Raw genomic sequence first — 132,546 nt, forward strand, 5'->3', positions numbered from 1 at the left:
CAAAGCTTTTGGAGGCTCTATCTGACCCAGGACCGATAGACTCTCGGACTACTACTACTACTTGACCGAACTTGTACCTCGTACACATTCTTTTAACGAATTTCTAACGAATCGCACATACCGGAATGTTTGTTCTAAGTGTAAGCTTGGCCCTAACGTATTTATATTATCGAGTTGCACTTGCTCATGCTGCCACCTGGCTTCCATTTTCTGAAGCAAAGATGAAAATGCTTGAATTTTCATGTATTGTTAGTACCATGACCCTCGGACTAGATTCTTCATTTTTTCATATTAAAATCGCTGATACCCCATACCAGAATTCATAACCCATAAATTTTCCGAAGAGTATTTTTTGGAACAATATGCCTAATAAAATTCGTTTTCTCACATTTACAGATTAAGATATTAAGATTTAAAGAAATATTAATTCAAATCTGCGTAAAAAAATTTCTAAACCATTAAAAAAGTAAATAAATCGATTTCATCCTCTTTTGCAAATAGAAAAACTTGCAAAAGTAATTTCAAAACGATATTTTGAACAGGAGTGTTTCATAAAATTAGTTTTTCCAATGCATTCATTTAACAAAGATTTTTCGATAATATTTACTATTATGAATATAGTGTTTCGATATACATTTTATCGACGAAAAAAAATCAATTTGAAATTTAAAAGATAATTTGTATGAATTATACGCTATAACAATAGTTATTAGAATGATTGTCAATAACAACTTATTTGCCGATCACTTTGATGTAAGTTGAATCCCCGTAAGATTATATTGTTTGAGGAGAAAATAACATACGAGGCTTTTAACTTCATAAATTTTTTAAATATATTTTATCCAATATATATATATATTGTTCTTAAATGGGAGAAAATTTTCTTAATAAAAAGTATTGGAAAAAAAAATCTTTTATCCACTCAATTTAATGCAGCTTTTCATCCCACAAAATAAAACAAGTTCCTCTCCTATAAGCTTTTAAAACTATATTTTTCATAAATTATTCATAAATGGTTATGATAAAAATGGTTGATCGATGGTTATTGTAAGAATTTCCCTCGGAGGCTATGTAAAATGATGGAAGAATGAATGACCCTTTTATAATTTTTTCTTTTTATACCTTCGTGAAAAACCAATATCCCTTGAGAGGAAACAGCTTTCGATATAAATGATTATCTTCGATGTATTTGCGTTAAATTCTAGAGTTTATACGCAGTACCTTGGTTTATTATATCGGTGGCCCATCTTTTTTCGGAAATCGTACCACCGTCAATGCGCGCGGCACTCAACAAAATTTACCATGCAGACCATACGTCCCGTTTTTACGGGACACGAGCGTTCTTTCCGTTCCTGTATTGTTCGGCTGTCCAATTATTTTCGTAAAAATAGGAGGAAACTGAATATTTCCGTGAAAATGTTCCCTTTGTCACTCTTTCATTTGATCATTGATCATTCTTGTCGCACCATGGTCATTTCCTGGTACACAAGGGATAATTAGACCGGGATCTACTACACTTTATTGCCGATTCCGAAAAGCAGCTTTTTTTTATATTTACCGAGAGAGGTTCGTGCGCTAACCCCTCGGTGTTGGACTCCCTTCGGTAGCAATCTTTTTTTGTGGTCATGTCACCGTTTCTGTTGTACCCGAGTGTCAGGAAAGTTTTTGACAAGGACGTACCAGGTATCGAACTTGCAATGCCTCTGTGCATCTTTGGTACTTTAGGTGAGTATCTTATCAACCTGGGCTACAGCGCTCTTGTCACTCTTTTGAGTTGTAAATTTTTTTATTTATTTTTGAGTCATAAATTCGATTATCGGAATGCAGATTATGTACGTAATTATGTCGGTAGAATGCACAGCTTATTTTATTCTCATTTTTATCCGTTTCCATACATACCATTCGACCGAACGGACGAAAGAATGTGTGTTGTTGGCAACGGTTTTTCTCCTATAACTTTTCTTTTTTTTTCTTTCATGGTGTGCTTGGTCCTGATTCTACCAGCAAAATTCGCAAGTTTTAGCCATTGCTCTCAAGAGGAACAGGATCATGTGGGTAACTTCATTGTGGGGGGGGGGGAGGGGTTACCTACACCATGTTGAGCGTAAACAACGGAACCTGAAGGTGCTTGCCCCTCCCCCGCTAACTTTGTCAGCAGTTGGCCTGCTTTACCTTCTACCCCAAGAATTCGTGGATATACAATGCAATTGTATTATGCAGTAAAACCTCTTTTTTGCGGACACCGGTGGAAAGAAAAAAATTCGTCATTAAAAGTTGGGGGGCGTTGATCAGGAGTTTGAGATGCATAATTTTATAATATAGGGGGAAATAATTGTTTGCCATCAAAAAAGAGGTGATCGCATCTTAGATGGGGTTACCCGCTATAAGGGGTTTCACTGTAAAATGGATGTTCCCCCATGAGGACGATCCTGAATCTCGTATACATGGGGCGTCCAGCAAATGCTCAAAGATGAAATACTGAACACAGACGCATTGGATAGAAAGTCATCACATAATTATTATTTTAAGAGTGCTGAATATAGGTTTGGCAGGCTACAATACCATCATTCATAAGAACGTCTTTTGATGAAAGCCCCCACAAGTTCATATTCACCACATTTCTAACCCAAAACTTGCAAAATCTTTTAAGTCAAGACTTAACTTCCTTAGGCGAAAAAAAAAATTCTGCATTGAGAAAAAGCAATCCACACATTGGTGGCACCAAGTTCTGAAAGGAATAATATGTTATACTGGCCTTTTGTATGTATTTGTGTATTAGGACCTATGTGTTTGTATGCGTATTTACTTATATGTTTAGAATTTGTGCATTATATGTTTGAAATTCGAGTTATATGTTTGAAATTTTGTATTATATGATTGTATTTACCCATATTATGTTTTTATTTTTGTAATTAATAAAAACAATTTTTTACAATATTTGTATTTTTTAAGTTAAATGTTATCAACGTTTTCTGTCATACTTTCGATAAAAACGATGGACATTGATGTTAATCAATTTTTTTGGCATTAGTGTGATGCCAAATTGTTTCAAATAGTTAATGTTATAACTAATACTAAGGTGTAGGAACATCAATGCCCGGATACCCTGTGCTGGTGGAACTAAAATAGCAATGACCCGATCTTCATTCCATCTTAATGATAGTGCTTGAGTAATGGTGCTCCTATATTTGATAAAGGCAGCTTAAAGGTTACTTTTCATGTAAAAAAAATATAACTACATGCCAGGCAATTTGAAAAAAAAAAATTATTTATTTTATTAAGATGCGACAAATTTAATTATATAGTATGATAATTTTTGACACAAAATAAAGTGTTCCAGATTCTTCCACGAAGCTGGACTGGAAGAGATCTCAGCAACGGGATAAGTCCAGTGGCAACGTTCCGGCGTTCATTCATTCATCCAGTACGATAATTTGAAAAGACTTCAGATTGCAATAACATTTTTCAGCTGGATACTCAGATAACTTCGAAAACACACATTCTTTAGATAATATTATAAATTTCCCTAAAAATTTATGTAGAAAATTCGTATCTCCCGATAAACCTTCTCAATTATTTTTGAAAACTATTTGCGCAATATGCATTCAAATTACTTTTCTTACGAAATTCCAACGACGCCTTTTAAGAACGAGAAAAGATCCAATGTTGGTAATACCAATCAGGCAAAGTAATGGCTGGATAAAAATGCTTCAACTGATTTCCATTCATAGTGCAACGGCAATTTTAAATTTAGATTATAGTGCAATTCTTTATTCAAACGTGACTCGAATTAAATTTCTCTCTTTACATTCCTGAGAAATTTTTGTTCAACCCTCAAGTTTTTCTTTTTTAGCCAAATGAGGGAAAACGTCAATCCTTTACTGTTAGGTTTAGTTGAATCCCGTAGGAAATACTTTTGTTGTTCATTGTCTATTACGTGCTGTTGTTCAAAAGAATATTGTTAACTTCAGCATTGTTTAAATAGATATCTCGCTTGAAGCTATGTTCAAGCAGACATTGTTGCATGAAGAATTGTTTAACAGATAATGTTATCTAGAGTGTCTGTTTAAACAATGTTCCAGGTAACAATAATTGTTAATCAATAAACTACGTAAGAAAAGTTTTTGAACAAGATAGATGATATAACAATGCTCCAGGCACTCATATTTGGTTTAAAAAAACGATCCAGTAACCATATCGGTTTAACAGATAATGTTATCTAGAGTCTGTTAAACCGATATGGTTACTGGATCGTTTTTTTTAAGCCAAATATTAGTGCCTGGAGCATTTTTATATCATCTTGTTCAAAAACTATTGTTACGTAGAACATTGATTAAGCAAGTATTTTGTTACCTGGAACATTGTTTAAACAGATATTGTTACCTGGAGCATTGTTTAAACAGATATTGTTACATGGAGCTTTATTTAAATATATATTGTTACCCCTTGAGCACTGTCTAAATATATTACTAATAAATATTATTACTACATAGTATTTTTTTTTAAATATATTAGTACCCCTGGAACTTTGGGATATTATGTATTTTGTTCAAAAATCTATTGTTATGTAAAGCATTAATTAAATATATAGGATAAATTTTCTCTAACAGAATTGTTAATAAATGGAAGAAATACAAAATATACCCACACACGCGGCATTTAAAAAATCATTATTCAAATTATTAATTTCAATAGACGATGTAGACTCTTATTTTGACCTTTAGGAGGAGCAATAAAATTTATTCAATTCAGCTTTGCCACTTTAATTATGTATATTTTTTCAATTAAAAACAAATTGTTCTTGTTTGTGTTTGTCTATGTATGTGAGAGTTTTATTTTTTTAAATATATTTTTTATCTATAATGTTTTGTTTTATTTTACATTTATCGCGATGCATTAAGAACTCTTTTTGTGTTTTGTGTTTTTTCGTTCTTGATTTTTTTTATCTTTACGTATTTTTTGTTATTTGACAGTGATAATTTTGTCTCTTTTATGTTGTATACCTGTCTCTCTTTTTTTAATGTCTCTGTTCATGTCGTATGCTTTATATATTTTATTCATTAATTATCATGTAAATTTTCAATCATCCGTACAGGTATCACAGCCACTGGATGATAAATATGTTTTGTTTTGTTTTTTAAACTAATCTAAATCTCTGTATGCTGTAAATGACTAAATTTGATTTGATTTGGAATAGCTTACCCCCGGGTAGTAAATTCTAACACAATTGACACGTTTAAAAATATATACGGTAGACATAACTGGGGTAAATCGAGAAGCTATCCATACTCATAGGCAATCATAAATATTTTTTATGGGCAGTATAATTATATTTTATCATGCGTATAGTTTATAGTTTTTATAATTGCATTTTTACATGGGTTACTGTGTTTTAGAAATATATGACATCCATATTTTTTATGGCCATATTTTTTTCAGTCACCTCGTTGGGCATTTCATCTGTTGTGTCCTTGTATTTGTTTAAACATGTATTGTATTTGGAGTTATGATTTTATAGATATTGTTACTTGTGGTTTTATTCTTACCTCGGGTATTGTTCAAACAGATATTGTTACTATAAACATTGTTGAAATAGATATTGCTACCATAAACATTGTTGAAATATATATTGTTACCTGAAACATTGTTGAAATAGATATTGTTACCTCGAGCATTGTTTAAAAAGACGGATGTTTTATTTAAATAAATATTGTTATCGGATCGTTTTTTTTATAATGTTACTAGGAGGGGGGGGGGGCTCGGTGAATACCCCCTTCTCTTCACAACATATCTTGTTCATTTCATCCCACTTCAGCAGAGTGTTATGAAAAGCGCCATGTCAAAGCACCAGCTTAATGACAAATTTTACAGTAATGAAGGAAAAAAACAAAACAAATGCGATTCATCAAGTACCCCCAGAAAACTTCTCCATGGTGGTCCCCAGACTGGAGTCCTGTTGGATTACGAAAAATTTTCACGTGCAATCATTTTACCAATAAATGAATTTCAGGGAACCAAATCAAGGACCCGCGACCCAATTCGCAGAATTTTAGCGGAGCTCCAGACTGGATTTATCTCGGGTTTCCACTGTTGCAAATTTTACAGTGTAAAACAACAAAAAGCAATGAGATTCATCTAGGGTCCTTAAATGAAACCTGTCAACTTCTCCATGGGGCCCCGACCTGGAGGCTTGTCGGACATCCTTTCCCTGTGAGGGCCACGAAAAATTTTCACTTGTATTCAATTTACCAACAAATAAATTCTTAAATGAAGCCTATCAACTTTTCCATGGGGGAAGGGCTCGACCCTGGAGACCTTGTCGGGCATCCCCCCTGTGAGGGTCACGAAAATGTTTTATTTGTATTCATTTTAACAACGAATAAAATCCAGGGCTGCCCATTCAAGGAGCCAGGACCCAATTCACAGATTTTTATGTGCCCCCCTCCCCCAGACTGGATATATATCCTGGGCTTCCGCTATTGGAAATTTTTCAATGTTAAAGCAGCAAGAAAACAATGAGATCCGTCAAAGGCCCTTGGAAATGAAACCTTTTAACTTCCTCATGGAAGGTATATGTGCAATGCCACGCCCGGTGTAACGGCATGGCCCCACAAGGGCAGAACTGACAGGGGAAGGGATGATATTTACCACTTTTTGATTTTTCACATTATAAATTAACCACAGAGGGGCCCGTGAAAGAGCTGGTTTGGGGGCTCGTCAACTATCCAAACCTAGGGGCCCTGCTGCTGGATGTGGGGGCCTCGCCTCTCGATACATACATATAATTTGGTCCCGATGGGTCAACGGTTCCCGATGTATTCAAGAGTTAAATGAAAACTTACCAAAAAACGTAACCGATTTGCGTAGCATAGAAACAGACCCTTTTCGAGTTTGTGATTTTATATATTATAGAATAGATTAGCGCCTGGAACACAATTATGCTATCATATTCTTGTTTGGAAACTACTGTTAAGTGGAGTAATAAAAAGAGTAAGTCGAAAAATAAATCATTACATTAAAAACTGCAAAAAACCTTATCATTACCAAGAATTATTCTGAAATGTCATGTTACCTAAAGCAAAATTCAGATAAAAACTGCAACAAAAAGTATTGTTGAGAAACATTCTATTACGGAAAGTATTTTTTTTAGAAAATCGATTGTTACATATAAGATCATAGAACAACAACGGCCTACAACGTTCTTTGTACACTAACCACGCGTAAAGTGATGAAGAACATTTAAAAATACCCATTGTTGTTTGAAAAGATTATACGACATCAAAAATATATTATTACAGAGTATTCCTAAGAAATCTACTGTCAGCCGATACCGGATTACCAAACGGTTTCATGTCTATTAACAAGAAACAAGCATTAGTTCAAAAACTATTGTTGTTCACAGTCATTCATTAATTATACTGATTTTTTCTTAAGAATTAAAAAAAAAAGTTACTGCTGATTTTTCTGACTTTTTCTCGAATATGAGATTGGGCACTAACCATTCGGCGCCGAAACTTTTCTGACAGCCATGGGGACAAAACTTGATTCGAACTCACAGAAACTCTTTTGTGTATAACGAGTGCATTATCAATCTGGGCTGAAAAGAAAAGGGGAATCGAATAAATATTCAAAGAAAACTATACATGTTGAAAAAGCTTAAAAAGATGAAAAATATAAGCCTCGAAACATATCCATCGTTGAGACAATGAAGATAATAACAATAAAATTAAGGGTTTTGGACTTTTTCTTCCGCTTCAATTTAGCGTATTTGAGAACATGTTCTGAATTTCAATTTTCAGAAGAAAAATGTAAGACAAAATATAAAGTCCAAAAGAAAAATGTCGTTGAAGGGATTCAATGCAGGGAAAAAAATGACATCAACATAAACAAATTTCAGGAAAGGAAAAAAACAACAAATTTATTAGCATAATTATGCAAGGAAAACGTTTTACAAAGACACGTGTAAAAGACAATTTTATCTTTGTTTTAAAAACATTAAAAGTTGTTTCTTTTTTATAGAAATTGCATATTTCTTTTGCAAAAAAGTAATTAATCGAAAATTTTAAATGAAAAATTCGAAATAAAAATGTTTTCTATCAATTTTGTTTTTATCTGTTTCACGTCGAATTTCACCGAAATAAGAAAGAAGTTAAATGTATTTGCATAAAACAATTTGATAAAAATTTAATTTTCTTTAATGCCGATAATACTGACGTCGAAAGATTTTATTCTCATGTTTCAATGATTCTACTTTATGTAAATTCTAGTGATTGTTTTAGTATTAGAATGGGAGAAATTAGTTAATAGAAATAATTGGTTTATAGTATATAGATTGTGGAGAGTTTCAAAGATGATTTCTCCGCTGCCTCTTGAATACTTTTCTGCGAAATACTTGGAGGTAGAGCTCCTTAAAACCTCAAGTCGACTCGTACACCATTTTGAGCGAAGTGTGACATTAGTATTAAAACTATAACCTATCCCTGTTCCCTATCCTGCCTTTTTGTTATGACAAAGCGTCACTTGGAGCGGAAAATACATTTTTTTCAGAGTGCAACGAGTTCGCTTCTCTTTCCAGGAGTCTTTGTTGAAGCTAAGGTGAACGAGTCCTCCATGTTGGAGTGCCAAAAACCAAATTTTTGTACAAGGTAACGACGCCTAATTGTTATAGAAAAGTAGAATATTAAACAGTGATTTGCTAGGGCTACTTGAAAAGACAGACCAGCTCATTCGCCATTTTTGAGCAAAAATGTGGCATCAGTATTATCTCTGTAGAAAATCGCTGTTCCCCCATCATGCATTTTTAGCTGTCAGACATTAGTTGTAATGATAAAACCAGTCTTTTGTTCGAAGGTGGGGGAAAGTGAGTCCGTCCTCTTTTCTAGATCCCTTACAATTGGCCACGGCATTGTACAGACGTCACTATTCGCTCAAAGATGGTGGATCAGTCGGCCTGTGGCGTGAAGGAGCCTTAGGCAGAGGTACACCTTTTTAGACGATCGCGCAAGCAAATTTACTTTTCCGTTGTCACAGCGCTTCTATTTCTTTTCGGTGAAATATATGGCGTCTGCATAAAAAAAGCGTTAAAAGCCTGCTAATAATTAAGTTTCTTGAACTGAAGCTAGCTGAAGTCGATGGAAAATTAATCCATGCGTCATCTGCACGGTCATTTTGAGAGCTATAAATCATCATGTCTTATTTGAATTGTCGATTTAGCAGCCTACTTCACCTGTCTTTTTTAGTGGAATGGCCAGAATACAATGTCACAAACATGGATATCTTTCCGATTCTCACGAAATATTGCCTAGAAATACTACGTGTTTGCGGCTAGTAATGTAGCTAAATTATACTATTACCTTATCATGTTTTCCCAAAACAATAAAATCGGTTGAGACACCTCAGGACAGGTTTTCTAGACAGAGACTGTCCCGTTTGTCTTGGGGTGTCTGTAACTGCTTTAAGTGGGCCACTGTGCTACTATCACCTTCACTTAACGATAGCAGAAATTTATGTTTACATTTAGCATCAGAGAAATAAATCCTGCACAAGTGAAATTTGATACTATTTAAGACACATTAGAAATTCTAAATGCATTTCGAAACGTTTTCGTGAGTGTGAGAGTTCGGTTAGAAGCTAACAATAAGCCTTAACTCCCAATAAAAGCTTTAAAATACCATACAAAACACTATGGAGAGTCCCGTCAGAGATTTTCTTCCAAAGCAAAGCCCATCACGAGTGTAAATACCGTCTTATAAGTTGCAGAAAGGTCCTTTAATTAGTCAACTACAGATTTCCTTTCACATGGATTTGCAGGAGATTTCACGACGTAGAAATTTTGTTCTGTGCAAGATCTCATTTACCGACTGCTTTTGCGGTTCCAATAACAACTGCCGCACTCCGGGAGACATTGCGTTAAATGTTCTGGAAAATCCTACGGAAAGGACTTTGAAAGTTGGTTTAGTACGCCACTGCGTCATCACTTGAATTTAATCGTCCGTTTCTCTCTCTCTCGTTGTTCTGTTGCGTTTAAAACGTTTCAGACCAGTTGTACGTTTGGTAGAGGAGAAATTCCCATTGGGAATTTCAACACAAAATGGGGAAAATGTTCGAAAAGATTTTAAATTTCGTGCGATGCACTCGAGAAATCTTCTTCGTCTTTACCTTTTGAGACTCAATTAGCATAAAGCGCTCCTCGCGATAGAACAAAAGAACGCGAAATAAAAGCTAAATATAAAAATATAACACAAAAATTTCACGAATGTGATTTCTCTACAGGCTGTTTTCCAGGGAAACAAACTTCCGCTCCAGTTGTTTCTTGCTTCAATTGATGCGGAAATTCCCGGCTTTCGGGGGGAAAGGCCCTAGTGATACGAGGATGTGTTTAACTTCCGGTTGCTTTGACGTGACGTCATTACGCTTGGGTGTTAGACATCCGGTTCGATGTGCCTAACGTTTCCTCACCTTCTCGAATTATTGCTTCTTCAATAACCCTAGTGACTTGAAAATGTTCGATGGTTCTCTTAGTTTACTTTGCTGATTATTATGTTGCTCCTCGGAAACTATTGCGCAAATTCCCTTCTACTACAATACGCATGCATAGTTTGACTGAAAAGACACGAGATTAAAAAAATTTCCAACAGTTTCCCGAAAACGATGAATCCTCAAGAGCATTTGTATCGGCAAATAGCCTTTAAATATTTTAACTCATTACGCTCAATTTACTCTTATATAGTGTATTTAGGTATCAGTTATCTAAAAAAAATTTATACAAATCAAATATGGATATTAATAATATATAATCATTGATGAAATTAATATTATAATTTAAAATTAGTATTATATATATTTATATATTACATTAAATCATCCACTGGGGTTGATTATTAGCATATAATGCATTGTCAGTTCACTAATTTTTAATTATTAAGTTCATTACTGACTTTCAAATGCATCGTGTAGCTGATAGGCTATCTATAAGTTTTCTAACTTTAAGGCACGAATGCGAGCCGATCTTCCATTTAAAGAAGTCTCACCTCAAAGAACAATCAGGACGACAAAATTTTAAATATTTTCACGCATAATGCAGCAAGCAAAAAATAACCTGCGAGTTGTTTGCTTTCGAATTCGGATGTCGAACGGCAGCATTCGACAAGCAATTCGTAGCAAGCATTTCTCAGAAACAAACGTTATGTTAGGTTATTAAAAGACATACACAAACATATCGACATGTACCCATTCGTTAGAAATTCCATAGAAGAATATGAAAGAGGTGCATGTGTGGTTTAGTAGTAGCTGATAGACTACGATTAATGAATGATCATTTCATTCAGTATGTTCCAAAACGTAAAAAAAAATTGAATTAATTTCTTTTGTTCCAGTTTGTAGGTACTATTAGTGAACTTCAAACTAAAAACGATGGTAAAAAAAATACAAAATGCAGAAATACCCCGATTTACATACCCTTGACTTACGCCAACCGGCATTTACGTCGTCTCGTCTTGAAGTCCGAAGGCTTTTCCCGTCGCGTTCATAGAGAGAAATGTTTCCCCGAGAGACTGCCGCAACATAAAAAAAACGCAAATTTCGTGAAGCCTTCCATAACGAACACTGCCCGTTAACGGGCACTTTTTCGAAAAATGTCCCCATAGGCTCCACAGTATTTTACTGTACACTAACGGACACGACTCGTCAGCGGAATCGGCAATAAATTGTAAGTCCCAGTCCCCAGAAGTAATTAAGTCCCCAGGAAATGACCGTGGTACGACAAAAATGATTAAATCAGGCTGTAACTTAGGAGCATACCATATGATCCTTTTAATTTCGATTCAGAACCTGCATCATTAATAGCTGAATGGACTGTGAAAATAGCAAAATATTTCATTCATAGATTTTTTTTGCAATAATTTTTCGAATATTAATGATTTTTTCTTAAAATTCGACATTAAAAGTACTTTTCCATAGAAAATGATGTAGGTAGTCCAAAATTCATTGTTGCTTTCACTTTCTATCAAAAAATGTTATTAAAGACCACCCCCAGTACCATTTTATAAAAAAGTAACGCGAAAGATAGTCAAATACCTTTAGCAGCTGCTTCTCTAAAAAGAGCCACCTTTGAAAGAAATATAAAATAAATTTTGATAACTTGTTACATGGCGGGTGTTCATGTAAAAATGTTTTGTCTCATTACACATTTATTTCCAAATTGCTGCATTAACAGCAGTTGTTTACATAGTTTAACACTTCTAGATTGCATTTCTGCACTTGAGTTAGACTTACAACAGACACAGAAAACTGGCTCAATGAAGAGATATCGGTGCGGTGTTTCAGGGAAAGAAAATTCCTCTTTGCCATCACGGGGACTGAAACCCGGTCTATCGTTTGTCAGACAAATCAGCGCCTCCTAGAGATAGAAGGCCTCCACAGTCTGCTTGTGACGTCAGTAAGCAGTCCATTTTACCTCAAAATATTCAGGGAAAAAATTTCCTGCTCGTGCCAATATCATCGTTGTGAGGAAAAGAAATGATCGGGCTCAGAATTGGCGATTTCTATGCCCCACGCCCAATCACTATGCAATATATGTGAGCCAATCAGGAAGACTCTACGCCAAAATAAGAAGAAACGATATAGGATGCTGTGTTTCAAAATGTGACAAACTTGCTAGGTAGTCTGAATGACGTTTATGGGAAACAGTGCAGAGGCCTTCTATCTCTAGGAGCTGCTGGACAAATGCTCTACCAACTAAGCTATGAAGACAGATAGAATCCCCCCCCCCCCCCCTTTGAGCGTATGTATATGCTGAATGGCTGCCTACAGTTCTACAATTCCTCTAGAGTTATATCTGTTTTCTTAGCTTAGTTGGTATAGCACTCGTCCGGCAAACGAGAGCCCTAGGTGCGTGTCCCCGCAAGGGCAGAGATGAATTTTTCTTCCCTGAATCACCACTATCTCTTCATTAAGCGAGTTTTCCGTATCTGTTGAATTAACAGGGACAGTGGTGTCTTTCTGTATTAAAGACGCCAAATGTGGTAATTCTATATTGAAATGTGGCATTACAACACTCTGATATTAACCCCCTGAAATGTACGTAGACGTTGTGAATTCCGAAGATGAATTTCGCAGCTGTATATTTGTCTTCGATATATAGTATGTAAATAAATAGAGTCAACAGCATAAAAATAGGGAAACGTGCGTGTGACTCATTTCGTGCGATCGTACCTACAGGTATCATTGCTCTCCGTGCGAATATTATGTTAAAAAAATCTGTTCATATATATAATTTGATTTCGAAAAATATCACTCCCACGTTGAGGATCCTAAAAATTTTCAGCACGTGTCATCGCGGATCGATCGCGGCTCACGTGAAATTTTCCAAGTAACTTACCATAATCGTGTCGATAAAATTATGTATTTCTCAGAAATAGGGTCAGAGATTTTACAGAATGGCTGATCATCATCACAATGCACAGTTCAATGTATCGGGGGGGGGGGAAAAAAAATGGCCGCGATTTTCTCTTATAAGCGGCAGCCTCATAACCATATTCCGAACTAGAAAAATCGCAAGCCATCCTAAAATACTGAGGGTAGGAAGAAAAAAGAAGAAGCTAAACTTCATTTTCACGGTGCCTACTTCCGAATTCGATTTCTAGTATATCCTCTTGCCTTACATACAGATTTGATGAAGGTTATTCTGTACGCATACATACGTACGAACGCGAGATTATGTTACACGCCGGAATTCGAATTTTCCGGGCAGTGTTTGTGCACCTCCTCAAAGAAGGGTATGCATAAGAAAATTGTCTGAGCTAGTAAATGACACCTCATTTGCGATGCTAATGGAGCAAGGAAAGACAAAAGCACAAAAAAAAAGACGAGATTTATTTGCAGTTGATGGCCGTGAAGGAAAAGAACAAAAATACTTTAGGAGGGTGTATGTCTTTGGTATCTTGACCTTATATGGAAATACACAACAGTAGGAGATATTTTCATGAAATTTCTCCCCTCTTTTTTCTCGTAAATGATGCATAAAGTTCGTAAGTCGGTGATTACGAGTGTACTCTAGATACGTAATTCATTTTATTTATGCCGTGCCCATATACTATTGAGACACTCTATTATATATTCAGCACTTTTCTTTTTATATACTTTTTTTCAAAATGAATGAAATGTTTCAACGAAGAATACGAAAAAAAAACCCCAAAGCCCGAAATTGGCCGATTGGTGGCGGGGCCAACTACTTCGCGAATTGGCCAATTTCGATGTAAATTAACCCGGCCCATGTCCGAGTTTCAGATACCGAACGGCGTGATCCGTGGTCAAAGTCCGGTAATAAAAGACATGATTCGGGATCACCGTCAAGTTGGCGTATTTTTTCGGGATAATCATGTCCACGTTAGTTATGGCAACCCATCAAACTGCAGACAGTGATAACCATTTGTGATAATCATTTCTCAAAAATTTGGCGGAAAAAAAAACTGTGTTTGTATAATTATTTTTAAAATTTCATTTTTTTTCTATCGTCACATGGAGGTAATCCAATACAGTTGCTATATGTATATGTATCATACGTTAATATAAAAAAAATGGATTTGGCTTCCACCGGGCAGTCTTAATTTAGCACATCGAGCTTTGGAAAGGGATCTCCGGCCACTTCGCGAAATGGCCGGCCAAAGTGCGAATCATTTCTGCATTTCGGATTTTGGTCAATTCGCGAATTGGCCGCACTTCGGGCTTTGACAGTAACAAATACAGGGTTATTCAGAAAATATGGTGAAAACTTTGAGACGTGATAGTACATAGGAATACAAACAATTGTCATCAAAAACTGCATAGTCTAACGTGATACTCATTTCGAAACGGTAGCTCAGCAAACGTTAAAATGGCATTCCTGTTGAAACTTATCGGGGGGGGGGGGAAAGAACGCCATGCATGAAAATGTAACCTGGGGAAGAAGAAGAAACCGTATGAAAACCTGCGTCACAGCCCATGAAAGGCGCGGACGCCAGCCCTGTGAAGTTATGCCAGCGTGCATCCGTTCTAACAGTTCTAACGTAAGGAATATTGGAGCACTTTAGTAATACTGAGTCCGTGCCTTTTATTCACTGTGACGCAGATTTGCATACGGTTTCTTCTTCTTCCCCAGGTTACATTTTCATGCATGGTGTTCTTAACGCCCGCCCCCCCTCCCCCGATAAGTTTCAACAGGAATGCCGTTTTAACGTTTGCTGAGTTGCTGAGCTACCGTTTCGAAATGAGTATCACGTTAGACTATGCATTCTTTGATAATTGTTTGTGCTGGTATGTACTATCACCTCTTAAAGTTTTCCCTTCTTTTCTGAATCACCCTGTATTATGCAAAGGCATATCCGGTTTTTGCTTAGTTTTGGGAATCATTTATAATTAATTAGGATTTTTTTTTGATTCTGTAATGAAATATCGACTCTTTATTTCTCCATATGGATCATTGTTCAAGTTTTTATCCAAATTCGATCTTAGTATTAAAAAATGCGTGTTGAAAATTTTTGGAATTTCGAAGATAAATTTCTCAACTATACAGGATTATTCCATGATTTTCCTTGCCACAGTTTGAAGGCGAACCGTTGAACCTAGAGGCTTACTTCTAATTAGAAAAAGCACCAAAATAGCATGTAGAACTTGGATACACCATTCATGTTGCAAGCTGTTGTATGGTTATTAAAATATAAAAATTAACTAATAATTAATTAATATAAAATTTACTTTTTTTATACGGACACCCTATCCTCAAAAACCTAATTCGAAAGTTTCTCTAGAGGTAAAAAAAAAGTTCCATGTTTTTAAGCGCAATATTCGTTGTTGAGATATTTAAATAAGAAAAATCAGACACAAATATTAGAAAAGGACAGCATAAACTAACCATACAACGCTTCTTTTCCCTCATCCATGCTGTCCCTTCCCAACTGTTCTACGTTTGCGAATTTAAATATCTCAGCGAATATTGCCCTCAAAAACGTGGATTTATTTTTTTGTTGTTGGCCTTAGGAGATACAGTGCAAGAACTTTCAAATTGAGCCTTTAAACACAGGGTGTCTGTATGAAAAGTTAATTTTTTCATTTTAATAACTATACACAACCCCTTGCAATATGAATAACTTATCCGAGGTCCACATGTTATTAGGGTACTTTTTCGAATTGGAAGTGTGCCTCTAGGATCAACGGTGCTGAAGTGCCAAAAGTCATGAGATACCTCTTGATATCGTGTGGGACCTCCTTTTACCCGGCGAAGTGCAGCAATATTAAGAGGTAACCCATGACTTTTAGCACTTCAGTGTATTTTTCTTGGAAACCGTTGAATAGTGATAGAAAAATTGATTTGAATTCTTATTTATATAAAAATATTTTCATGTGAAATGTGAGTATTTCCCTTGTTGTTCCTTCTTCGTTCCAGTTAACATCGCCATTAATTAATGAGTATATTCTACCTACGTAATTATTATATACCTAATTAGTATAATGAACATTAATAAGCAGTATAATGCCATTTACGTACAAAAATAGTCTTTTCTTGTTAATTATACTAATTTTTCTCCCTTTACGTGTTATTATATAAACCTAGACTAATTAGATATTTGTTTATGAAATGTTAAATGAGAATTTTCTTAATTTTGGAATTATTTTCTCGTGATACACGGATGGTGTTTTATCTGAAATATTTTTGATAAAAATATACATATGTGAGATTGTTGTGAAGCCACACACTTTCCCCGCCAGCAAACCCGGGGGTCGAATATATTGGAAAGTTAAGCCTCCCAATTAAGGGGGTGGTGGATCGTAACAAGATATTCATTTCGGCAAAACACATTTTATTACCAAGGAAACAGTTATTTTCCGGATATTATGCTGAGGTAAACTCGGAAAGAAAAATCATCACGTCTCCGCCGGGACTCGAACCCAGGCCCTCTTGCATAACCGGGCAAGCATGCTACCATCTACACCGCTGATGAACCACCAGCGATTATTTAGATCGAGCCTCGGCCGAAGTCGCTGCTGTAAAGTCCATAAAAGATAGCTGTTATAGAAGCACAATATCACACAATACGGTATCTCGATAGGATCGGCATCAGATATCGATTCACGAACGTGTCGATGAAACTCCACAGGCATTGCAGAATTCTGGATTGATGTTTCTTCTACCTCCATATAAAACCTAAACAGTAGTGAGACAATGCATTAGACTGAATATAAATTAGAAACTGTACATAAATTAGAAACTGAATATAAATTAGAAACTGAACATAAATTAGAAACTGAAAATAAATTAGAAACTGAATATAAATTAGAAACTGTACATAGATTAGAAACTGAAAATAAATTAGAAACTGTACATAAATTAGAAACTGAACGTAAATTAGAAACTGAATATAAATTAGAAACTGTACATAAATTAGAAACTGAAAATAAATTAGAAACTGTACATAAATTAGAAACTGTAACATAAATTAGAAACTGTACATAAATTAGAAACTGTAACATAAATTAGAAACTGAATATAAATTAGAAACTGTACATAAATTAGAAACTGAATATAAATTAGAAACTGAACATAAATTAGAAACTGAAAATAAATTAGAAACTGAAAATAAATTAGAAACTGTACATAAATTAGAAACTGTAACATAAATTAGAAACTGAATATAAATTAGAAACTACATAAATTAGAAACTTAATATAAATTAGAAACTGAATGTAAATTAGAAACTGAATGTAAATTAGAAACTGAATATAAATTAGAAACTGTACATAAATTAGAAACTGAATATAAATTAGAAACTGTAACATAAATTAGAAACTGAATATAAATTAGAAACTGTACATAAATTAGAAACTGAATATAAATTAGAAACTGTACATAAATGAGAAACTGTACATAAATTAGAAACTGTAACATAAATTAGAAACTGAATATAAATTAGAAACTGTACATAAATTAGAAACTGAATATAAATTAGAAACTGAACATAAATTAGAAACTGTACATAAATTAGAAACTGTACATAAATTAGAAACTGTAACATAAATTAGAAACTGAATATAAATTAGAAACTACATAAATTAGAAACTGAATGTAAATTAGAAACTGAATGTAAATTAGAAACTGAATATAAATTAGAAACTGTACATAAATTAGAAACTGAATATAAATTAGAAACTGTAACATAAATTAGAAACTGAATATAAATTAGAAACTGTACATAAATTAGAAACTGAATATAAATTAGAAACTGTACATAAATTAGAAACTGAATGTAAATTAGAAACTGAACATAAATTAGAAACTGAATATAAATTAGAAACTGTACATAAATTAGAAACTGAAAATAAATTAGAAACTGTACATAAATTAGAAACTGTACATAAATTAGAAACTGTAACATAAATTAGAAACTGAATATAAATTAGAAACTGTACATAAATTAGAAACTGAATGTAAATTAGAAACTGAACATAAATTAGAAACTGAATGTAAATTAGAAACTGAACATAAATTAGAAACTGAATATAAATTAGAAACTGTACATAAATTAGAAACTGTACATAAATTAGAAACTGTAACATAAATTAGAAACTGAATATAAATTAGAAACTACATAAATTAGAAACTGAATATAAATTAGAAACTGAATGTAAATTAGAAACTGAATGTAAATTAGAAACTGAATATAAATTAGAAACTGTACATAAATTAGAAACTGAATATAAATTAGAAACTGTACATAAATTAGAAACTGAATATAAATGAGAAACTGTACATAAATTTGAAACTGAATATAAATTAGGAACTGAATATAAATTAGGTTATGCAAAATAATATTAATCTGATTCTTGAAAATGAAGACATATTCGAAGCGATGAATTATATTTGCCCGGCCAATGCCTATATTTGCCCACGAAGCTGTCACGTGTTTATTAATACTTCATAAAATCATATGTATATTAACATAAATATAATGAATTTTATCTAATAAATGGAACATTCTGATATGAATTAGCTTAATATGAAAGAGAATTCACTATCCAGTATATTTTATTTGGAGGAATACAGCTTCTGCTGAAGCTGATTTCGTCATCGCGTTGCTTAGACTCAAAATGAATGAATCTGAATAAACTCAATTCACTTAAATCCTTTTGGAAGTATTGAATGTGAAATTCATTCACGATAAAGAATATAAATTGAATAATGTATGTCGATGTGCAGGTTAAGAGTGAGAAATAGAGAAACAAATGATAAAACTTTTTTTCTTACGAAATGCCAGCGAAGAAACTTTCGTATCACCAAGAGAACAATGTATTCAATTAAATTAGAGCAAGTTTCGTGCTTGAAGGAACAAATTTTACATTCGAAGAAGGTGTCAGTTGATTAAATGAAATTCAGATCTTCTTCATTCAAATACTTGATTCCTGAATAAGTGTGCGAGGTGGGGGAAAAAATCCCTTTGTGTGGGCAATAGGTAGTAATTAGTTAATTGTCTAAGCACTCACACAAAAATCACTTTTAATTTTCCTCCACGTTTCCTTTCAATACTATCCATGAAATTCCTTGATGGAATTGAACCACTCATGCGATCATTTTAAAGTGGAAAAATTCGCAATTTTTAACATTGATTTAATTTTTTCTTCTTCGAAACTCCATGAATGGCCACAAAACTTGAAGAAACATTTCTTAATTAATTGCATTCAATTAAAAATTGCATTCACGGCAAAATTTTGATTTTTTGCCCATTAACGAATCGATTTTTTTTCTGTTTAACTGAAGCCGATATACTACTGAAAACTGTATCCCTTTCTCGAGCAACCTTTGTATCCCAAGAAATAGACATCCAGTGTGCTATGTCCAGGCAGCCCCACTACTAGATACAATACTAAGTCAGCCAGAGGTAAACACGCGTTTTGGCGCTACCGTGTAATTCGGTGCCTTCTCTGAGCACCAGATGTGACTGTTCAAGTTATCGGCCCCGTGTCTAGGCGAGAGACATTTCTGGATATAATTGACGATATTCCATTTGCTGAAGTTAATTGAATCTGCAAGTCTCTACTAAGGCACTTCACGCTACTGTGCGTGAAATAAGGAAAGAAGGGTCGTGTCTCTCGGGGTGTATAAGGTGGCGCACTTTCCTTGATTACAAGAGGACCGTGGTTTGATTTTTGGAGCGGACAGCGAAATGTCCTTTCCGAGTTCACCTTGGCGTAATATCCATAAATGAGTACCTTTCCCGTAACGAATTATGGGCTGAAAAAATGTCTTGGTTTTTTGTTTTTTAATGCAAATTTGGATGCAGAGGCCTATCAAGATATTTCCAGGCAGTTAATAGAAGTTAATGAGAATGGGTGTCACTGCTGGATACATTAACCCATCCAGTGTTTCTGACGTAATTATGTCGGAAGTTTCTGCGGAAGAAATACAAACACTATTCTCTTTCGCTTGCCAAGTATTTGCGCCAATTTGAGATAAGAATGAAACTTTGAGAATTTTGTGTGTGAGTAGATAAAAACACGTATTTCATTCGAGAAATCTTCTTCCCCCCTCCCCCTTTTTTTGCTTGAGGGGTCATACATTAGAATAATTTCGCAAAGAGGGAGGATTTAAAATTGGCCAATGAGTTATCAAATTCGAAATGATATAAAGTGCAATAAGCAAAGGCGTGAAGTTATTGAGAATATTTGGAGGGCCACAAAATATTGTGGGGAGGAGAAAGAGCACAAATCCAGTATTTGTATACGTCTCATCTAGATTATGGCAAATATTGAGTTGGCTTGGGATCACGGACCGGATACAGGTTTACGCCTATGATGATTCGGCGTTGTATAGTTTGTTATCAGTTTATTAAGCGTATAGTTTGCTAGCAGTTTATTAGGCATTACATAGTGTTATCTGCCCATTACATTATATACCCAACAGTTCTTTTTCCCAATCTCCATATACCAACCACATCGTGTTTCTTATCAAATCGCTAAAACTCGTTTGTGACATCGCGTCAAAAAATAATGTTTCTTTCTTCTCACTATAACTGTAGGTTTCCACTTCTGGTGGACTAGCATCAGGGATGAAAAAAATACATTTTATGGAAAAAGGAAGCGAGAACAAAAACATTAAAAAGGTAAAGACATTTTTAACCAATTATTAACCGCAAATTACACTATGGCTGCGCTGAAGAAATGCTTTGGTGACAGAATCATTTCTTTAATTATGACTTCATGGTCTTCTTTAAATCTCACCAGTTCGAAGTACTTATTGCTGAATATCCAAAAAAAAATTGCATAATTTAAACTTCAAAATGCTTCATCATATCGCGAGAACTATGGGGAAATGGGTATTACCATTAAATGGGTAATAAATGAATTTATTCATAGAAATGCCGGAACATCATTTACGCTACTTGTAGCCAAGGTATAAGTTTTTCTACATGTATGCACGCTAATATTTACTTTCCTGATTTCTTTTTTCCGGTGTATAGAATTCTAGATTGAACAAAATCAAACACGTTAGTATTTCCTACTCGTGTAAATGTGGAGCTTTATAGGTAATTTCAAACGAGCATTTATTTGTAAAAAGAAGAAATCACACAAAGTGTATGTGGACTCGAAACTACGAAAATATGGAATGATTGATTACTTGGCTATGCATCAAAGCAATATATATATATATATTGCTTCGATGCATATATATATATAAATTCTTTTTTTTCACAGAGAGATTCACAACGATTTTCTAAAACCTCAAAATTGACAACGTCAATGGAATGATTGATCGTTTTTCGGTCACAAAAGAGCGTCATTTATTTTCTCTCTCTTCCCTCACACCTAAGTATCAATAGTAATACAAGATAGGAGAAATAGAAAGAAGCCTGCAATAATAGATAGTGCATGTAAGGTTTATCAGGTTTAACAGATGTCGAGGTATTTGTTGTTTATACTGCAAAAATATTCGCGTTTGTATGCCGAGAAGAAAGATTATAAAAGTATTATATGAAGTGGAGGATGGGGATAAATAAATTTTTCCTAGCTTTCTAGTATTTTAAGTGTATGGTCCTGAGTTCTAATGACGTTAGAAATAGCAACCTCGTAAAATGGGTCAAATGAAATTTGTGGGTGAAGAATACAGTGAAGTTGAGGGGTCATAAGAAACATGAAAGTCATGACAATCGTGAAAAGGTGGGCCAGAAGAAGAATGGTAGTACAAGATCATTGAAAAGAATGAAAATTGTGATTGATGATTTTTTTATTGAGAAAAACAAATCTGTGGGATCAATGGAAAAAATTAAAGTGGTGGGTTCATTGAGAAGAATGAAAATGATGGAATCATCGACAAGAATGAAAATGATGGGATTATTGAGAAGAATAAAAATGATGGGATCATTGAGAAGAATGAAAATGATGGGATCATTGAGAAGAATGCAAGGTTTTGGAATCATTGAGAAGAATGAGAGTTTCGGGATTATTCAGAGTAATGGAAGTTTTGGGATTATTCAGAGTGTGAAGGAAGTTGTGGAGCCATTAAAAAATCACGGAATTAGTAGGACCATTGAGAATCATTGTTTTGGAATCATTGAGAAGAATCAGAGTTTTGAGATTATTCAGAGTAATGGAAGTTTTGAGATTATTCAGAGTGTGTGAAGGAAGTTGTGGAGCCATTAAAAAATCACGGAATTAGTAGGGTCATTGAGAATGATGAAGGTAAAGTATGAGATCATATTGAGAACAAAAAAGTGGTGGGATGAATGAGAAGAATGAAAACTGTTCATTGAGAAGAATTGAACACACAGTTGCCAAGGAAACCCGTACCCACCTTGATTTGATTATATTTTTCTTCTAAACCAACATGGCTTTAGATCATCGTTATCAGTATCTACGCAATTAACCATTTTCATGCATGATTTAAAAACACCCTTGACAAAAAAAAAACCAAAAAAACACAACACTACATACGCACTCAGACTGTTAGATACTAACAGTCTAACGAATTGATACATGTGGGTATACGTGTTGTGACCCTAACGGGAAATATGTTTATAAGTAATGCTTGTTACAGAGTGCGGCTACCTGTCATCTTTTTTTCGAATTATGAGTGAAGTGTAATGATTGAATATTTACTGCACTTCACTGGCTTGTTACACTCGCGAATTGGTTGGCGGCCAAAGCCAGAATTCTGACTTTTGCCGGGTTAATTTACAAAAAAGTTTACCAATACGTGAACTCGTCGATTTGGGGCTTTGGCCTTAACGTATACTATTATACTATTAGATACAACTGGTATTTCAGTGATTTTTGGACATTCATTGATTGCCTCGTAGTATTAAAAAAACCAGGACTTACTGACAAAACTCAGAATTTACAGGTATTTACTGAAATACGTATATGCAATTGATAATACGTTTCTGAGTATAAAATGTCGAGTTATCATCAAAAGAATTTTACTTCAACAAAACTAAGGAATTTAATTTTTAAATACAGCATTTTTTTAAACTGTTAAAGACATTAAAAATAATTAGATATAACTATGTTTAATTTTATATTAATTAATATGATTATAAAAAAATATGCACATACTTTAATTAAAGAAATTACCAACAATTCAATTATGCATTTTGACCGCTTTTACCTGAAGGGTTGTTTAGGAAATTACGTAAAAAAAAAAATGGTCTTATCTTGTTTGTGGTTTCTTATATTAATTATTTATATGAATGATTATTTAATGAAAATATTAAGAAAATCAGGAGAGTTTAATTAAATTAAAGGGAAATATCTAAGACGATGATTAAGTCAAATAATTATTAGAAAATTTTTTTTACAGGGAAAAAGTAATTAATGGTGGTATGAAATTATGATTAGTTAGTATAGATGCCTGAAATCAGGAATATTCAGGCGAATTGTTCATGTCCTGGAGCATTTATAAATTACTTTTTTCCTATTGAGAGGAAATCTGGAGTGTTTTTAGGTTTTAATTGCACTTTTTTGATTTACGAGCGTATATTAAGACTGTTTAAAATGATTTTTGTATTATTAATTATGTGCATGGATCTTTTTTTAATTTGTGGGTATTTCTTTGTATGGGTTTCGCATGAAAATGCAATATTACGGTGGAACCGCCCATAACGGACACTCCCCGTTTTAACTGACACTTCCCGTTATGATCCCTAGTCCCGTGGAATATGGCTTTAATGTATTTCACTCCCCGTTCAGAATACCCTAGATAGCGGACGGTAAAATCAGGCAAACTGATTTTTTTAAAGACCTAATTTATTAACTTCTGTTAATAAATCGAGAACTTATCATATTCAATGGTTATTATGTATAATCCCAAGCTCGTATTAATAAATATGATAATCCCTCAGTTGACAACTTGATGTAATTGATAGAACATGACCAGCATTATCCAAAAATAAATTTTTGAAGGGTAATTTCACTCCTCTCGAAAATTTCAAGGGGTATTTTGGTAAAAAGTGGGGTAATTTTTTTATCATCGACAAATACTTATTAGAAGAAAAAACGCGTAAAATTTGAAAGAGTATTTTCACACTCCAATGAAATTTAGAGGAGTAAAATTTAATTTTGATGCATGTGTGAATTACGCATCTAGAAGATGCGTATTGGCGAATACTTAACATGACTATGGTCCAGGATCGTGAATCTGTAATGTTGGTTTTGTTTGCACATGTAGATACGTTTGAAAAAGCAAATATTACAAGTCTGATAATGGTTTTTATATGTTTTTTATCTTCTTGAAACTTATTTTAACTTAATTTTCATTGCAAAATGTGTGCATTGCATCTACAACGTATGGGTAAAAATTATTTACTGATTTAATGAAGAGAAGAAAGGTTACAAATTTTTTTCATATTTATCAAACTGCATTTTTATTAGGGGTTTATACATAATCGCAGGCAAAAGTGATAAATGTAGTGAAATTTAATCAAACGTTATTTATATCAAGACATTTGGTTATTATAACCACCGTTATTCACTTTTACAGTAACAAACACATTTTAACGTGAAAGTCATATAAACGAGGATCAACTGTATATCATAACCCCCCATCGCCAGACAAAGTTTTTGATCCCATGGGTGTCCGTTTTCGACTGTTCTACTGTATATCATGATAGATAATTTTCCAAGTATAACCGAGTGTACTTCAAAATGATTAACGGTCTATGCAGTAAGCCAGATTTTTCAATTCGCTTACGACATGTATATCATATTAAATTTGAATCGAAATTTAAGGAATGTTCATTTAGTGAAAGATATATCTTTAATATATAAATTTTGAATTTAGTTCACTACATTTATCACTTTTGCCTGCGATTATGCATAAACCCCTAATAAAAATGCAGTTTTGATAAATATGAAAAAAATTTGTAACCTTTCTTCTCTTCATTAAATATCATTACCATGAAAGATTTACGCTGTCATATGCTGAATCAGTTTTTCATGGCATTAAAACATTTTATAAGAGAAAAGATGGAGGAATTTCCATGAAAAATATTCCGGGTGTCCTTTAAATTCGTAAATAGTTAAAAAAATTCCTGAAAATTGAATTAGTGTATTTGAATAGAGTTTGCAAACAAGTGATTCTCACGAAGTGGAATTTTTTTTTTGTAGAGAAAAAAATTAGTTCAAACTTTTGTCGATAAAGGACGCCAAACGGAAACAAATCACTGGAAACATGTAAACCAGAGTCCTACAAAATGCAGGTTGTACGATAACAGCTCATTTCTATATATTACTGTTACTTGCGCTTACACAAGGTTTCATTGTGATGTTAACATTAGTTGAGATAAAGCATTGTTGGAGAAGTAGTTCTACCTCATCCACGAATCGCCGGCTTCCTTTTTGTCTTTTCATTCAAACCGAGCACAAGTCCGTTCTATCGCGATTTGCAACTCACTACCGAGTGAGTTGCGTCGGATGTCTGTGTGTGTGTGCACAATCTGAGTGCTTATATAGTGATGTGTCTCATTCTTCAATGCTTTCTTTCTTTCAAACCGAGCGCAACTCAGGTCTATGACAATCTATGCGCGATTTACCACCTAGTGAGTTGTGCCGGAAGTGTAACTGTGTGTGCGCCTAACAGTCTGAGCGCGTATGTAGTGGTGTGTTTGATTTTTCAGTGCTGCCATCTATATTTCAGAAATGAAGTGGGTGATGTGTTATGATTGAATATTTATAGCATTGTAGGCCTGTTGCTCAATGTGGCGAGGATTTTTCAAACTCGAACTTACGGGACACCTTGCATTTATAATTCATGATAAACTTATATTTTTTTCTTCGAAATTTATAATTTTGAATAAATTTCGATTTATTTTAATTATTTCAATTTTATTCTACACAAGAAAAATTATGGAAAAATTTATATAAAAAATTGTTTTCTTAAATTATAAATCTTATTTTATTTATTTAATATGATTATTTCCTAAAGAATGATATTAATCTTAGATAACTTCTGAAAGTTTTTCTTATCAGCAGTATTGAAAAAAAAAAATTCTAATATTTCTTCTATTACAACAAAAGATGTCCTTCATGAAAAAAAAAGTTCGATATTTGTAAAGAAATAGATTGTGAACTTGTTGTCTGTGAAGAATAATGAACATTTCCCCAAAATATTAAAAAAAAACGGAATGGGGGATTATAAAAGAAAAATTCGATTGAATGTTCTTTGAAAATACTCATCAATAAAAGAAGTTTCTAGAAAACTAGTTATACAAGATTTTCTGGGAAAAGATAAAGAAAAAAAAAAACTATTTTGAAAAATGTTTCCAAGATTTACAAAAAGAAAAGGTAAACAAAAAAAATTTTAATTAGAAATTCGTAGAAATGTCATGAATAAGAAAATTCACAAATTTTTATCGATTACGTCATTTATGTGTGTGTTCCTTTTTTGTTTTCTCCCTCTTTGTACCAATAATATATTAGGCATTGAAAGGATTTTAATTTTTCTGTGCAATAAATCAATTTATAATTCATTGCAATGGAACGCAGTTGTTATTGCGCGATTTTCAGTTACATTCTAGAAATTTGTTTGTATTTTCATCTCTTACGTCATAGAATCATTAGCATTAGTGATTAACCCTTTTATTACTGATTAAAATTGAAATATTTTCAATTTTCAATTAATTGGATAGGTAATGTAAAAGGGGAATTTTAATATTGGAAACGAATATTTAACATGAAATACAACTTTTTTCTTTGAATATTGAGAATCGGGCTACAATGTTAACTTCTAATACTTTTCTTGGAAGTTGGAGACGAAATAAAGATTTCGATGTCAAAAGGTATACACGTCTGTGTATGAAGGATAAAACTATCACGATAAATTTAAAATTTTTATTCTTCTATCAAAACCTTCTTTTGTCGATGGTTCACGAACTGATGTTTATAATTGGGAATAGACTTGCCGCAAAGCCTATTCGAAAGTTTAATGCATTTATAAGTACCAAATTGAAATCGTTAAGTGAAATTTCATGCCTTTTATTTCCCGTACTTTCCGTTTGTTTTCGATATTGTTCTTTTTATCATCGTTGCGTTACAAGCGATGCAATATACTGCGAAGCCAAAACTCATATTAGGTTGAAATAAAATATTTTGCTGAGAAACTACGCATTTCTGCTACACGAATAACGTCAATTCAGAGACAACGCACTTGTGTCATATGTACAGAATTTGAAATCGAATAATTAATGACTCATTTGAAAAATTTTATCATTTATATCCAGCGTGCTGTACTTTTGGAAAGTGTGGGTCATTTTATTAGTTTCGAAGCGTGTCGTGGGCCATTTGAGTTTTCCGAAAATGTGCCGCAGGTAATTTAAATGATTTACATATGCGCTGTGAGTGACTTAAATGATCTCGAAATGTGCAAAGAGCCACTAAAATGATCTTTGAAAATGCCGCGGGCCGCTTATGTGATCTGTGAGTCACTCAAGGAATCTGGAAGCACGTCGCGGATCACTCGATTGATATGGAAATGTGCCGCCAGCCACTTAAGTAATTTGTACCACGAGCTACTTGAACTGGTGTATCTCTCAGGATCGCAACTAGGGAGGAGCGAGTTTGGTGCCGCAGGTGCTGGATCAGATGGGGTGCTCTTTAACCGTTTTTTCTACATTACACTGGGGCGAAAAAATGCGTGTTTGCCCCGACTGTAAAAGTATCTAATTTCCGTCCTTGTACCGCGGGTAACTTAACTGATTTAGAAAAAAAATGTGCTTTAGGTCACTGAAGTGATTCGGAAATGCGATTGGGGTCGCTTGAGCAATCCTTGTATGTGCCTTTGGCAACTTAAATGGCATGGAAATGTACCGCGAACCACTAAAGTAGTCTGCAAATGTGTAACAGGCAACTTAACTGATTTGATAATCTTTCGTTGACTACTTCGATTGTTTGATTATTATTCGTGGGCCACAGCAGAGGCTTACGAGGGTCACATTTGGCCCGCATATCATGCGTTGAGCATTTATGATTTAAATGTTCAAAGTAACTCCGAGAATGAAACATGTTGAACTTCGCATGAATTTAAAACGTTCAATTACGATAAAATGTTAGATAATAATATGAATCTCTTATTGTCACTAAATCACATTTGATCATTTTGGTCCACTATATTCATTTTATTCACATGAAGGCGAATGAAACTACATACTTCACCTTACACCAACTCCGGTCATATCGCCTTTCGGCAATTTACTACGGATGAAGTTGGGTAGGAGATTAAAGTGTCATCTATGGGTGCTCACTTTAGGTTTGTTGAGGAAATTTTTTTTTTATCTATGTTCTTCCCCTGGATCGAACCCACGGACCTTGACAGAGACCTTCATAGTAGAAGACGAGCATCTTACCACCGTGCCACTCGGGCATAGAGCCCACCGCCGTGCCTCTTCGGCCGACTGCCAATACGAGACAGACTCGCAACCAATTCCAAAATAGCTCTCCTTTCATGTCTGCACCGAGAGGTCGGTACATCAACTATCATTACAACCATACATACACTTCTTAAACATTCCTCTGGGGAGTTTCTAACGAATCGGGACATGCCGGAGTTGTGCCATTCTAAGTATGTGACTAGCCTAAACGTATTTGGTGCATCGAGTGTTGATCTGTTACCATATACGTGCTGCTACAAAAGTTTTGAAATACAGCTCTTTAATCCCAAATCTGGCATTATAATTATAATGTGTTTTTCTACTTGTGTTGTAAAAACATGTGAAGAAGAAAATGTGCAGGAAAAATTCAATATACATTTAATGGGGGGGAGTTACGCTGTTTTAAAAATTTCGGACATGGAACAATGAGTGTATTCATTTAAAAGGTTTTATCTACTGAAAAGGTTCAACACGTTATTTGACACACTGCTAAATACTGGTTTTGTTTGCAAATATCTTTCAGTGGTTGTAGGGTGGATTTTGGGGTTCTAATCCCAAATCTGGCATTAGTTTTGTCGAATTGGCTCTATTTTTTGTGATAAAGTGAAAGTTTGATTCCGATGGAAATACATAAGCAGCATACAAATCACAATGAAATTGTGCGTTATAAATAAATACAGTAAATCATTAGCAAATATATTTCAGTGATATAACGGTGGTTTGGGGCTCTGATTCCAAATCTCATCGGTTTTGCCAGATCGGCTCTAGTTTTTGAGATAAAGGGTAAATTATGTTTCAATAGTGATACATAAGCTACATACAACTCACATTCGAAGTGTGTGAAATGAAAATCAATAATTAAAAGTTAGTATCAATAAATAAAGACCACTGATTCCTGATTATGATATAAATGCAATAATATAATGAATGAAATAGGGAAATAAATGTAAAAATTCTACGCAAAAGTTAGTGGCTATATTGAAATGTTGGGAGCATGCATTATTGCAAAAACTAGAGCCGATTTGGCGAAATTCACCAACACCAGTTCTGAAATTAGTAGCCATTATATAGCCAAAAACCGTTAAAATTTCCTTGGACACACGGATTTTCTTTTTTTTTTTTGTTCAGCAGTGTAATAGTTAATATACAAAATGGTTAGAGAAAAAGTATTCTGCTAATCTGGAAGCATTCGGATTTGTCCGCTATCCACTTACAGAGTTACAATTGTATTACCTCTGGTCAGGCAAAATATATCTCATGAACTACTACTACTTAACCGTACATGCACCTCGTGCATATTCCTCTACGGAATTTCTAACGAATCGGTACATATCGGAATGCGTGTTTTGAGTGTGTGATCCCAACATATTTATGTTGTCGAGTTGCGCTTATTTCGTGTTCATGCTGCCATCTGTTTTCCATTTTCTGAAGTAAAGATGGAAATGCTTGGATTTTCATGCCATGTCGGTATCGTGTTTCAGGTGTACTTGCTCTCTCCGGAGAGACCTTTTCAAATGGAAGACCGGCTATCTCATGAACTGAGTCCACCTATAACTCTAAATTAATTAATATAATTATTATACAATAGAATTTGATGGAATAGCATTATAATTAATAGAATTTGCAATTCTTCCACGGGCCTGAAAGTAATATTCTGAACACATTCATAAAAACTGAGCTTTCCGTTTGTAACTCAGTGTTTTGTTTCATAAAAATAATTTTGAGTGATTCAAAATTCAACGTACAAACATTTAGGGAAGGTGGAAAACACAAAAAGGCAAAACAGATTCACATAGGAATGTACCACATCCTTTTTTTTTGTGCATAACTGCGGATCGTAAGAACTTTAAGCACTTGTGAAACTTAATGTATTTATATACTGTCCTCGTGTAAAAGTATCGCTAAATAAAGAGTTTTGTCACCCAATTATTGGTTTTTGCCATTTCTGCATCTTCGTTTATCCTCCAGCTGATCGGGTTGGGGTTTCCTGCCATACATTCCTAATATGATTCTGTTCTGTTTTTGTGTTTTCTACCTCCCCTAAAAGTTTGCACGTCGAGTTTTGAATCACATTGTATAGAAATTCAAAACAAAAAGAAAATCGCTATTTATAAACACCTCATTTATATTTGAAAACATACTTCAGATCCGCATATCTCTTTTTCTAGAATACGACAGAGAATGCATTTTTTAGAGGACCAAAATAAAGCAATGTAAAAATTGAAAAAAAATATTTATTCCCATTTTAAAACAATTTTATTTAAAAGTATTTACAAATTATTTATTTCCCTCTTGAATGGTAATATCTATGTATTTCATCCCGAATCGATTTCAAAACTTATAATTTTCTCAAACCACCAACAAATAGGATTTTTAGAATGATTAAATTAAAAATTGAGTGTTAAATTATAGATAAACAATGTGTCGTGTCATGCTATCAACTCATTTATAAGTAAATTTAACTTTATTATTCATTTTGTAAGTATACTCGTAGAATAAAAAAAACGATTATCAAAATACTATAACGATAATAATACAGAATATAAAGAAAACAAAATCATTTCAAATCTAACGAGTATAATGTTAGTCACGTTTTGATCGAAAAAATAATTCACAATTCTTAGCATTAAACCATCTCCTAATAAAATAAAGGAATAAATGATATTGAAGGGTTATTTATTTTATTTACGCCTAAATGCACGTAAATTTCGGGTAAAACGTCGTGGTAGTGTTAATGTGTTGATCGAAATTTCTTCTCCATGAAGAGATAAATAAATTTCTTCACGAAGAAAATTCTTCATTACGACTCCTCCTTCACTTTAGTTCGTTGATTGATTTCCACTTAGCGCTCCCCTTTTTATACTTTTTTCTAAGGGAGAAAAAAAATTTCTTCGGAAGTTCCATCTTGTTTCTTAATGTAAGACGTTAATCGATGTCAGGTGATTTGTTCCTTACACACACGTAATGTTGGGGAAAGAAAAATCCCTGAAAAAGACATTTTTTTTTTACTTTCACGGAAAGATAAAAAATCGTCTTTAACATTTGATGTCTCTGAAATGGCTCACTTTCCTATATTTAGAGACTCTTAGACGAAGTAAAAACAAAATTTGTGAAAATTTTCTTCGCTGATGTCTCTTTCCTCTGTCTCAGTTTTTGTTTAAGATCTAAAAGGAATGTAGTGATAAAAAAAAAAAAAACTGTGTTTTAAATAGTTTATTAATAATTATAAGTGAAAAATGTATGATATGAAAGCGATGAAAAATGGCCATAAATCATATTGGAAAATGCTCGAGACTTAAAAATTCACATAAATGAATCATCTGTCTAATTTGATATTTTCCACTACCAATAACAGCGTAATCTACACCAATGGTTCTAGTAGTAAACAAATTCTGATATACACAGGGTCGATACTATCGACTGCTCCATAATTACATACGTGATTCCTTGTGAGAAACTAATACAGAGAAATGTTTTCTAAACGGATCTGACGAATATCAAGGAAGTTATACCGTTGTTATACCGGCAGAAAAATCATCCCCATAAAAAATATGGATGCCAAATGTCACCAAAAAATACCGGATATAAAAGCATATATCAGCAAAAAAAAATTATTAATTATATATAATGAATTAAAATCCAGAGGCAAATTAAAGAAAACGAAGAAAATACCACAGTAATACCATTTCGACATACAATAAACACGACCAAAAATAAATACATAAATGAAATAACAGTTTTGGCTGAGGTTTGAAGAGGATGAGAAAATCTTCGGTTGGAAAATGTTTTAGAGTATTAAAAATCAGTTCGCTCATATCAAATATCGCAGAGAAGCAGGAGCCGTTCAGGGGATTCAACGCAAAAAGAATTCAAATTTAATTGAGCAATTTCAGATTTTAAGTAAATATTTTCGAAAATATTCGTGAATTCATACATTTATGAGTATTTCAAGTATTGTGTATGCTGAAGCATTATTCCTCTTCAATGCCCTAAGGTAGAAAATAATAATAAACGTAATTCGAACATTCTTCGAAAACCATTATAGGGTTTTCAATTTGAACAATGTTTAAAAAGCTTATTTTATCTCATCAACTATTTTTCCCTTTTGATAAATTCTCAAAGGCGATAAACGTTGCGTTGCTATAAGTTCATGGTGCAAATAGAAGATAGCTTCTTCTGTTTAAGACGGTATTGTTATGAGAAAAAAAGGCGTATTGTTGCTCTACATTTGCATTTCCATATATAATACTACTATTTTAACTAATTGTCGCTATTCTTAAATCTGAATTGAATATAGTTTGCATTACTTTATATAGAACAGTAATTTGAATATTCTAAATTGCTCTGTATATTTAAACTTGTATTCAAGAGAAAAATCAAAGATTATACATACTTGCCCACCTAAGAGTAAGAACCTATCATTTATTTCCGAATTTATTCTCGAGAAAAGCTGTTGCCCCTCTCAATTTTATCTTTTTATTCTTCTGAAACTTATGCATATTCTTAATACTCTCTCCATAGAAGTCTTTTCATTCATTCATTGTGTGTGTTTATTCCTCTAAGAGAGGAAAAAAAGAGCACCATAACCACCACAGAGAATTCTTTGTGAATCCAGAAAGCTAATTATTCAGATGAGTTGAAATAGTGAAAGCAGTAAATACACTTCGGCAATTCTCTCCTCATTCTTTTTGTACCCGGTATCTATAGGCATTTATGTGTTGGTGTTGATGGTGGAAAAGGGTACGTGTGGCAAATCCGTCTCCTCTCTTTCAACTCTGGTTGTTTTTGCTTTTACCCCTGGAGTCGACAGAGGTATAGTGTTTGCTTTCTCTAAACTAAATAATAGAGTTTCTCAACCACTATTCACGGCAAAGTGACAGCATTCAGAGCCGTAACTTAATAAGTGAAGGGCCGAAATTAAATCAATGGCGCACGCATACACGCGGAGGAGTAGAGTGAAGAAGAAAGACAAAAGAAAACGAATCGGAAAGGGAAGTGAAAGAATTGAATGCATCAAGCTAAGAGATTTCTTACATTACTTTTCGGAACCTGAAGCATTTTTACTTTCATCGGGCATTTATGGTTATTGGTTATCATAAATGCAATTTAGTATAGTCAATGTTTATCATTATATAGTAATACAACTGCATTTTAAGCGAATTCATGTCGTGATGTTTATCATGAGTATATATAGGGTTTTCAAAAATCATGCAAATCATAGTTTGTGAATGTTTTTTTTAATGAATATGAACTATACAACATAAAATAACAGATTAAACTTATGAATTGAAACATTACCTTTAGTAAAAGTTATACCGAGTAAAAGTCTACGAGAATTAATGTTTGATATTGCATTGATGATGTTGATCTGGAGTTCTTCAGTGGGATGTGGATTATTGCAGTACGCTATATTTTTAAGATTGGACAAAATTTCGGTATTCGTTCACTAAAAACCCTCATATTGTTCATAAATAATGTTATATATGTGTAATATATAATGTGTAATGTTATAATGTTATAATGTTTCATATTGTTCATAATATTGTTCATATTGCCCTTACATGATTGATAAAAAATTGTTTCTGGTGTGGTATACTACACCGTCACATTGTGGGTGCTATTTTTTCGATTCCACTGTTGATGCCAGAGTCTGTGCACAGACATTATTACTCAGTTCATTTCACTGATGAACAGCAATGAATGGTACTCCTGGTTTCAACAGGGCAATGCCACATGCCACACGTCACAAGGAAGCATACGTTTTGACTGAATTTTTTATTTTGTCGATGTTGTCATTACGCGTGAACACAAGGCAACCTCTTTCACCAGGACATTTTTTTTTGGGGTTATCTAAAAAATGTGGCATACTGTGATAATCCACATACGATTTATGAACTCGAGACTAACATCACTAATGCAATATCAGACGTTAATTCTCGGAAACTTCGTAAAATCTCGAGCAATTTGGTAAAACGAATGTGCCCATGTATCCGTGAAAAAGACCAGCATTTTCAACATTTGTTGCAAGTTCTAAGTTTTTTTTTTAAACTTTTATTAAATATAATGCTTCACTTCATAAGTTTAATCTGTTATTTTTTTGTTAAATAGTCACATTCTTAAAAAAAATAGCAACCATAAATTATGATGTACGCAAATTTTGAGACACCCTGTAAATCAACATTTTTGAATTAATCTATACAGTGATGTTTATCATGAGTATATAGCCGAAGCTAAATTTTGAAATGGATTCATCAGAAATAGCTCATCGAAAGAAATATGTGCTCCGGATGATTTTGAGGAAACTTATAGAGGATGCATTCCTTCAATACTTTCAAGTATCGTTTACTAAAAATTCCGTCGTCGAAAGAATTAGGCATCTCAATATAATTTGAATAATGTGTACGGTATTAATCTTTTTAAAAATACTCTTGTATCTCCAGCACTCAAATAAATGGAGATGCAGAATCCGTTGAAACTAAATCTTTAGATAATTCTAGTTCTAGCAAAGTTTCATCCTATTAATCCAATTTTTAACTGTAGTACTGGAATTCGAAATCTAGAATCAACAAAATATGTTTTGAAATCCATCAATTAATACTTAAGAGATACGGATTCCGTATAAGTGACGAGTGTTTAACATCAATGAGAATAGTTAGAGCGATACTCAATGAATTCACTACTTGAATTTAATAACTTAATGCAAATTTTGTGAAAGAGTTGTTGATGGTTGTATTGCAGGCATGGAATTAAAAGATCAGTGCAAGTCATCGAACAAATTGGATTTAATATAATTTTTTGATATTACAGTTCGGTATGATTCATCAATACTCCTTATTCTACCGAGAGAATAAAACTTTTTATAACAGATTTGATGAATCTTCGATATTATAAGGAATCCTATTCTCTCTAATCTCCTAAGCATGACTGTAAAGAAAAATTCGAGAATTAGAAAATTAATGAATTCAATAGAAAATAAGAGTAAACTTAAGAGTAAACCACTAAGTGTACTTACAGGCTTCTTGAAATCAATAAAATTATTATTGATATTTTATAAATAGATATTTTTTTGTATACTTACGCTGATGAGTTCCAATTCTTCACACGGCTGAAAACACAATGAATTCGGATTTAAAATTGAAATTTTATCATTTGAAAAATGGACAAAGTTTACCGTGAAGAATTACAAAAAATAATGAATATTGGATAAATCTGCATAAGAAATTAGGGAAACAACAATAAAAGAAAACTGTTATATTGGAATTTTGTTGAATTGTTTTTCTAGTATTACATATGTAATACTTAGAAAAATAGCGATAGTACAAAAACTATTGCAGCAGGAATTACAAAAAATTATCATGAAAAATAACAAAAATGTATAAAATATAACGATATTCAGAAATTTCCATAAAAATTACAAAAATATAAAAATATTGAAAAATTTCATACAAAAATAAAACCGAAAAATTGGTACAAAAAATTAAGAAAATAACAATACTGAAAAATAATAATCTCTTCAGCAGGACTTTGAAGAACTGAATTAAATAAATACCTTGTAAGAGTCTCCCATGATCTGCATCGCCTGTAGGAAGAAGTAAAAATTTGGTAAACCATTGGAAACTTCTAAAACCACTAAGTGTACTTACAGGCTTCTTGAAATCAAACCAAAAAAAAAAACCCACTGATAATACGAATTTCTCGAGAAGTAAACTTGGTATAATTTGAATAATTAACGAAAATTCCACTCAATATTAATTAACCTTAGGAAATTGAGAAATTTTGGTGAACTTCGTTCATCATTAGAGGATGAGAGAGAAACTCCGTTTTTTCCCCTCGAATTTGTTCCTATGCGTATAACGTTTCTAATCAATGTACGTTAGCTCGTTCCATACTTCGGATCCGAGTTATTCTGACGAGAGTTTCAGATTTTTGTTTATAAACAAGATTGTCTTAATTAGATGGAGGCTTTCCGTACAATTAACGAATCTTTCGGAAACTTCATTTTTAGTGTATCCGAACTTGATAACTTTCTCTTGTGAACATTTCACTTATACAATAGCTGAGCCTATTTTTGATACTTGCTGGCTTTATAGACGGGAATTATATTAGTGCTGCTTAATTATTCCATTACTCACCTTTACAAAAAGAGATCCGTCTGCACAAGGCTTATCCCAATCAACGTTGTTCGTCGAGCTTCCTCCGGTTGCTTCCAGAAGAGCATTTCTAGCCTAAATTGATAAGAATAAACACGAAATGAAGGTTAACACACGAAGCAACAAAATATATCTGTGACGTAGATGTGATAAGTCGGCTATTATACATAATAACTGGTTATTATGTATACTTATCAAACATCTTGGTAAGTTTGATAAATTTATCACTTTTACCGGCGAATATGAAGAATATTCAAGCGTTGTTGGTAAATTTGAGAAACACGTGATATTTATCGCCTTCATCTGTGATTACTCTAGTGTAATTGGTGAATTTGATAAATATGAAATATATATATATATATATGAGTCTATGTGTGCGATGATATAGGCGAACCCCTGATATAATAATAACAAATTTTACCATCGGGCCCCGATATAATGATACAATGCATGTATGAATTATGATGTATTGTATGATATATCATATAGTACGATTCACCATGTTTGCCAATGACACGGCGCTAAGATATTATGCGTAATCGCCGATAAAAGTGATTAATGTAGGAATATTTATTAAATTTACCAACGACGCTTGGGTGTTATGCATAATTTCCGGTAAAAGTGATAAATTTATCAAGCTTACCAAGACGATTGGTAAGTAAGCATAATAATTTAGGGAATTTTGCCAAATTAGTATAGTCGATGCCAAAATCTAATTCTAATTATTTAAGTTAAAAGTGAGAGAAATTATATAATTTCATATAATAAATAATTCGAAGCTTAGTTACACAAAATACGAAAGACGTTAATCATTTTCTTCAAAAACATTATACAGCACTTTATTAAAGATTATGGACTCCTTTAATTTAAAAATAAATTAATAGTCATCATGGAGATGCTAGAGTAATTTAATAAATTATTAAAAATTACATTTCACATCGATAAGATATAATATTATGATATAGCTTTTAAACCAGATACAGCAGAGAATATTTTCTTTAAAAGGCGCATTTTCAATCTCTTATCTAATGATGGCGTTTCGGCTGCTGATCTAATGCCACGAAAGTCTCTACAGATAATTTTGAGCCACTCTTCTTTGAAAAATATGCTTTTGATCTTTGTATCATGCATTAGTACGAATGATCATTTCTTAGTATGGGTCCCATTATGCAAAATCGAATGCTAAAATAGCTTTTTTCCAAGACCATAATAGAGAAAAGGCTTCTTTATTTCTCACATTCCTATAATTATTTTCATTGAATATTTTGCTAATGTATTACTTGGAATATATACTGGTATTGAACGTAAGAATAATATCGAAATAATGCCGTTTATAGGAAAACGGCTTCATTCCCCTAATTCACTCATGTTGAATAGTCATATTTCTCAAATTGGATTTCATAAAGTAATGAGCATGAGGGTGAATGAATATTTCACGGGAATTATTCCCTATATTCATAATGTGCTTGCTCATTATCTAGCGGAGATGATGATGAAGTGAAGATGTGTTGAAAATAGGAGTAAATAGGTCCTTTCGATGCTTTTAAGCTTGATTCTTGTGAGAGAAACTTCAAGATTTTGCATTATTTTTGGCTTCATCATCTATTACTAATGGTCATCTCTGATTATATGTCTGAGCCTTCGGTAATTTTACTGTGCAATACCGAATACAAAACTTTCAACTGCAGTAATGAATAAGAAGAATACTTTTTTAATGTACGGCATCGCTTGAAAACCGATAATAGGCCTATGCATCCAGGATTATATTTTCTTTTTTTGTATTTGTTAATTTAGTAGGAGTAAAATGAATCAATTTCATCTTAATGTAATAAAAATTATCTATTCGTTCTGATGGTATTTCTGAACTCACATTTTCTGACATGTGCGTGTTGGCGCATTCTCGGCTTTCCTGTTGAATACTTGGGTCTTCCGCTGCAATATAATAAAGAAACATTACACCCTAATGCATCAAATATCGTAATATTTAATATATACAGTCGAATCCAGTTATAATGGAATTCCAGGTTTTTGCACTATTGCTATATAAACTATGTGGAAGATTAGAAACGAGTTCGTTAAAACGAGATTTTCGCTATAACGGTATTCGTTAAAACGGGATTCGACTGTATAATGAATCACAGTACCTAAAATCAACAAAAGTACCTAACTTTTCCAAGAAGTTTTATTCATTACCGATTTCACAGATTCATAAAAAAATATCAGTTTATTTAAATGCGGGTTGTAATGCGGGGTGGGGAATTTAGGGGTATAGGAAAAATATTAGTTTGGATTTTCGTTGAAAGAGGACGCTGCACGTAACAAAACCACTGAAAATATACAAATGAGAGTTCTCTACAACAGTCTACGACTAACAGATGATTTCTGAGTTTTTCTGTTACTGGAGCTTACACAAGGTTTTAATTGTAATTTTGACATTGGTGGATGAAGCACTATTGGTGAAGTAGTCCCGAATCGCCATCTGAAGCTCTACAAACGTTTCGGATACAGAAGGGATTGAAGAAAATGTTGAGGTCGAATCACTCCTTCCAGAAGATAATGATTGGGATAGTTGGTTTCCCTGTCCTTGTATTGACAAAGATTTGTTTTCTTGCACTGAAAATAATACTCCTTCGTCGTTAGAATACCTTTTTCACAAACCACATTCAAATACGCCAATTCTTTTAATTTTTATGAGTTTTTAAACTATTTACAAATTTATTAGATACCCTGTATACCACGTGCGCTCATTTATTAACCGAATAACCAGCTCAAAATGAATTTTGAAATACGCACGAGAGAGAAGCATTTTCAGTGTTATTCGACGATGGCTTGTAGGCAATTGATTCTATGTTGGTTTGACTTCATCAAAGTGGAACTACAAGATGGAATCAAATTTTAATCCTGCGAGGTTTGAATTTTGCAAATGAAATTTTGTCAAACCTGCTGAAGAACTTCTAAAATAGTGAGAATTGGATAACATCATACAATAACCGTTGAAAGCGAACAAAGACACAGTATTTTCTGGTTGTAAACGTCGAAGAGGAAGTTGTTTTCCCTTTATGCTCGTAGACAGTAGAGTCTGGTCATGGAAGAACATCTCCACATCACTCTCTGGAAATACGATTTGCTTAATGTACACTAATACTAAGTGTAACTACTTTTTCTACACTAAATTTTTTCTAAAAATGAAGAGTACAACATATTAAACACTTGGTATCGGTGATTAAAACTTAACCACTTCGAGTACAAGGTTTTGGCAAGAAATTTGGATTATCTCTATTTGCAAATCAGCGATAAATCTGGTAACTTTGTCATAATCCAACCACACAATGGAAAAATGAAGGTGGGGGTATAAAAATTAAAATAGATAAGAGAATTTTTTTCTAGAATTCTCTTTTCACCCTCACCCTACGTGTTCTATTTTACTCTTACATGTATAGAAAGATACATTATATTTACGGATAAAAATCAGAAGGAAAAAGAGAGAAAGACAAAAATCAAGTGTTACTACATAAAGCTTCGCGATGGGGGAGAGAAAGAAAAAAAAAACAGAGAACTTAGCTTGAATTTATTCCGCTCGTATTAGGACATAATACAGTCAACGCTCGCTATAACGACCTACGTTCTGTCCAAATGCTTTCATAAAACGATTGCCATTCATGTTTTAATTCTACACACGACCCTTCCAATATATAACGTCCATTTTCGACGAGACGAAAGAGTTCGTTATACCGAACTTCGACTGTATTACGCCCCCGTGGTCTTAAACAGATTAACATTCACAGCGGAATTTACGAGATATCTCGCCTAATTTGATGCTTTGTATTTCGTCTTTAAGAGATCTTGCCTCCTAAAGACCCTCTTATTTCGACAATGACGAGCCTATAGGAGTGAATAATTTTTTTTTTGACACTTAAGCATATTTTCCATTTCCCCAGCCTCTTAGTTAAACTGCTACAGGAAGGAACCAGCTTTTATTAACATTTTGATGAAAGAAGGAAAGACACGGTTGAGTTATAAACTTTTCCCCTTGCGTTGTGAAAGAATATGCGTACGGTAAAAATAATACAAAAAGATAGATAATTTCTCTTCCTCGGTTTATTGTTCTTGGAATTTTGGGGAAAGCACTATCACCTGCAGAAAATGGGAAAAAATATTATAATTGGAAAAAAAAAGATGTGCCATTTTACATAAGATTTTGTTATTTCCATCGTGCGAGTTATAATGCGGCTCAGTGAAATTTACAAAACCGAGAAAAGCGTTAATGGGCTTTGCTCGACACTACACTTGACGACAAAACAGAATGACAAGAAAAATACTTACAGAAAACTACATAAAAAAGAAAAATATAATTTCTATACTTACAACAGATTTTGTTCTCGTTGAAAGCACGAAGTCTGGCAGTACATTTATCTTTGTCTTCACCATTGGCACACGATGCCATACCTAAGATGCAGCAAACTCCAATGGTAATAGCAGCCGAGAAATACATGTTGTATGTTGTTAGAGCGTCGAAATGAAGCAAATACAAGCGGTAAGAATAATGTAGTAATTCGGGAAACCGACGATAAGCCAATGGAAAATCCACGAGCTTTTATACAGGTTTCGCGATCTCAATAATTATTTATTTTTTTGAATAATAAATAAGCACGTTTACAATGGATGTAATAGAACGTGAGTTGAACAAACTGTTTTTTGGACACCGTACCCTGTTTACGGTACGTAATCTTTTGTTTTTTCATCACATTCAAGTAGGAAACTGTTATCTGGCTTATTAAAATTTGCGCGAAGACTTCCGCAGTCGTATTTCATGTTAGTACTGTTGGAGATAAATGGTAATAAAATATATGGGGAGGTTTCTTTTTTCCACTTGTATATTGTGATTTGTTTGCAAACATACAATTAGTTACTCATCGCACTATCTTCTATAATTAGAATGTTTTTTCCCGCATTCCATACAAAATGGATGCCTGCCTTACCCTGAAAATAACACTTTCTAAATGGGCTTGTGATGAAAATAAGGAAATGCAGTGAAACTATTCCAATGCTTTTCTGCGCACGGAATTTCTATATCTGTGCATAATTGTGCGTCCAAACACCAGTGGAATGAATTCAAGCAAGTTTTCTGTGTTTTCTTTCCTATCTCTTCACCATCACGAAGCTTTATAGTAACGGAAGTTGCTCTTTCTTTCCCGCTTTTCTTTCTATATTCCTGTGAATGATTTTTTTTTCCTACACGTATAATGCATCTTTCTCCTATACATGTAAAAGTGAAAGCAAAACGTAGAGCGAGGGTGTAAAAAGGACTCTCTCTTGCACTTTTTCCTCTTTTATATATATTGTATATACATTTCTTTCCCCCTTCATTCTTTTTCTAATGTGCTGTTAGGTTAGCCCAAGGTTACCTAATTACGTCAAATAGAGATATCCAAATTTCTTGCCACATGCTTGTACGTGAAGTGGTTAATACATAATGGTGAAACATACCAGTATCGTGACACATTGGGAAATCGTATTTTCACACTGGAAAATGATCTCACAGTCTTTGCGGTTAGCATCATTGAAACGAATCTTTTTGACTCGACTCGGTTTTAAAAAGTAACGATAATAAATTTTCACGAGTTGATGGTTAACGAATGATTTCTTATTGCTTTCCTTACGAGGGCGAGTGAATTCGTCCCAATCTAGTGGGAAAGAATATATTTGAGCTTCTTTTTTGTTGGTAAGCATCGTAGACAGAGAGGATGGGAAACATTTCTTTCTCATTTAATTAATTATGTGATCTTCTTTTCTTCTTGATTGAAGAAGAATAGGTTAGACATAAGACAGGTTATCGGCTATAAGTTAATAATCAACACCAAAAAGGTATCAAGAAAGGGTCTGGCTCGATACAAAACAATCAATATTACTAGTCTTTTTCCCACTTTTATTTCGTAGATATAAACGACGATAGCAGTTTTGAAAATTTATCATTGGAACCTAACCTACATATCTTACGAATTTGGTGCTAAATATCCATTAGAATTGAGGTTAAAAAGGTAAATATTCATTATATTATATATTCCCCATAAGCTAAATACCTATTTTTTTGTTGTGACATTACTGTTTCCCTTTTCATTCTCACCTGTTGTATGGACTAAGTGTTTGGGGCAGTGGCAGTGCGTTAGAACCTATCATCCAACCTAAAAGAAAATAATTCGATCACTAACTGACAATTACTCATCAACTCCGCCATTTTATCGTTAGCGGCAAAAAAATATACTCCCATTGCGGTATTTACACTTTTATAAATTGATTCTCCTACTTTTTTGCTAAGAAAAACAACACAATCTTCCCCTTAATTTATCAGGGACACATAAAAGATAGATACGAGCAGGGGCGTAGCCAGAAATTTCGTTCGGGGGGGGGGGACTAAAGTGATACAGCAATAGATTTTCCTATTTTTTTCGGTAGTTTTCTTACATTCCGGGGGCACCAGACCCCCCCCCCTCCTTGTGCCCGGGTATGCACACCCCTTACACCCTCGGTTCAGCCGCCCCTGCATGTCAGTGAAGCTGCATCGCGAACTGTTGTTTTCGCTCACTACCGAAATTACTTCAGTAAAGAGCAAATACAAACGTTAATAGCTCAGAAGTGGTTCTCGTGGCTTATATGGTTCAAACGCGTGGCTTCTAAACAGGGGATCATGATTACGAATCTCAAATACAAATACCACTCCACAACAGGCAAATTGCCCTTAAGAACATCATGGATCCCCGAGCCATTTTTTGGACGCCCTACCTACTACTGCTACACCACCACCACGCGGAACCCCCAACGAATCGGTACATGCGGGAATGTGCGTGTAGTGAAACCTGACGTGAAGTTTTTTGTTTCTCTGTAATGCTTGTTATGTGTAGTGCTGCCATCTGCCACCAGTTTTTTTTTCTAACTATGAGTGAAGTGTTATGATTGAATGATTTATCGTTGTAGGACTGTTGCTCTCTGTGGCGAGACTTTTTAACGGGGAGATCGGCTCGCATTTGCGCCTTGAAGTTGGGAACCGCAGAAAACCAATTTCAGCCGACCACCACTGTGGGGTTCGAACCCAGATCCTCGCATCGCGAGTCCGTCACTATAACCACTCGACCACCACAGCGGCAAATCGGTGTCTGTTTATATTCGCATGTCGGAATATCTGTGACGCAAACTGTTTTTTCCTATTGAAATCACTTCAACAATCAGCAAATATACACATATTGCGCTTGAGCGTTGGCGCCGTGGCTTAGTTGGTTAAAGCGCCTGTCTAGTAAACAGGAGATCATGGATTCGAATCCCGTCGGTGCCTGTTTAGTTTTCATGTCATTGCAACTGCATCGCAAACTGTTGTTTTCGCTCACTACTGAAACTACTTCAGTAAAGAGCAAATACGACCGTTAATAGCTCAGAAGTGGTTTTCTTGGCTTATTTGTTTCAAACGCGTGTCTTCCAAACAGGAGATCATGATTACGAATCTCATCGGTGTCTGTTTATATTCGCATGTCAGAACAGCTGTGACGCAAGCTGTTTTTTTTCCTATTGAAATTACTTCAACAATCAGCAAATATACACATATTGCGCTTGAACGTTGGCGCCGTGGCTTAGTTGGTTAAAGCGCCTGTCTTGTAAACAGGAGATCATGGGTTCGAATCCCGTCGGTGCCTGTTTAGTTTTCATGGCGTTGCAACGGCATCGCAAAGTCTTGTTTTCGCTCACTACCAAAACTACTTCAGTAAAGAGCAAATACGACCGTTAATAGCTCAGAAGTGGTTCTCTTGGCTTATTTGTTTCAAACGCGCGTCTTCCAAACAGGAGATCATGATTACGAATCTCATCGGTGTCTGTTTATATTCGCATGTCAGAACAGCTGTGACGCAAGCTGTTTTTTCCTATTGAAATTACTTCAACAATCAGCAAATATACACATATTGCGTTTGGTCGTTGGCGCCGTGGCTTAGTTGGTTAAAGCGCCTGTCTAGTAAACAGGAGATCATGGGTTCGAATCCCGTCGGTGCCTGTTTAGTTTTCATGGCATTGCAACGGCATCGCAAACTCTTGTTTTCGCTCACTACCAAAACTACTTCAGTAAAGAGCAAATACGACCGCTAATAGCTCAGAAGTGGTTTTCTTGGCTTATTTGTTTCAAACGCGTGTCTTCCAAACAGGAGATCATGATTACGAATCTCATAGGTGTCTGTTTATATTCGCATGTCAGAACAGCTGTGACGCAAGCTGTTTTTTCTTATGTGAAATTACTTCAACAATCAGCAAATATACACATATTGCGATTGGTCGTTGGCGCCGTGGCTTAGTTGGTTAAAGCGCCTGTCTAGTAAACAGGAGATCATGGGTTCGAATCCCGTCGGTGCCTGTTTAGTTTTCATGTCATTGCAACTGCATTGCAAACGGTTGTTTTCGCTCACTACCGAAATTACTTCAGTAAAAAGCAAATACGCCCATTAATAGCTCAGAAGTGGTTCTCGTGGCTTATTTGTTTCAAACGCGCGTCTTCCAAACAGGAGATCATGATTACGAATCTCATCGGTGTCTGTTTATATTCGCATGTCAGAACAGCTGTGAAGCAAGCTGTTTTTTCCTATTGAAATTACTTCAACAATCAGCAAATATACACATATTGCGTTTGGTCGTTGGCGCCGTGGCTTAGTTGGTTAAAGCGCCTGTCTAGTAAACAGGAGATCATGGGTTCGAATCCCGTCGGTGCCTGTTTAGTTTTCATGTCATTGCAACTGCATCGCAAACGGTTGTTTTCGCTCACTACCGAAATTACTTCAGTAAAAAGCAAATACGCCCATTAATAGCTCAGAAGTGGTTCTCGTGGCTTATTTGTTTCAAACGCGCGTCTTCCAAACAGGAGATCATGATTACGAATCTCATCGGTGTCTGTTTATATTCGCATGTCAGAACAGCTGTGAAGCAAGCTGTTTTTTCTTATGTGAAATTACTTCAACAATCAGCAAATATACACATATTGCGATTGGTCGTTGGCGCCGTGGCTTAGTTGGTTAAAGCGCCTGTCTAGTAAACAGGAGATCATGGGTTCGAATCCCGTCGGTGCCTGTTTAGTTTTCATGTCATTGCAACTGCATTGCAAACGGTTGTTTTCGCTCACTACCGAAATTACTTCAGTAAAAAGCAAATACGCCCATTAATAGCTCAGAAGTGGTTCTCGTGGCTTATTTGTTTCAAACGCGCGTCTTCCAAACAGGAGATCATGATTACGAATCTCATCGGTGTCTGTTTATATTCGCATGTCAGAACAGCTGTGAAGCAAGCTGTTTTTTCCTATTGAAATTACTTCAACAATCAGCAAATATACACATATTGCGTTTGGTCGTTGGCGCCGTGGCTTAGTTGGTTAAAGCGCCTGTCTAGTAAACAGGAGATCATGGGTTCGAATCCCGTCGGTGCCTGTTTAGTTTTCATGTGATTGCAACTGCATCGCAAACTGTTGTTTTCGCTCACTACTGAAACTACTTCAGTAAAGAGCAAATACGACCGTTAATAGCTCAGAAGTGGTTTTCTTGGCACATTTGGTTCAAACGCGTGTCTTCCAAACAGGAGATAATGGGTTCGAATCTCATCGGTGTCAGTTTATATTCGCATGTCAGAACAGCTGTGAGGCAAGCTGTTTTTTCCTATTGAAATTACTTCAACAATCAGCAAATATACACATATTGCGTTTGGTCGTTGGCGCCGTGGCTTAGTTGGTTAAAGAGCCTGTCTAGTAAACAGGAGATCATGGATTCGAATCCCGTCGGTGCCTGTTTAGTTTTCATGTCATTGCAACGGCATCGCAAACTGTTGTTTTCGCTCACTACCGAAACTACTTCAGTAAAGAGCAAATACGACCGTTAATAGCTCAGAAGTGGTTCACGTGGCTTATTTGTTTCAAACGCGTGTCTTCCAAACAGGAGATCATGATTACGAATCTCATCGGTATCTGTTTATATTCGCATGTCAGAACAGCTGTGACGCAAGCTGTTTTTTCCTATTGAAATTACTTCAACAATCAGCAAATATACACATATTACGCTTGATCGTTGGCGCCGTGGCTTAGTTGGTTAAAGCGCCTGTCTAGTAAACAGGAGATCATGGGTTCGTATCCCGTCGGTGCCTGTTTAGTTTTCATGGCATTGCAACGGCATCGCAAACTCTTGTTTTCGCTCACTACCGAAACTACTTCAGTAAAGAGCAAATACGACCGTTAATAGCTCAGAAGTGGTTTTCTTGGCTTATTTGTTTCAAACGCGTGTCTTCCAAACAGGAGATCATGATTACGAATCTCATCGGTGTCTGTTTATATTCGCATGTCAGAACAGCTGTGACGCAAGCTGTTTTTTCCTATTGAAATTACTTCAGCAATCAGCAAATATACACATATTGCGCTTGATCGTTGGCGCCGTTGCTTAGTTGGTTAAAGCGCCTGTCTAGTAAACAGGAGATCATGGGTTCGTATCCCGTCGGTGCCTGTTTAGTTTTCATGTCATTGCAACGGCATCGCAAACTGTTGTTTTCGCTCACTACCGAAACTACTTCAGTAAAGAGCAAATACGACCGTTAATAGCTCAGAAGTGGTTTTCTTGGCTTATTTGTTTCAAACGCGTGTCTTCCAAACAGGAGATCATGATTACGAATCTCATCGGTGTCTGTTTATATTCGCATGTCAGAACAGCTGTGACGCAAGCTGTTTTTTCCTATTGAAATTACTTCAGCAATCAGCAAATATACACATATTGCGCTTGATCGTTGGCGCCGTTGCTTAGTTGGTTAAAGCGCCTGTCTAGTAAACAGGAGATCATGGGTTCGTATCCCGTCGGTGCCTGTTTAGTTTTCATGTCATTGCAACGGCATCGCAAACTGTTGTTTTCGCTCACTACCGAAATTACTTCAGTAAAAAGCAAATACGCCCATTAATAGCTCAGAAGTGGTTCTCGTGGCTTATTTGTTTCAAACGCGCGTCTTCCAAACAGGAGATCATGATTACGAATCTCATCGGTGTCTGTTTATATTCGCATGTCAGAACAGCTGTGACGCAAGCTGTTTTTTCCTATTGAAATTACTTCAGCAATCAGCAAATATACACATATTGCGCTTGATCGTTGGCGCCGTTGCTTAGTTGGTTAAAGCGCCTGTCTAGTAAACAGGAGATCATGAGTTCGTATCCCGTCGGTGCCTGTTTAGTTTTCATGGCGTTGCAACGGCATCGCAAGCTGTTGTTTTCGCTCACTACTGAAACTACTTCAGTAAAGAGCAAATACGACCGTTAATAGCTCAGAAGTGGTTTTCTTGGCTTATTTGTTTTAAACGCGTGTCTTCCAAACAGGAGATCATGATTAAGAATCTCATCGGTGTCTGTTTATATTCGCATGTCAAAACAGCTGTGACGCAAGCTGTTTTTTCCTATTGAAATTACTTCAACAATCAGCAAATATACACATATTGCGCTTGATCGTTTGCGCCGTGGCATAGTTGGTTAAAGTGCCTGTCTTGTAAACACGAGATCATCGATTCGAATCTCGGCGGTGCCTGTTTAGTTTTCATGTCATTGCAACTGCATCGCAAACGGTTGTTTTCACTCACTACCGAAATTATTTCAGTAAAAAGCAAATACGTCCATTAATAGCTCAGAAGTGGTTCACGTGGCTTATTTGTTTCAAACGCGTGTCTTCCAAACAGGAGATCATGATTACGAATCTCATCGGTATCTGTTTATATTCGCATGTCAGAACAGCTGTGACGCAAGCTGTTTTTTCCTATTGAAATTACTTCAACAATCAGCAAATATACACATATTACGCTTGATCGTTGGCGCCGTGGCTTAGTTGGTTAAAGCGCCTGTCTAGTAAACAGGAGATCATGGGTTCGTATCCCGTCGGTGCCTGTTTAGTTTTCATGGCATTGCAACGGCATCGCAAACTCTTGTTTTCGCTCACTACCGAAACTACTTCAGTAAAGAGCAAATACGACCGTTAATAGCTCAGAAGTGGTTTTCTTGGCTTATTTGTTTCAAACGCGTGTCTTCCAAACAGGAGATCATGATTACGAATCTCATCGGTGTCTGTTTATATTCGCATGTCAGAACAGCTGTGACGCAAGCTGTTTTTTCCTATTGAAATTACTTCAGCAATCAGCAAATATACACATATTGCGCTTGATCGTTGGCGCCGTTGCTTAGTTGGTTAAAGCGCCTGTCTAGTAAACAGGAGATCATGGGTTCGTATCCCGTCGGTGCCTGTTTAGTTTTCATGTCATTGCAACGGCATCGCAAACTGTTGTTTTCGCTCACTACCGAAACTACTTCAGTAAAGAGTAAATACGACCGTTAATAGCTCAGAAGTGGTTTTCTTGGCTTATTTGTTTCAAACGCGTGTCTTCCAAACAGGAGATCATGATTACGAATCTCATCGGTGTCTGTTTATATTCGCATGTCAGAACAGCTGTGACGCAAGCTGTTTTTTCCTATTCAAATTACTTCAACAATCAGCAAATATACACATATTGCGTTTGATCGTTGGCGCCGTGGCTTAGTTGGTTAAAGCGCCTGTCTAGTAAACAGGAGATCATGGGTTCGAATCCCGTCGGTGCCTGTTTACTTTTCATGACATTGCAACTGCATCGCAAGCTGTTGTTTTCGCTCACTACTGAAACTACTTCAGTAAAGAGCAAATACGACCGTTAATAGCTCAGAAGTGGTTTTCTTGGCTTATTTGTTTTAAACGCGTGTCTTCCAAACAGGAGATCATGATTAAGAATCTCATCGGTGTCTGTTTATATTCGCATGTCAGAACAGCTGTGACGCAAGCTGTTTTTTCCTATTGAAATTACTTCAACAATCAGCAAATATACACATATTGCGCATGATCGTTTGCTCCGTGGCATAGTTGGTTAAAGTGCCTGTCTTGTAAACACGAGATCATGGGTTCGAATCTCGTCGGTGCCTGTTTAGTTTTCATGTCATTGCAACTGCATCGCAAACGGTTGTTTTCGCTCACTACCGAAATTACTTCAGTAAAAAGCAAATACGTCCATTAATAGCTCAGAAGTGGTTCTCGTGGCTTATTTGTTTCAAACGCGTGTCTTCCAAACAGGAGATCATGATTACGAATCTCATCGGTGTCTGTTTATATTCGCATGTCAGAACAGCTGTGACGCAAGCTGTTTTTTCCTATTGAAATTACTTCAACAATCAGCAAATATACACATATTGCGCTTGAGCGTTGGCGCCGTGGCTTAGTTGGTTAAAGCGCCTGTCTAGTAAACATGAGATCATGGGTTCGAATCCCGTCGGTGCCTGTTTAGTTTTCATGTCATTGCAACTGCATCGCAAACTGTTGTTTTCGCTCACTACTGAAACTACTTCAGTAAAGAGCAAATACGACCGTTAATAGCTCAGAAGTGGTTTTCTTGGCACATTTGGTTCAAACGCGTGTCTTCCAAACAGGAGATAATGGGTTCGAATCCCGTCGGTGCCTGTTTAGTTTTCATGTCATTGCAACTGCATCGCAAGCTGTTGTTTTCGCTCACTACTGAAACTACTTCAGTAAAGAGCAAATACGACCGTTAATAGCTCAGAAATGGTTTTCTTGGCTTATTTGTTTTAAACGCGTGTCTTCCAAACAGGAGATCATGATTAAGAATCTCATCGTTGTCTGTTTATATTCGCATGTCAGAACAGCTGTGACGCAAGCTGTTTTTTCCTATTGAAATTACTTCAACAATCAGCAAATATACACATATTGCGCTTGATCGTTTGCGCCGTGGCATAGTTGGTTAAAGTGCCTGTCTTGTAAACACGAGATCATGGATTCGAATCTCGTCGGTGCCTGTTTAGTTTTCATGTCATTGCAACTGCATCGCAAACGGTTGTTTTCGCTCACTACCGAAATTATTTCAGTAAAAAGCAAATACGTCCATTAATAGCTCAGAAGTGGTTCACGTGGCTTATTTGTTTCAAACGCGTGTCTTCCAAACAGGAGATCATGATTACGAATCTCATCGGTATCTGTTTATATTCGCATGTCAGAACAGCTGTGACGCAAGCTGTTTTTTCCTATTGAAATTACTTCAACAATCAGCAAATATACACATATTACGCTTGATCGTTGGCGCCGTGGCTTAGTTGGTTAAAGCGCCTGTCTAGTAAACCGGAGATCATGGGTTCGTATCCCGTCGGTGCCTGTTTAGTTTTCATGGCATTGCAACGGCATCGCAAACTCTTGTTTTCGCTCACTACCGAAACTACTTCAGTAAAGAGCAAATACGACCGTTAATAGCTCAAAAGTGGTTTTCTTGGCTTATTTGTTTCAAACGCGTGTCTTCCAAACAGGAGATCATGATTACGAATCTCATCGGTGTCTGTTTATATTCGCATGTCAGAACAGCTGTGACGCAAGCTGTTTTTTCCTATTGAAATTACTTCAGCAATCAGCAAATATACACATATTGCGCTTGATCGTTGGCGCCGTTGCTTAGTTGGTTAAAGCGCCTGTCTAGTAAACAGGAGATCATGGGTTCGTATCCCGTCGGTGCCTGTTTAGTTTTCATGTCATTGCAACGGCATCGCAAACTGTTGTTTTCGCTCACTACCGAAACTACTTCAGTAAAGAGTAAATACGACCGTTAATAGCTCAGAAGTGGTTTTCTTGGCTTATTTGTTTTAAACGCGTGTCTTCCAAACAGGAGATCATGATTACGAATCTCATCGGTGTCTGTTTATATTCGCATGTCAGAACAGCTGTGAAGCAAGCTGTTTTTTCCTATTGAAATTACTTCAACAATCAGCAAATATACACATATTGCGTTTGGTCGTTGGCGCCGTGGCTTAGTTGGTTAAAGCGCCTGTCTAGTAAACAGGAGATCATGGGTTCGAGTCCCGTCGGTACCTGTTTAGTTTTCATGTCATTGCAACTGCATCGCAAACGGTTGTTTTCGCTCACTACCGAAATTACTTCAGTAAAAAGCAAATACGCCCATTAATAGCTCAGAAGTGGTTCTCGTGGCTTATTTGTTTCAAACGCGCGTCTTCCAAACAGGAGATCATGATTACGAATCTCATCGGTATCTGTTTATATTCGCATGTCAGAACAGCTGTGACGCAAGCTGTTTTTTCCTATTGAAATTACTTCAACAATCAGCAAATATACACATATTACGCTTGATCGTTGGCGCCGTGGCTCAGTTGGTTAAAGCGCCTGTCTAGTAAACAGGAGATCATGGGTTCGTATCCCGTCGGTGCCTGTTTAGTTTTCATGTCATTGCAACGGCATCGCAAACTGTTGTTTTCGCTCACTACCGAAACTACTTCAGTAAAGAGTAAATACGACCGTTAATAGCTCAGAAGTGGTTTTCTTGGCTTATTTGTTTCAAACGCGTGTCTTCCAAACAGGAGATCATGATTACGAATCTCATCGGTGTCTGTTTATATTCGCATGTCAGAACAGCTGTGACGCAAGCTGTTTTTTCCTATTCAAATTACTTCAACAATCAGCAAATATACACATATTGCGTTTGATCGTTGGCGCCGTGGCTTAGTTGGTTAAAGCGCCTGTCTAGTAAACAGGAGATCATGGGTTCGAATCCCGTCGGTGCCTGTTTACTTTTCATGACATTGCAACTGCATCGCAAGCTGTTGTTTTCGCTCACTACTGAAACTACTTCAGTAAAGAGCAAATACGACCGTTAATAGCTCAGAAGTGGTTTTCTTGGCTTATTTGTTTTAAACGCGTGTCTTCCAAACAGGAGATCATGATTAAGAATCTCATCGGTGTCTGTTTATATTCGCATGTCAGAACAGCTGTGACGCAAGCTGTTTTTTCCTATTGAAATTACTTCAACAATCAGCAAATATACACATATTGCGCTTGATCGTTTGCTCCGTGGCATAGTTGGTTAAAGTGCCTGTCTTGTAAACACGAGATCATGGGTTCGAATCTCGTCGGTGCCTGTTTAGTTTTCATGTCATTGCAACTGCATCGCAAACGGTTGTTTTCGCTCACTACCGAAATTACTTCAGTAAAAAGCAAATACGTCCATTAATAGCTCAGAAGTGGTTCTCGTGGCTTATTTGTTTCAAACGCGTGTCTTCCAAACAGGAGATAATGGGTTCGAATCCCGTCGGTGCCTGTTTAGTTTTCATGTCATTGCAACTGCATCGCAAGCTGTTGTTTTCGCTCACTACTGAAACTACTTCAGTAAAGAGCAAATACGACCGTTAATAGCTCAGAAATGGTTTTCTTGGCTTATTTGTTTTAAACGCGTGTCTTCCAAACAGGAGATCATGATTAAGAATCTCATCGTTGTCTGTTTATATTCGCATGTCAGAACAGCTGTGACGCAAGCTGTTTTTTCCTATTGAAATTACTTCAACAATCAGCAAATATACACATATTGCGCTTGATCGTTGGCGCCGTGGCTTAGTTGGTTAAAGCGCCTGTTTAGTAAACACGAGATCATGGGTTCGAATCTCGTCGGTGCCTGTTTAGTTTTCATGTCATTGCAACTGCATCGCAAACGGTTGTTTTCGCTCACTACCGAAATTACTTCAGTAAAAAGCAAATACGTCCATTAATAGCTCAGAAGTGGTTCTCGTGGCTTATTTGTTTCAAACGCGTGTCTTCCAAACAGGAGATCATGATTACGAATCTCATCGGTGTCTGTTTATATTCGCATACAGAACAGCTGTGACGCAAACTGTTTTTTCCTATTGAAATTACTTCAACAATCAGCAAATATACACATATTGCGCTTGATCGTTGGCGCCGTGCCTTAGTTGGTTAAAGCGCCTATCTTGTAAACAGGAGATCATGGGTTCGAATCCCGTCGGTGCCTGTTTAGTTTTCATGTCATTGCAACTGCATCGCAAACTGTTGTTTTCGCTCACTACTGAAACTACTTCAGTAAAGAGCAAATACGACCGTTAATAGCTCAGAAGTGTTTTTCTGGGCTCATTTGGTTCAAACGCGTGTCTTCCAAACAGGAGATAATGGGTTCGAATCCCGTCGGTGAATGTTTAGTTTTCATGTCATTGCAACTGCATCGCAAACTGTTGTTTTCGCTCACTACTGAAACTACTTCAGTAAAGAGCAAATACGACCGTTAATAGCTCAGAAGTGGTTTTTTTGTCTTATTTGGTTGAAACGTGTGTCTTCCAAACAGGAGATCATGGGTTCGAATCCCGTCGGTGCCTGTTTAGTTTTCATGTCATTGCAACTGCATCGCAAACTGTTGTTTTCGCTCACTACCGAAACTACTTCAGTAAAGAGCAAATACTACCGTTAATAGCTCAGAAGTGGTTTTCTTGGCTTATTTGTTTCAAACGCGTGTCTTCCAAACAGGAGATCATGATTACGAATCTCATCGGTGTCTGTTTATATTCGCATGTCAGAACAGCTGTGACGCAAGCTGTTTTTTCCTATTCAAATTACTTCAACAATCAGCAAATATACACATATTGCGTTTGATCGTTGGCGCCGTGGCTTAGTTGGTTAAAGCGCCTGTCTAGTAAACAGGAGATCATGGATTCGAATCTCGTCGGTGCCTGTTTAGTTTTCATGTCATTGCAACTGCATCGCAAACGGTTGTTTTCGCTCACTACCGAAATTATTTCAGTAAAAAGCAAATACGTCCATTAATAGCTCAGAAGTGGTTCACGTGGCTTATTTGTTTCAAACGCGTGTCTTCCAAACAGGAGATCATGATTACGAATCTCATCGGTATCTGTTTATATTCGCATGTCAGAACAGCTGTGACGCAAGCTGTTTTTTCCTATTGAAATTACTTCAACAATCAGCAAATATACACATATTACGCTTGATCGTTGGCGCCGTGGCTTAGTTGGTTAAAGCGCCTGTCTAGTAAACAGGAGATCATGGGTTCGTATCCCGTCGGTGCCTGTTTAGTTTTCATGGCATTGCAACGGCATCGCAAACTCTTGTTTTCGCTCACTACCGAAACTACTTCAGTAAAGAGCAAATACGACCGTTAATAGCTCAGAAGTGGTTTTCTTGGCTTATTTGTTTCAAACGCGTGTCTTCCAAACAGGAGATCATGATTACGAATCTCATCGGTGTCTGTTTATATTCGCATGTCAGAACAGCTGTGACGCAAGCTGTTTTTTCCTATTGAAATTACTTCAGCAATCAGCAAATATACACATATTGCGCTTGATCGTTGGCGCCGTTGCTTAGTTGGTTAAAGCGCCTGTCTAGTAAACAGGAGATCATGGGTTCGTATCTCGTCGGTGCCTGTTTAGTTTTCATGTCATTGCAACTGCATCGCAAACGGTTGTTTTCGCTCACTACCGAAATTACTTCAGTAAAAAGCAAATACGTCCATTAATAGCTCAGAAGTGGTTCTCGTGGCTTATTTGTTTCAAACGCGTGTCTTCCAAACAGGAGATCATGATTACGAATCTCATCGGTGTCTGTTTATATTCGCATGTCAGAACAGCTGTGACGCAAGCTGTTTTTTCCTATTGAAATTACTTCAACAATCAGCAAATATACACATATTGCGCTTGAGCGTTGGCGCCGTGGCTTAGTTGGTTAAAGCGCCTGTCTAGTAAACAGGAGATCATGGGTTCGAATCCCGTCGGTGCCTGTTTAGTTTTCATGTCATTGCAACTGCATCGCAAACTGTTGTTTTCGCTCACTACCGAAACTACTTCAGTAAAGAGTAAATACGACCGTTAATAGCTCAGAAGTGGTTTTCTTGGCTTATTTGTTTCAAACGCGTGTCTTCCAAACAGGAGATCATGATTACGAATCTCATCGGTGTCTGTTTATATTCGCATGTCAGAACAGCTGTGACGCAAGCTGTTTTTTCCTATTGAAATTACTTCAACAATCAGCAAATATACACATATTACGCTTGATCGTTGGCGCCGTGGCTTAGTTGGTTAAAGCGCCTGTCTAGTAAACAGGAGATCATGGGTTCGTATCCCGTCGGTGCCTGTTTAGTTTTCATGGCATTGCAACGGCATCGCAAACTCTTGTTTTCGCTCACTACCGAAACTACTTCAGTAAAGAGCAAATACGACCGTTAATAGCTCAGAAGTGGTTTTCTTGGCTTATTTGTTTCAAACGCGTGTCTTCCAAACAGGAGATCATGATTACGAATCTCATCGGTGTCTGTTTATATTCGCATGTCAGAACAGCTGTGACGCAAGCTGTTTTTTCCTATTGAAATTACTTCAGCAATCAGCAAATATACACATATTGCGCTTGATCGTTGGCGCCGTTGCTTAGTTGGTTAAAGCGCCTGTCTAGTAAACAGGAGATCATGGGTTCGTATCCCGTCGGTGCCTGTTTAGTTTTCATGTCATTGCAACGGCATCGCAAACTGTTGTTTTCGCTCACTACCGAAACTACTTCAGTAAAGAGTAAATACGACCGTTAATAGCTCAGAAGTGGTTTTCTTGGCTTATTTGTTTCAAACGCGTGTCTTCCAATCAGGAGATCATGATTACGAATCTCATCGGTGTCTGTTTATATTCGCATGTCAGAACAGCTGTGACGCAAGCTGTTTTTTCCTATTCAAATTACTTCAACAATCAGCAAATATACACATATTGCGTTTGATCATTGGCGCCGTGGCTTAGTTGGTTAAAGCGCCTGTCTAGTAAACAGGAGATCATGGGTTCGAATCCCGTCGGTGCCTGTTTACTTTTCATGACATTGCAACTGCATCGCAAACGGTTGTTTTCGCTCACTACCGAAATTACTTCAGTAAAAAGCAAATACGTCCATTAATAGCTCAGAAGTGGTTCTCGTGGCTTATTTGTTTCAAACGCGTGTCTTCCAAACAGGAGATCATGATTACGAATCTCATCGGTGTCTGTTTATATTCGCATGTCAGAACAGCTGTGACGCAAGCTGTTTTTTCCTATTGAAATTACTTCAACAATCAGCAAATATACACATATTGCGCTTGAGCGTTGGCGCCGTGGCTTAGTTGGTTAAAGCGCCTGTCTAGTAAACATGAGATCATGGGTTCGAATCCCGTCGGTGCCTGTTTAGTTTTCATGTCATTGCAACTGCATCGCAAACTGTTGTTTTCGCTCACTACTGAAACTACTTCAGTAAAGAGCAAATACGACCGTTAATAGCTCAGAAGTGGTTTTCTTGGCACATTTGGTTCAAACGCGTGTCTTCCAAACAGGAGATAATGGGTTCGAATCCCGTCGGTGCCTGTTTAGTTTTCATGTCATTGCAACTGCATCGCAAGCTGTTGTTTTCGCTCACTACTGAAACTACTTCAGTAAAGAGCAAATACGACCGTTAATAGCTCAGAAATGGTTTTCTTGGCTTATTTGTTTTAAACGCGTGTCTTCCAAACAGGAGATCATGATTAAGAATCTCATCGTTGTCTGTTTATATTCGCATGTCAGAACAGCTGTGACGCAAGCTGTTTTTTCCTATTGAAATTACTTCAACAATCAGCAAATATACACATATTGCGCTTGATCGTTTGCGCCGTGGCATAGTTGGTTAAAGTGCCTGTCTTGTAAACACGAGATCATGGATTCGAATCTCGTCGGTGCCTGTTTAGTTTTCATGTCATTGCAACTGCATCGCAAACGGTTGTTTTCGCTCACTACCGAAATTATTTCAGTAAAAAGCAAATACGTCCATTAATAGCTCAGAAGTGGTTCACGTGGCTTATTTGTTTCAAACGCGTGTCTTCCAAACAGGAGATCATGATTACGAATCTCATCGGTATCTGTTTATATTCGCATGTCAGAACAGCTGTGACGCAAGCTGTTTTTTCCTATTGAAATTACTTCAGCAATCAGCAAATATACACATATTGCGCTTGATCGTTGGCGCCGTTGCTTAGTTGGTTAAAGCGCCTGTCTAGTAAACAGGAGATCATGGGTTCGTATCCCGTCGGTGCCTGTTTAGTTTTCATGTCATTGCAACGGCATCGCAAACTGTTGTTTTCGCTCACTACCGAAACTACTTCAGTAAAGAGTAAATACGACCGTTAATAGCTCAGAAGTGGTTTTCTTGGCTTATTTGTTTTAAACGCGTGTCTTCCAAACAGGAGATCATGATTACGAATCTCATCGGTGTCTGTTTATATTCGCATGTCAGAACAGCTGTGAAGCAAGCTGTTTTTTCCTATTGAAATTACTTCAACAATCAGCAAATATACACATATTGCGTTTGGTCGTTGGCGCCGTGGCTTAGTTGGTTAAAGCGCCTGTCTAGTAAACAGGAGATCATGGGTTCGAGTCCCGTCGGTACCTGTTTAGTTTTCATGTCATTGCAACTGCATCGCAAACGGTTGTTTTCGCTCACTACCGAAATTACTTCAGTAAAAAGCAAATACGCCCATTAATAGCTCAGAAGTGGTTCTCGTGGCTTATTTGTTTCAAACGCGCGTCTTCCAAACAGGAGATCATGATTACGAATCTCATCGGTGTCTGTTTATATTCGCATGTCAGAACAGCTGTGACGCAAGCTGTTTTTTCCTATTGAAATTACTTCAACAATCAGCAAATATACACATATTACGCTTGATCGTTGGCGCCGTGGCTTAGTTGGTTAAAGCGCCTGTCTAGTAAATAGGAGATCATGGGTTCGTATCCCGTCGGTGCCTGTTTAGTTTTCATGGCGTTGCAACGGCATCGCAAAGTCTTGTTTTCGCTCACTACCAAAACTACTTCAGTAAAGAGCAAATACGACCGTTAATAGCTCAGAAGTGGTTTTCTTGGCTTATTTGTTTCAAACGCGTGTCCTCCAAACAGGAGATCATGATTACGAATCTCATCGGTGTCTGTTTATATTCGCATGTCAGAACAGCTGTGACGCAAGCTGTTTTTTCCTATTGAAATTACTTCAACAATCAGCAAATATACACATATTGCGCTTGATCGTTTGCGCCGTGGCATAGTTGGTTAAAGTGCCTGTCTTGTAAACACGAGATCATGGATTCGAATCTCGTCGGTGCCTGTTTAGTTTTCATGACATTGCAACTGCATCGCAAACGGTTGTTTTCACTCACTACCGAAATTATTTCAGTAAAAAGCAAATACGTCCATTAATAGCTCAGAAGTGGTTCACGTGGCTTATTTGTTTCAAACGCGTGTCTTCCAAACAGGAGATCATGATTACGAATCTCATCGGTATCTGTTTATATTCGCATGTCAGAACAGCTGTGACGCAAGCTGTTTTTTCCTATTGAAATTACTTCAACAATCAGCAAATATACACATATTACGCTTGATCGTTGGCGCCGTGGCTTAGTTGGTTAAAGCGCCTGTCTAGTAAACAGGAGATCATGGGTTCGTATCCCGTCGGTGCCTGTTTAGTTTTCATGTCATTGCAACGGCATCGCAAACTGTTGTTTTCGCTCACTACCGAAACTACTTCAGTAAAGAGTAAATACGACCGTTAATAGCTCAGAAGTGTTTTTCTGGGCTCATTTGGTTCAAACGCGTGTCTTCCAAACAGGAGATAATGGGTTCGAATCCCGTCGGTGAATGTTTAGTTTTCATGTCATTGCAACTGCATCGCAAACTGTTGTTTTCGCTCACTACTGAAACTACTTCAGTAAAGAGCAAATACGACCGTTAATAGCTCAGAAGTGGTTTTTTTGTCTTATTTGGTTGAAACGTGTGTCTTCCAAACAGGAGATCATGGGTTCGAATCCCGTCGGTGCCTGTTTAGTTTTCATGTCATTGCAACTGCATCGCAAACTGTTGTTTTCGCTCACTACCGAAACTACTTCAGTAAAGAGCAAATACTACCGTTAATAGCTCAGAAGTGGTTTTCTTGGCTTATTTGTTTCAAACGCGTGTCTTCCAAACAGGAGATCATGATTACGAATCTCATCGGTGTCTGTTTATATTCGCATGTCAGAACAGCTGTGACGCAAGCTGTTTTTTCCTATTCAAATTACTTCAACAATCAGCAAATATACACATATTGCGTTTGATCGTTGGCGCCGTGGCTTAGTTGGTTAAAGCGCCTGTCTAGTAAACAGGAGATCATGGGTTCGAATCCCGTCGGTGCCTGTTTAGTTTTCATGTCATTGCAACTGCATCGCAAGCTGTTGTTTTCGCTCACTACTGAAACTACTTCAGTAAAGAGCAAATACGACCGTTAATAGCTCAGAAGTGGTTTTCTTGGCTTATTTGTTTTAAACGCGTGTCTTCCAAACAGGAGATCATGATTAAGAATCTCATCGGTGTCTGTTTATATTCGCATGTCAAAACAGCTGTGACGCAAGCTGTTTTTTCCTATTGAAATTACTTCAACAATCAGCAAATATACACATATTGCGCTTGACCGTTGGCGCCGTGGCTTAGTTGGTTAAAGCGCCTGTTTAGTAAACACGAGATCATGGGTTCGAATCTCGTCGGTGCCTGTTTAGTTTTCATGTCATTGCAACTGCATCGCAAACGGTTGTTTTCGCTCACTACCGAAATTACTTCAGTAAAAAGCAAATACGTCCATTAATAGCTCAGAAGTGGTTCTCGTGGCTTATTTGTTTCAAACGCGTGTCTTCCAAACAGGAGATCATGATTACGAATCTCATCGGTGTCTGTTTATATTCGCATACAGAACAGCTGTGACGCAAACTGTTTTTTCCTATTGAAATTACTTCAACAATCAGCAAATATACACATATTGCGCTTGATCGTTGGCGCCGTGCCTTAGTTGGTTAAAGCGCCTATCTTGTAAACAGGAGATCATGGGTTCGAATCCCGTCGGTGCCTGTTTAGTTTTCATGTCATTGCAACTGCATCGCAAACTGTTGTTTTCGCTCACTACTGAAACTACTTCAGTAAAGAGCAAATACGACCGTTAATAGCTCAGAAGTGTTTTTCTGGGCTCATTTGGTTCAAACGCGTGTCTTCCAAACAGGAGATAATGGGTTCGAATCCCGTCGGTGAATGTTTAGTTTTCATGTCATTGCAACTGCATCGCAAACTGTTGTTTTCGCTCACTACTGAAACTACTTCAGTAAAGAGCAAATACGACCGTTAATAGCTCAGAAGTGGTTTTTTTGTCTTATTTGGTTGAAACGTGTGTCTTCCAAACAGGAGATCATGGGTTCGAATCCCGTCGGTGCCTGTTTAGTTTTCATGTCATTGCAACTGCATCGCAAACTGTTGTTTTCGCTCACTACCGAAACTACTTCAGTAAAGAGCAAATACTACCGTTAATAGCTCAGAAGTGGTTTTCTTGGCTTATTTGTTTCAAACGCGTGTCTTCCAAACAGGAGATCATGATTACGAATCTCATCGGTGTCTGTTTATATTCGCATGTCAGAACAGCTGTGACGCAAGCTGTTTTTTCCTATTCAAATTACTTCAACAATCAGCAAATATACACATATTGCGTTTGATCGTTGGCGCCGTGGCTTAGTTGGTTAAAGCGCCTGTCTAGTAAACAGGAGATCATGGATTCGAATCTCGTCGGTGCCTGTTTAGTTTTCATGTCATTGCAACTGCATCGCAAACGGTTGTTTTCGCTCACTACCGAAATTACTTCAGTAAAAAGCAAATACGTCCATTAATAGCTCAGAAGTGGTTCTCGTGGCTTATTTGTTTCAAACGCGTGTCTTCCAAACAGGAGATCATGATTACGAATCTCATCGGTGTCTGTTTATATTCGCATACAGAACAGCTGTGACGCAAACTGTTTTTTCCTATTGAAATTACTTCAACAATCAGCAAATATACACATATTGCGCTTGATCGTTGGCGCCGTGCCTTAGTTGGTTAAAGCGCCTATCTTGTAAACAGGAGATCATGGGTTCGAATCCCGTCGGTGCCTGTTTAGTTTTCATGTCATTGCAACTGCATCGCAAACTGTTGTTTTCGCTCACTACTGAAACTACTTCAGTAAAGAGCAAATACGACCGTTAATAGCTCAGAAGTGTTTTTCTGGGCTCATTTGGTTCAAACGCGTGTCTTCCAAACAGGAGATAATGGGTTCGAATCCCGTCGGTGAATGTTTAGTTTTCATGTCATTGCAACTGCATCGCAAACTGTTGTTTTCGCTCACTACCGAAATTATTTCAGTAAAAAGCAAATACGTCCATTAATAGCTCAGAAGTGGTTCACGTGGCTTATTTGTTTCAAACGCGTGTCTTCCAAACAGGAGATCATGATTACGAATCTCATCGGTATCTGTTTATATTCGCATGTCAGAACAGCTGTGACGCAAGCTGTTTTTTCCTATTGAAATTACTTCAACAATCAGCAAATATACACATATTACGCTTGATCGTTGGCGCCGTGGCTTAGTTGGTTAAAGCGCCTGTCTAGTAAACAGGAGATCATGGGTTCGTATCCCGTCGGTGCCTGTTTAGTTTTCATGGCATTGCAACGGCATCGCAAACTCTTGTTTTCGCTCACTACCGAAACTACTTCAGTAAAGAGCAAATACGACCGTTAATAGCTCAGAAGTGGTTTTCTTGGCTTATTTGTTTCAAACGCGTGTCTTCCAAACAGGAGATCATGATTACGAATCTCATCGGTGTCTGTTTATATTCGCATGTCAGAACAGCTGTGACGCAAGCTGTTTTTTCCTATTGAAATTACTTCAGCAATCAGCAAATATACACATATTGCGCTTGATCGTTGGCGCCGTTGCTTAGTTGGTTAAAGCGCCTGTCTAGTAAACAGGAGATCATGGGTTCGTATCCCGTCGGTGCCTGTTTAGTTTTCATGGCATTGCAACGGCATCGCAAACTCTTGTTTTCGCTCACTACCGAAACTACTTCAGTAAAGAGCAAATACGACCGTTAATAGCTCAGAAGTGGTTTTCTTGGCTTATTTGTTTCAAACGCGTGTCTTCCAAACAGGAGATCATGATTACGAATCTCATCGGTGTCTGTTTATATTCGCATGTCAGAACAGCTGTGACGCAAGCTGTTTTTTCCTATTGAAATTACTTCAGCAATCAGCAAATATACACATATTGCGCTTGATCGTTGGCGCCGTTGCTTAGTTGGTTAAAGCGCCTGTCTAGTAAACAGGAGATCATGGGTTCGTATCCCGTCGGTGCCTGTTTAGTTTTCATGTCATTGCAACGGCATCGCAAACTGTTGTTTTCGCTCACTACCGAAACTACTTCAGTAAAGAGTAAATACGACCGTTAATAGCTCAGAAGTGGTTTTCTTGGCTTATTTGTTTCAAACGCGTGTCTTCCAAACAGGAGATCATGATTACGAATCTCATCGGTGTCTGTTTATATTCGCATGTCAGAACAGCTGTGACGCAAGCTGTTTTTTCCTATTCAAATTACTTCAACAATCAGCAAATATACACATATTGCGTTTGATCATTGGCGCCGTGGCTTAGTTGGTTAAAGCGCCTGTCTAGTGAACAGGAGATCATGGGTTCGAATCCCGTCGGTGCCTGTTTACTTTTCATGACATTGCAACTGCATCGCAAACGGTTGTTTTCGCTCACTACCGAAATTACTTCAGTAAAAAGCAAATACGTCCATTAATAGCTCAGAAGTGGTTCTCGTGGCTTATTTGTTTCAAACGCGTGTCTTCCAAACAGGAGATCATGATTACGAATCTCATCGGTGTCTGTTTATATTCGCATGTCAGAACAGCTGTGACGCAAGCTGTTTTTTCCTATTGAAATTACTTCAACAATCAGCAAATATACACATATTGCGCTTGAGCGTTGGCGCCGTGGCTTAGTTGGTTAAAGCGCCTGTCTAGTAAACATGAGATCATGGGTTCGAATCCCGTCGGTGCCTGTTTAGTTTTCATGTCATTGCAACTGCATCGCAAACTGTTGTTTTCGCTCACTACTGAAACTACTTCAGTAAAGAGCAAATACGACCGTTAATAGCTCAGAAGTGGTTTTCTTGGCACATTTGGTTCAAACGCGTGTCTTCCAAACAGGAGATAATGGGTTCGAATCCCGTCGGTGCCTGTTTAGTTTTCATGTCATTGCAACTGCATCGCAAACTGTTGTTTTCGCTCACTACTGAAACTACTTCAGTAAAGAGCAAATACGACCGTTAATAGCTCAGAAATGGTTTTCTTGGCTTATTTGTTTTAAACGCGTGTCTTCCAAACAGGAGATCATGATTAAGAATCTCATCGTTGTCTGTTTATATTCGCATGTCAGAACAGCTGTGACGCAAGCTGTTTTTTCCTATTGAAATTACTTCAACAATCAGCAAATATACACATATTGCGCTTGATCGTTTGCGCCGTGGCATAGTTGGTTAAAGTGCCTGTCTTGTAAACACGAGATCATGGATTCGAATCTCGTCGGTGCCTGTTTAGTTTTCATGTCATTGCAACTGCATCGCAAACGGTTGTTTTCGCTCACTACCGAAATTATTTCAGTAAAAAGCAAATACGTCCATTAATAGCTCAGAAGTGGTTCACGTGGCTTATTTGTTTCAAACGCGTGTCTTCCAAACAGGAGATCATGATTACGAATCTCATCGGTATCTGTTTATATTCGCATGTCAGAACAGCTGTGACGCAAGCTGTTTTTTCCTATTGAAATTACTTCAGCAATCAGCAAATATACACATATTGCGCTTGATCGTTGGCGCCGTTGCTTAGTTGGTTAAAGCGCCTGTCTAGTAAACAGGAGATCATGGGTTCGTATCCCGTCGGTGCCTGTTTAGTTTTCATGTCATTGCAACGGCATCGCAAACTGTTGTTTTCGCTCACTACCGAAACTACTTCAGTAAAGAGTAAATACGACCGTTAATAGCTCAGAAGTGGTTTTCTTGGCTTATTTGTTTTAAACGCGTGTCTTCCAAACAGGAGATCATGATTACGAATCTCATCGGTGTCTGTTTATATTCGCATGTCAGAACAGCTGTGAAGCAAGCTGTTTTTTCCTATTGAAATTACTTCAACAATCAGCAAATATACACATATTGCGTTTGGTCGTTGGCGCCGTGGCTTAGTTGGTTAAAGCGCCTGTCTAGTAAACAGGAGATCATGGGTTCGAGTCCCGTCGGTACCTGTTTAGTTTTCATGTCATTGCAACTGCATCGCAAACGGTTGTTTTCGCTCACTACCGAAATTACTTCAGTAAAAAGCAAATACGCCCATTAATAGCTCAGAAGTGGTTCTCGTGGCTTATTTGTTTCAAACGCGCGTCTTCCAAACAGGAGATCATGATTACGAATCTCATCGGTGTCTGTTTATATTCGCATGTCAGAACAGCTGTGACGCAAGCTGTTTTTTCCTATTGAAATTACTTCAACAATCAGCAAATATACACATATTACGCTTGATCGTTGGCGCCGTGGCTTAGTTGGTTAAAGCGCCTGTCTAGTAAATAGGAGATCATGGGTTCGTATCCCGTCGGTGCCTGTTTAGTTTTCATGGCGTTGCAACGGCATCGCAAAGTCTTGTTTTCGCTCACTACCAAAACTACTTCAGTAAAGAGCAAATACGACCGTTAATAGCTCAGAAGTGGTTTTCTTGGCTTATTTGTTTCAAACGCGTGTCCTCCAAACAGGAGATCATGATTACGAATCTCATCGGTGTCTGTTTATATTCGCATGTCAGAACAGCTGTGACGCAAGCTGTTTTTTCCTATTGAAATTACTTCAACAATCAGCAAATATACACATATTGCGCTTGATCGTTTGCGCCGTGGCATAGTTGGTTAAAGTGCCTGTCTTGTAAACACGAGATCATGGATTCGAATCTCGTCGGTGCCTGTTTAGTTTTCATGTCATTGCAACTGCATCGCAAACGGTTGTTTTCACTCACTACCGAAATTATTTCAGTAAAAAGCAAATACGTCCATTAATAGCTCAGAAGTGGTTCACGTGGCTTATTTGTTTCAAACGCGTGTCTTCCAAACAGGAGATCATGATTACGAATCTCATCGGTATCTGTTTATATTCGCATGTCAGAACAGCTGTGACGCAAGCTGTTTTTTCCTATTGAAATTACTTCAACAATCAGCAAATATACACATATTACGCTTGATCGTTGGCGCCGTGGCTTAGTTGGTTAAAGCGCCTGTCTAGTAAACAGGAGATCATGGGTTCGTATCCCGTCGGTGCCTGTTTAGTTTTCATGTCATTGCAACGGCATCGCAAACTGTTGTTTTCGCTCACTACCGAAACTACTTCAGTAAAGAGTAAATACGACCGTTAATAGCTCAGAAGTGTTTTTCTGGGCTCATTTGGTTCAAACGCGTGTCTTCCAAACAGGAGATAATGGGTTCGAATCCCGTCGGTGAATGTTTAGTTTTCATGTCATTGCAACTGCATCGCAAACTGTTGTTTTCGCTCACTACCGAAACTACTTCAGTAAAGAGCAAATACTACCGTTAATAGCTCAGAAGTGGTTTTCTTGGCTTATTTGTTTCAAACGCGTGTCTTCCAAACAGGAGATCATGATTACGAATCTCATCGGTGTCTGTTTATATTCGCATGTCAGAACAGCTGTGACGCAAGCTGTTTTTTCCTATTCAAATTACTTCAACAATCAGCAAATATACACATATTGCGTTTGATCGTTGGCGCCGTGGCTTAGTTGGTTAAAGCGCCTGTCTAGTAAACAGGAGATCATGGGTTCGAATCCCGTCGGTGCCTGTTTAGTTTTCATGTCATTGCAACTGCATCGCAAGCTGTTGTTTTCGCTCACTACTGAAACTACTTCAGTAAAGAGCAAATACGACCGTTAATAGCTCAGAAGTGGTTTTCTTGGCTTATTTGTTTTAAACGCGTGTCTTCCAAACAGGAGATCATGATTAAGAATCTCATCGGTGTCTGTTTATATTCGCATGTCAGAACAGCTGTGACGCAAGCTGTTTTTTCCTATTCAAATTACTTCAACAATCAGCAAATATACACATATTGCGTTTGATCGTTGGCGCCGTGGCATAGTTGGTTAAAGTGCCTGTCTTGTAAACACGAGATCATGGATTCGAATCTCGTCGGTGCCTGTTTAGTTTTCATGTCATTGCAACTGCATCGCAAACGGTTGTTTTCGCTCACTACCGAAATTATTTCAGTAAAAAGCAAATACGTCCATTAATAGCTCAGAAGTGGTTCACGTGGCTTATTTGTTTCAAACGCGTGTCTTCCAAACAGGAGATCATGATTACGAATCTCATCGGTATCTGTTTATATTCGCATGTCAGAACAGCTGTGACGCAAGCTGTTTTTTCCTATTGAAATTACTTCAACAATCAGCAAATATACACATATTACGCTTGATCGTTGGCGCCGTGGCTTAGTTGGTTAAAGCGCCTGTCTAGTAAACAGGAGATCATGGGTTCGTATCCCGTCGGTGCCTGTTTAGTTTTCATGGCATTGCAACGGCATCGCAAACTCTTGTTTTCGCTCACTACCGAAACTACTTCAGTAAAGAGCAAATACGACCGTTAATAGCTCAGAAGTGGTTTTCTTGGCTTATTTGTTTCAAACGCGTGTCTTCCAAACAGGAGATCATGATTACGAATCTCATCGGTGTCTGTTTATATTCGCATGTCAGAACAGCTGTGACGCAAGCTGTTTTTTCCTATTGAAATTACTTCAGCAATCAGCAAATATACACATATTGCGCTTGATCGTTGGCGCCGTTGCTTAGTTGGTTAAAGCGCCTGTCTAGTAAACAGGAGATCATGGGTTCGTATCTCGTCGGTGCCTGTTTAGTTTTCATGTCATTGCAACTGCATCGCAAACGGTTGTTTTCGCTCACTACCGAAATTACTTCAGTAAAAAGCAAATACGTCCATTAATAGCTCAGAAGTGGTTCTCGTGGCTTATTTGTTTCAAACGCGTGTCTTCCAAACAGGAGATCATGATTACGAATCTCATCGGTGTCTGTTTATATTCGCATGTCAGAACAGCTGTGACGCAAGCTGTTTTTTCCTATTGAAATTACTTCAACAATCAGCAAATATACACATATTGCGCTTGAGCGTTGGCGCCGTGGCTTAGTTGGTTAAAGCGCCTGTCTAGTAAACAGGAGATCATGGGTTCGAATCCCGTCGGTGCCTGTTTAGTTTTCATGTCATTGCAACTGCATCGCAAACTGTTGTTTTCGCTCACTACCGAAACTACTTCAGTAAAGAGTAAATACGACCGTTAATAGCTCAGAAGTGGTTTTCTTGGCTTATTTGTTTCAAACGCGTGTCTTCCAAACAGGAGATCATGATTACGAATCTCATCGGTGTCTGTTTATATTCGCATGTCAGAACAGCTGTGACGCAAGCTGTTTTTTCCTATTGAAATTACTTCAACAATCAGCAAATATACACATATTACGCTTGATCGTTGGCGCCGTGGCTTAGTTGGTTAAAGCGCCTGTCTAGTAAACAGGAGATCATGGGTTCGTATCCCGTCGGTGCCTGTTTAGTTTTCATGGCATTGCAACGGCATCGCAAACTCTTGTTTTCGCTCACTACCGAAACTACTTCAGTAAAGAGCAAATACGACCGTTAATAGCTCAGAAGTGGTTTTCTTGGCTTATTTGTTTCAAACGCGTGTCTTCCAAACAGGAGATCATGATTACGAATCTCATCGGTGTCTGTTTATATTCGCATGTCAGAACAGCTGTGACGCAAGCTGTTTTTTCCTATTGAAATTACTTCAGCAATCAGCAAATATACACATATTGCGCTTGATCGTTGGCGCCGTTGCTTAGTTGGTTAAAGCGCCTGTCTAGTAAACAGGAGATCATGGGTTCGTATCCCGTCGGTGCCTGTTTAGTTTTCATGTCATTGCAACGGCATCGCAAACTGTTGTTTTCGCTCACTACCGAAACTACTTCAGTAAAGAGTAAATACGACCGTTAATAGCTCAGAAGTGGTTTTCTTGGCTTATTTGTTTTAAACGCGTGTCTTCCAAACAGGAGATCATGATTAAGAATCTCATCGGTGTCTGTTTATATTCGCATGTCAGAACAGCTGTGACGCAAGCTGTTTTTTCCTATTGAAATTACTTCAACAATCAGCAAATATACACATATTGCGCTTGATCGTTTGCTCCGTGGCATAGTTGGTTAAAGTGCCTGTCTTGTAAACACGAGATCATGGGTTCGAATCTCGTCGGTGCCTGTTTAGTTTTCATGTCATTGCAACTGCATCGCAAACGGTTGTTTTCGCTCACTACCGAAATTACTTCAGTAAAAAGCAAATACGTCCATTAATAGCTCAGAAGTGGTTCTCGTGGCTTATTTGTTTCAAACGCGTGTCTTCCAAACAGGAGATCATGATTACGAATCTCATCGGTGTCTGTTTATATTCGCATGTCAGAACAGCTGTGACGCAAGCTGTTTTTTCCTATTGAAATTACTTCAACAATCAGCAAATATACACATATTGCGCTTGAGCGTTGGCGCCGTGGCTTAGTTGGTTAAAGCGCCTGTCTAGTAAACATGAGATCATGGGTTCGAATCCCGTCGGTGCCTGTTTAGTTTTCATGTCATTGCAACTGCATCGCAAACTGTTGTTTTCGCTCACTACTGAAACTACTTCAGTAAAGAGCAAATACGACCGTTAATAGCTCAGAAGTGGTTTTCTTGGCACATTTGGTTCAAACGCGTGTCTTCCAAACAGGAGATAATGGGTTCGAATCCCGTCGGTGCCTGTTTAGTTTTCATGTCATTGCAACTGCATCGCAAGCTGTTGTTTTCGCTCACTACTGAAACTACTTCAGTAAAGAGCAAATACGACCGTTAATAGCTCAGAAATGGTTTTCTTGGCTTATTTGTTTTAAACGCGTGTCTTCCAAACAGGAGATCATGATTAAGAATCTCATCGTTGTCTGTTTATATTCGCATGTCAGAACAGCTGTGACGCAAGCTGTTTTTTCCTATTGAAATTACTTCAACAATCAGCAAATATACACATATTGCGCTTGATCGTTTGCGCCGTGGCATAGTTGGTTAAAGTGCCTGTCTTGTAAACACGAGATCATGGATTCGAATCTCGTCGGTGCCTGTTTAGTTTTCATGTCATTGCAACTGCATCGCAAACGGTTGTTTTCGCTCACTACCGAAATTATTTGAGTAAAAAGCAAATACGTCCATTAATAGCTCAGAAGTGGTTCACGTGGCTTATTTGTTTCAAACGCGTGTCTTCCAAACAGGAGATCATGATTACGAATCTCATCGGTATCTGTTTATATTCGCATGTCAGAACAGCTGTGACGCAAGCTGTTTTTTCCTATTGAAATTACTTCAACAATCAGCAAATATACACATATTACGCTTGATCGTTGGCGCCGTGGCTTAGTTGGTTAAAGCGCCTGTCTAGTAAACCGGAGATCATGGGTTCGTATCCCGTCGGTGCCTGTTTAGTTTTCATGGCATTGCAACGGCATCGCAAACTCTTGTTTTCGCTCACTACCGAAACTACTTCAGTAAAGAGCAAATACGACCGTTAATAGCTCAAAAGTGGTTTTCTTGGCTTATTTGTTTCAAACGCGTGTCTTCCAAACAGGAGATCATGATTACGAATCTCATCGGTGTCTGTTTATATTCGCATGTCAGAACAGCTGTGACGCAAGCTGTTTTTTCCTATTGAAATTACTTCAGCAATCAGCAAATATACACATATTGCGCTTGATCGTTGGCGCCGTTGCTTAGTTGGTTAAAGCGCCTGTCTAGTAAACAGGAGATCATGGGTTCGTATCCCGTCGGTGCCTGTTTAGTTTTCATGTCATTGCAACGGCATCGCAAACTGTTGTTTTCGCTCACTACCGAAACTACTTCAGTAAAGAGTAAATACGACCGTTAATAGCTCAGAAGTGGTTTTCTTGGCTTATTTGTTTTAAACGCGTGTCTTCCAAACAGGAGATCATGATTACGAATCTCATCGGTGTCTGTTTATATTCGCATGTCAGAACAGCTGTGAAGCAAGCTGTTTTTTCCTATTGAAATTACTTCAACAATCAGCAAATATACACATATTGCGTTTGGTCGTTGGCGCCGTGGCTTAGTTGGTTAAAGCGCCTGTCTAGTAAACAGGAGATCATGGGTTCGAGTCCCGTCGGTACCTGTTTAGTTTTCATGTCATTGCAACTGCATCGCAAACGGTTGTTTTCGCTCACTACCGAAATTACTTCAGTAAAAAGCAAATACGCCCATTAATAGCTCAGAAGTGGTTCTCGTGGCTTATTTGTTTCAAACGCGCGTCTTCCAAACAGGAGATCATGATTACGAATCTCATCGGTGTCTGTTTATATTCGCATGTCAGAACAGCTGTGACGCAAGCTGTTTTTTCCTATTGAAATTACTTCAACAATCAGCAAATATACACATATTACGCTTGATCGTTGGCGCCGTGGCTTAGTTGGTTAAAGCGCCTGTCTAGTAAATAGGAGATCATGGGTTCGTATCCCGTCGGTGCCTGTTTAGTTTTCATGGCGTTGCAACGGCATCGCAAAGTCTTGTTTTCGCTCACTACCAAAACTACTTCAGTAAAGAGCAAATACGACCGTTAATAGCTCAGAAGTGGTTTTCTTGGCTTATTTGTTTCAAACGCGTGTCCTCCAAACAGGAGATCATGATTACGAATCTCATCGGTGTCTGTTTATATTCGCATGTCAGAACAGCTGTGACGCAAGCTGTTTTTTCCTATTGAAATTACTTCAACAATCAGCAAATATACACATATTGCGCTTGATCGTTTGCGCCGTGGCATAGTTGGTTAAAGTGCCTGTCTAGTAAACAGGAGATCATGGGTTCGAGTCCCGTCGGTACCTGTTTAGTTTTCATGTCATTGCAACTGCATCGCAAACGGTTGTTTTCACTCACTACCGAAATTATTTCAGTAAAAAGCAAATACGTCCATTAATAGCTCAGAAGTGGTTCACGTGGCTTATTTGTTTCAAACGCGTGTCTTCCAAACAGGAGATCATGATTACGAATCTCATCGGTGTCTGTTTATATTCGCATGTCAGAACAGCTGTGACGCAAGCTGTTTTTTCCTATTCAAATTACTTCAACAATCAGCAAATATACACATATTGCGTTTGATCGTTGGCGCCGTGGCTTAGTTGGTTAAAGCGCCTGTCTAGTAAACAGGAGATCATGGGTTCGAATCCCGTCGGTGCCTGTTTACTTTTCATGACATTGCAACTGCATCGCAAGCTGTTGTTTTCGCTCACTACTGAAACTACTTCAGTAAAGAGCAAATACGACCGTTAATAGCTCAGAAGTGGTTTTCTTGGCTTATTTGTTTTAAACGCGTGTCTTCCAAACAGGAGATCATGATTAAGAATCTCATCGGTGTCTGTTTATATTCGCATGTCAGAACAGCTGTGACGCAAGCTGTTTTTTCCTATTGAAATTACTTCAACAATCAGCAAATATACACATATTGCGCTTGATCGTTTGCTCCGTGGCATAGTTGGTTAAAGTGCCTGTCTTGTAAACACGAGATCATGGGTTCGAATCTCGTCGGTGCCTGTTTAGTTTTCATGTCATTGCAACTGCATCGCAAACGGTTGTTTTCGCTCACTACCGAAATTACTTCAGTAAAAAGCAAATACGTCCATTAATAGCTCAGAAGTGGTTCTCGTGGCTTATTTGTTTCAAACGCGTGTCTTCCAAACAGGAGATAATGGGTTCGAATCCCGTCGGTGCCTGTTTAGTTTTCATGTCATTGCAACTGCATCGCAAGCTGTTGTTTTCGCTCACTACTGAAACTACTTCAGTAAAGAGCAAATACGACCGTTAATAGCTCAGAAATGGTTTTCTTGGCTTATTTGTTTTAAACGCGTGTCTTCCAAACAGGAGATCATGATTAAGAATCTCATCGTTGTCTGTTTATATTCGCATGTCAGAACAGCTGTGACGCAAGCTGTTTTTTCCTATTGAAATTACTTCAACAATCAGCAAATATACACATATTGCGCTTGATCGTTGGCGCCGTGGCTTAGTTGGTTAAAGCGCCTGTTTAGTAAACACGAGATCATGGGTTCGAATCTCGTCGGTGCCTGTTTAGTTTTCATGTCATTGCAACTGCATCGCAAACGGTTGTTTTCGCTCACTACCGAAATTACTTCAGTAAAAAGCAAATACGTCCATTAATAGCTCAGAAGTGGTTCTCGTGGCTTATTTGTTTCAAACGCGTGTCTTCCAAACAGGAGATCATGATTACGAATCTCATCGGTGTCTGTTTATATTCGCATACAGAACAGCTGTGACGCAAACTGTTTTTTCCTATTGAAATTACTTCAACAATCAGCAAATATACACATATTGCGCTTGATCGTTGGCGCCGTGCCTTAGTTGGTTAAAGCGCCTATCTTGTAAACAGGAGATCATGGGTTCGAATCCCGTCGGTGCCTGTTTAGTTTTCATGTCATTGCAACTGCATCGCAAGCTGTTGTTTTCGCTCACTACTGAAACTACTTCAGTAAAGAGCAAATACGACCGTTAATAGCTCAGAAGTGGTTTTCTTGGCTTATTTGTTTTAAACGCGTGTCTTCCAAACAGGAGATCATGATTAAGAATCTCATCGGTGTCTGTTTATATTCGCATGTCAAAACAGCTGTGACGCAAGCTGTTTTTTCCTATTGAAATTACTTCAACAATCAGCAAATATACACATATTGCGCTTGATCGTTTGCGCCGTGGCATAGTTGGTTAAAGTGCCTGTCTTGTAAACACGAGATCATGGATTCGAATCTCGTCGGTGCCTGTTTAGTTTTCATGTCATTGCAACTGCATCGCAAACGGTTGTTTTCGCTCACTACCGAAATTATTTCAGTAAAAAGCAAATACGTCCATTAATAGCTCAGAAGTGGTTCACGTGGCTTATTTGTTTCAAACGCGTGTCTTCCAAACAGGAGATCATGATTACGAATCTCATCGGTATCTGTTTATATTCGCATGTCAGAACAGCTGTGACGCAAGCTGTTTTTTCCTATTGAAATTACTTCAACAATCAGCAAATATACACATATTACGCTTGATCGTTGGCGCCGTGGCTTAGTTGGTTAAAGCGCCTGTCTAGTAAACAGGAGATCATGGGTTCGTATCCCGTCGGTGCCTGTTTAGTTTTCATGGCATTGCAACGGCATCGCAAACTCTTGTTTTCGCTCACTACCGAAACTACTTCAGTAAAGAGCAAATACGACCGTTAATAGCTCAGAAGTGGTTTTCTTGGCTTATTTGTTTCAAACGCGTGTCTTCCAAACAGGAGATCATGATTACGAATCTCATCGGTGTCTGTTTATATTCGCATGTCAGAACAGCTGTGACGCAAGCTGTTTTTTCCTATTGAAATTACTTCAGCAATCAGCAAATATACACATATTGCGCTTGATCGTTGGCGCCGTTGCTTAGTTGGTTAAAGCGCCTGTCTAGTAAACAGGAGATCATGGGTTCGTATCTCGTCGGTGCCTGTTTAGTTTTCATGTCATTGCAACTGCATCGCAAACGGTTGTTTTCGCTCACTACCGAAATTACTTCCGTAAAAAGCAAATACGTCCATTAATAGCTCAGAAGTGGTTCTCGTGGCTTATTTGTTTCAAACGCGTGTCTTCCAAACAGGAGATCATGATTACGAATCTCATCGGTGTCTGTTTATATTCGCATGTCAGAACAGCTGTGACGCAAGCTGTTTTTTCCTATTGAAATTACTTCAACAATCAGAAAATATACACATATTGCGCTTGAGCGTTGGCGCCGTGGCTTAGTTGGTTAAAGCGCCTGTCTAGTAAACAGGAGATCATGGGTTCGAATCCCGTCGGTGCCTGTTTAGTTTTCATGTCATTGCAACTGCATCGCAAACTGTTGTTTTCGCTCACTACTGAAACTACTTCAGTAAAGAGCAAATACGACCGTTAATAGCTCAGAAGTGGTTTTCTTGGCACATTTGGTTCAAACGCGTGTCTTCCAAACAGGAGATAATGGGTTCGAATCCCGTCGGTGCCTGTTTAGTTTTCATGTCATTGCAACTGCATCGCAAGCTGTTGTTTTCGCTCACTACTGAAACTACTTCAGTAAAGAGCAAATACGACCGTTAATAGCTCAGAAATGGTTTTCTTGGCTTATTTGTTTTAAACGCGTGTCTTCCAAACAGGAGATCATGATTAAGAATCTCATCGTTGTCTGTTTATATTCGCATGTCAGAACAGCTGTGACGCAAGCTGTTTTTTCCTATTGAAATTACTTCAACAATCAGCAAATATACACATATTGCGCTTGATCGTTGGCGCCGTGCCTTAGTTGGTTAAAGCGCCTATCTTGTAAACAGGAGATCATGGGTTCGAATCCCGTCGGTGAATGTTTAGTTTTCATGGCATTGCAACTGCATCGCAAAATGTTGTTTTCGCTCACTACTGAAACTACTTCAGTAAAGAGCAAATACGACCGTTAATAGCTCAGAAGTGGTTTTTTTGTCTTATTTGGTTGAAACGTGTGTCTTCCAAACAGGAGATCATGGGTTCGAATCCCGTCGGTGCCTGTTTAGTTTTCATGTCATTGCAACTGCATCGCAAACTGTTGTTTTCGCTCACTACCGAAACTACTTCAGTAAAGAGCAAATACGACCGTTAATAGCTCAGAAATGGTTTTCTTGGCTTATTTGTTTTAAACGCGTGTCTTCCAAACAGGAGATCATGATTAAGAATCTCATCGGTGTCTGTTTATATTCGCATGTCAAAACAGCTGTGACGCAAGCTGTTTTTTCCTATTGAAATTACTTCAACAATCAGCAAATATACACATATTACGCTTGATCGTTGGCGCCGTGGCTTAGTTGGTTAAAGCGCCTGTCTAGTAAACAGGAGATCATGGGTTCGTATCCCGTCGGTGCCTGTTTAGTTTTCATGGCATTGCAACGGCATCGCAAACTCTTGTTTTCGCTCACTACCGAAACTACTTCAGTAAAGAGCAAATACGACCGTTAATAGCTCAGAAGTGGTTTTCTTGGCTTATTTGTTTCAAACGCGTGTCTTCCAAACAGGAGATCATGATTACGAATCTCATCGGTGTCTGTTTATATTCGCATGTCAGAACAGCTGTGACGCAAGCTGTTTTTTCCTATTGAAATTACTTCAGCAATCAGCAAATATACACATATTGCGCTTGATCGTTGGCGCCGTTGCTTAGTTGGTTAAAGCGCCTGTCTAGTAAACAGGAGATCATGGGTTCGTATCCCGTCGGTGCCTGTTTAGTTTTCATGTCATTGCAACGGCATCGCAAACTGTTGTTTTCGCTCACTACCGAAACTACTTCAGTAAAGAGTAAATACGACCGTTAATAGCTCAGAAGTGGTTTTCTTGGCTTATTTGTTTCAAACGCGTGTCTTCCAAACAGGAGATCATGATTACGAATCTCATCGGTGTCTGTTTATATTCGCATGTCAGAACAGCTGTGACGCAAGCTGTTTTTTCCTATTGAAATTACTTCAACAATCAGCAAATATACACATATTGCGTTTGATCGTTGGCGCCGTGGCTTAGTTGGTTAAAGCGCCTGTCTAGTAAACAGGAGATCATGGGTTCGAATCCCGTCGGTGCCTGTTTACTTTTCATGACATTGCAACTGCATCGCAAGCTGTTGTTTTCGCTCACTACTGAAACTACTTCAGTAAAGAGCAAATACGACCGTTAATAGCTCAGAAGTGGTTTTCTTGGCTTATTTGTTTTAAACGCGTGTCTTCCAAACAGGAGATCATGATTAAGAATCTCATCGGTGTCTGTTTATATTCGCATGTCAGAACAGCTGTGACGCAAGCTGTTTTTTCCTATTGAAATTACTTCAACAATCAGCAAATATACACATATTGCGCTTGATCGTTTGCTCCGTGGCATAGTTGGTTAAAGTGCCTGTCTTGTAAACACGAGATCATGGGTTCGAATCTCGTCGGTGCCTGTTTAGTTTTCATGTCATTGCAACTGCATCGCAAACGGTTGTTTTCGCTCACTACCGAAATTACTTCAGTAAAAAGCAAATACGTCCATTAATAGCTCAGAAGTGGTTCTCGTGGCTTATTTGTTTCAAACGCGTGTCTTCCAAACAGGAGATCATGATTACGAATCTCATCGGTGTCTGTTTATATTCGCATGTCAGAACAGCTGTGACGCAAGCTGTTTTTTCCTATTGAAATTACTTCAGCAATCAGCAAATATACACATATTGCGCTTGATCGTTGGCGCCGTTGCTTAGTTGGTTAAAGCGCCTGTCTAGTAAACAGGAGATCATGGGTTCGTATCTCGTCGGTGCCTGTTTAGTTTTCATGTCATTGCAACTGCATCGCAAACGGTTGTTTTCGCTCACTACCGAAATTACTTCAGTAAAAAGCAAATACGTCCATTAATAGCTCAGAAGTGGTTCTCGTGGCTTATTTGTTTCAAACGCGTGTCTTCCAAACAGGAGATCATGATTACGAATCTCATCGGTGTCTGTTTATATTCGCATGTCAGAACAGCTGTGACGCAAGCTGTTTTTTCCTATTGAAATTACTTCAACAATCAGCAAATATACACATATTACGCTTGATCGTTGGCGCCGTGGCTTAGTTGGTTAAAGCGCCTGTCTAGTAAACAGGAGATCATGGGTTCGTATCCCGTCGGTGCCTGTTTAGTTTTCATGGCATTGCAACGGCATCGCAAACTCTTGTTTTCGCTCACTACCGAAACTACTTCAGTAAAGAGCAAATACGACCGTTAATAGCTCAGAAGTGGTTTTCTTGGCTTATTTGTTTCAAACGCGTGTCTTCCAAACAGGAGATCATGATTACGAATCTCATCGGTGTCTGTTTATATTCGCATGTCAGAACAGCTGTGACGCAAGCTGTTTTTTCCTATTGAAATTACTTCAGCAATCAGCAAATATACACATATTGCGCTTGATCGTTGGCGCCGTTGCTTAGTTGGTTAAAGCGCCTGTCTAGTAAACAGGAGATCATGGGTTCGTATCCCGTCGGTGCCTGTTTAGTTTTCATGTCATTGCAACGGCATCGCAAACTGTTGTTTTCGCTCACTACCGAAACTACTTCAGTAAAGAGTAAATACGACCGTTAATAGCTCAGAAGTGGTTTTCTTGGCTTATTTGTTTTAAACGCGTGTCTTCCAAACAGGAGATCATGATTAAGAATCTCATCGGTGTCTGTTTATATTCGCATGTCAGAACAGCTGTGACGCAAGCTGTTTTTTCCTATTGAAATTACTTCAACAATCAGCAAATATACACATATTGCGCTTGATCGTTTGCTCCGTGGCATAGTTGGTTAAATACAAATACAAATACAAATACAACGCCACAACAGGCAAATTGCCCAACGAGGTGGCTGACTTGAGAACATCATGGATCCCCGAACCCTTTTTTCCCCTACCTACTACTGCTACACCACACATCCACCCCGCCCACAACCCCCCGCGGAACCCCCAACGAATCGGTACATGCGGGAATGTGCGTGTACGTGTAGTGAAACCTGACGTGAAGTTTTTTTGTTTCTCTGTAATGCTTGTTATGTGTAGTGCTGCCATCTGCCACCAGTTTTTCAAACTATGAGTGAAGTGTTATGATTGAATGATTTTTCGTTGTAGGACTGTTGCTCTCTGTGGCGAGACTTTTTAACGGGGAGATCGGCTCGCATTTGCGCCTTGAAGTTGGGAACCACAGAAAACCAACTTCAGCCGACCACGTTACATGTTACATGTCTTGTAAACACGAGATCATGGGTTCGAATCTCGTCGGTGCCTGTTTAGTTTTCATGTCATTGCAACTGCATCGCAAACGGTTGTTTTCGCTCACTACCGAAATTACTTCAGTAAAAAGCAAATACGTCCATTAATAGCTCAGAAGTGGTTCTCGTGGCTTATTTGTTTCAAACGCGTGTCTTCCAAACAGGAGATCATGATTACGAATCTCATCGGTGTCTGTTTATATTCGCATGTCAGAACAGCTGTGACGCAAGCTGTTTTTTCCTATTGAAATTACTTCAACAATCAGCAAATATACACATATTGCGCTTGAGCGTTGGCGCCGTGGCTTAGTTGGTTAAAGCGCCTGTCTAGTAAACATGAGATCATGGGTTCGAATCCCGTCGGTGCCTGTTTAGTTTTCATGTCATTGCAACTGCATCGCAAACTGTTGTTTTCGCTCACTACTGAAACTACTTCAGTAAAGAGCAAATACGACCGTTAATAGCTCAGAAATGGTTTTCTTGGCTTATTTGTTTTAAACGCGTGTCTTCCAAACAGGAGATCATGATTAAGAATCTCATCGTTGTCTGTTTATATTCGCATGTCAGAACAGCTGTGACGCAAGCTGTTTTTTCCTATTGAAATTACTTCAACAATCAGCAAATATACACATATTGCGCTTGATCGTTTGCGCCGTGGCATAGTTGGTTAAAGTGCCTGTCTTGTAAACACGAGATCATGGATTCGAATCTCGTCGGTGCCTGTTTAGTTTTCATGTCATTGCAACTGCATCGCAAACGGTTGTTTTCGCTCACTACCGAAATTATTTCAGTAAAAAGCAAATACGTCCATTAATAGCTCAGAAGTGGTTCACGTGGCTTATTTGTTTCAAACGCGTGTCTTCCAAACAGGAGATCATGATTACGAATCTCATCGGTATCTGTTTATATTCGCATGTCAGAACAGCTGTGACGCAAGCTGTTTTTTCCTATTGAAATTACTTCAACAATCAGCAAATATACACATATTACGCTTGATCGTTGGCGCCGTGGCTTAGTTGGTTAAAGCGCCTGTCTAGTAAACCGGAGATCATGGGTTCGTATCCCGTCGGTGCCTGTTTAGTTTTCATGGCATTGCAACGGCATCGCAAACTCTTGTTTTCGCTCACTACCGAAACTACTTCAGTAAAGAGCAAATACGACCGTTAATAGCTCAAAAGTGGTTTTCTTGGCTTATTTGTTTCAAACGCGTGTCTTCCAAACAGGAGATCATGATTACGAATCTCATCGGTGTCTGTTTATATTCGCATGTCAGAACAGCTGTGACGCAAGCTGTTTTTTCCTATTGAAATTACTTCAGCAATCAGCAAATATACACATATTGCGCTTGATCGTTGGCGCCGTTGCTTAGTTGGTTAAAGCGCCTGTCTAGTAAACAGGAGATCATGGGTTCGTATCCCGTCGGTGCCTGTTTAGTTTTCATGTCATTGCAACGGCATCGCAAACTGTTGTTTTCGCTCACTACCGAAACTACTTCAGTAAAGAGTAAATACGACCGTTAATAGCTCAGAAGTGGTTTTCTTGGCTTATTTGTTTTAAACGCGTGTCTTCCAAACAGGAGATCATGATTACGAATCTCATCGGTGTCTGTTTATATTCGCATGTCAGAACAGCTGTGAAGCAAGCTGTTTTTTCCTATTGAAATTACTTCAACAATCAGCAAATATACACATATTGCGTTTGGTCGTTGGCGCCGTGGCTTAGTTGGTTAAAGCGCCTGTCTAGTAAACAGGAGATCATGGGTTCGAGTCCCGTCGGTACCTGTTTAGTTTTCATGTCATTGCAACTGCATCGCAAACGGTTGTTTTCGCTCACTACCGAAATTACTTCAGTAAAAAGCAAATACGCCCATTAATAGCTCAGAAGTGGTTCTCGTGGCTTATTTGTTTCAAACGCGCGTCTTCCAAACAGGAGATCATGATTACGAATCTCATCGGTGTCTGTTTATATTCGCATGTCAGAACAGCTGTGACGCAAGCTGTTTTTTCCTATTGAAATTACTTCAACAATCAGCAAATATACACATATTACGCTTGATCGTTGGCGCCGTGGCTTAGTTGGTTAAAGCGCCTGTCTAGTAAATAGGAGATCATGGGTTCGTATCCCGTCGGTGCCTGTTTAGTTTTCATGGCGTTGCAACGGCATCGCAAAGTCTTGTTTTCGCTCACTACCAAAACTACTTCAGTAAAGAGCAAATACGACCGTTAATAGCTCAGAAGTGGTTTTCTTGGCTTATTTGTTTCAAACGCGTGTCCTCCAAACAGGAGATCATGATTACGAATCTCATCGGTGTCTGTTTATATTCGCATGTCAGAACAGCTGTGACGCAAGCTGTTTTTTCCTATTGAAATTACTTCAACAATCAGCAAATATACACATATTGCGCTTGATCGTTTGCGCCGTGGCATAGTTGGTTAAAGTGCCTGTCTAGTAAACAGGAGATCATGGGTTCGAGTCCCGTCGGTACCTGTTTAGTTTTCATGTCATTGCAACTGCATCGCAAACGGTTGTTTTCACTCACTACCGAAATTATTTCAGTAAAAAGCAAATACGTCCATTAATAGCTCAGAAGTGGTTCACGTGGCTTATTTGTTTCAAACGCGTGTCTTCCAAACAGGAGATCATGATTACGAATCTCATCGGTGTCTGTTTATATTCGCATGTCAGAACAGCTGTGACGCAAGCTGTTTTTTCCTATTCAAATTACTTCAACAATCAGCAAATATACACATATTGCGTTTGATCGTTGGCGCCGTGGCTTAGTTGGTTAAAGCGCCTGTCTAGTAAACAGGAGATCATGGGTTCGAATCCCGTCGGTGCCTGTTTACTTTTCATGACATTGCAACTGCATCGCAAGCTGTTGTTTTCGCTCACTACTGAAACTACTTCAGTAAAGAGCAAATACGACCGTTAATAGCTCAGAAGTGGTTTTCTTGGCTTATTTGTTTTAAACGCGTGTCTTCCAAACAGGAGATCATGATTAAGAATCTCATCGGTGTCTGTTTATATTCGCATGTCAGAACAGCTGTGACGCAAGCTGTTTTTTCCTATTGAAATTACTTCAACAATCAGCAAATATACACATATTGCGCTTGATCGTTTGCTCCGTGGCATAGTTGGTTAAAGTGCCTGTCTTGTAAACACGAGATCATGGGTTCGAATCTCGTCGGTGCCTGTTTAGTTTTCATGTCATTGCAACTGCATCGCAAACGGTTGTTTTCGCTCACTACCGAAATTACTTCAGTAAAAAGCAAATACGTCCATTAATAGCTCAGAAGTGGTTCTCGTGGCTTATTTGTTTCAAACGCGTGTCTTCCAAACAGGAGATAATGGGTTCGAATCCCGTCGGTGCCTGTTTAGTTTTCATGTCATTGCAACTGCATCGCAAGCTGTTGTTTTCGCTCACTACTGAAACTACTTCAGTAAAGAGCAAATACGACCGTTAATAGCTCAGAAATGGTTTTCTTGGCTTATTTGTTTTAAACGCGTGTCTTCCAAACAGGAGATCATGATTAAGAATCTCATCGTTGTCTGTTTATATTCGCATGTCAGAACAGCTGTGACGCAAGCTGTTTTTTCCTATTGAAATTACTTCAACAATCAGCAAATATACACATATTGCGCTTGATCGTTGGCGCCGTGGCTTAGTTGGTTAAAGCGCCTGTTTAGTAAACACGAGATCATGGGTTCGAATCTCGTCGGTGCCTGTTTAGTTTTCATGTCATTGCAACTGCATCGCAAACGGTTGTTTTCGCTCACTACCGAAATTACTTCAGTAAAAAGCAAATACGTCCATTAATAGCTCAGAAGTGGTTCTCGTGGCTTATTTGTTTCAAACGCGTGTCTTCCAAACAGGAGATCATGATTACGAATCTCATCGGTGTCTGTTTATATTCGCATACAGAACAGCTGTGACGCAAACTGTTTTTTCCTATTGAAATTACTTCAACAATCAGCAAATATACACATATTGCGCTTGATCGTTGGCGCCGTGCCTTAGTTGGTTAAAGCGCCTATCTTGTAAACAGGAGATCATGGGTTCGAATCCCGTCGGTGCCTGTTTAGTTTTCATGTCATTGCAACTGCATCGCAAGCTGTTGTTTTCGCTCACTACTGAAACTACTTCAGTAAAGAGCAAATACGACCGTTAATAGCTCAGAAGTGGTTTTCTTGGCTTATTTGTTTTAAACGCGTGTCTTCCAAACAGGAGATCATGATTAAGAATCTCATCGGTGTCTGTTTATATTCGCATGTCAAAACAGCTGTGACGCAAGCTGTTTTTTCCTATTGAAATTACTTCAACAATCAGCAAATATACACATATTGCGCTTGATCGTTTGCGCCGTGGCATAGTTGGTTAAAGTGCCTGTCTTGTAAACACGAGATCATGGATTCGAATCTCGTCGGTGCCTGTTTAGTTTTCATGTCATTGCAACTGCATCGCAAACGGTTGTTTTCGCTCACTACCGAAATTATTTCAGTAAAAAGCAAATACGTCCATTAATAGCTCAGAAGTGGTTCACGTGGCTTATTTGTTTCAAACGCGTGTCTTCCAAACAGGAGATCATGATTACGAATCTCATCGGTATCTGTTTATATTCGCATGTCAGAACAGCTGTGACGCAAGCTGTTTTTTCCTATTGAAATTACTTCAACAATCAGCAAATATACACATATTACGCTTGATCGTTGGCGCCGTGGCTTAGTTGGTTAAAGCGCCTGTCTAGTAAACAGGAGATCATGGGTTCGTATCCCGTCGGTGCCTGTTTAGTTTTCATGGCATTGCAACGGCATCGCAAACTCTTGTTTTCGCTCACTACCGAAACTACTTCAGTAAAGAGCAAATACGACCGTTAATAGCTCAGAAGTGGTTTTCTTGGCTTATTTGTTTCAAACGCGTGTCTTCCAAACAGGAGATCATGATTACGAATCTCATCGGTGTCTGTTTATATTCGCATGTCAGAACAGCTGTGACGCAAGCTGTTTTTTCCTATTGAAATTACTTCAGCAATCAGCAAATATACACATATTGCGCTTGGTCGTTGGCGCCGTTGCTTAGTTGGTTAAAGCGCCTGTCTAGTAAACAGGAGATCATGGGTTCGTATCTCGTCGGTGCCTGTTTAGTTTTCATGTCATTGCAACTGCATCGCAAACGGTTGTTTTCGCTCACTACCGAAATTACTTCCGTAAAAAGCAAATACGTCCATTAATAGCTCAGAAGTGGTTCTCGTGGCTTATTTGTTTCAAACGCGTGTCTTCCAAACAGGAGATCATGATTACGAATCTCATCGGTGTCTGTTTATATTCGCATGTCAGAACAGCTGTGACGCAAGCTGTTTTTTCCTATTGAAATTACTTCAACAATCAGAAAATATACACATATTGCGCTTGAGCGTTGGCGCCGTGGCTTAGTTGGTTAAAGCGCCTGTCTAGTAAACAGGAGATCATGGGTTCGAATCCCGTCGGTGCCTGTTTAGTTTTCATGTCATTGCAACTGCATCGCAAACTGTTGTTTTCGCTCACTACTGAAACTACTTCAGTAAAGAGCAAATACGACCGTTAATAGCTCAGAAGTGGTTTTCTTGGCACATTTGGTTCAAACGCGTGTCTTCCAAACAGGAGATAATGGGTTCGAATCCCGTCGGTGCCTGTTTAGTTTTCATGTCATTGCAACTGCATCGCAAGCTGTTGTTTTCGCTCACTACTGAAACTACTTCAGTAAAGAGCAAATACGACCGTTAATAGCTCAGAAATGGTTTTCTTGGCTTATTTGTTTTAAACGCGTGTCTTCCAAACAGGAGATCATGATTAAGAATCTCATCGTTGTCTGTTTATATTCGCATGTCAGAACAGCTGTGACGCAAGCTGTTTTTTCCTATTGAAATTACTTCAACAATCAGCAAATATACACATATTGCGCTTGATCGTTGGCGCCGTGCCTTAGTTGGTTAAAGCGCCTATCTTGTAAACAGGAGATCATGGGTTCGAATCCCGTCGGTGAATGTTTAGTTTTCATGGCATTGCAACTGCATCGCAAACTGTTGTTTTCGCTCACTACTGAAACTACTTCAGTAAAGAGCAAATACGACCGTTAATAGCTCAGAAGTGGTTTTTTTGTCTTATTTGGTTGAAACGTGTGTCTTCCAAACAGGAGATCATGGGTTCGAATCCCGTCGGTGCCTGTTTAGTTTTCATGTCATTGCAACTGCATCGCAAACTGTTGTTTTCGCTCACTACCGAAACTACTTCAGTAAAGAGCAAATACGACCGTTAATAGCTCAGAAATGGTTTTCTTGGCTTATTTGTTTTAAACGCGTGTCTTCCAAACAGGAGATCATGATTAAGAATCTCATCGGTGTCTGTTTATATTCGCATGTCAAAACAGCTGTGACGCAAGCTGTTTTTTCCTATTGAAATTATTTCAACAATCAGCAAATATACACATATTGCGCTTGATCGTTTGCGCCGTGGCATAGCTGGTTAAAGTGCCTGTCTTGTAAACACGAGATCATGGATTCGAATCTCGTCGGTGCCTGTTTAGTTTTCATGGCGTTGCAACGGCATCGCAAAGTCTTGTTTTCGCTCACTACCAAAACTACTTCAGTAAAGAGCAAATACGACCGTTAATAGCTCAGAAGTGGTTCACGTGGCTTATTTGTTTCAAACGCGTGTCTTCCAAACAGGAGATCATGATTACGAATCTCATCGGTAGATGTTTATATTCGCATGTCAGAACAGCTGTGACGCAAGCTGTTTTTTCCTATTGAAATTACTTCAACAATCAGCAAATATACACATATTACGCTTGATCGTTGGCGCCGTGGCTTAGTTGGTTAAAGCGCCTGTCTAGTAAACAGGAGATCATGGGTTCGTATCCCGTCGGTGCCTGTTTAGTTTTCATGGCATTGCAACGGCATCGCAAACTCTTGTTTTCGCTCACTACCGAAACTACTTCAGTAAAGAGCAAATACGACCGTTAATAGCTCAGAAGTGGTTTTCTTGGCTTATTTGTTTCAAACGCGTGTCTTCCAAACAGGAGATCATGATTACGAATCTCATCGGTGTCTGTTTATATTCGCATGTCAGAACAGCTGTGACGCAAGCTGTTTTTTCCTATTGAAATTACTTCAGCAATCAGCAAATATACACATATTGCGCTGGATCGTTGGTGCCGTTGCTTAGTTGGTTAAAGCGCCTGTCTAGTAAACAGGAGATCATGGGTTCGTATCCCGTCGGTGCCTGTTTAGTTTTCATGTCATTGCAACGGCATCGCAAACTGTTGTTTTCGCTCACTACCGAAACTACTTCAGTAAAGAGTAAATACGACCGTTAATAGCTCAGAAGTGGTTTTCTTGGCTTATTTGTTTCAAACGCGTGTCTTCCAAACAGGAGATCATGATTACGAATCTCATCGGTGTCTGTTTATATTCGCATGTCAGAACAGCTGTGACGCAAGCTGTTTTTTCCTATTGAAATTACTTCAACAATCAGCAAATATACACATATTGCGTTTGATCGTTGGCGCCGTGGCTTAGTTGGTTAAAGCGCCTGTCTAGTAAACAGGAGATCATGGGTTCGAATCCCGTCGGTGCCTGTTTACTTTTCATGACATTGCAACTGCATCGCAAGCTGTTGTTTTCGCTCACTACTGAAACTACTTCAGTAAAGAGCAAATACGACCGTTAATAGCTCAGAAGTGGTTTTCTTGGCTTATTTGTTTTAAACGCGTGTCTTCCAAACAGGAGATCATGATTAAGAATCTCATCGGTGTCTGTTTATATTCGCATGTCAGAACAGCTGTGACGCAAGCTGTTTTTTCCTATTGAAATTACTTCAACAATCAGCAAATATACACATATTGCGCTTGATCGTTTGCTCCGTGGCATAGTTGGTTAAAGTGCCTGTCTTGTAAACACGAGATCATGGGTTCGAATCTCGTCGGTGCCTGTTTAGTTTTCATGTCATTGCAACTGCATCGCAAACGGTTGTTTTCGCTCACTACCGAAATTACTTCAGTAAAAAGCAAATACGTCCATTAATAGCTCAGAAGTGGTTCTCGTGGCTTATTTGTTTCAAACGCGTGTCTTCCAAACAGGAGATCATGATTACGAATCTCATCGGTGTCTGTTTATATTCGCATGTCAGAACAGCTGTGACGCAAGCTGTTTTTTCCTATTGAAATTACTTCAACAAACAGCAAATATACACATATTGCGCTTGAGCGTTGGCGCCGTGGCTTAGTTGGTTAAAGCGCCTGTCTAGTAAACAGGAGATCATGGGTTCGAATCCCGTCGGTGCCTGTTTAGTTTTCATGTCATTGCAACTGCATCGCAAACTGTTGTTTTCGCTCACTACTGAAACTACTTCAGTAAAGAGCAAATACGACCGTTAATAGCTCAGAAGTGGTTTTCTTGGCACATTTGGTTCAAACGCGTGTCTTCCAAACAGGAGATAATGGGTTCGAATCCCGTCGGTGCCTGTTTACTTTTCATGACATTGCAACTGCATCGCAAGCTGTTGTTTTCGCTCACTACTGAAACTACTTCAGTAAAGAGCAAATACGACCGTTAATAGCTCAGAAATGGTTTTCTTGGCTTATTTGTTTTAAACGCGTGTCTTCCAAACAGGAGATCATGATTAAGAATCTCATCGTTGTCTGTTTATATTCGCATGTCAGAACAGCTGTGACGCAAGCTGTTTTTTCCTATTGAAATTACTTCAACAATCAGCAAATATACACATATTGCGCTTGATCGTTGGCGCCGTGCCTTAGTTGGTTAAAGCGCCTATCTTGTAAACAGGAGATCATGGGTTCGAATCCCGTCGGTGCCTGTTTAGTTTTCATGTCATTGCAACTGCATCGCAAACTGTTGTTTTCGCTCACTACTGAAACTACTTCAGTAAAGAGCAAATACGACCGTTAATAGCTCAGAAGTGTTTTTCTGGGCTCATTTGGTTCAAACGCGTGTCTTCCAAACAGGAGATAATGGGTTCGAATCCCGTCGGTGAATGTTTAGTTTTCATGTCATTGCAACTGCATCGCAAACTGTTGTTTTCGCTCACTACTGAAACTACTTCAGTAAAGAGCAAATACGACCGTTAATAGCTCAGAAGTGGTTTTTTTGTCTTATTTGGTTGAAACGTGTGTCTTCCAAACAGGAGATCATGGGTTCGAATCCCGTCGGTGCCTGTTTAGTTTTCATGTCATTGCAACTGCATCGCAAACTGTTGTTTTCGCTCACTACCGAAACTACTTCAGTAAAGAGTAAATACGTCCATTAATAGCTCAGAAGTGGTTCTCGTGGCTTATTTGTTTCAAACGCGTGTCTTCCAAACAGGAGATCATGATTACGAATCTCATCGGTGTCTGTTTATATTCGCATACAGAACAGCTGTGACGCAAACTGTTTTTTCCTATTGAAATTACTTCAACAATCAGCAAATATACACATATTGCGCTTGATCGTTGGCGCCGTGCCTTAGTTGGTTAAAGCGCCTATCTTGTAAACAGGAGATCATGGGTTCGAATCCCGTCGGTGCCTGTTTACTTTTCATGACATTGCAACTGCATCGCAAGCTGTTGTTTTCGCTCACTACTGAAACTACTTCAGTAAAGAGCAAATACGACCGTTAATAGCTCAGAAGTGGTTTTCTTGGCTTATTTGTTTTAAACGCGTGTCTTCCAAACAGGAGATCATGATTAAGAATCTCATCGGTGTCTGTTTATATTCGCATGTCAGAACAGCTGTGACGCAAGCTGTTTTTTCCTATTGAAATTACTTCAACAATCAGCAAATATACACATATTGCGCTTGATCGTTTGCTCCGTGGCATAGTTGGTTAAAGTGCCTGTCTTGTAAACACGAGATCATGGGTTCGAATCTCGTCGGTGCCTGTTTAGTTTTCATGTCATTGCAACTGCATCGCAAACGGTTGTTTTCGCTCACTACCGAAATTACTTCAGTAAAAAGCAAATACGTCCATTAATAGCTCAGAAGTGGTTCTCGTGGCTTATTTGTTTCAAACGCGTGTCTTCCAAACAGGAGATCATGATTACGAATCTCATCGGTGTCTGTTTATATTCGCATGTCAGAACAGCTGTGACGCAAGCTGTTTTTTCCTATTGAAATTACTTCAACAATCAGCAAATATACACATATTGCGCTTGAGCGTTGGCGCCGTGGCTTAGTTGGTTAAAGCGCCTGTCTAGTAAACAGGAGATCATGGGTTCGAATCCCGTCGGTGCCTGTTTAGTTTTCATGTCATTGCAACTGCATCGCAAACTGTTGTTTTCGCTCACTACTGAAACTACTTCAGTAAAGAGCAAATACGACCGTTAATAGCTCAGAAGTGGTTTTCTTGGCACATTTGGTTCAAACGCGTGTCTTCCAAACAGGAGATAATGGGTTCGAATCCCGTCGGTGCCTGTTTACTTTTCATGTCATTGCAACTGCATCGCAAGCTGTTGTTTTCGCTCACTACTGAAACTACTTCAGTAAAGAGCAAATACGACCGTTAATAGCTCAGAAATGGTTTTCTTGGCTTATTTGTTTTAAACGCGTGTCTTCCAAACAGGAGATCATGATTAAGAATCTCATCGTTGTCTGTTTATATTCGCATGTCAGAACAGCTGTGACGCAAGCTGTTTTTTCCTATTGAAATTACTTCAACAATCAGCAAATATACACATATTGCGCTTGATCGTTGGCGCCGTGCCTTAGTTGGTTAAAGCGCCTATCTTGTAAACAGGAGATCATGGGTTCGAATCCCGTCGGTGCCTGTTTAGTTTTCATGTCATTGCAACTGCATCGCAAACTGTTGTTTTCGCTCACTACTGAAACTACTTCAGTAAAGAGCAAATACGACCGTTAATAGCTCAGAAGTGTTTTTCTGGGCTCATTTGGTTCAAACGCGTGTCTTCCAAACAGGAGATAATGGGTTCGAATCCCGTCGGTGAATGTTTAGTTTTCATGTCATTGCAACTGCATCGCAAACTGTTGTTTTCGCTCACTACTGAAACTACTTCAGTAAAGAGCAAATACGACCGTTAATAGCTCAGAAGTGGTTTTTTTGTCTTATTTGGTTGAAACGTGTGTCTTCCAAACAGGAGATCATGGGTTCGAATCCCGTCGGTGCCTGTTTAGTTTTCATGTCATTGCAACTGCATCGCAAACTGTTGTTTTCGCTCACTACCGAAACTACTTCAGTAAAGAGCAAATACGACCGTTAATAGCTCAGAAGTGGTTTTCTTGGCTTATTTGTTTCAAACGCGTGTCTTCCAAACAGGAGATCATGATTACGAATCTCATCGGTGTCTGTTTATATTCGCATGTCAGAACAGCTGTGACGCAAGCTGTTTTTTCCTATTCAAATTACTTCAACAATCAGCAAATATACACATATTGCGTTTGATCGTTGGCGCCGTGGCTTAGTTGGTTAAAGCGCCTGTCTAGTAAACAGGAGATCATGGGTTCGAATCCCGTCGGTGCCTGTTTAGTTTTCATGTCATTGCAACTGCATCGCAAGCTGTTGTTTTCGCTCACTACTGAAACTACTTCAGTAAAGATCAAATACGACCGTTAATAGCTCAGAAGTGGTTTTCTTGGCTTATTTGTTTCAAACGCGTGTCTTCCAAACAGGAGATCATGATTACGAATCTCATCGGTGTCTGTTTATATTCGCATGTCAGAACAGCTGTGACGCAAGCTGTTTTTTCCTATTGAAATTACTTCAGCAATCAGCAAATATACACATATTGCGCTTGATCGTTGGCGCCGTTGCTTAGTTGGTTAAAGCGCCTGTCTAGTAAACAGGAGATCATGGGTTCGTATCCCGTCGGTGCCTGTTTAGTTTTCATGTCATTGCAACGGCATCGCAAACTGTTGTTTTCGCTCACTACCGAAACTACTTCAGTAAAGAGTAAATACGACCGTTAATAGCTCAGAAGTGGTTTTCTTGGCTTATTTGTTTCAAACGCGTGTCTTCCAAACAGGAGATCATGATTACGAATCTCATCGGTGTCTGTTTATATTCGCATGTCAGAACAGCTGTGACGCAAGCTGTTTTTTCCTATTGAAATTACTTCAACAATCAGCAAATATACACATATTGCGTTTGATCGTTGGCGCCGTGGCTTAGTTGGTTAAAGCGCCTGTCTAGTAAACAGGAGATCATGGGTTCGAATCCCGTCGGTGCCTGTTTACTTTTCATGACATTGCAACTGCATCGCAAGCTGTTGTTTTCGCTCACTACTGAAACTACTTCAGTAAAGAGCAAATACGACCGTTAATAGCTCAGAAGTGGTTTTCTTGGCTTATTTGTTTTAAACGCGTGTCTTCCAAACAGGAGATCATGATTAAGAATCTCATCGGTGTCTGTTTATATTCGCATGTCAGAACAGCTGTGACGCAAGCTGTTTTTTCCTATTGAAATTACTTCAACAATCAGCAAATATACACATATTGCGCTTGATCGTTTGCTCCGTGGCATAGTTGGTTAAAGTGCCTGTCTTGTAAACACGAGATCATGGGTTCGAATCTCGTCGGTGCCTGTTTAGTTTTCATGTCATTGCAACTGCATCGCAAACGGTTGTTTTCGCTCACTACCGAAATTACTTCAGTAAAAAGCAAATACGTCCATTAATAGCTCAGAAGTGGTTCTCGTGGCTTATTTGTTTCAAATGCGTGTCTTCCAAACAGGAGATCATGATTACGAATCTCATCGGTGTCTGTTTATATTCGCATGTCAGAACAGCTGTGACGCAAGCTGTTTTTTCCTATTGAAATTACTTCAACAATCAGCAAATATACACATATTGCGCTTGAGCGTTGGCGCCGTGGCTTAGTTGGTTAAAGCGCCTGTCTAGTAAACAGGAGATCATGGGTTCGAATCCCGTCGGTGCCTGTTTAGTTTTCATGTCATTGCAACTGCATCGCAAACTGTTGTTTTCGCTCACTACTGAAACTACTTCAGTAAAGAGCAAATACGACCGTTAATAGCTCAGAAGTGGTTTTCTTGGCACATTTGGTTCAAACGCGTGTCTTCCAAACAGGAGATAATGGGTTCGAATCCCGTCGGTGCCTGTTTACTTTTCATGTCATTGCAACTGCATCGCAAGCTGTTGTTTTCGCTCACTACTGAAACTACTTCAGTAAAGAGCAAATACGACCGTTAATAGCTCAGAAATGGTTTTCTTGGCTTATTTGTTTTAAACGCGTGTCTTCCAAACAGGAGATCATGATTAAGAATCTCATCGTTGTCTGTTTATATTCGCATGTCAGAACAGCTGTGACGCAAGCTGTTTTTTCCTATTGAAATTACTTCAACAATCAGCAAATATACACATATTGCGCTTGATCGTTGGCGCCGTTGCTTAGTTGGTTAAAGCGCCTGTCTAGTAAACACGAGATCATGGGTTCGAATCTCGTCGGTGCCTGTTTAGTTTTCATGTCATTGCAACTGCGTCGCAAACGGTTGTTTTCGCTCACTACCGAAATTACTTCAGTAAAAAGCAAATACGTCCATTAATAGCTCAGAAGTGGTTCTCGTGGCTTATTTGTTTCAAACGCGTGTCTTCCAAACAGGAGATCATGATTACGAATCTCATCGGTGTCTGTTTATATTCGCATACAGAACAGCTGTGACGCAAACTGTTTTTTCCTATTGAAATTACTTCAACAATCAGCAAATATACACATATTGCGCTTGATCGTTGGCGCCGTGCCTTAGTTGGTTAAAGCGCCTATCTTGTAAACAGGAGATCATGGGTTCGAATCCCGCCGGTGCCTGTTTAGTTTTCATGTCATTGCAACTGCATCGCAAACTGTTGTTTTCGCTCACTACTGAAACTACTTCAGTAAAGAGCAAATACGACCGTTAATAGCTCAGAAGTGTTTTTCTGGGCTCATTTGGTTCAAACGCGTGTCTTCCAAACAGGAGATAATGGGTTCGAATCCCGTCGGTGAATGTTTAGTTTTCATGTCATTGCAACTGCATCGCAAACTGTTGTTTTCGCTCACTACTGAAACTACTTCAGTAAAGAGCAAATACGAACGTTAATAGCTCAGAAGTGGTTTTTTTGTCTTATTTGGTTGAAACGTGTGTCTTCCAAACAGGAGATCATGGGTTCGAATCCCGTCGGTGCCTGTTTAGTTTTCATGTCATTGCAACTGCATCGCAAACTGTTGTTTTCGCTCACTACTGAAACTACTTCAGTAAAGAGCAAATACGACCGTTAATAGCTCAGAAGTGGTTTTCTTGGCTCATTTGGTTCAAACGCGTGTCTTCCAAACAGGAGATCATGGGTTCGAATCCCGTCTGTTCCTGTTTAGTTTTCATGTCATTGCAACTGCATCGCAAACTGTTGTTTTCGCTCACTACTGAAACTACTTCAGTAAAGAGCAAATACGACCGTTAATAGCTCAGAAGTGGTTTTTTTGTCTTATTTGGTTGAAACGCGTGTCTTCCAAACAGGAGATCATGGGTTCGAATCCCGTCGGTGCCTGTTTAGTTTTCATGTCATTGCAACTGCATCGCAAACTGTTGTTTTCGCTCACTACTGAAACTACTTCAGTAAAGAGCAAATACGACCGTTAATAGCTCAGAAGTGGTTTTCTTGGCTCATTTGGTTCAAACGCGTGTCTTCCAAACAGGAGATCATGGGTTCGAATCCCGTCTGTTCCTGTTTAGTTTTCATGTCATTGCAACTGCATCGCAAACTGTTGTTTTCGCTCACTACTGAAACTACTCCAGTAAAGAGCAAATACGACCGTTAATAGCTCAGAAGTGGTTTTCTGGGCTCATTTGGTTCAAACGCGTGTCTTCCAAACAGGAGATCATGATTACGAATCTCATCGGTGTCTGTTTATATTCGCATGTCAGAACAGCTGTGACGCAAGCTGTTTTTTCCTATTGAAATTACTTCAGCAATCAGCAAATATACACATATTGCGCTTGATCGATGGCGCCGTTGCTTAGTTGGTTAAAGCGCCTGTCTAGTAAACAGGAGATCATGGGTTCGTATCCCGTCGGTGCCTGTTTAGTTTTCATGTCATTGCAACGGCATCGCAAACTGTTGTTTTCGCTCACTACCGAAACTACTTCAGTAAAGAGTAAATACGACCGTTAATAGCTCAGAAGTGGTTTTCTTGGCTTATTTGTTTCAAACGCGTGTCTTCCAAACAGGAGATCATGATTACGAATCTCATCGGTGTCTGTTTATATTCGCATGTCAGAACAGCTGTGACGCAAGCTGTTTTTTCCTATTGAAATTACTTCAACAATCAGCAAATATACACATATTGCGTTTGATCGTTGGCGCCGTGGCTTAGTTGGTTAAAGCGCCTGTCTAGTAAACAGGAGATCATGGGTTCGAATCCCGTCGGTGCCTGTTTACTTTTCATGACATTGCAACTGCATCGCAAGCTGTTGTTTTCGCTCACTACTGAAACTACTTCAGTAAAGAGCAAATACGACCGTTAATAGCTCAGAAGTGGTTTTCTTGGCTTATTTGTTTTAAACGCGTGTCTTCCAAACAGGAGATCATGATTAAGAATCTCATCGGTGTCTGTTTATATTCGCATGTCAGAACAGCTGTGACGCAAGCTGTTTTTTCCTATTGAAATTACTTCAACAATCAGCAAATATACACATATTGCGCTTGATCGTTTGCTCCGTGGCATAGTTGGTTAAAGTGCCTGTCTTGTAAACACGAGATCATGGGTTCGAATCTCGTCGGTGCCTGTTTAGTTTTCATGTCATTGCAACTGCATCGCCAACGGTTGTTTTCGCTCACTACCGAAATTACTTCAGTAAAAAGCAAATACGTCCATTAATAGCTCAGAAGTGGTTCTCGTGGCTTATTTGTTTCAAACGCGTGTCTTCCAAACAGGAGATCATGATTGCGAATCTCATCGGTGTCTGTTTATATTCGCATGTCAGAACAGCTGTGACGCAAGCTGTTTTTTCCTATTGAAATTACTTCAACAATCAGCAAATATACACATATTGCGCTTGAGCGTTGGCGCCGTGGCTTAGTTGGTTAAAGCGCCTGTCTAGTAAACAGGAGATCATGGGTTCGAATCCCGTCGGTGCCTGTTTAGTTTTCATGTCATTGCAACTGCATCGCAAACTGTTGTTTTCGCTCACTACTGAAACTACTTCAGTAAAGAGCAAATACGACCGTTAATAGCTCAGAAGTGGTTTTCTTGGCACATTTGGTTCAAACGCGTGTCTTCCAAACAGGAGATAATGGGTTCGAATCCCGTCGGTGCCTGTTTACTTTTCATGTCATTGCAACTGCATCGCAAGCTGTTGTTTTCGCTCACTACTGAAACTACTTCAGTAAAGAGCAAATACGACCGTTAATAGCTCAGAAATGGTTTTCTTGGCTTATTTGTTTTAAACGCGTGTCTTCCAAACAGGAGATCATGATTAAGAATCTCATCGTTGTCTGTTTATATTCGCATGTCAGAACAGCTGTGACGCAAGCTGTTTTTTCCTATTGAAATTACTTCAACAATCAGCAAATATACACATATTGCGCTTGATCGTTGGCGCCGTGGCTTAGTTGGTTAAAGCGCCTGTCTAGTAAACACGAGATCATGGGTTCGAATCTCGTCGGTGCCTGTTTAGTTTTCATGTCATTGCAACTGCATCGCAAACGGTTGTTTTCGCTCACTACCGAAATTACTTCAGTAAAAAGCAAATACGTCCATTAATAGCTCAGAAGTGGTTCTCGTGGCTTATTTGTTTCAAACGCGTGTCTTCCAAACAGGAGATCATGATTACGAATCTCATCGGTGTCTGTTTATATTCGCATACAGAACAGCTGTGACGCAAACTGTTTTTTCCTATTGAAATTACTTCAACAATCAGCAAATATACACATATTGCGCTTGATCGTTGGCGCCGTGCCTTAGTTGGTTAAAGCGCCTATCTTGTAAACAGGAGATCATGGGTTCGAATCCCGTCGGTGCCTGTTTAGTTTTCATGTCATTGCAACTGCATCGCAAACTGTTGTTTTCGCTCACTACTGAAACTACTTCAGTAAAGAGCAAATACGACCGTTAATAGCTCAGAAGTGTTTTTCTGGGCTCATTTGGTTCAAACGCGTGTCTTCCAAACAGGAGATAATGGGTTCGAATCCCGTCGGTGAATGTTTAGTTTTCATGTCATTGCAACTGCATCGCAAACTGTTGTTTTCGCTCACTACTGAAACTACTTCAGTAAAGAGCAAATACGACCGTTAATAGCTCAGAAGTGGTTTTTTTGTCTTATTTGGTTGAAACGTGTGTCTTCCAAACAGGAGATCATGGGTTCGAATCCCGTCGGTGCCTGTTTAGTTTTCATGTCATTGCAACTGCATCGCAAACTGTTGTTTTCGCTCACTACTGAAACTACTTCAGTAAAGAGCAAATACGACCGTTAATAGCTCAGAAGTGGTTTTCTTGGCTCATTTGGTTCAAACGCGTGTCTTCCAAACAGGAGATCATGGGTTCGAATCCCGTCTGTTCCTGTTTAGTTTTCATGTCATTGCAACTGCATCGCAAACTGTTGTTTTCGCTCACTACTGAAACTACTTCAGTAAAGAGCAAATACGACCGTTAATAGCTCAGAAGTGGTTTTTTTGTCTTATTTGGTTGAAACGCGTGTCTTCCAAACAGGAGATCATGGGTTCGAATCCCGTCGGTGCCTGTTTAGTTTTCATGTCATTGCAACTGCATCGCAAACTGTTGTTTTCGCTCACTACTGAAACTACTTCAGTAAAGAGCAAATACGACCGTTAATAGCTCAGAAGTGGTTTTCTTGGCTCATTTGGTTCAAACGCGTGTCTTCCAAACAGGAGATCATGGGTTCGAATCCCGTCTGTTCCTGTTTAGTTTTCATGTCATTGCAACTGCATCGCAAACTGTTGTTTTCGCTCACTACTGAAACTACTCCAGTAAAGAGCAAATACGACCGTTAATAGCTCAGAAGTGGTTTTCTGGGCTCATTTGGTTCAAACGCGTGTCTTCCAAACAGGAGATCATGGGTTCGAATCCCATCGGTGCCTGTTTAGTTTTCATGTCATTGCAACTGCATCGCAAACTGTTGTTTTCGCTCGCTACTGAAACTACTTCAGTAAAGAGCAAATACGACCGTTAATAGCTCAGAAGTGTTTTTTTTGTCTTATTTGGTTGAAACGCGTGTCTTCCAAACAGGAGATCATGGGTTCGAATCCCGTCGGTGCCTGTTTAGTTTTCATGTCATTGCAACTGCATCGCAAACTGTTGTTTTCGCTCACTACTGAAACTACTTCAGTAAAGAGCAAATACGACCGTTAATAGCTCAGAAGTGGTTTTCTTGGCTCATTTGGTTCAAACGCGTGTCTTCCAAACAGGAGATCATGGGTTCGAATCCCGTCGGTGCCAGTTTAGTTTTCATGTCATTGCAACTGCATCGCAAATGGTTGTTTTCGCTCACTACCGAAACTACTTCAGTAAAGAGCAAATACGACCGTTAATAGCTCAGAAGTGGTTTTCTTGGCTCATTTGGTTCAAACGCGTGTCTTCCAAACAGGAGATCATGATTACGAATCTCATCGGTGTCTGTTTATATTCGCATGTCAGAACAGCTGTGACGCAAGCTGTTTTTTTCCTATTGAAATTACTTCAACAATCAGCAAATATACACATATTGCGCTTGATCGTTTGCGCCGTGGCATAGTTGGTTAAAGTGCCTGTCTTGTAAACACGAGATCATGGGTTCGAATCTCGTCGGTGCCTGTTTAGTTTTCATGTCATTGCAACTGCATCGCAAACGGTTGTTTTCGCTCACTACCGAAATTACTTCAGTAAAAAGCAAATACGTCCATTAATAGCTCAGAAGTGGTTCTCGTTTCTTATTTGTTTCAAACGCGTGTCTTCCAAACAGGAGATCATGATTACGAATCTCATCGGTGTCTGTTTATATTCGCATGTCAGAACAGCTGTGACGCAAGCTGTTTTTTCCTATTGAAATTACTTCAACAATCAGCAAATATACACATATTGCGCTTGAGCGTTGGCGCCGTGGCATAGTTGGTTAAAGCGCCTGTCTAGTAAACAGGAGATCATGGGTTCGAATCCCGTCGGTGCCTGTTTAGTTTTCATGTCATTGCAACTGCATCGCAAACTGTTGTTTTCGCTCACTACTGAAACTACTTCAGTAAAGAGCAAATACGACCGTTAATAGCTCAGAAGTGGTTTTCTTGGCACATTTGGTTCAAACGCGTGTCTTCCAAACAGGAGATAATGGGTTCGAATCCCGTCGGTGCCTGTTTAGTTTTCATGTCATTGCAACTGCATCGCAAGCTGTTGTTTTCGCTCACTACTGAAACTACTTCAGTAAAGAGCAAATACGACCGTTAATAGCTCAGAAGTGGTTTTCTTGGCACATTTGTTTCAAACGCGTGTCTTCCAAACAGGAGATCATGATTACGAATCTCATCGGTGTCTGTTTATATTCGCATGTCAGAACAGCTGTGAAGCAAGCTGTTTTTTCCTATTGAAATTACTTCAACAATCAGCAAATATACGCATATTGCGCTTGATCGTTGGCGCCGTGGCTTAGTTGGTTAAAGCGCCTGTCTAGTAAACACGAGATCATGGGTTCGAATCCCGTCGGTGCCTGTTTAGTTTTCATGTCATTGCAACTGCATCGCAAACGGTTGTTTTCGCTCACTACTGAAACTACTTCAGTAAAGAGCAAATACGACCGTTAATAGCTCAGAAGTGGTTTTCTTGGCTCATTTGGTTCAAACGCGTGTCTTCCAAACAGGAGATAATGGGTTCGAATCCCGTCGGTGAATGTTTAGTTTTCATGTCATTGCAACTGCATCGCAAACTGTTGTTTTCGCTCACTACTGAAACTACTTCAGTAAACAGCAAATACGACCGTTAATAGCTCAGAAGTGGTTTTTTTGTCTTATTTGGTTGAAACGCGTGTCTTCCAAACAGGAGATCATGGGTTCGAATCCCGTCGGTGCCTGTTTAGTTTTCATGTCATTGCAACTGCATCGCAAACTGTTGTTTTCGCTCACTACTGAAACTACTTCAGTAAAGAGCAAATACGACCGTTAATAGCTCAGAAGTGGTTTTCTTGGCTCATTTGGTTCAAACGCGTGTCTTCCAAACAGGAGATCATGGGTTCGAATCCCTTCTGTTCCTGTTTAGTTTTCATGTCATTGCAACTGCATCGCAAACTGTTGTTTTCGCTCACTACTGAAACTACTTCAGTAAAGAGCAAATACGACCGTTAATAGCTCAGAAGTGGTTTTTTTGTCTTATTTGGTTGAAACGCGTGTCTTCCAAACAGGAGATCATGGGTTCGAATCCCGTCGGTGCCTGTTTAGTTTTCATGTCATTGCAACTGCATCGCAAACTGTTGTTTTCGCTCACTACTGAAACTACTCCAGTAAAGAGCAAATACGACCGTTAATAGCTCAGAAGTGGTTTTCTGGGCTCATTTGGTTCAAACGCGTGTCTTCCAAACAGGAGATCATGGGTTCGAATCCCATCGGTGCCTGTTTAGTTTTCATGTCATTGCAACTGCATCGCAAACTGTTGTTTTCGCTCACTACTGAAACTACTTCAGTAAAGAGCAAATACGACCGTTAATAGCTCAGAAGTGTTTTTTTTGTCTTATTTGGTTGAAACGCGTGTCTTCCAAACAGGAGATCATGGGTTCGAATCCCGTCGGTGCCTGTTTAGTTTTAATGCATTGCAACTGCATCGCAAACTGTTGTTTTCGCTCACTACTGAAACTACTTCAGTAAAGAGCAAATACGACCGTTAATAGCTCAGAAGTGGTTTTCTTGGCTCATTTGGTTCAAACGCGTGTCTTCCAAACAGGAGATCATGGGTTCGAATCCCGTCGGTGCCAGTTTAGTTTTCATGTCATTGCAACTGCATCGCAAATGGTTGTTTTCGCTCACTACCGAAACTACTTCAGTAAAGGGCAAATACGACCGTTAATAGCTCAGAAGTGGTTTTCTTGGCTCATTTGGTTCAAACGCGTGTCTTCCAAACAGGAGATCATGATTACGAATCTCATCGGCGTCTGTTTATATTCGCATGTCAGAACAGCTGTGACGCAAGCTGTTTTTTTCCTATTGAAATTACTTCAACAATCAGCAAATATACACATATTGCGCTTGAACGTTGGCGCCGTGGCTTAGTTGGTTAAAGCGCCTGTCTAGTAAACAGGAGATCATGGGTTCGAATCCCGTCGGTGAATGTTTAGTTTTCATGTCATTGCAACGGCATTGCAAACTGTTGTTTTCGCTCACTACTGAAACTACTTCAGTAAAGAGCAAATACGACCGTTAATAGCTCAGAAGTGGTTTTCTTGGCTCATTTGGTTCAAACGCGTGTCTTCCAAACAGGAGATCATGGGTTCGAATCCCGTCGGTGCCTGTTTAGTTTTCATGTCATTGCAACTGCATCGCAAATGGTTGTTTTCGCTCACTACCGAAACTGCTTCAGTAAAGAGCAATTACGACCGTTAATAGCTCAGAAGTGGTTTTCTTGGCTTATTTGGTTCAAACGCGTGTCTTCCAAACAGGAGATCATGGGTTCGAATCCCGTCGGTGCCTGTTTAGTTTTCATGTCATTGCAACTGCATCGCAAACTGTTGTTTTCGCTCACTACTGAAACTACTTCAGTAAAGAGCAAATACGACCGTTAATAGCTCAGAAGTGGTTTTCTTGGCTCATTTGGTTCAAACGCGTGTCTTCCAAACAGGAGATCATGGGTTCGAATCCCGTCGGTGCCTGTTTAGTTTTCATGTCATTGCAACTGCATCGCAAACTGTTGTTTTCGCTCACTACTGAAACTACTTCAGTAAAGAGCAAATACGACCGTTAATAGCTCAGAAGTGGTTTTCTGGGCTCATTTGGTTCAAACGCGTGTCTTCCAAACAGGAGATAATGGGTTCGAATCCCGTCGGTGCCTGTTTAGTTTTCATGTCATTGCAACTGCATCGCAAACTGTTGTTTTCGCTCACTACTGAAACTACTTCAGTAAAGAGCAAATACGACCGTTAATAGCTCAGAAGAGGTTTTCTTGGCTCATTTGGTTCAAACGTGTGTCTTCCAAACAGGAGATCATGATTACGAATCTCCTCGGTGTCTGTTTATATTCGCATGTCAGAACAGCTGTGACGCAAACTGTTTTTTCCTATTGAAATTACTTCAACAATCAGCAAATATACACATATTGCGCTTGATCATTGGCGCCGTGGCTTAGTTGGTTAAAGCGCCTGTCTTGTAAACAGGAGATCATGGGTTCGAATCCCGTCGGTGCCTGTTTAGTTTTCATGTCATTGCAACTGCATCGCAAACTGTTGTTTTCGCTCACTACTGAAACTACTTCAGTAAAGAGCAAATACGACCGTTAATATCTCAGAAGTGGTTTTCTTGGCTTATTTGTTTCAAACGCGTGTCTTCCAAACAGGAGATCATGATTACGAATCTCATCGGTGTCTGTTTATATTCGCATTTCAGAACAGCTGTGACGCAAGCTGTTTTTTCCTATTGAAATTATTTCAACAATCAGCAAATATACACATATTGCGCTTGAGCGTTGGCGCCGTGGCTTAGTTGGTTAAAGCGCCTGTCTAGTAAACAGGAGATCATGGGTTCGAATCCCGTCGGTGCCTGTTTAGTTTTCATGTCATTGCAACTGCATCGCAAACTGTTGTTTTCGCTCACTACTGAAACTACTTCAGTAAAGAGCAAATACGACCGTTAATAGCTCAGAAGTGGTTTTCTGGGCTCATTTGGTTCAAACGCGTGTCTTCCAAACAGGAGATAATGGGTTCGAATCCCGTCGGTGCCTGTTTAGTTTTCATGTCATTGCAACTGCATCGCAAACTGTTGTTTTCGCTCACTACTGAAACTACTTCAGTAAAGAGCAAATACGACCGTTAATAGCTCAGAAGAGGTTTTCTTGGCTCATTTGGTTCAAACGTGTGTCTTCCAAACAGGAGATCATGATTACGAATCTCCTCGGTGTCTGTTTATATTCGCATGTCAGAACAGCTGTGACGCAAACTGTTTTTTCCTATTGAAATTACTTCAACAATCAGCAAATATACACATATTGCGCTTGATCATTGGCGCCGTGGCTTAGTTGGTTAAAGCGCCTGTCTTGTAAACAGGAGATCATGGGTTCGAATCCCGTCGGTGCCTGTTTAGTTTTCATGTCATTGCAACTGCATCGCAAACTGTTGTTTTCGCTCACTACTGAAACTACTTCAGTAAAGAGCAAATACGACCGTTAATATCTCAGAAGTGGTTTTCTTGGCTTATTTGTTTCAAACGCGTGTCTTCCAAACAGGAGATCATGATTACGAATCTCATCGGTGTCTGTTTATATTCGCATTTCAGAACAGCTGTGACGCAAGCTGTTTTTTCCTATTGAAATTATTTCAACAATCAGCAAATATACACATATTGCGCTTGAGCGTTGGCGCCGTGGCTTAGTTGGTTAAAGCGCCTGTCTAGTAAACAGGAGATCATGGGTTCGAATCCCGTCGGTGCCTGTTTAGTTTTCATGTCATTGCAACTGCATCGCAAACTGTTGTTTTCGCTCAGTACTGAAACTACTTCAGTAAAGAGCAAATACGACCGTTAATAGCTCAGAAGTGGTTTTCTGGGCTCATTTGGTTCAATCGCGTGTGTTCCAAACAGGAGATCATGGGTTCGAATCCCGTCAGTGCCTGTTTAGTTTTCATGTCATTGCAACTGCATCGCAAACTGTTGTTTTCGCTCACTACTGAAACTACTTCAGTAAAGAGCAAATACGACCGTTAATAGCTCAGAAGTGGTTTTCTTGGCTCATTTGGTTCAAACGCGTGTCTTCCAAACAGGAGATCATGATTACGAATCTCATCGGTGTCTGTTTATATTCGCATTTCAGAACAGCTGTGACGCAAGCTGTTTTTTCCTATTGAAATTATTTCAACAATCAGCAAATATACACATATTGCGCTTGAGCGTTGGCGCCGTGGCTTAGTTGGTTAAAGCGCCTGTCTAGTAAACAGGAGATCATGGGTTCGAATCCCGTCGGTGCCTGTTTAGTTTTCATGTCATTGCAACTGCATCGCAAACTGTTGTTTTCGCTCACTACTGAAACTACTTCAGTAAAGAGCAAATACGACCGTTAATAGCTCAGAAGTGGTTTTCTGGGCTCATTTGGTTCAATCGCGTGTGTTCCAAACAGGAGATCATGGGTTCGAATCCCGTCAGTGCCTGTTTAGTTTTCATGTCATTGCAACTGCATCGCAAACTGTTGTTTTCGCTCACTACTGAAACTACTTCAGTAAAGAGCAAATACGACCGTTAATAGCTCAGAAGTGTTTTTTTTGTCTTATTTGGTTGAAACGCGTGTCTTCCAAACAGGAGATCATGGGTTCGAATCCCGTCGGTGCCTGTTTAGTTTTAATGCATTGCAACTGCATCGCAAACTGTTGTTTTCGCTCACTACTGAAACTACTTCAGTAAAGAGCAAATACGACCGTTAATAGCTCAGAAGTGGTTTTCTTGGCTCATTTGGTTCAAACGCGTGTCTTCCAAACAGGAGATCATGGGTTCGAATCCCGTCGGTGCCAGTTTAGTTTTCATGTCATTGCAACTGCATCGCAAATGGTTGTTTTCGCTCACTACCGAAACTACTTCAGTAAAGAGCAAATACGACCGTTAATAGCTCAGAAGTGGTTTTCTTGGCTCATTTGGTTCAAACGCGTGTCTTCCAAACAGGAGATCATGATTACGAATCTCATCGGCGTCTGTTTATATTCGCATGTCAGAACAGCTGTGACGCAAGCTGTTTTTTTCCTATTGAAATTACTTCAACAATCAGCAAATATACACATATTGCGCTTGAACGTTGGCGCCGTGGCTTAGTTGGTTAAAGCGCCTGTCTAGTAAACAGGAGATCATGGGTTCGAATCCCGTCGGTGAATGTTTAGTTTTCATGTCATTGCAACGGCATTGCAAACTGTTGTTTTCGCTCACTACTGAAACTACTTCAGTAAAGAGCAAATACGACCGTTAATAGCTCAGAAGTGGTTTTCTTGGCTCATTTGGTTCAAACGCGTGTCTTCCAAACAGGAGATCATGGGTTCGAATCCCGTCGGTGCCTGTTTAGTTTTCATGTCATTGCAACTGCATCGCAAATGGTTGTTTTCGCTCACTACCGAAACTGCTTCAGTAAAGAGCAATTACGACCGTTAATAGCTCAGAAGTGGTTTTCTTGGCTTATTTGGTTCAAACGCGTGTCTTCCAAACAGGAGATCATGGGTTCGAATCCCGTCGGTGCCTGTTTAGTTTTCATGTCATTGCAACTGCATCGCAAACTGTTGTTTTCGCTCACTACTGAAACTACTTCAGTAAAGAGCAAATACGACCGTTAATAGCTCAGAAGTGGTTTTCTTGGCTCATTTGGTTCAAACGCGTGTCTTCCAAACAGGAGATCATGGGTTCGAATCCCGTCGGTGCCTGTTTAGTTTTCATGTCATTGCAACTGCATCGCAAACTGTTGTTTTCGCTCACTACTGAAACTACTTCAGTAAAGAGCAAATACGACCGTTAATAGCTCAGAAGTGGTTTTCTGGGCTCATTTGGTTCAAACGCGTGTCTTCCAAACAGGAGATAATGGGTTCGAATCCCGTCGGTGCCTGTTTAGTTTTCATGTCATTGCAACTGCATCGCAAACTGTTGTTTTCGCTCACTACTGAAACTACTTCAGTAAAGAGCAAATACGACCGTTAATAGCTCAGAAGAGGTTTTCTTGGCTCATTTGGTTCAAACGTGTGTCTTCCAAACAGGAGATCATGATTACGAATCTCCTCGGTGTCTGTTTATATTCGCATGTCAGAACAGCTGTGACGCAAACTGTTTTTTCCTATTGAAATTACTTCAACAATCAGCAAATATACACATAATTTGATCGCGCAATACATAATTTGCGCTTGATCATTGGCGCCGTGGCTTAGTTGGTTAAAGCGCCTGTCTTGTAAACAGGAGATCATGGGTTCGAATCCCGTCGGTGCCTGTTTAGTTTTCATGTCATTGCAACTGCATCGCAAACTGTTGTTTTCGCTCACTACTGAAACTACTTCAGTAAAGAGCAAATACGACCGTTAATATCTCAGAAGTGGTTTTCTTGGCTTATTTGTTTCAAACGCGTGTCTTCCAAACAGGAGATCATGATTACGAATCTCATCGGTGTCTGTTTATATTCGCATTTCAGAACAGCTGTGACGCAAGCTGTTTTTTCCTATTGAAATTATTTCAACAATCAGCAAATATACACATATTGCGCTTGAGCGTTGGCGCCGTGGCTTAGTTGGTTAAAGCGCCTGTCTAGTAAACAGGAGATCATGGGTTCGAATCCCGTCGGTGCCTGTTTAGTTTTCATGTCATTGCAACTGCATCGCAAACTGTTGTTTTCGCTCAGTACTGAAACTACTTCAGTAAAGAGCAAATACGACCGTTAATAGCTCAGAAGTGGTTTTCTGGGCTCATTTGGTTCAATCGCGTGTGTTCCAAACAGGAGATCATGGGTTCGAATCCCGTCAGTGCCTGTTTAGTTTTCATGTCATTGCAACTGCATCGCAAACTGTTGTTTTCGCTCACTACTGAAACTACTTCAGTAAAGAGCAAATACGACCGTTAATAGCTCAGAAGTGGTTTTCTTGGCTCATTTGGTTCAAACGCGTGTCTTCCAAACAGGAGATCATGATTACGAATCTCATCGGTGTCTGTTTATATTCGCATTTCAGAACAGCTGTGACGCAAGCTGTTTTTTCCTATTGAAATTATTTCAACAATCAGCAAATATACACATATTGCGCTTGAGCGTTGGCGCCGTGGCTTAGTTGGTTAAAGCGCCTGTCTAGTAAACAGGAGATCATGGGTTCGAATCCCGTCGGTGCCTGTTTAGTTTTCATGTCATTGCAACTGCATCGCAAACTGTTGTTTTCGCTCACTACTGAAACTACTTCAGTAAAGAGCAAATACGACCGTTAATAGCTCAGAAGTGGTTTTCTGGGCTCATTTGGTTCAATCGCGTGTGTTCCAAACAGGAGATCATGGGTTCGAATCCCGTCAGTGCCTGTTTAGTTTTCATGTCATTGCAACTGCATCGCAAACTGTTGTTTTCGCTCACTACTGAAACTACTTCAGTAAAGAGCAAATACGACCGTTAATAGCTCAGAAGTGGTTGTCTTGGCTCATTTGGTTCAAACGCGTGTCTTCCATACAGGAGATCATGATTACGAATCTCATCGGTGTCTGTTTATATTCGCATGTCAGAACAGCTGTGACGCAAACTGTTTTTTCCTATTGAAATTACTTCAACAATCAGCAAATATACACACATTGCGCTTGATCGTTGGCACCGTTTCTTAGTTGGTTAAAGCGCCTGTATAGTAAACTGGAGGTCATGGGTTCGTATCCCGTCGTTGCCTGTTTAGTTTTCATGTCATTGCAACTGCATCGCAAACTGTTGTTTTCGCTCACTACTGAAACTACTTCAGTAAAGAGCAAATACGACCGTTAATAGCTCAGAAGTGGTTTTCTTGGCTCATTTGGTTCAAACGCGTGTCTTCTAAACAGGAGATCATGATTACGAATCTCATCGGTGTCTGTTTATATTCGCATGTCAGAACAGCTGTGACGCAAGCTGTTTTTTCCTATTGAAATTACTTCAACAATCAGCAAATATACACATATTGCGCTTGATCGTTTGCGCCGTGGCTTAGTTGGTTAAAGCACCTGTCTAGTAAACAGGAGATCATGGGTTCGAATCCCGTCGGTGCCTGTTTAGTTTTCATGTCTTTGCAAATGCATCGCAAACGGTTGTTTTCGCTCACTACCGAAATTACTTCAGTAAAAAGCAAATACGTCCATTAATAGCTCAGAGGTGGTTCTCGTGGCTTATTTGTTTCAAACGCGTGTCTTCCAAACAGGAGATCATGATTACGAATCTCATCGGTGTCTGTTTATATTCGCATGTCAGAACAGCTGTGACGCAAGCTGTTTTTTCCTATTGAAATTACTTCAACAATCAGCAAATATACACATATTGCGCTTGATCGTTGGCGCCGTGGCTTAGTTGGTTAAAGCGCCTGTCTAGTAAACAGGAGATCATGGGTTCGAATCCCGTCGGTGCCTGTTTAGTTTTCATGTCATTGCAACTGCATCGGAAACGGTTGTTTTCGCTCACTACCGAAATTACTTCAGTAAAAAGCAAGTAAGACCATTAATATCTCAGAAGTGGTTATCGTGGCTTATTTGGTTAGGGAGGGTTACCAGACCCCCAAGTCCCCTCTCCTCGCTACGCCTTTGGATACGAGTACCATATTACATTCTATATATATATTACATAAATAGGTACATAACATTCTATAAATACTCCCTTAATACATAAAACAGTGAACAAAAACCATTTTGCATACCTTATTCTGAAATTTTATAACAAACTACCTTATGGCATTATTTTCCCCCACCCTTCCATACCGTTACAAATAAAAAGTTTAAAAGTTATATTTCCTCAATAGAAATTTCTCATTAACGATTATTTTTGAAAAAAAAACAAGAAAAAACAAAGCTCTATCAGTGTGAGAGTGCTATATTTAATTTTATAAATGTGTACACTTTCTGCAGTTTGCCTCCAATTGTCTCGAAATTACTAAACAATTCTCGCATATCATGTAGCATTTTATATTCTTCATTCATTATGCATATGGCGGTATATATCTGATATGCTGTATAACATTTTGATTGAATACTTATTCACATTCCATAGATACAAAAAATTCATTTCTATGTATTTATTTATCTTCTTTTTTTGTCATGTCCTTGAAATTGTATTGCAATTATTCATTAATACTTTGTGTTCATCAGCACAGATCCACGTTGATCTCTTGATGATCTCTTATTTTTCTCATTATCTTGATGAATAAACTTTTCAAAATAAAGTTTAATCGGTGGAACCCATGCATTTCCTTGTACGTAATCAAAATTTCCAGTTTTGAAAGAGTCACCACAGGAATTATTGCTGTGCCATCTATTCGAAGGTGATAACGGTTGAACAAAGCAAATAAGAAATCACTCCATGGAATGCTTTGTCTTCTTATTACTCAAGATTACTGATTGCTGAAAAAAAAATAGAAGGTAACAAAATGAAAACAGATATACGTAAACACTCGTACAGAGCGTATAAAGAGATAGATATGTGTATATATAACGTAGGAAAAGATAAAAGAAGCTGGACTTTCTCTTCTGGGAGATTACAATGCCTGTATTTTATCTCCAGGGATTCGATTTTCGCATTGCGGCAACAAAAGAACGGCAATGGAAACAGGAATAACTAAGTTATGAATCGGAAGCAAAAAAATAAGTATCTTTTCCTGTGTGTGTGTGTGTACGTGGGACTCCATATCCCAGGGAAAATGCCAGGGACATTCTTCGAGTTCTGGAAATGTCTTTTGATCAGATATATCCCCCCGTTTTATATACGAATGTACAGTATGCTCATATAATTCTCCCTGTCCTGGTTCTTTTATACTTTATTATTATTACTTTCTTTGGTATATTTATACAGATGGAGACCTAACTGGCAGAAAAATATATGAATTTGATTCTAAACGGAGAGAAAGATCTCGTGTCATGAGAGAATCTGTTTGAGTATAAATTTTATTTTATTATTTTCTAGGGGGCGTCTCATAGCTTTCAACATGGGGATAAATTTTGCTCCAGTAGAAATATCATTAAAAATATCATTCAACCATTGATTTATTTTGAATTAGATATGCAAGTTTTTTATTTTATATGCTATCCTAATAAAACATTTTACATATCTTTGATACTCAGTCTTCTTTTTGCAAATGTAAAAACCAAAAACAAAATACGTTATTAATATTTCGCGTGAGTGATAATACAACACGACATCAATGTAATTAAATAAAAATTGATTCAAAATAAAGGAAATTGTTCAGTTCTATAATAAAATGGAGAAAAATATTTCGGATCCATTCATAAATACTTTATTTGTAAAATGCAAATACCTATGCAAAGGCCGCTGTGGTGGTCGAGTGGTTATAGTGCGGACTCGTGATGCGAGGATCCGGGTTCGAACCCCACAGTGGTGGTCGGCTGAAGTTGGTTTTCTGTGGTTCCCAACTTCAAGGCGCAAATGCGAGCCGATCTCCCCGTTAAAAAGTCTCGCCACAGAGAGCAACAGTCCTACAACGGTTAATCATTCAACCATAACACTTCACTCATAGTTTGAAAAACTGGGGGCAGATGACAGCACTACACATAACAAGCATTACACAGAAACAAAAAAAAAAAAAAAAAAAAACTTTACGTCAGGTTGCACTACACGTACACGCACATTCCCGCATGTACCGATTCGTTGGGGGTTCGTTGGGGGGTTCCGTGGGGGGGTGGGCGCATTTGGGGTGTAGCAGTAGTAGGTAGGGCCTCCAAAAAATGGCTCGGGGATCCATGATGTTCTTAAGTCAGCCACCTCGTTGGGCAATTTGCCTGTTGTGGCGTTGTATTTGTATTTGTAAATAAAAAGGCCACAACAGAGAAAATGCCAAACGATGTAGCTGGAAAAAAAAAGATACCCATAAAAATATGGATGTCATATGTTTCTAAAATACAGCAACCTAATTAAAAATGCAATTGTAAAAACTGAAGACTATACCTACATATGATAAAGTATAATACAATGTCCATTATAAACATTTTTGGTTGTTTTATATCATCTTATATTTGTGTCTTATCTTATCAGCTCTATTAGTCTTATTAAAAATAAATATCAATTTTTTTTAGTTTAAAATTTTTAACAATTGAAATCTCAATTTTTTTTCTCATCATTTTCTGAAATAAACCGTTTTCTTTATTTTGAATACATTTCTATTTAGCTATATTGATGTTATGTTATATTATTGTGTGAAGGGGTGCTAATAATGTATCTTTTTAAAAACTTGCAAAACATTAAGTATTAAAGATATGCGAAACATTGTATCGACATACGACAGCATATAGAATCAAACATGTACCGTAAAATAGGGGGTGAAAAGGAATAGTTGTCAACTTCGAATGTAAAAAAACAATATTAAGCAATTTGTGAAATGAAGAAATTCTAGCTAAAATTATTTATATCGTATTTATCGATTATATAATCATATTTATCGATTATCTAATCATATTCATCGATTATCTAATCATATTTATCGATTATCTAATCATATTTATCGATTATCTAATCATATTTATCGATTATCTACTCATAATTATCTAATCCATCTATGATCATATCTAATCATATGTAATTATCTTATCTACATATCTATGATCATATCTAATCAAATGTAATTATCTAATCTATCTATGATCATATCTAATCATATATAATTATCTAATCATATATAATTATCTAATCATATATAATTATCTAATCATATATAATTATCTAATCATATATAATTATCTAATCATATCTTATTACTTTTTTTTATAGATACCAAGAAAAAGAAGTTCACACAAACATCATGAAAGTATGTTGTTCGAAAAAAAAAAGGTTTTTCCATAAAGATAGAAAGGCACCTTCAGGAGAAATTTTGGCTAATCCGTCGTTTTTAATGGCGTTATTAACATTCTTGTAAACATGAAAGCAACACAAAATTTTTAACAATTTTATCTCACTACGGTCATTTTCTGCATAGGAGCAGCAATTAGATCGCGACCAACAATTTATTGTCGATATCGAACGGCAACTTTTTCATACTCACCGAGAGGTTGATGCGCTAACCACTCGATGTGAGAGTCCCTGCGGTAGCATTTTTTTTCCGTGGTCACGTCACCGTTTTTGTTGTACCGCTGCCCCAGGAAAGTTTCTTACAAGAACGAACAACTGTGGGTATCGAACTCGCGACAAGTTTAAACATCCTTTGGTACTTTAGGCGAATACATTACCGACTTGGGCTACCGCGCCCACACAAGATTTCATTCCCCAACGTATTGATATTTTATAATCACCAGCTCCATATAATTGCACCGTAATTTACAAGCGAATATATAATATTTTTGCTGTGGCGTGAGGCCACAGCGCGTGAAATAAGTGGTGTAGCATGCTTGCTCGGTATGCAAGAGGCCCGGAGTTCGAATCCCTGTATATACAAGATGACTTTTCTTTCCGAGTTCTCCTCCAACATAATATCTAGAATATATGTGTTTCCTTGATGATATTTTCTGTTTTCAAATTCATGTACTGATATGAAATTCCAAGAAAAAAATCTCCATTGTCTTTTTTCTATAGTTATTTGCTAACTTTTTTTTGCTGTTGTTCAGAGGTATTTCCCTCAGTCTTCCTAAAAATAACTGCTCTTGATTTTGATTTCCCCTCCCGTTCTTCTATTGATGCGTATTTGAAAGAGACTCTGAACCATTCGATCCAATTTTCCTTCATTCTTCGATTTCTTTTGCGGAAAATGTTCATTATTCTCCCGTTTTCAATCTACCTCCTCACAAAGATCAAAAACTTTATAATGGATATCTTCTGTTGAAATAAGAAATACGAGAAATGTGAATAATATTGAAAAGATACACTGCTGGCCATCGGAAATGCAACACCGAGAAAGAAGCATGAAATTCCAAGTGTAGATCGAAGAAAGGGCCATGTGGATAATTAAATCTTCAGCGCAGGGGCTGTCGAACTGTTGCGCGCCTGCCCTGTGTACGCTTGCCACCAGATTCTTTGTTAATCTGTTCTGGGGAGCCACATATAAGCTCTAATTAGGAAAAGGGGCGTGAGTGGAAAAGGTTTGAGAAACCTTGCTTTAGCGTATATGTGAATCATACATGCTTATCCCACGTCCCGCGGTTCGACCTCAAACCTAATTCCGTAAAAATGTACAAAGGGGCACATTTCCAGATCCCTTTAGTGAAATGAGGTGCAATTCACATCAACTAAGTGACCCCTGCATACATTTCCAGATCACTTAAGTGAACTGAACTTGAACTGAAGTGCTGTTCCACATCAATTGAGTGACCCCGCATACATTTCCAGATTACTTTAGCGACTTGCGGCAATTTTAAGATCATTCAAGTGACTCGCAACACAGTTTCAGAACAATTAAACGACCCTAGGTGCAGTTCCACATCACTCAAGTTACCGGCGGCACACTCATAGATCGCTTAAGCGGCACATTTGTGTATCATTTCAGTGGTCCGCGACACGTTCTTCAAACGAATCAAGCTGCCTGCCCTCTCCAAAAGGATGAGCATTCTTGATGTAAATCATGTACGTCAATAACAATTTTCATTACGCGTTATAGAACCAGAAATTTTCCACTGATTTAAATTTATTTTTAAGAAATTAATTTTTCAATTTCTGCAATCAAATGAATGTGCGGTGATCCCCACGCTAAAATAACACAAAATGTATTTTTTTTCTTTAGGGAAAATTCCTTTCGGATTTTGCATGTAAATTCCCTAAAGACGTTGTGACTCCCGATGCTCTTAATGAGAAACCGATTCGGTGAGCGAGCGCGGGGACACAAGCACCATTTTCTTGAAATTTATTCCCTCTAATCAAAATTGCTAATTTATGCAAATCACTTTCAAACAACACGCTTGAGGAAGAAGCTTAAAAAGAGATTCGAAACGTATGTTTCGTTTACAACGACACTGATCCAGAGCAAGATCCATGGATTTCGATTCAAATTCAATGATCATTTTTTTTTTAAAAATAGAAAATTAAATCAAAGTCTTAATTTTTGTTTCAAGTCTTGAGAGATATTTTTATCTGAATGTGGTACGAAAATCGATACTCTTTTCTGTAATGAAGACGTACGTGTAGTACATTACGGGCAGAAAAAGAAATATGTAAGTTATATTCCTTTTTCAAGTCTGAGCATTCATTTCTTTTTGGAATTATCAAAATGTTTTTGTGTTTTTGAAACTCAAATGTATTGAACACATACAGGGATTAGACAAAATGATATGAACAGCTGTAAAGAAACAACACTCGAGGGAACCTGTCGTATACTCCTGCTGCCCTTTAGTGTGGAAGAATGCCACCGAGTAACGAAAATGGCCGCCCTAGTTGGTGTCGGGAGAGGTACCGTGTCGACGGTAATGATAGCCTATAGCAAACAGCCTATATTAATAAAGATTTCATATCATTTCACTGGTGTTCATATCCCGTCGTCTCCACAGTGGTGGTCGGCTGAAGTTGGTTTTCTGTGGTTCCCAACTTCGAGGTGCGAATGCAAGCAAGCCGATCTCCCCATTAAAAAAAAGGCTCGCCACAGAGAGCAACAGGCCTACACAACAGTAAAATCTTCAGTCATTAAACTTCACTGGTGCGAATGCATCCCGATGTCCCCATTAAAAAAAAAGGCTCGCCGCAGAGAGCAACAGGCCTACACAACAGTAAAATATCAATCATTAAACTCCACTCATAGTTCGAAAAATAAGAGGCAGATGGCAGCACTATAACGAGCCATTACACAGAAACAAGGTCCACAACACGGGCACGCATATTCCAACATGTACCAATTCGTTAGAAGTTCCGTAGAGGAATGTGGACGAGGTGCATGTATGGTTTAGTAGTAGTAGGTGTTCATATTATTTTGTCCAGCCCCTGTAAGTCCCAAAAAATCTTCATTTTTAAAAAAAAAATTTCTTGTGAGAAATAATTCATTTTGTTGAAATTTTTCCAGCTAAGACGATGCAGGGTGTATTCATCTTCACATACAATACTTTCCAGAATATTATTGCTAGATTTTATATTTTAAATCACTCTTTTCCTGGAGTTACTTTGGAGCCATCTTGAAAACCCCCTGAAAGTTCAACTCCAAGTGCTGCCCTCTGATGCAAGCCCCCAAAGCTCATATTAACCGTATTTCTTACTCAGAACTTACACACAATCCTTTAAGCCAGGATTTTCTGATTTCTTTTTATTTTCTGATACACTGTATTTCCGCTCTTAAAACTGGTACAGGGTGATTTTTGAACACATTTTAGGAATTTTTTATTAAACCGGACTCATACCTCTACGGCGAACGTTTCGTGATTTAAAGATCGCATCAGCACATACAGGGCACCCTGTATATACTGAGATAAGTATGCTGATGCAAATTTAATTTCTTATACGGTCTCTCTGTCCTGTAAGTTAAAGTTAAAATGTTGTTGCCTTGTCTCTCTTGAACTTTATTTCTTAACACAATATCAACCAAAATATTTGAGTTCAGAAATGGCTGAAAATGAGGAAACGAACAACATATTATATTAAGGGATATGCCCAAAAAACTTTCCAAACATTCTGTTGAAGTTTATTAAAACTTTTCTAAATTCTGAGATGTCTCTTAATAACTTCAATCCCCAATATCTCATCGAATATTGCCCTTAGAAACGTGGATTTTTTTGAAAAAAATATACATTATTCTGGTACTTTTGCTACTCAGGGTTTTTATTACGAATGGGTGAAAAGATAGAGGATAGTTGAGGAGGGATATGACTTTTTGCACCCTGTACATTATATCATTTTCCTAAATCAAACTTCGCTTCTATTTTTGACAGATAATATTATTTTTTAAATATCTAAAATACATTTTTTTTATCAATAACGGTGTGACCTAAATGCGCATATTCATTTATTCATTCTCTACACCATGGTATATACAGGGTGATTACAAAAAAACTATCCCGACATATGGGCCCCTAACTATCATACCATTCACAGAAACTGAATGAAATTTTGGCATAAGGTATTTTGATGTATGCGCTCAAGAATGATATGGAAAACAACAGTGTCACTCTAACAGTTACGGTTACAGTGAGAAAATTTCGAAAATATCAAATGGCAACACCGAGTTTTTTGTATTGGAATGTGATCTCCATTGTGAAAAACCCTAAATAGCGTTCGAACGGCAATTGTAGCATGAAAATCACCGGCGGTAGATAGGCTAAAAGTGAGGACAACCAATAAGGACAGAGAAGCAGCATAAAATAAAGCATTTTATTGTGTTTCACAAATTTTCCACATGACCTTGTAGAGAACTAATCACGCTGGGATCTCAGCCGAAGAAACGGTGTGACGAATTAAACGAACATTAATGCTCTGGTGCACGGCAAAGTCCTTTTTACTTTTTCCTTGCCTAGCTCCGGGGATTTTCGTGCTACAGGTGCCATTCCAACGCTATTCAGTGTTTTTCAGTATGGAGATCGCATTCCAATACAAAAAACTTGTTGTTCCCATTTGATTTCTCACTGTAACCGTAACTGTTAGAGTGACACTGTTGTTTTCCATATCATTCTTGAGCGCATACCTCAAAATACCTTATGCCAAAATTTCATTCAGTTTCTGTGAATGGTATGATAGTTAGGGGCCCATATGTCGGGATAGTTTTTTTATAATCACCCCGTATGTACACAATGGCGAAATATTCCATGATTTCACCATGGTACTACCATTGAATTCATCATTTGCAATGAAATTTGCAGTAAAAACGTAAACTGCTTCTATTTAAACAGTTTTTACACGAACTTAAATAGTTTTTACTTAAATTTGAACCCACAGAAATTTATTCTTTTATGAGAAATTTTTGAAAACACGAAACTATTTACTCGTCCATAAATTAGAGGATTCGGCTCGTTATGCAGCGGACAATACGAAAAGTCCTGAGTTTTGCAGAAAATTCAACGTTTTGCAACAGAACAAAGCTGTCCCTCTTGGATGAAAAGCGTTATGTTCATCTCACACAATGGTCATGACGTGACGAATGGATGTCCGTCTAGTCCTCAAGATGGAAGATTATTAAATTATGATGTTCAAGGACGACTTACCCTCATAGTGGCATGACTTGGAGTGTTATATTTACAGTTTTCACCAACAGACTGGCGTCTATAGGAGACTTTTAAAAATTTATTCCAACTTTACTTCCCACAAGGATTATAAATATAACCGAGCATGAAAACTTACCGGTTAAAAATTCAGTGCTATCAAAACACATTTTTTTGATTATTTAAAAGAAAAATATTTAAAAAAAATTAAATTGATGAGTTTTTTTGTGAAAGACTATCAAGCTTTGGCATTTCATGTTTCATGATCAGTTGCTTCTTCTAACTTATTGCTCCATGTATATAAAGTATTATTATGTTCTTTATATTTTTTTCTATTATCGTGCTTCACTTTATTTCAAGAAATGTAAGAGCAACGAGCCTTTTGTGAATGTAAATAACGTTATACTGATTTATTTTCATCGAAAAAAGTCAGAAATTTAATAACTAGAATATATAGTAATTAAAAAAAATTCTTATGAATACGAATAACGAAGGTATATGAAAAGGTATGCAACACTGATTGGCACTTGCACCATATATTTGCCTGGTGTCATATTTTCTTGATTTACTAACACATGGCTTTGATATTATACGTGTTAATTCAATTGAAGGGTAAATTTAAACATTCAGTGATTTTTAATTCTTTTAGCCTCAGAAAATTGTAGCTCGGTATATCGATATTTTAAATTCGTGACAAATACGATTACGTTAGGAACAAAATATTGAAATGTTCCATGACTCAAATTGAAAATTAATCCGGAATGAAAAGAATAATAATAACTGGAATAGTTAAATTATAAGTGAGGGGAATTTCTGAAATTTTAATTTTTAAACATTTCACTTCCGTTTAAAAGGAATAAAAATTCTCTTCGTGAATGAGTTTTCCATTCTCTCATTACATGAAGCTGATCGTGGAATCATATTCAACTTCTGTTGAATTACCCTATAAAAATTTTAATCCAAATTAAATTATTGAGCATTAACGAACAAGTTTATTAATATTGATTTATTTAAAGATTAATTATTAATATTTGACAGGTACTAGAGTTAGTAATTGAGTAACTAAATAAGTATTATTTAGTAAATAAATCAACGATGTACAGCGAAAAAATACGCCATCGAACAGAATACAGACGATATTCTTATTCAAAGGCGCGTTCTTGTTATATATTCGAAAACCACAATATCCCCCACCCCCTCTGAAAAACTTCTTCAGATTCAACTTGTTTCTTTTCGTAACTATTATTATTCTTGTTGAGAAAATAAGAATAAAACTCTTAAATGTTCAGGCATCCGAAGATAACGATGACTTACGTTACGCTATTGTATTTCTTCTTGTTCAAGTTACGAACAAAACATGAAAGGATTTTAAATATTTTAAAAAAAAAATTCGAAGTTTTCTGTAGAGGGAGGAGGGAAAATTCTACTTTTTTTTATATAAATGGGGAAAAAACTGTAATCATTTATAAAGAATTTCAAAAAATGAAAAAAAATACATTTTTTTTCCCCTTCGACAAAACAGCTGACGTTTTCCGTCAAATTTCACGCTTTATCATTAGCAAAACTTTTCTTGTCAATTCTTTTTTTTTTTACAGATTCTCTTCTTCACTCGCTGTACATTATTATTTGTATCATAAAGAAAATATTTTCACGCACATGCTGGAATAAAAGCGTAAATTGTTGCTGCTCCACATTGAATAAATAATATACTGGGTGGCCGTAATCAGACTAACACTAACCGTAGCCACCGCCTCTACCGACTTACAGAATGACGCAAAATTCGTTGGGTTGGCTGATGGAATAATTCTGTGGTGTTTGGTCAGAACTAGACTGACCATATTTTCTCGAGAGAAATGCGGGACATCGGGATTCCAAATACGGGGAAATACGGGACATCGCCAATTATCGCCAAAACCAAACAAAGTTGCCAAATATTGTTGAAATTACGGAAAAATCACAATGGCGGGAAATGATGCATTACTGCAAATTGCAGTGGATTAAAATGTATTCCACGAAAAAAAAAAAGTTTACCAAGGCAAATGTGGGAGATTAATATTCTCATATATAGTTGTAATTATCATAAAATAATTTGAGTTGAAAAATAATTTCAATCTTTGACTTCAATAAAGAATAAAAATTCAAGTAGGCTTCGTGTGAAATACGGGAAAAACCGGGACACTTTTGCCAAAAAGTCGGGACGGCCAAAAAAAACAGAAAATACCGGGACTGTCCCGGGGAATACGGGACGTATGGTCACCCTAGTCAGAACATGATATTTCCAAAAAATGGCTTTTTGATCTAGTAGTAAGTCTTGCTAATTATAATTAATTAGAAGTGAGATAAATGCACAAATACGTACGTACGGCTAAACAACGTTCTGATGTATGATATTTTCATTTGTATTTATGTGTATACTTTATTTTTGATTTTTGAATGACAATAGAAATGCTTATAACTCAAAAATGTGATTTTGGAGTTACCATGTTCTGACCAAACACCACAGAATTAGTCCCCGAAAAGAAAGTTCTAAAAACTGCCGATAGGGGATTAAATGATGCATTTTATCATTCGTAATTGAGAATTTTCACGCAGGTAAAAGATTCCAATGCGAATCCCTGACTATTGGTTACAACCGTACTAATAATTCAGGCTGTAATAAGGAATAAAAAAGTTTAGAAAATCATTTTAATTAGCACAATTTCTATAAAGACAACGTCTAGACTAGATAACTTTTATTGCACGGTAGAGTATACTCACACTCAGATTAGTGCAAAAGCTTTTACGTTATGAGTTCACGGCCAAATGACTCGTGAGCACTTTTTCACCTGAATACGATTCATGGATGCAGATACATTAGAAATTCCATGTCTATCTTTCTATAGTCTCGCAAACTCTCGGCTATTTTGAAAAGCAACGTATCACGGACTGTGCTGCTTCACAGTTGTTAAGGCATCGTGCTCGACTGTCATCGTTAGTTTCGAACCTCATTGGCGACACAGTGGTTCACGGCCCGAGGGGCCTCAGAAAAATGAGAAGTAGTTGAATTTTTCGAGAATTTGCCAGGGAGGAGGACCTCAGCAAAAAGTACTTGGCCGGGGGGCCCGTGATGCTATTAAAACGGCCCTGAGCCTAGGTATATGATGATAATATAGCAAGAAGCCGGTCTGCGGCTTTCCAACCTTGAAACGCGAATATGTGAGCCGGTCTCCCATTTGAAAACGTCTCTACGCAAAGAACAGGCAGATTTTCCATCAACTTACAGAACATAAAGATTCAAGCATCTGTCATTAGCATTTCAAAATATGGAAAATAGATGCAGATTTACACGAACTATAGATAACGTCCAAGCGGTGCAGTAGTAAGATTCTCATGTTACACCGTGAAGGTGACCATCAGGGTTCACAGGCTCGATCCAGATGAAGAACATCGAAAGCAAGTTCTTTACCTACCGAGAACGGGGCGATCACCGATATAGTTGGCACCTTTATTTACTGCCTAACTTCATCGGTCGTAATTTGCCATTTGGCAATATGACCGGAGTTGGTGTGCGGTGAACTAGAAACGAGCATAATTCTGACAACATAATCATTCTAAATACATTAGAGCCACACATACACTCACGACCTTTTATTTCGGCATGTACCGATTTGTTAGAAATTCCCCAGAGGAATGTTTACGAAGTGAATGTATACAGTTAAATAATGGTCTTCCGAAATATAGCACTAATAAAAATCAAACACTACATACGCACTCAGACTGTTAGGTACACACACACTTCCGGCACAACTCACTAGGTAGTAAATCGCCCATAGATGGTGATGGACCTGAGTTGTGATCGGTTTGAAAGAAAGAAAGAAAGTTAAATAATGGTGATAATATTACGGACTGTGTAATAGACATTTCTTCAAAGTAGGTTGTACTGATTAATGAATATATCAATATCACTTTAAAATACTATTGTTCTAATTCACTAAAACTTTGTGGTGTGGTTTTATCTTTATTTCCCTTTTTCTTGTCCTAAAGCCCTAGGTTGGTACAAAGAAGGTCAAGTAAGTCTCATAGGTGCTTATGTGCTGTCAGATTTCTCCTGAAATTTATACACTCCATCGAGTATAAATTTCAATACTGTTTCAAATATTGAATTATTTAAGTTATTTGAGATGTCATCATTATGACACCGTTATAGATGTCATTGTATGTAATTAAAACGTTTTTAGAGAACGACAGATAACAATATCCAAAAATGATGGAAGTTAATCATCACGTGATAATACATGATTCTAATTTGGAGCAGAGATTTGCAATGCTTTATTTCATGCGAAACCTTTGACGCTTACGAAACTATTCCATGAATGCGTAAAAAAAAAAAAAAAAAAAAAAAACAACAACAACCAACAACAAGATGATTATTTCTTCAACATGAATATTTTTATTACGATACGAATGAACATTTCTACATCTTTTGATAATCCCGAAAGCTCTTGTTGACACCTGAAAATATGTTGGAGACAAATAACCTAAGGAGAAGCTTACTCTTCTGTGATAGCTAATTTTCACTCAACTCATTATGCCACGAAATGAAAATAATACTGAACATCCGCGTTTCTCAACCTATAGTCCGCGGACCAGAGATGGTCCTCGACGATAATACAGGTGATCTGCAGGCAGACTTGATAATTCTTCTAACTCAATGAAACAGCTACATAATGAAACAGCAACTAATGAAACAGCTCTTCTAGCTACATTATATCAATAAATTTTATTGCAGTTTAGTAATATTCTTATGGGTTAACAGATAAAAGTTGCCTTGACTGGGGGCCATTTCCACTGAGAAAAACACGGGAAACTGTCTGAAATGCTGCAAAATACGGGATGCTGTAAATTGCTCAAACATTGCCACAAGTTGGCAAAATCCCCAATTGTAGATGAAATGACAGAAAATTATTAATGAGTGGTACTGGAACTTACAGTAACTTGAAATGTAGTTTTTGGGAAAAACGTTGATCATGACAAGTATGTGAGATGAGTAGGCCTATTCACATATATATTCCTAATTATCATTCACCATTTTAAGTAAAGATTACAAATTTGAATAAACTTCGCTGAAAAAAAAAATGGAACACATGTATATATAAAGAGGCTGAAGGGACAAAAATACAGGAATGTCCCGTATCGTGGTCACTCAGCAAGTAAGTTAGACGTCCGTGGAATCATCGCGAATATTTTACTGGTCCTTGTTTTCGGAAAGGATGAGAAACGCTCCTGTACATCAATTTTTATTTAGAATTCGAAAAGGAGCAGGAAATAACGCGGCTCATCTAACCTTTCCCATAATTTTAGTCTTCAATATCCCGTTTTCAATTTTTCAATCGAAATTAATATAGACAATTTTTGGTTTTACAGAGAAAAATGAAACATTTCTCGAATAGTACTTTCAATTCTTTTTAATTGAAATAAAATTTTTAAATTCTTAGTTTTTCACGATTTTTTTTTTTTTTTTTTTTTTTTGCCATTTACTCTACTTTGGGTCGTACATCGATATCGAAGTTTCAAACTCTCCTCGAGAATATCTGGTTACTTATGACATGACGTAAAGAAGAAAAATCAAAATTAATACGAATTCTATCCACGCCCGGCTCATAACATGTTTCACTGAAAGCGTTATTCAAATACAGAACTTGGAAGAATTTTAATGAGATTTCCATGTCGTCGGATTCATTTAAAACATTTTTGATGATAATTCTTATAAATTCTGCCACACTCGAAACATCTAAATACACCGGCGTATGTGTTTTTAAAAATCCCTTCCATTGTTGATCTTTGTAAGGTAGAGGATTTAAAGGGTAATTATATAAGATTTAAGAGTAATTTTTTTGAGAAAAAAATTATTCTCAAGATATCAAGACATTACCATACTTATATTTCTGATTTATTGCATTGATGAGAAATCCAAAAATATCATTTGAAGAAATAAAATCCATGCAGTTATGGGATATCCAGTCCAATTTTGAATATGAAACACCAGAGATGATCACAATTATGTTTGATCTAAAACATAAAATAATAATGATGCTAAAATTATATTATAAAGAAATTATTGTATAAATTTTTTTAAATATAATAATGATTTGGATGAAAAATTTAGTAAAACCGGTTCATAAAAAGTAGACATAGTTTTCTGCCTATAAAATATCTTTCTATATAGAATGGCACAAAATAAATTAGGAATTTAAAAAAGTAGAAAATAATGAATTAGAAATAGAGATAAAATTCCGAAAAATTCAAGAAAATATTAAATTTGAAACAATCTAAAATTTAAATTAATTTTCTTAAATTGAAAACACAGTAAAATCTGGAATAAGCATAAAAATGAGTACGAATAAAATTCAAAATATCTATTAAAAATTCCAAAATTCATTAAGTAATAAAAAAATTGGATGGTATAAATACCCATATAGAAAAATACTTGGTTTATTTAATAAATTTTCCCTCCTTTTCTGGAAATAAAGGGAAATATTGTTAGAAATGAATTTCCATTGAAAACAGAAACAGGTCAAACTATAGAGTTACGTATAGAGTATGGGGTATGAATTTAGGCTGGCCATTTGTCGGTGAAAAATAAAGAATATAACGATCCTGAATACGAGATATCTCATGTATATCCTAAACATTTATGAAAAATTATGTATTACAATCAGAAACAAGAAAATTACCAAACTTTGGAGTAATCGCCAATAAATTATTGAAAAGAATTTGCAGTGCATTGAAATGTATTTCACGAAAAATAACATTGTATATTAAAAATTTGTGATACATAATTTTTATTTATAGTCATAATTATCGTGTGGCGTAAAAGTATATATAAGTCGGTCTCCCATTTGAAAATGTCTCTCGTAGAGAGCAAGTAACACGATACAAACATAACATGAAAATTCAGGTATTTGTCATTTTCACTTGATGATATGGAATCTAGATGGCAATATCAGTATAACACGAAACAAGCATAACCCTAACTGATAAGGCCATGCAAAACAGGGTACATGTACGGTCAAGAGGTTATAAATATCATAAAATCTATAAGTAATGACAATCAGCTTCATTCTTTCTATTTTAATAAAGAATAAAAATTAGGGAAAATTCGTAAAATAACACAGGGAAAAACGGGACATTTTTATAAAATTGCAGGTGGATGAAAATACGAGAATATCCTTTAAAATACGAGTCATGTGGTCATCATTGGCATGATGATACTTATGAATCGAAGATTCATGCTAATAACCGAACAAAATTGTTTACGACATAAATTAGTTAAAAACATGAAAAAAGAATCATGCTAAATAAAATGATCGAGCTTACTCAAAATTACATACGTATAATAGAAATAAGGCTTTACATCTTAATGATGACGTTACGCAAGTGTATATAGAGATTTCGCGAATGCGTTCGAAAACACCGAAGTCTTATCACATGTTTAAAAATAAAGAAACGAGTAGGTTCAGGGAAAAAGAAAAATTTAAATTTATAAAACAAATTCAATTTCATCGTAACGTGAATTTATATTCCACCTTACAGGATGTGATATTTACGCCTTTTGCATAAGGAAAAATAATAAAAAATATCCTCTTACATAAATGAGTTTCCTCCTTCTTTTCATTTTAGAAAGGGAATTTAAATTTTACGACAAAAAAAAAAAGGAAAATTCTGTGAAAATTGGAAAATAAGAATTTTTTAATGAAACAAGATTTCTATGAATGTTCTGAACAAATTTTATGTTTTCTCTGAGTAAAAGTGTGCAAGTAAGAGAGACTCTCAAAGAAAAGTATGTCTATTTTAGTTTTCTTAGATGAAACGCGAAGCGAAATGTGAATATCTTTCGTGTTTCCTCACGAAAATTTCATTCTATTTTTCCATCTATGCTTTGTATTTGCTCCTTCTTGTTTCATCATCTAGTTACCTCTGTGCTAACATATATTACTATTTCTAGAACAATAATAATGGTTAACTAATAAACGAACGTGAAAGAATATTCCTTTAGTGACTGATTAGATTTTAGCGAACGTCGTTCAATGAATCCGATTAGATGTAGGTAAAAGGGGAGGGTGGTGACTGTTAATCAGGGGCTTGCAAAACATACTTTTATTACACACAGGGAAATTGTTACTCGTCCGTAACAAAACGGGGTGTTCGCATCTTCTTAATGGTGCCCGTTAAGAGGGAGTTTCACTCACTGTATTAATTCCCCCCCCCCCCATAACTACGAATGAAGTATTTCATTCAAAAGCCAGTGGAATAAATTAAACCAATCTCTTACCTGTACAAAAAGAATACATTATATGGGGGGGGGGGGAAATCATTAACAGAAGTATACTAAAAGCGGGGAGGAAAAAAACAACTGCGGTTCATAGGGTTACGATAAAGCTTCGCATTGCTTATGAAAAAGGTAATTAACGTATCTGTCGTGTTGGATCAATGGGACTTTCAAGATGGTTGTTTAAATTCCATGATAGCCAGGGATTCTTGCGCTATGGGTCATGATCCAACATCTGATTCGCAGAAGCTTCCGAGATGGGTCTTAAAATGTACTTACGCAGCTAGTGATGGGCGCTGTAGCTCAGGTCGATAAGATACTCGCCTGAAGTACCAAAGGATTTTTAGAGGTGTCGCGAGTTCGATACCCGCTACGTCCATTTTTCTGACACAGGGGTACAACAAAAACGTCGACATGACAGCAGAAAAATTGCTACCGTAAGGAAGTCCCCCATTGAGGGGTTAGCGCATCAGCTTCTCGATGAGTATAAAAAAAAACAAGCCTGCCTTTCGGAATCGGCAATAAATTGTAGATGCCGGTCTAATTAGCGCTCGTGTGCAGAATGACCGCGGTGTGACAAAAATGATCAATTAGCAGCTAGTGATTCTTGAGTTATGGTCCATGACCCCCAAATTCGATTCGCGAGGTCTTCCGAGATGGATCGTTCAAGTCCAATAACAGCCAAAGATTTTTGAGCTATGGGGTCACGACCAAAACCTCTGACTCACAGGAGGATCCGATACGGATCGTTCAAATCCAATAACAGCAAGAGTTTCTTGAGGCATAAGTCATGATCCAAATTTGATTTACGGGGGGCTTCCGATATGCCTACAAACCCCCTTAAAGACGGGGATTCCTGTGCTATGGGTGAAACGACCCAAACTTATTATTTCAGGGTCTTTAGCGGCTTTAACATGGGTCGTACAAATCCACTAATAATCAGGGGCTATTGACCTATGGAGTCATGACCGAAACTCTGATACGCAGGAGCTTCCGAGATGAGTCGCATAAATCCACTTCAGTCCTGGCACTTATTGCGTCACTGGTTTCACTACTTTTCACCAACAAACAGTCCCATGGTTCTGGAAGCTGATCTTGTTGATTTTGGGTCACGGCTGAAATAGGTTAAGAACCCTTAATTTAGAACGGTGATTCTCAACGTAGGTCCCACGCCCCACAACGGGGCAATTTGAGATTTTCTATGAAGACCTGGACCCTTCCGAGCTCTCTTTTTTTCAAGTTCAAATTTTTAATTTTCAAACAATTTCATGAATTCTTTCTTTCATGTTTCTCTTTCAGTGGAGGGGGTTTGATTAAGGGTTCTTAATAATTTATATTCCACGCAAAACTTGTGCCGGTAGCATAAAGCCCACGGACCCCCCTGTTCCAATAAAATGAAGAAAAGTTAAGGTCGCGAACTCCTTTAAAAAATAATATGTGTATAGCAATGTAAAAACAATGAGTTAATTGTTTTCCTTATCCAAGCTCACAGACCCCCGAAGTCTCTCCGAGGAACCCTGATTAAGAGAGAGATATATAGAACCGCTGCTTTTGACTAAGTAAAAGTAGCGAGAAATGGGGAGGAGGCAAAGACTCCTGGTTTTAAAATTTAAGGAGGCAAAGCACAAAAACCATGGTTCTTACATTTGGAGAAAAAAAACTGTTATGAAACTATGTTTCACCGGGAAGAGGGTGCCCTTGAAAATAGTACGGTTTGATAGTAAATAGTACATTATGATATGATTTGGCGGAGCAAGGCCGAAGAAAGTTTGGGAAACACTGATTTATAAAACAACCAAGCGAAGACGAATTCGTGCTAAAGGGGCACGGTAAAGTATCAGAATATACAACTTTTTTACTGTACATACCTCAAGAAAAAATTTTGAAACATGAGAAATAAGAAGATACTCCTCCCCCGAAGGGATTTTATTCCCTCTGCATAATATACTTTTCCTCACAGTAAAAACAAAAAAAGCAAAAATTCTCATTTGAGTAATAACGAGTAATCTATGAATAATGCTTAGGGGATATGGAAAAATTAGGGAAACCAGTGAAAATATTATACAATAGCAACATCTAATTATTTACGATAAATTCTCTCCATTAACAAGATAAAGGAAGTATTTTACTTACAAACGCGATATTTTATTTCAATTTTTCATTCATTAAATACCTATTTTTTTAATGGATTCCATTACCTCATTAATAAATGTGGAAGCGGGTTTTTTTCCGGGCATTTCGGAAAATTTAAACATAATAGGAAACTTCTTAAGCAATGCGATTAATTAACTTCCGTTCAAAAGATTTCAAAGAAATTATTGGATGGGATATAAATATATTAAAGAAAGCTTTCGAAATAGTTAGGGAAGAATTTTCTATTGAATTTACTTTGATTTGAATGGATTTTTTTTTTAAGAATTTCGGATTTGAAATCAGAAATATTCAGTTTTTTTAAAAAAAAGAATTTTTCTTGATCCGGATTTAGCATACATATTTCTTTTAAATTACTGTAATTGATATATTTTAATATTGATGTTGTTATGAATCATTGGGATGGAATAAAATTATTGTGAAATCATGCTTTAATGATTATTGCTTCTTTAAAATGTAATCATTAATGTTAATCTTCGCAATCAGAAACAATTTGTTTGTGATTTCTAAATTTATTTTGAGATAATTTTTTTTGCAAAATCTTCATGGTTTATTATTATTTTTATAGAAAAACAATTATCAAGAATGATTTCGAATGCAATTTATTAAAATATTTACGGCATTCGTAAATATTCAAATTTTTATGAAATTAAGAATAATTGTTAAATTTAGTATTTTTTTAATGAAAATTTGTATTAAATTTAGTGAATATATATTTGAATCAAAATAGAGTATTAAATTTCAAACTTCCCCCATAATAAAGAGTGATTATAATTCTCAATTTCATTTTAAACTTGATAATTACCATTTTTTAATCAAGTAATTTGTGTGACAATATTCAAAAAACAATATTATTCATAGAACTTTATCTTAGAAATTTTAAAGATATCAGAATCGTATTAAATTCCCTGTATCTTTAATATTTACGGATATTATGCGTTTTTTAAAAATTTAATGTTCTTTGAATTAATTTTTCCAATCGGGTAAATAATTTGAAATAAATATTTTTTTATTTTATTTAAAAAGCTAATACAAATTTCTAGCAGCATTATTATCATGGAGGTATCAAAATATGTGTTTTAATATAAGTATTTGTTTTCCATTGAAAATATCATAATGCAACATTCATCTGTGAAGTAAAAGTAAACAGAAGAATTATTCAATGAATAGTAAAGAGATATTTGAGCTAAATAAAACAGATCAGCGTTTATTTCGTTCCATATCAATTTATAAAATTCAATTTTCTTTTATACGAAAAATTTGTTTTCTACCAAGTTGTTAATTTTTTTTATTAAACATTATTTCGATTCCAATTTAAAATATATTAATATTTAATTATTTTATTTTTAATATACATTTCTTTGATGAAACGAAAATGTTTCCGTGAACGACGATAATTAATTTTATTCGTATCGTAGGATTTTTATATAAATTGGAAGATGGTTTTTAGATAATTAACAAATAACGGAAAATTTCTGTTTCTTTTTTTTTGTCCAATTTAATCAATAATCCTGGTAATCACTGCTCTATTTTCATTTCACATACATTTGTATCTAAAATATGCTTGAATTTCTTCAATGATCTCACGTCTTTGTGAACACCATTTGGGAATCATTACAATATGGAGTTCAGATCCCGATTCATAGCAGCTCAGACTAAGCAAAGACACAAGATGTGTTGCGATAAAATATATTCTGAAGCTCTAATGAGAAGAGAATATGAATAAAGGAAAAAGATTATGAAAAATGAACGTAAAAAGATTATACAATAAATGAAAGAAAAAACAAGTGAAAAAGAGCATAAAATAAATACATAAAGAATATAAAATGAATGAAGAATAATAAAAAATATATGATATATGAAAAAAATAAACGAAAAAAATGAAGAAAGAATATAAATTAAATTAATAAACAATAAGAAATATGCTAAGAAAAACATGAAAAATGCTAGAAAGATTATAAAAAATGAAAAAATAAAATAAAATAAATGGAAAAATAAAATAAAATAAATGGAAAAATAAAATAAAATAAATGGAAAAATAAAATAAAATAAATGGAAAAATAAAATAAAATAAATGGAAAATCAAAATAAATGGAAAATCAAAATAAATGAGAAAATAACATAAAATAAATGAAAAAGAACATAAAATAAATGAAAAAGAACATAAAATAAAGAACATAAAATAAATGAAAAAAGAACAAAATAAATGAAAAAAGAATATAAAATGAAAAAGAATATAAAATGAAAAAAAGTATATTAAAAAATGAACAAAATGAGCATGAAATAAATTCTGAATATCAATTTCTTTTTATTTTCGTTTTAAGAAATTTTCGCCACCTGCCAAAAAACGCCGCATCTAAATTCAAATGCTTTATTTGAAGCTGTAAATTACTACCCGACACAATATCTATTTATTTTTTTCAACATTTTATAATTTTATATCTTATGGTTTACCAATCCAACTAGATGGACTTTTTATTGGAACAGAAATATTCCCTATAGCTTAAACACAATTGGCGACCCTCAAGATCCGTAATGAGATGAATGTAAAATGAATTCTTTATGCGGAATAAAAATTAAATTCAACATTTTTATGACATTTCATAAAAAACATGTATTCAAAAACACCTCCATTTAAATGTGTTCAATACATTTTTTGTTCTTAATTTTTTTTTATATTGCAATTAAATAACTATTCAAATTCCGAAAAATTTCCTCACTTGGTACATAAAATATTTTTTTTTCAACTTGAATAAATTATGTATCGGTTTGAATATATCTGAAACAAAAGAATTGCGAGCTTTTGGAGTTATTTTTTATGAAGCTTTTACTTTTTTTTCAATGATTTTTGATGACAAAAAAAATGTTTTTCGCTCTTTTCATGCTAAAAACTATTCATATTTTTATTCCCAGTCTCAATAGTTTTTTATCATTTCATAGTCATGCAACATAGTTTTTAATTAAGGATAGAATTCAGAAAGCGTGAAATATCTCAACTCCATGTCAGAGAAAATTGCGGTCAATAGAACTCAAGACTGAGCAATCATCATAAATTATACATGCAAAATTATTTTTCTTCTTACATTTCGCTTATTTAAATACATACTGAATTTTTCATTATAAAAAAATGTTTTATTATTGTTTTTTTTACAAGAACCGTTCTTTCGCTATTGTCAAAAATAAACTGCCTACCATTAAAATTTTTTTCTCTCTATTATAGCACCAAAAAAAAAGCAGCGTTTTAGCTTGAATACATTCATTTTAATTTTATTTGATCCAGAGCTTTGAATAATTCAAAGGATTTCTCCATTGACAGCTATTGTAGAAAAGGAAATTAATTTAAAAACTTTGATTTAAGAATAGAAAAAAAAATGTTTGCGTATCACACAGATGTTATATGAATTTCGGTATCAGAGTAGAGTAAAATAGTTATTTCAATTTTTTTATACATAGGATAGACAAATTCGTTCGAGAAAAGATCAGTTATATTACTATTCTGATGTATTTTCCTTTGGAATTTTGAACATTGCATTTTTTTTTCATATATCTTTGTGCTTGCATCAATACTTGGTAATTATTTGAATCGTTTGAATTTATTATAGATGTTGGCACAGAGTCGATCCTCGTTATAAAAATCATGCGTTATTACGACCGTTCCATTACGACGAAAGGTACAATAAGTCCCGATTTTCATATTACAATTTTCACATCCATGGGGTTTTTTAAGTTCTATATAAGTCTAGATAACCTGCAATGACCATTCAATTCAATACAAGGTCCGAACTCAGTTCTGCCCAGACTTTATTCTGTGAAGAAATATACAAAATCCGTGTTTTTCGTTTGTCGAAATTGTGTGCGACCTTGAATCTTAATGTAAGATAATCCGGCACATAGGTGAGTGCGTGTAATTTAATATTACAATCTGATCATTATTTTCTAGCCTGATGTATTTCATTGCAACTGCTCACATTATAACAAATGTATCGGAACATTTTACTCCATTTCATCCAAATATGAATTCTCTTATAAAACTAATAATTCTTTTATAAAACTAATAATTCTTTTATAAAACTAATAATTCTTTTATAAAACTAATAATTCTTTTATAAAACTAATAATTCTTTTATAAAGCTAATTTTAATACAAACGTTCGATATAACGTCCGTTTTCATTAAACCAGGGGAGTCATTGGGCCGAACATCAGCTGTACTATGATTGAAAGAAATTCCAAGTTTAGATTCTTTTCTACTAGTGAAACTCCACTCTAATAATGTCTATAGACTCTCGATTAGACTTAGGTCAGGACTTACGTAATGACCATTCCAAGTGTCTGAATGATTCTTAGTGCTTTTCCAACCAAAGTTCCAACCACTTTTGCTCCCTGTATCTCGGCGTAGTCATCAGGGAAATTTCGATTTCACACAAGAAAATATCTATTGATGAAAAAATATAGTCTCAAAATTATGCTGATAAAATAGGAAGGATATATGTCTGGTAGCACAAGTGGAGTTTTTCAGATTACGCGAAGGAAAAAGAGTTTTTGGAGACATTTATTAAAAATATAATCAACGTGAAGATTCCAGCGGAGGTCGGAAGAGATTGTAATACCCAGGTATTTATAATGGGAAACCTCAGAGATCAAAGAATTGTTTATCGACTAAGGAAAATCCGCCTTGTCCTCACAGCGAACAATTGCAAGAGTTTATGTTCCTCAAGTAACATTAAATTAATGAAAATGAAGAAAAAACAACCCTATCAACTTTGAAACACAAACATGATCGTTTGAATTTCATAAAAAGGAACCCTGCTTTGAAATAAAAAGTGGTATTCTATTGTGTTTTCCGGTGAAACAAAAAAATTAATCTTGATGGCGCAGATTGTTTTCATTCATATTGGCATGATTTGAGGTCTGCAGCGCCGTATTTAATAAGCCGTCAAGTGAGTGGTGGTTCAATAATGGTTTTGAGAGCATTACCTTCCTGGGGAGAGACTGATGTAGTTTTGCTGCCCTCAAAGATGAACTCAAAAAGGCTATGTATAACTTTTATTTCAATTTAAGTTTAATTTTCCTCAAAATCAGTAAGCATCCTATAATTTCGTCTGTACTATATTTTTTAGTTTTTCTATAAAAACAATGTGAAAACCCCTTTTCAAAACAAAATATTTGGTATAAGATTACTTTTTTCCTGAACAGCTCGGAAATTTTGATATTTTTTACCTCGCTCCTTACAGTGCTTTCACTAAAATACACAAGGGTGTCTTATGTCTCGCCCTGTGAGACATCCATATGTTAAAATATTTACTAACTCAAATGTCTTAGATAAAAAACAATTTTTATGCCATTGTCATGACCTCATAAAATACGATGTAATGATTTCATGAAATTCACATTATTCTACATTGTTATAACTCAATGAATCGAGCGATCAAATTCTTCATGCAAACTCCTTTGTTTTTCATCCATGATGACGTCGATACATTGTGTGTGAAATATGATTTCATGTTTTAAAGCAATGCTTTTATACATTTTCTTCCCATTATCTTCACAGTATATACACCGGAGACAATAACAATCATTTAATTTTCTTGCTTTGAATTCAAATGATGCGTGTTAAATTTATTTCCTCACGATTAATGGGCTCAATGCAGAAATATAAAGAAAATGTTTTTTTTCTTTCTGAATCAATGAAACATTTGTTGTCATATCGAAACAAAGCGCGAGATTTTCCCGATAATTTAGCGAGATTCAAAACATGTTGACGTCTCATTTAATTTCTATTAAGAGCGCATTCATTTAGATATTATGTAAACTCATGTTAAATTACGCAGGTGCAATTTCCATACACCTGAGTTGGTATATTTATTTGCGTGAGGCCGGGATCACACTATAAAAGTTTGATGAAAATTCTTTGATAAAACTTGAAAAAAGTAAACAATAAGCGTATTGTTTACATTCGAGCGAATGGAAACCAATGGGCATATTGGTTGGGTTTTTTTAAAGTTTTGTGAAAGAACTTTTGTAAATAAACGTTTTTGTCAAAAACTTCCTCATAGCCTAATACGTACCCCGGTCTAATACGTATCGTTGTTACAAGAGATGTCACAGTTTGTGATGAGCCTAAATACATATTTATAGCAGCCTACGGTATTTTATTCTGAGAATTCCTCTCTTGCACACAAAAAGTAATAGGAAGATTTGGCCATTTATGTTGTGCTTTCTTTGAAAAAAAAAATCAGGGCTAATTAGAACTGGACAGTGGCGTATATACAGGACTTGGCGGGATATATCCGGGGAAAATTTTAGGAAGGAGTGGCTAGGAAAGTTGGTACATAATGAGAGAAGGGCAGCAAAATTTTATAACCATGAATCGGCCTCTGCCCGGAGAGTGAGAGACTACTTCACCAAACACCAACTCTGGCCATATCGCTATTTAATGCCATTAGTGAGAAGGGTTGGAAGTGAAGGCGCTCTCTATTGGTGGTCGCCTCGA

At 37.4% G+C, this 132,546-nt stretch overlaps 1 protein-coding gene and 114 non-coding genes across 115 annotated transcripts; 114 read left to right on the forward strand and 1 right to left on the reverse strand.

Moving 5' to 3' along the window:
- Positions 1-35,647: 35,647 nt before the first annotated feature.
- Positions 35,648-41,608, reverse strand: LOC149082682 (uncharacterized). Its single transcript, XM_089236895.1, has 6 exons — positions 41,399-41,608; positions 38,904-38,965; positions 37,016-37,108; positions 36,433-36,462; positions 35,962-35,988; positions 35,648-35,807 (listed from the first exon to the last, which is right to left on the reverse strand). The coding sequence occupies exons 1-6, from the start codon at positions 41,523-41,525 to the stop codon at positions 35,790-35,792; spliced, it is 357 nt and encodes a 118-aa protein (XP_089093021.1). The 5' UTR covers positions 41,526-41,608; the 3' UTR covers positions 35,648-35,789.
- A 2,678-nt stretch (positions 41,609-44,286) lies between these two features.
- On the forward strand, positions 44,287-44,360 carry TRNAT-AGU (transfer RNA threonine (anticodon AGU)). The gene has a single exon. It is a non-coding gene; the product is annotated as a tRNA-Thr (tRNA).
- A 281-nt stretch (positions 44,361-44,641) lies between these two features.
- On the forward strand, positions 44,642-44,715 carry TRNAT-UGU (transfer RNA threonine (anticodon UGU)). Its single transcript has one exon. It is a non-coding gene; the product is annotated as a tRNA-Thr (tRNA).
- Positions 44,716-44,994: 279 nt separating this feature from the next.
- TRNAT-AGU (transfer RNA threonine (anticodon AGU)) lies at positions 44,995-45,068 on the forward strand. Its single transcript has one exon. It is a non-coding gene; the product is annotated as a tRNA-Thr (tRNA).
- Positions 45,069-45,348: 280 nt separating this feature from the next.
- Positions 45,349-45,422, forward strand: TRNAT-AGU (transfer RNA threonine (anticodon AGU)). Its single transcript has one exon. It is a non-coding gene; the product is annotated as a tRNA-Thr (tRNA).
- Positions 45,423-45,701: 279 nt separating this feature from the next.
- On the forward strand, positions 45,702-45,775 carry TRNAT-AGU (transfer RNA threonine (anticodon AGU)). The gene has a single exon. It is a non-coding gene; the product is annotated as a tRNA-Thr (tRNA).
- Positions 45,776-46,055: 280 nt separating this feature from the next.
- Positions 46,056-46,129, forward strand: TRNAT-AGU (transfer RNA threonine (anticodon AGU)). The gene has a single exon. It is a non-coding gene; the product is annotated as a tRNA-Thr (tRNA).
- A 279-nt stretch (positions 46,130-46,408) lies between these two features.
- Positions 46,409-46,482, forward strand: TRNAT-AGU (transfer RNA threonine (anticodon AGU)). The gene has a single exon. It is a non-coding gene; the product is annotated as a tRNA-Thr (tRNA).
- A 279-nt stretch (positions 46,483-46,761) lies between these two features.
- Positions 46,762-46,835, forward strand: TRNAT-AGU (transfer RNA threonine (anticodon AGU)). The gene has a single exon. It is a non-coding gene; the product is annotated as a tRNA-Thr (tRNA).
- A 279-nt stretch (positions 46,836-47,114) lies between these two features.
- TRNAT-AGU (transfer RNA threonine (anticodon AGU)) lies at positions 47,115-47,188 on the forward strand. Its single transcript has one exon. It is a non-coding gene; the product is annotated as a tRNA-Thr (tRNA).
- Positions 47,189-47,467: 279 nt separating this feature from the next.
- TRNAT-AGU (transfer RNA threonine (anticodon AGU)) lies at positions 47,468-47,541 on the forward strand. The gene has a single exon. It is a non-coding gene; the product is annotated as a tRNA-Thr (tRNA).
- A 279-nt stretch (positions 47,542-47,820) lies between these two features.
- TRNAT-AGU (transfer RNA threonine (anticodon AGU)) lies at positions 47,821-47,894 on the forward strand. The gene has a single exon. It is a non-coding gene; the product is annotated as a tRNA-Thr (tRNA).
- A 279-nt stretch (positions 47,895-48,173) lies between these two features.
- Positions 48,174-48,247, forward strand: TRNAT-AGU (transfer RNA threonine (anticodon AGU)). Its single transcript has one exon. It is a non-coding gene; the product is annotated as a tRNA-Thr (tRNA).
- Positions 48,248-48,879: 632 nt separating this feature from the next.
- On the forward strand, positions 48,880-48,953 carry TRNAT-AGU (transfer RNA threonine (anticodon AGU)). Its single transcript has one exon. It is a non-coding gene; the product is annotated as a tRNA-Thr (tRNA).
- A 279-nt stretch (positions 48,954-49,232) lies between these two features.
- Positions 49,233-49,306, forward strand: TRNAT-AGU (transfer RNA threonine (anticodon AGU)). The gene has a single exon. It is a non-coding gene; the product is annotated as a tRNA-Thr (tRNA).
- A 279-nt stretch (positions 49,307-49,585) lies between these two features.
- TRNAT-AGU (transfer RNA threonine (anticodon AGU)) lies at positions 49,586-49,659 on the forward strand. Its single transcript has one exon. It is a non-coding gene; the product is annotated as a tRNA-Thr (tRNA).
- Positions 49,660-50,291: 632 nt separating this feature from the next.
- TRNAT-AGU (transfer RNA threonine (anticodon AGU)) lies at positions 50,292-50,365 on the forward strand. Its single transcript has one exon. It is a non-coding gene; the product is annotated as a tRNA-Thr (tRNA).
- Positions 50,366-51,176: 811 nt separating this feature from the next.
- Positions 51,177-51,250, forward strand: TRNAT-AGU (transfer RNA threonine (anticodon AGU)). Its single transcript has one exon. It is a non-coding gene; the product is annotated as a tRNA-Thr (tRNA).
- A 279-nt stretch (positions 51,251-51,529) lies between these two features.
- On the forward strand, positions 51,530-51,603 carry TRNAT-AGU (transfer RNA threonine (anticodon AGU)). The gene has a single exon. It is a non-coding gene; the product is annotated as a tRNA-Thr (tRNA).
- A 279-nt stretch (positions 51,604-51,882) lies between these two features.
- On the forward strand, positions 51,883-51,956 carry TRNAT-AGU (transfer RNA threonine (anticodon AGU)). Its single transcript has one exon. It is a non-coding gene; the product is annotated as a tRNA-Thr (tRNA).
- A 279-nt stretch (positions 51,957-52,235) lies between these two features.
- On the forward strand, positions 52,236-52,309 carry TRNAT-AGU (transfer RNA threonine (anticodon AGU)). The gene has a single exon. It is a non-coding gene; the product is annotated as a tRNA-Thr (tRNA).
- A 279-nt stretch (positions 52,310-52,588) lies between these two features.
- On the forward strand, positions 52,589-52,662 carry TRNAT-AGU (transfer RNA threonine (anticodon AGU)). Its single transcript has one exon. It is a non-coding gene; the product is annotated as a tRNA-Thr (tRNA).
- An 811-nt stretch (positions 52,663-53,473) lies between these two features.
- TRNAT-AGU (transfer RNA threonine (anticodon AGU)) lies at positions 53,474-53,547 on the forward strand. The gene has a single exon. It is a non-coding gene; the product is annotated as a tRNA-Thr (tRNA).
- A 278-nt stretch (positions 53,548-53,825) lies between these two features.
- TRNAT-UGU (transfer RNA threonine (anticodon UGU)) lies at positions 53,826-53,899 on the forward strand. The gene has a single exon. It is a non-coding gene; the product is annotated as a tRNA-Thr (tRNA).
- A 637-nt stretch (positions 53,900-54,536) lies between these two features.
- TRNAT-AGU (transfer RNA threonine (anticodon AGU)) lies at positions 54,537-54,610 on the forward strand. The gene has a single exon. It is a non-coding gene; the product is annotated as a tRNA-Thr (tRNA).
- A 279-nt stretch (positions 54,611-54,889) lies between these two features.
- Positions 54,890-54,963, forward strand: TRNAT-AGU (transfer RNA threonine (anticodon AGU)). The gene has a single exon. It is a non-coding gene; the product is annotated as a tRNA-Thr (tRNA).
- Positions 54,964-55,242: 279 nt separating this feature from the next.
- TRNAT-AGU (transfer RNA threonine (anticodon AGU)) lies at positions 55,243-55,316 on the forward strand. The gene has a single exon. It is a non-coding gene; the product is annotated as a tRNA-Thr (tRNA).
- A 279-nt stretch (positions 55,317-55,595) lies between these two features.
- On the forward strand, positions 55,596-55,669 carry TRNAT-AGU (transfer RNA threonine (anticodon AGU)). The gene has a single exon. It is a non-coding gene; the product is annotated as a tRNA-Thr (tRNA).
- A 279-nt stretch (positions 55,670-55,948) lies between these two features.
- On the forward strand, positions 55,949-56,022 carry TRNAT-AGU (transfer RNA threonine (anticodon AGU)). Its single transcript has one exon. It is a non-coding gene; the product is annotated as a tRNA-Thr (tRNA).
- A 279-nt stretch (positions 56,023-56,301) lies between these two features.
- On the forward strand, positions 56,302-56,375 carry TRNAT-AGU (transfer RNA threonine (anticodon AGU)). Its single transcript has one exon. It is a non-coding gene; the product is annotated as a tRNA-Thr (tRNA).
- Positions 56,376-56,654: 279 nt separating this feature from the next.
- TRNAT-AGU (transfer RNA threonine (anticodon AGU)) lies at positions 56,655-56,728 on the forward strand. The gene has a single exon. It is a non-coding gene; the product is annotated as a tRNA-Thr (tRNA).
- A 279-nt stretch (positions 56,729-57,007) lies between these two features.
- Positions 57,008-57,081, forward strand: TRNAT-AGU (transfer RNA threonine (anticodon AGU)). Its single transcript has one exon. It is a non-coding gene; the product is annotated as a tRNA-Thr (tRNA).
- An 811-nt stretch (positions 57,082-57,892) lies between these two features.
- On the forward strand, positions 57,893-57,966 carry TRNAT-AGU (transfer RNA threonine (anticodon AGU)). The gene has a single exon. It is a non-coding gene; the product is annotated as a tRNA-Thr (tRNA).
- Positions 57,967-58,245: 279 nt separating this feature from the next.
- TRNAT-AGU (transfer RNA threonine (anticodon AGU)) lies at positions 58,246-58,319 on the forward strand. Its single transcript has one exon. It is a non-coding gene; the product is annotated as a tRNA-Thr (tRNA).
- Positions 58,320-58,598: 279 nt separating this feature from the next.
- Positions 58,599-58,672, forward strand: TRNAT-AGU (transfer RNA threonine (anticodon AGU)). The gene has a single exon. It is a non-coding gene; the product is annotated as a tRNA-Thr (tRNA).
- Positions 58,673-59,304: 632 nt separating this feature from the next.
- On the forward strand, positions 59,305-59,378 carry TRNAT-AGU (transfer RNA threonine (anticodon AGU)). The gene has a single exon. It is a non-coding gene; the product is annotated as a tRNA-Thr (tRNA).
- A 637-nt stretch (positions 59,379-60,015) lies between these two features.
- Positions 60,016-60,089, forward strand: TRNAT-AGU (transfer RNA threonine (anticodon AGU)). The gene has a single exon. It is a non-coding gene; the product is annotated as a tRNA-Thr (tRNA).
- Positions 60,090-60,368: 279 nt separating this feature from the next.
- Positions 60,369-60,442, forward strand: TRNAT-AGU (transfer RNA threonine (anticodon AGU)). The gene has a single exon. It is a non-coding gene; the product is annotated as a tRNA-Thr (tRNA).
- Positions 60,443-60,720: 278 nt separating this feature from the next.
- TRNAT-UGU (transfer RNA threonine (anticodon UGU)) lies at positions 60,721-60,794 on the forward strand. Its single transcript has one exon. It is a non-coding gene; the product is annotated as a tRNA-Thr (tRNA).
- Positions 60,795-61,431: 637 nt separating this feature from the next.
- Positions 61,432-61,505, forward strand: TRNAT-AGU (transfer RNA threonine (anticodon AGU)). Its single transcript has one exon. It is a non-coding gene; the product is annotated as a tRNA-Thr (tRNA).
- A 278-nt stretch (positions 61,506-61,783) lies between these two features.
- TRNAT-UGU (transfer RNA threonine (anticodon UGU)) lies at positions 61,784-61,857 on the forward strand. The gene has a single exon. It is a non-coding gene; the product is annotated as a tRNA-Thr (tRNA).
- A 458-nt stretch (positions 61,858-62,315) lies between these two features.
- On the forward strand, positions 62,316-62,389 carry TRNAT-AGU (transfer RNA threonine (anticodon AGU)). The gene has a single exon. It is a non-coding gene; the product is annotated as a tRNA-Thr (tRNA).
- A 279-nt stretch (positions 62,390-62,668) lies between these two features.
- TRNAT-AGU (transfer RNA threonine (anticodon AGU)) lies at positions 62,669-62,742 on the forward strand. The gene has a single exon. It is a non-coding gene; the product is annotated as a tRNA-Thr (tRNA).
- A 279-nt stretch (positions 62,743-63,021) lies between these two features.
- TRNAT-AGU (transfer RNA threonine (anticodon AGU)) lies at positions 63,022-63,095 on the forward strand. Its single transcript has one exon. It is a non-coding gene; the product is annotated as a tRNA-Thr (tRNA).
- A 279-nt stretch (positions 63,096-63,374) lies between these two features.
- Positions 63,375-63,448, forward strand: TRNAT-AGU (transfer RNA threonine (anticodon AGU)). Its single transcript has one exon. It is a non-coding gene; the product is annotated as a tRNA-Thr (tRNA).
- A 279-nt stretch (positions 63,449-63,727) lies between these two features.
- On the forward strand, positions 63,728-63,801 carry TRNAT-AGU (transfer RNA threonine (anticodon AGU)). Its single transcript has one exon. It is a non-coding gene; the product is annotated as a tRNA-Thr (tRNA).
- Positions 63,802-64,612: 811 nt separating this feature from the next.
- On the forward strand, positions 64,613-64,686 carry TRNAT-AGU (transfer RNA threonine (anticodon AGU)). Its single transcript has one exon. It is a non-coding gene; the product is annotated as a tRNA-Thr (tRNA).
- Positions 64,687-64,965: 279 nt separating this feature from the next.
- Positions 64,966-65,039, forward strand: TRNAT-AGU (transfer RNA threonine (anticodon AGU)). The gene has a single exon. It is a non-coding gene; the product is annotated as a tRNA-Thr (tRNA).
- A 279-nt stretch (positions 65,040-65,318) lies between these two features.
- TRNAT-AGU (transfer RNA threonine (anticodon AGU)) lies at positions 65,319-65,392 on the forward strand. Its single transcript has one exon. It is a non-coding gene; the product is annotated as a tRNA-Thr (tRNA).
- A 632-nt stretch (positions 65,393-66,024) lies between these two features.
- Positions 66,025-66,098, forward strand: TRNAT-AGU (transfer RNA threonine (anticodon AGU)). The gene has a single exon. It is a non-coding gene; the product is annotated as a tRNA-Thr (tRNA).
- Positions 66,099-66,556: 458 nt separating this feature from the next.
- On the forward strand, positions 66,557-66,630 carry TRNAT-AGU (transfer RNA threonine (anticodon AGU)). Its single transcript has one exon. It is a non-coding gene; the product is annotated as a tRNA-Thr (tRNA).
- Positions 66,631-67,262: 632 nt separating this feature from the next.
- Positions 67,263-67,336, forward strand: TRNAT-AGU (transfer RNA threonine (anticodon AGU)). Its single transcript has one exon. It is a non-coding gene; the product is annotated as a tRNA-Thr (tRNA).
- Positions 67,337-67,615: 279 nt separating this feature from the next.
- Positions 67,616-67,689, forward strand: TRNAT-AGU (transfer RNA threonine (anticodon AGU)). The gene has a single exon. It is a non-coding gene; the product is annotated as a tRNA-Thr (tRNA).
- Positions 67,690-67,968: 279 nt separating this feature from the next.
- On the forward strand, positions 67,969-68,042 carry TRNAT-AGU (transfer RNA threonine (anticodon AGU)). Its single transcript has one exon. It is a non-coding gene; the product is annotated as a tRNA-Thr (tRNA).
- Positions 68,043-68,321: 279 nt separating this feature from the next.
- TRNAT-AGU (transfer RNA threonine (anticodon AGU)) lies at positions 68,322-68,395 on the forward strand. Its single transcript has one exon. It is a non-coding gene; the product is annotated as a tRNA-Thr (tRNA).
- Positions 68,396-68,674: 279 nt separating this feature from the next.
- On the forward strand, positions 68,675-68,748 carry TRNAT-AGU (transfer RNA threonine (anticodon AGU)). The gene has a single exon. It is a non-coding gene; the product is annotated as a tRNA-Thr (tRNA).
- A 632-nt stretch (positions 68,749-69,380) lies between these two features.
- TRNAT-AGU (transfer RNA threonine (anticodon AGU)) lies at positions 69,381-69,454 on the forward strand. Its single transcript has one exon. It is a non-coding gene; the product is annotated as a tRNA-Thr (tRNA).
- An 811-nt stretch (positions 69,455-70,265) lies between these two features.
- Positions 70,266-70,339, forward strand: TRNAT-AGU (transfer RNA threonine (anticodon AGU)). The gene has a single exon. It is a non-coding gene; the product is annotated as a tRNA-Thr (tRNA).
- A 279-nt stretch (positions 70,340-70,618) lies between these two features.
- On the forward strand, positions 70,619-70,692 carry TRNAT-AGU (transfer RNA threonine (anticodon AGU)). The gene has a single exon. It is a non-coding gene; the product is annotated as a tRNA-Thr (tRNA).
- A 279-nt stretch (positions 70,693-70,971) lies between these two features.
- On the forward strand, positions 70,972-71,045 carry TRNAT-AGU (transfer RNA threonine (anticodon AGU)). The gene has a single exon. It is a non-coding gene; the product is annotated as a tRNA-Thr (tRNA).
- A 279-nt stretch (positions 71,046-71,324) lies between these two features.
- TRNAT-AGU (transfer RNA threonine (anticodon AGU)) lies at positions 71,325-71,398 on the forward strand. The gene has a single exon. It is a non-coding gene; the product is annotated as a tRNA-Thr (tRNA).
- Positions 71,399-72,030: 632 nt separating this feature from the next.
- On the forward strand, positions 72,031-72,104 carry TRNAT-AGU (transfer RNA threonine (anticodon AGU)). The gene has a single exon. It is a non-coding gene; the product is annotated as a tRNA-Thr (tRNA).
- An 811-nt stretch (positions 72,105-72,915) lies between these two features.
- On the forward strand, positions 72,916-72,989 carry TRNAT-AGU (transfer RNA threonine (anticodon AGU)). The gene has a single exon. It is a non-coding gene; the product is annotated as a tRNA-Thr (tRNA).
- A 278-nt stretch (positions 72,990-73,267) lies between these two features.
- On the forward strand, positions 73,268-73,341 carry TRNAT-UGU (transfer RNA threonine (anticodon UGU)). The gene has a single exon. It is a non-coding gene; the product is annotated as a tRNA-Thr (tRNA).
- A 632-nt stretch (positions 73,342-73,973) lies between these two features.
- On the forward strand, positions 73,974-74,047 carry TRNAT-AGU (transfer RNA threonine (anticodon AGU)). The gene has a single exon. It is a non-coding gene; the product is annotated as a tRNA-Thr (tRNA).
- Positions 74,048-74,326: 279 nt separating this feature from the next.
- TRNAT-AGU (transfer RNA threonine (anticodon AGU)) lies at positions 74,327-74,400 on the forward strand. The gene has a single exon. It is a non-coding gene; the product is annotated as a tRNA-Thr (tRNA).
- Positions 74,401-74,679: 279 nt separating this feature from the next.
- TRNAT-AGU (transfer RNA threonine (anticodon AGU)) lies at positions 74,680-74,753 on the forward strand. Its single transcript has one exon. It is a non-coding gene; the product is annotated as a tRNA-Thr (tRNA).
- A 990-nt stretch (positions 74,754-75,743) lies between these two features.
- TRNAT-AGU (transfer RNA threonine (anticodon AGU)) lies at positions 75,744-75,817 on the forward strand. The gene has a single exon. It is a non-coding gene; the product is annotated as a tRNA-Thr (tRNA).
- A 279-nt stretch (positions 75,818-76,096) lies between these two features.
- Positions 76,097-76,170, forward strand: TRNAT-AGU (transfer RNA threonine (anticodon AGU)). Its single transcript has one exon. It is a non-coding gene; the product is annotated as a tRNA-Thr (tRNA).
- A 279-nt stretch (positions 76,171-76,449) lies between these two features.
- Positions 76,450-76,523, forward strand: TRNAT-AGU (transfer RNA threonine (anticodon AGU)). Its single transcript has one exon. It is a non-coding gene; the product is annotated as a tRNA-Thr (tRNA).
- A 632-nt stretch (positions 76,524-77,155) lies between these two features.
- Positions 77,156-77,229, forward strand: TRNAT-AGU (transfer RNA threonine (anticodon AGU)). The gene has a single exon. It is a non-coding gene; the product is annotated as a tRNA-Thr (tRNA).
- Positions 77,230-77,508: 279 nt separating this feature from the next.
- On the forward strand, positions 77,509-77,582 carry TRNAT-AGU (transfer RNA threonine (anticodon AGU)). Its single transcript has one exon. It is a non-coding gene; the product is annotated as a tRNA-Thr (tRNA).
- A 279-nt stretch (positions 77,583-77,861) lies between these two features.
- TRNAT-AGU (transfer RNA threonine (anticodon AGU)) lies at positions 77,862-77,935 on the forward strand. Its single transcript has one exon. It is a non-coding gene; the product is annotated as a tRNA-Thr (tRNA).
- Positions 77,936-78,987: 1,052 nt separating this feature from the next.
- Positions 78,988-79,061, forward strand: TRNAT-AGU (transfer RNA threonine (anticodon AGU)). Its single transcript has one exon. It is a non-coding gene; the product is annotated as a tRNA-Thr (tRNA).
- A 632-nt stretch (positions 79,062-79,693) lies between these two features.
- TRNAT-AGU (transfer RNA threonine (anticodon AGU)) lies at positions 79,694-79,767 on the forward strand. The gene has a single exon. It is a non-coding gene; the product is annotated as a tRNA-Thr (tRNA).
- Positions 79,768-80,046: 279 nt separating this feature from the next.
- Positions 80,047-80,120, forward strand: TRNAT-AGU (transfer RNA threonine (anticodon AGU)). The gene has a single exon. It is a non-coding gene; the product is annotated as a tRNA-Thr (tRNA).
- Positions 80,121-80,399: 279 nt separating this feature from the next.
- On the forward strand, positions 80,400-80,473 carry TRNAT-AGU (transfer RNA threonine (anticodon AGU)). Its single transcript has one exon. It is a non-coding gene; the product is annotated as a tRNA-Thr (tRNA).
- A 279-nt stretch (positions 80,474-80,752) lies between these two features.
- Positions 80,753-80,826, forward strand: TRNAT-AGU (transfer RNA threonine (anticodon AGU)). The gene has a single exon. It is a non-coding gene; the product is annotated as a tRNA-Thr (tRNA).
- A 632-nt stretch (positions 80,827-81,458) lies between these two features.
- On the forward strand, positions 81,459-81,532 carry TRNAT-AGU (transfer RNA threonine (anticodon AGU)). The gene has a single exon. It is a non-coding gene; the product is annotated as a tRNA-Thr (tRNA).
- Positions 81,533-82,343: 811 nt separating this feature from the next.
- Positions 82,344-82,417, forward strand: TRNAT-AGU (transfer RNA threonine (anticodon AGU)). Its single transcript has one exon. It is a non-coding gene; the product is annotated as a tRNA-Thr (tRNA).
- Positions 82,418-82,695: 278 nt separating this feature from the next.
- Positions 82,696-82,769, forward strand: TRNAT-UGU (transfer RNA threonine (anticodon UGU)). The gene has a single exon. It is a non-coding gene; the product is annotated as a tRNA-Thr (tRNA).
- Positions 82,770-83,401: 632 nt separating this feature from the next.
- On the forward strand, positions 83,402-83,475 carry TRNAT-AGU (transfer RNA threonine (anticodon AGU)). The gene has a single exon. It is a non-coding gene; the product is annotated as a tRNA-Thr (tRNA).
- A 279-nt stretch (positions 83,476-83,754) lies between these two features.
- Positions 83,755-83,828, forward strand: TRNAT-AGU (transfer RNA threonine (anticodon AGU)). The gene has a single exon. It is a non-coding gene; the product is annotated as a tRNA-Thr (tRNA).
- Positions 83,829-84,107: 279 nt separating this feature from the next.
- Positions 84,108-84,181, forward strand: TRNAT-AGU (transfer RNA threonine (anticodon AGU)). Its single transcript has one exon. It is a non-coding gene; the product is annotated as a tRNA-Thr (tRNA).
- A 1,343-nt stretch (positions 84,182-85,524) lies between these two features.
- TRNAT-AGU (transfer RNA threonine (anticodon AGU)) lies at positions 85,525-85,598 on the forward strand. Its single transcript has one exon. It is a non-coding gene; the product is annotated as a tRNA-Thr (tRNA).
- Positions 85,599-85,877: 279 nt separating this feature from the next.
- On the forward strand, positions 85,878-85,951 carry TRNAT-AGU (transfer RNA threonine (anticodon AGU)). The gene has a single exon. It is a non-coding gene; the product is annotated as a tRNA-Thr (tRNA).
- Positions 85,952-86,230: 279 nt separating this feature from the next.
- Positions 86,231-86,304, forward strand: TRNAT-AGU (transfer RNA threonine (anticodon AGU)). Its single transcript has one exon. It is a non-coding gene; the product is annotated as a tRNA-Thr (tRNA).
- A 632-nt stretch (positions 86,305-86,936) lies between these two features.
- TRNAT-AGU (transfer RNA threonine (anticodon AGU)) lies at positions 86,937-87,010 on the forward strand. The gene has a single exon. It is a non-coding gene; the product is annotated as a tRNA-Thr (tRNA).
- A 458-nt stretch (positions 87,011-87,468) lies between these two features.
- On the forward strand, positions 87,469-87,542 carry TRNAT-UGU (transfer RNA threonine (anticodon UGU)). The gene has a single exon. It is a non-coding gene; the product is annotated as a tRNA-Thr (tRNA).
- Positions 87,543-88,178: 636 nt separating this feature from the next.
- TRNAT-UGU (transfer RNA threonine (anticodon UGU)) lies at positions 88,179-88,252 on the forward strand. Its single transcript has one exon. It is a non-coding gene; the product is annotated as a tRNA-Thr (tRNA).
- A 632-nt stretch (positions 88,253-88,884) lies between these two features.
- Positions 88,885-88,958, forward strand: TRNAT-AGU (transfer RNA threonine (anticodon AGU)). The gene has a single exon. It is a non-coding gene; the product is annotated as a tRNA-Thr (tRNA).
- Positions 88,959-89,416: 458 nt separating this feature from the next.
- TRNAT-UGU (transfer RNA threonine (anticodon UGU)) lies at positions 89,417-89,490 on the forward strand. The gene has a single exon. It is a non-coding gene; the product is annotated as a tRNA-Thr (tRNA).
- A 637-nt stretch (positions 89,491-90,127) lies between these two features.
- Positions 90,128-90,201, forward strand: TRNAT-AGU (transfer RNA threonine (anticodon AGU)). The gene has a single exon. It is a non-coding gene; the product is annotated as a tRNA-Thr (tRNA).
- Positions 90,202-90,480: 279 nt separating this feature from the next.
- Positions 90,481-90,554, forward strand: TRNAT-AGU (transfer RNA threonine (anticodon AGU)). Its single transcript has one exon. It is a non-coding gene; the product is annotated as a tRNA-Thr (tRNA).
- A 279-nt stretch (positions 90,555-90,833) lies between these two features.
- Positions 90,834-90,907, forward strand: TRNAT-AGU (transfer RNA threonine (anticodon AGU)). Its single transcript has one exon. It is a non-coding gene; the product is annotated as a tRNA-Thr (tRNA).
- Positions 90,908-91,539: 632 nt separating this feature from the next.
- TRNAT-AGU (transfer RNA threonine (anticodon AGU)) lies at positions 91,540-91,613 on the forward strand. Its single transcript has one exon. It is a non-coding gene; the product is annotated as a tRNA-Thr (tRNA).
- Positions 91,614-93,671: 2,058 nt separating this feature from the next.
- Positions 93,672-93,745, forward strand: TRNAT-AGU (transfer RNA threonine (anticodon AGU)). The gene has a single exon. It is a non-coding gene; the product is annotated as a tRNA-Thr (tRNA).
- Positions 93,746-94,024: 279 nt separating this feature from the next.
- Positions 94,025-94,098, forward strand: TRNAT-AGU (transfer RNA threonine (anticodon AGU)). Its single transcript has one exon. It is a non-coding gene; the product is annotated as a tRNA-Thr (tRNA).
- Positions 94,099-94,730: 632 nt separating this feature from the next.
- On the forward strand, positions 94,731-94,804 carry TRNAT-AGU (transfer RNA threonine (anticodon AGU)). Its single transcript has one exon. It is a non-coding gene; the product is annotated as a tRNA-Thr (tRNA).
- A 458-nt stretch (positions 94,805-95,262) lies between these two features.
- TRNAT-AGU (transfer RNA threonine (anticodon AGU)) lies at positions 95,263-95,336 on the forward strand. The gene has a single exon. It is a non-coding gene; the product is annotated as a tRNA-Thr (tRNA).
- Positions 95,337-95,614: 278 nt separating this feature from the next.
- Positions 95,615-95,688, forward strand: TRNAT-UGU (transfer RNA threonine (anticodon UGU)). The gene has a single exon. It is a non-coding gene; the product is annotated as a tRNA-Thr (tRNA).
- Positions 95,689-97,753: 2,065 nt separating this feature from the next.
- Positions 97,754-97,827, forward strand: TRNAT-AGU (transfer RNA threonine (anticodon AGU)). Its single transcript has one exon. It is a non-coding gene; the product is annotated as a tRNA-Thr (tRNA).
- A 458-nt stretch (positions 97,828-98,285) lies between these two features.
- On the forward strand, positions 98,286-98,359 carry TRNAT-AGU (transfer RNA threonine (anticodon AGU)). Its single transcript has one exon. It is a non-coding gene; the product is annotated as a tRNA-Thr (tRNA).
- A 1,532-nt stretch (positions 98,360-99,891) lies between these two features.
- On the forward strand, positions 99,892-99,970 carry TRNAT-AGU (transfer RNA threonine (anticodon AGU)). Its single transcript has one exon. It is a non-coding gene; the product is annotated as a tRNA-Thr (tRNA).
- Positions 99,971-100,960: 990 nt separating this feature from the next.
- Positions 100,961-101,034, forward strand: TRNAT-UGU (transfer RNA threonine (anticodon UGU)). The gene has a single exon. It is a non-coding gene; the product is annotated as a tRNA-Thr (tRNA).
- A 279-nt stretch (positions 101,035-101,313) lies between these two features.
- On the forward strand, positions 101,314-101,387 carry TRNAT-AGU (transfer RNA threonine (anticodon AGU)). The gene has a single exon. It is a non-coding gene; the product is annotated as a tRNA-Thr (tRNA).
- A 458-nt stretch (positions 101,388-101,845) lies between these two features.
- TRNAT-UGU (transfer RNA threonine (anticodon UGU)) lies at positions 101,846-101,919 on the forward strand. Its single transcript has one exon. It is a non-coding gene; the product is annotated as a tRNA-Thr (tRNA).
- A 279-nt stretch (positions 101,920-102,198) lies between these two features.
- On the forward strand, positions 102,199-102,272 carry TRNAT-AGU (transfer RNA threonine (anticodon AGU)). The gene has a single exon. It is a non-coding gene; the product is annotated as a tRNA-Thr (tRNA).
- A 458-nt stretch (positions 102,273-102,730) lies between these two features.
- Positions 102,731-102,804, forward strand: TRNAT-AGU (transfer RNA threonine (anticodon AGU)). The gene has a single exon. It is a non-coding gene; the product is annotated as a tRNA-Thr (tRNA).
- Positions 102,805-103,620: 816 nt separating this feature from the next.
- Positions 103,621-103,699, forward strand: TRNAT-AGU (transfer RNA threonine (anticodon AGU)). The gene has a single exon. It is a non-coding gene; the product is annotated as a tRNA-Thr (tRNA).
- Positions 103,700-104,711: 1,012 nt separating this feature from the next.
- Positions 104,712-104,785, forward strand: TRNAT-UGU (transfer RNA threonine (anticodon UGU)). Its single transcript has one exon. It is a non-coding gene; the product is annotated as a tRNA-Thr (tRNA).
- Positions 104,786-105,064: 279 nt separating this feature from the next.
- TRNAT-AGU (transfer RNA threonine (anticodon AGU)) lies at positions 105,065-105,138 on the forward strand. The gene has a single exon. It is a non-coding gene; the product is annotated as a tRNA-Thr (tRNA).
- A 458-nt stretch (positions 105,139-105,596) lies between these two features.
- TRNAT-AGU (transfer RNA threonine (anticodon AGU)) lies at positions 105,597-105,670 on the forward strand. Its single transcript has one exon. It is a non-coding gene; the product is annotated as a tRNA-Thr (tRNA).
- Positions 105,671-106,481: 811 nt separating this feature from the next.
- On the forward strand, positions 106,482-106,555 carry TRNAT-AGU (transfer RNA threonine (anticodon AGU)). The gene has a single exon. It is a non-coding gene; the product is annotated as a tRNA-Thr (tRNA).
- Positions 106,556-106,834: 279 nt separating this feature from the next.
- On the forward strand, positions 106,835-106,908 carry TRNAT-AGU (transfer RNA threonine (anticodon AGU)). The gene has a single exon. It is a non-coding gene; the product is annotated as a tRNA-Thr (tRNA).
- Positions 106,909-132,546: the final 25,638 nt, after the last annotated feature.

The sequence above is a fragment of the Pholcus phalangioides genome, unplaced genomic scaffold, assembly GCF_987345545.1.
Source record: "Pholcus phalangioides strain wild (caught in Gottingen) unplaced genomic scaffold, Ppha-v1.0 ptg000009l_1, whole genome shotgun sequence".
Taxonomy (NCBI): domain Eukaryota; kingdom Metazoa; phylum Arthropoda; class Arachnida; order Araneae; family Pholcidae; genus Pholcus; species Pholcus phalangioides.

Coding starts and splice junctions, on each gene's coding strand:
- LOC149082682 (XM_089236895.1), bottom strand. CDS start 41,525: ATGTATTTCTCGGCTGCTATTACCATTGGAGTTTGCTGCATCTTAGGT. Junction 37,109..38,903: donor ACACGCACATGTCAGAAAAT/GTGAGTTCAGAA, acceptor TTATCAATTTAG/GCTAGAAATGCTCTTCTGGA. Junction 36,463..37,015: donor ACGGATCTCTTTTTGTAAAG/GTGAGTAATGGA, acceptor TTCTTCCTACAG/GCGATGCAGATCATGGGAGA.